We start from the raw sequence: 144,179 nt of genomic DNA on the forward strand, positions 1-144,179 counted from the left end.
GTAAAGAGAGTTGTTTTCAACTGTACAGTGTAGAGGAATGCATATTTTATAAAAATTTATGAATCCCCAATCCAAAACTAACCATCAGTTTAGTACAAATGTAATGTTAGAGGGAAAATTGCAGCATCCTAATCCCGCTTGTCACTGATTATGCAAATGCGAGTACTTCTTGGTTTCAAAGAGAGATTGAAACCCTGGCCTTCCATGCTGCTGACACAACACACTTCCAGTTGTGCCACAGCTGAAGGAAAACACGCTGCAGATAATGCAAAAATGTCTAATAGGAGATGGTGCTTGTCTGTGAGGCAGCATGATGTGGCTGATCCTAGGGTAACAGAACTCTCGGAAACAACATGCCAACTTCCCGTATGATCATGTTGACCTAATTTGGCTATCTTCTACCATTTTTGGGTCACGGCTCACCAGTGCACTATGCAACTTCTGACATGATGTCATGATAGGTGTGGTATGGTGAGGCAAAAATGAAAAAAAAAAAAAAACTTTCCAAAATGGAAACCAAAATGGTCCAATTCACATATCCGAAATCTGACTGAACAGATTAAGTCAGCAAATATGTCTCTTCAGATCTCAGAATAAAATACTGAAAATTGACAACAAAAAAAACACTTTTCACCCCATTAATCTAGCCAGCATGGTGTGGAGAACGTACAACTTCATATAAAGCATAAATCTGATGATTTAGGCCTTCGGTCAAGACCACTGCAACTGTAGATACAGACTGCAACATGTCCCTCACTACAGAGCTGCTCTGAGCGGGAAACAGAACACACAGCTCCTTGTGAGTTTGCATCAATGGAGGCTTTTTCCCAGGCATCTATTATAATGAATGTGTATTTCTCAATGTGCAAGAGACCATGGTGAAGGCCCAGAAGTCTATAAATGTGTCCTTCATATCTAACACCATTACACTCAGTACCCTTCCTCATCTCTTCTGACTCTTTCTAATGTTTTTTTCTCACTGAGAGGTTTATCTCATTAGTCATCATTCCCACCATTTTAGGGACTTTTTTTGCCTACAGCAGGCCCTCGAGCATTATACTGCTAACAGGCAGAATCTAATCCCAGGGACCTCCTCCTTTTCCTAACCTGAATCATATCACTAGAGAGGAAACTTCAGTAAAGGAGACAGCAGCTGATGTTATGTAAGCAACCACACCATGGTAAAAAGTATAATTACAATGAACCGGATCCAGAGGCCTTTTACTGTTTTTTTTTTTACTCAATGTACAACATATGCATCACAAAAAAAGAAACACTCAAATATGCATTTGAGTATAGGCACAAAACAAGGCAGATCAACTATTAAAATTAACAAACTTGACAAAAACTACCATGCAGAAGGATCCCCAAACTTTTTTTATTTGTTTACCCTCACAAAAAATCTAGAGTTCTGGCAAACTAGCTGCAAACTTGCCACAAATTTTCCACTCATTATTTTCACTTGCAAATCAGCTTGTGATTCACCGCACACGTTTGCCAGAAGTTTGCAGCTCTTCACCGGTAGTGGTAGGGTTGCCAACCATCGCGTAATATATGGGATTGTTCCGTGTTTAAAGATACAATTATGCGTCCCATATCGAATCAATACGGGACACGATTTGTCCCATATTTAAGCTTGGCAGATGCCGTCAAAGTGAAATCATTCCAGACCACTAATTTAACATTGATACAAGTTGGAAAATGTGCCTATGGTGGTAAAGGACCGAAATGTCCACAAATGTCATGATCACTCCCCACCCACCCTCATTTAAGTGTCCCTTATTTTAAAACTTCAAAAGTGGCAACCCTAGGTAAAACCTGCAGCAAACATTTAGCAACAATGGACAATTTGCCACAAGTTTGAAAATTATCAGTGGCTAATTTGCGGCAAGGTTGCCATGAACTCTCGATTTTTGTAAGGGTACTTATTAAACAATTTAAGGAGAAGAAGCAACTGTCCACATCTGTCAGTTTCTTGCTCATAATCACACACAAAGATCTCTTAGTGTGGGCTTTCAATGGCCAACAATTTCATATAAGAATTAGTCAAGCAAGGTCACATCCTCTATAATAATAGAAACCATGTGGTAATATTCAATTATCCATTTGTTACCTCATCTTAACTCTTATTTTTTTAAGATGACGTGTCATTTCTGTGCCACTAGCATCACCAAATGATTGTTTGGTTATTACAGCTTTTTTAAATCTTCTTCTTCTTCGAGTCCGTTGCAATCTCAGATGTCGTTCTGCCAATATCTGGCACAGATCACAGCTGATGTAGTCGGTTCAGCCAGGTCCTGGGCGCTGCACTGAGGGGCGTTTTCACACTCCAGTAGATGGGGCATTGTCTGTACTGCTCCGCAGCTACATGTGTCGTCTGTCTGGTTCCATGTTTTCATAAGTGCTTTGCACCTGCCCTGTTCCACTCGTAATCTGTTGAGGGTCTTCCAGGTTAGCCATGGGAGGTCGTGCCCGCTGGCGAGACATTCAGTCGGGTGATTCCTCTCTCCATCCAGTCCAGGACTCGTGTGCTTTTTTTAAATAATACGCTTGAAATATTTGAAACTTGCGAATAAGATTAGAAAGCAAATGATTTGAAGAGATTATTATTAATGAATGATCTGAGCTATTTGGGAACAGCTACAGTAGAGCAAAAGGTCTGCAAGAAATGTCCTACAAGCCAATTACCAATTACTACAGAAAGTATATGGTGAAAATTCACTTAAATATTTTAATAATCTGACTGTTAGATTGCCTAAGATCTGCACAGTTCAGAATTTGTTTGCAACAGAAATAGTTGTTTGTAACATATATTTGCAGCATTTTATTTATTTTTGATCAATTCATTTAAAATTTGTTGAAAAAAGTATCAATTTCTTTCTAAAACAATCTCACAGAGATTCATCTTTACTGGACAGTAGTGTAAGTCAGTAGTTCTTAACCACTGGGCCAGGGCACACAAGGGGGCACCAGTAAACTTCCAAGAAGGCCACAAGATGACTTACAATTATTTAAAATAAGATACACTGGAGGCCAAAAGTTTGGAATAATGTACAGATTTTGCTGTTTCGGAAGGAAATTGGTACTTTAATTCACAAAGTGGAATCCAACTGATCACAAAGTACACTCAGGACATTAATGTTGTAAAAAACAGCACCATCACTATGTGAAAAATCACTCAAACACCTTACCCTTGAGGAATCATGCTAAATTGCTAATTAGGTACTAGAAAATTAATTACCATTATATCAAACACAGTTGAAAGCTATTTGGTTCGTTAAATGAAGCTTAACATCATCTTTGTGTTTGTTTTTGAGTTGCCGGAGTACACAATAGACTGAAATGTCAATATTAGGTCCAAAATGGCAAAAAAGAAACAGCTTTCTCTTGAAACTCGTTGTTTTGAGGTTTTAAGTCTATACAATGCTTGAAATTGCCAGATTTCATACAAAGGTGTACACTACAGTCTTCAAAGACTGGTCAGATGGTCAGATGTTCAACTAAACGAGAGGATAAGTACATCAGAATCTCTAGTTTGAGAAATAGATGCCTCACATGTCCTCAGCTGACAGCTCCATTGAATTCTACCAGCTCAACACCAGTTTCATGTACAACAGTAAATAGAAGACTCAGGGGTGCAGGACTTATGGGAAGAATTGCAAAGAAAAAGTCACTTTTGAAACAGAAAACAAAAAGAAAAGGTTAGAGTGGGCAAAGAAACACAGACATTGGACAACAGATCATTGGAAAAGAGTGTTATGGATCTTAACCCCATTGAGCTTTTGTGGGATCAGTTAGACTGTAAGGTGTGTGAGAAGTGCCCGACAAGACAGTCACATCTATGGCAAGTGCTACAGGAAGTGTGGGGTGAAATGTCACCTGAGTATCTGGACAAACATACAGCTTGAATGTCAAGGATCTGCAAAGATGTCATTGCTGCATGTGGAGGATTTTTGATGAGAACTCTTTGAAGTAGTTTAAGTTCTAAAAATTTTTTCAAATTGTAACAGTAATTTTTCACATTATTAATGTTCTGACTACACACTGTGATCAGTTGAATGACACTTTGGTGAATAAAAGTACCAATTCTTTTGCATAAGTGCAAAATCTGTACATTATTCCAAACTTTTGGCCACCAGAGTATATTAAACAAAATCAAACTTTTTAAATACTCAAAGCTCAAATCAATTATATTAACACACAATTAAACCAAAATACACCACTGAGTTCTCGTTATGACTATTTTTTTTAAACTACTGCGTAGAAGTATGCACAGCATTCAAATATTTTCTCGAACAATATGGGGCCTTGGTGTCAAAAAGGTTGAGAATGAATGGTGCATGTGGTCCTATACATTATTCTCTATTTAGAAAAGGGTGTGTAATGCCAAAATATGAACCCTAGCCTGCAGTTTTGACAACACATCTTTCCACTTTGTTGAAGTCAGAGTGAAATCAAAACATATCTCTGCACTCTTTGCACTTAAATATCATTCTGACTCTTAATTGATCTGCTCTTCTGCCTTTTTTTATTTTATTTTTTTTTGCTTTCTTGCTACTTGTAAAGTGACCTTGAATTTGTAGAAACTTTTAAACTTTTATTATTAAAACAAATGTTGTATATTTCTTTGCAAACACTGCCATCGTGTGGAACATTTGTGGTGGAGGTCCAATTCTCAGCAGGTTTCCTTTGAGTGGGCAGTCAGGTCAGCAGGAAGGTCAAAGCGGGTGAAGGTTTCTCATGCTTGCAAGGCTCATCTAAATAAGCCTAAAAACCCGTGTCAGCAGGTTTACAGCTAGGGTGAGGCGGCTCTCTTCAGGGATTTTAGCAATACCTACCTCATTCTAGCCCCAGACTACTGGCAGCTCTCTTCCTGCCCCTCTTCACCACAGGAGTCATTAACACAAGAACATTGTGTGCACAACAAAAACTGCTCACCGAGCTATAATACTGTACTTTGTTGTTATTGGCAGGCAAACAATCATGATTTGATTGCTTAAAAACGCGGTCCCGTTTCCCTTTGCACGGTGAATTACAACGAGTAAAATCCAGTCCTCTTAATGGGAATTTACACAATCAGGAATTTCGCGTGAGGGATTTCCGGTGGTGAATAATTTCCCCTCGCGGATTTCGCGTGGAATTCAAGTCTGATGAACTTTGACATGCGAATTTGCCACGTTGACAAACAGGAAGTTGCTTATACTCTGAATATTCACAATGTACGAGAAAATAATTTTGTTGATAGTTTTTATTATTATTATTATTATTATTATTGTCCCAGAGAATAAAATACATCATAAAAAGGGTGCAGCTTGACAAATAGTTTTTTCAGGTTTCACACTCACTTCTTATCCATCCATGTTTTCTTCACACACGGAATTGTGAAAAGGCAATAGTAGCCACCTCAACAAGAAAATTTGAGGTATAGTCCTACTTAGGTCCGTAACACAAACTTTGACAGTTGCGATTTTTATTTAAAAAAAAAAAAATCCAGTCCTGAAAGCTGATTGGTCAATCGCCATGTTTTAATCACAGGACAGCACTAATGACACCTTCGATCCGAGTTTTGTATCACTGCACCCATCGCTGATTGTTATTTTCATTGTAAAGCCTTGTTACCTTTTAGCATCAGGCGCTATCCACCTGCTTCCTGAACATGCAATTGTTCCATAATTCATAACGGAATCCTATTTTCTTTTTCTGGTCTCCAGTGTTTTCACACACGTTTGTATGTTTTAGCAGATAATGTGATGTTCAGCAAAAAAAAATTAAATGGCCAAATAAAATGATGTGGCTCCATAGTGCTGATACGGACTGTGATTAGATAAGTTGATGGCCAAAGCCATACCTCACAAGTTGAGCCTGAATTAATTTTTACTCCAACTATTACTTAAAAGGGTGGTTGTTCTCCATCTCGATCACTATATTTGGTAGTTCTAATGGAGACTGGAACCAGAACTTAGTCCAGCAACAATCAGAATCATCTTCAATGCGCCATCTAGTGGTTGATCAGGAACACGTTGTATATATCTTAATGGGGTCATACCACAAGGAATACAATTTTCCTTGATCTTTTTACATAAAAGAGGTCATTGTACTATGTACATAATACATTAAACTTCCTCACTGCAAAAAGAGCATTTGTTGATACTAAGCTGCCAAATGACTCATTCTCCACTTCCTCCACGTTGTGATTTTACATTATGGAATACATTTGCATCTGACCGCCTCCACAACAACACATCAACACCCACTTTACCTCATCACTTCCGTAGCCCCGCCCAGTAGTGGTGAGCTGTGTGATGACAAGGAGAGAGCAGGTCAGAAAAGAGCAAAGAGCCAATCAGAAAAGTGGGCGTTTACTATCAAGTCTTAAAGGAGAAGCAGCTCTAAAACCAAACGTTTCTGACAGAGGGCCAGAATGAGGGTGGAAAATTATCCTGTTTTACAAATATATGACTGTTTTTGTACAAAACAACAAACAAAAAATCTTTACTAATATTATAGGTGAACCTCAAAGGACATTTTCAAATTTTTTAAAAAAGACATATGACCCCTTTAAAGCTAGCAGATGTCATTTTTCAATTTTACTTTAAAAAAACACAACATTTTTATGAACATTTGTGTTCTTAACATTTTTAACGTGTTACCCATTTTATAAAAAAATAAGGCTGTGCCATATTGTCAATAGAGCACAGCATCTTATACCTTATTGCTTAAATAATACATCCACTAAATAAAATATTTGAATAGTTGAGAACCATGAATTTAAAAACATATTTTATGTATCTATATTTAAATAAAACATTTATAATATATAATCATGCCAATGGGGTATTACACATTCTTTTACAACCTCTTTCTGCACCAAAACATTCCCACCCATAGATGGCAGTGCTACTTGTGGTCAAGTGTTGGTCAGTACATGTCCAGACACATAGATTATTCATGTCAGCAGTATCTTTTGACAAAAACATTACAGCAAAGCTTGCTTATTTAAGGTTAAGGTCAGGCGAACTGGTCCTAGACACAAAAATGTATCCTGTACTAGAGGAAACTGTGAACATGTTGCAATAATTAACAGTTTACTGAACATGTTTACTTTCCCAGTCATTCATTTTAATTGACAATAAAAACATCTGAAAAACAAATTACCTTATAAATGTACATAACCTTTGTAAAATATGTTGTAAGCACAATAAAGTATAAGAATTCAACACACTGTTTCAAAATGTCTTAATATACATATATTCATCCATGAAGGAATTCACACGGATTCCTTTTCTCAAAGGTTTATGAAAGTTAATTTAGCTCAAAGTCTCAGAGTGGGACACATAAATGCCCACAGCAGGCTTAAGTAAAGTGTAATGGATTTTTACAATCTGGGATTTTAAAGTAAAATCTTCAAAGTCATTCTCCAGAAATTAAAAGATCCACAGCTAATGGCTTGCTAGCAACTTCCTCAGTCTTTCGGTTTACATTTCCAAACCTTCATGCCATCAGACATGGTAAGACAAAAAAAAAAGAAAGATACAGAGACCCAAAATCAAATTATATGTCATATATGGCTAACATTCATACAAAGATAAAATACAATACATAACAAAAACAAGAAAAATCTGCAACACTTTACAATAAGGTTGTATATGTTATCAGTTACAATAGTTAACATGAACTATCAATGAATTGTATTTTCACAGCATTTATTAATCTGGCTAAATGTTAATTCCTATATATTAGCAATTCATCATCATTAGTAAAATGTATTATAAACTAACAATGAACAACAGCATTTGTATAAATTAACATTAACCATGATTAACAAATAGTGTTGTTATGCCATGAAACCTTCTGCATTAACAAATGTTAACATATAGGTTCTTACTGTAAATCGTTACAAAAACATATATATAAATATTGACTATTTGTGTACATTGTCTAACTGTTGGATCTTGAACAATCAACATTAATTTAAATACTGTAGAAAATGATAGCATAAAACAAACACTTTTAATTATCTCCAGACAAGAAAGAAGAATGAATAGTCTTCACAAAGTGTCATTCAAACTCTGAACTATATAAACAACATACCACTAAAACAGTTATCTGTTTTCTATGACAGTGGGCTTGTTGCACAAAACGGTAATGAGAGAATAACAAACTTATAGTTCGCCATCTCAGAGCTGTGAGAAGCAGTTACTCATGGGGTATTACATTTTGCAAACTAAGGAGTCCTTCCGACAGGTTTATCAGATGGCTGCCTCTCTGTTAGCTACCTGGGAAGAGGTACAAACTAATGCTGGATTTGAGGACACATTACTGTGTTCTTATCAGAGCATGTAAATCATGACACATATATTATGACAGCAAGATGCTTGGTTAATGACTCTTTTTCTTGGCTGATGATTGGTGGTTCTTGCCCATACTTGATCAGGTGTTGCCTTCACAGGGTATGTGCTTTACACTGCATGGAGCTTTGTTGAATATTCTATATAATATAAGTCATATACAAGTTAAAGGAATATTCCAGGTTCAATACAAGTTACTGTAAGCTCAATCAAAAGCATTTGTACAATGTAAAAAAATGAAATAGCATTTTTTCCAGCATGTTTTTGTTTTTTTGTCACAGATACTACAAAATGTGAATTACTTTGCATCTACATGAAAACACATTAGACCAACAATATTCCCTCAAATGTTGTCCCAACAAGCCAAACAGAGTTGACTAAAGGAACAATATTGCTGATTTGCAATTCCCAGCATGCTTCCCAGCAATGTAAATTATGCAGTTAAAGGCCTATATTTTGCTGCTTGCTGACTTCATGTTATTGTTGTTAGCAATTGTTGTGTGGTGATATTAGAAGCTCATCTTTTAACTTTTTGGTTTGTTGATTTTCACCGTTATTGAGGTTTGTGTGTTAAGGGTTGAGGTCAACTGCGTGTCTGTCAAACAATTGTACCTACTGCCTTTTTTTTTTACACTAGTAAAGTTCTATCATCAGCATGTACTGTGCTGTGTACTGTAATAACGTAATAATTTTGACCAAAAACTATAGTAACGACATAAAACAAACCAAAAACAAAATCACTTACACTGGGATCCATGTGTTTTTTTTAGTGCATGAATGGCAACACATGAGCCAAAATTATGTTCTGTTATAACTGACACTACAGATGCTGTTGATAAAGCAATGTAATTTTTTAAACCATGAGTATTCCTTTAATGTAATATACACTGCCTGGCCAAAAGAAAAGTCACCATTTGGATTTAAATAAGCAGATACTTAAGAGCCTATGATTGGATCATTATTGCAGTGATTAATATATACCAGCATTTTATCAAATTTATCAGAGAAACAGTGCATGTGGTGGCTTCACACTATTCTCCATAGCTATTATCCAGCGATCGATCGCCTGCCTGGTGTTTGGATTTAAATAAGCAGATACTTAAGAGCCTATGATTGGATCATTATTGCAGTGATTAATATGTATCAGCTGTATGGCAACAATTCTATTAACACTAACTGATGCGGTGTGTAGCTTCTCATTTCTTAAACAACCATGTCGGAAGACAATCCTGTGGTCGTGGAAAAGATGTTACTGTGTTTCAGAAGAAGCAAATTATTGGCCTGCAACAGGCAAAGATAACAACTAAGGATATTGCTGAAATCACTGGAATTGGGTTAAGAACTGTCCAAGGCATTATTAAAACCTGGAAGTATAGAGGTGAACCATCAACTTCACAGATGAAATGTGGTTGGAAAAAACTCTTGATTGATCGTGATCAAAGTCACATTGTAAAAAAAAATAAAAAAAAATCTACTGTAGAGTTCACGGATATGTTAAATAATGAAAGTAGCATTTCCACACGCACAATGCAACGAGAACTTACAGGATTGGGACTAAACAACAGTATGGCCACAAGAAAGCCACTTGACTAATAGGAAAAAAACTACAATTTGCTAGGGAGCATAAAAATTGGACTGTGGATCAATGGAAAAAGGTAATGTGGTCGGATGAGTCCAGATTTACCCTATTCCAAAGCGATGGTCGTCAGGGTAAGAAGGGAAGCAAATGAAGCGATGCACCCTTCATGCATAGAGCCCACTGGACAAGCCTCTGGAGGCAGTGTTATGATCTAGGTTTGCTTCAGTTGGTCAGGTCTAGGCTCAGCAACATTATGCAGCAATAAAATGAAGTCAGCTGACTACCTGAATGAACCGAATGACCAGGTTATCCCATCAATGGATTTTTTCTTCATAGGCATATTCCAGGACGACAATGACAATATTCATCAGGCTCAAATTGTGAAAGAGTGGTTGAGGGAGCTTGAGGAACAATTTTCACACATGAATTGGCCACTACAGTGTCCTGACCTTAACCCCATTGAAAGTCTTTGGGATGTGCTGGAGAACACTTTAGGGATTGGTTCGAATCTCCCATTGTCAATACAAGAGCTCGGCCAAAAATGAATGCAACTCTTGATGGAAATAAATGTTGTAAACGCTGCATAAGGTTGTCGAAACAATTCCACGACATATGTACGCCGTAATCAAAGCTAAAGTCAGTCTAACGAAATATTTGAGTATGCTACTTTTTTTTTGGCCAGGCAGTATATGGTGCAAGTTTTTTAACCCATCCATCAAAAGGTAAATCCAAATGAATGTTTATCATTTTATACATACAGCAATGAATGTCATGTTGCAGAGAGTTAGACGAGAGAAAAAGAGACAGGTTTGATGAACAAACTGGTGCTCTGGTTATTTAATAAGGAACAGTTGCTGTTGAGGTAATGAGTGATTTCTAACTGATGTAGGTTGTGTGGAGAACGACAACACAATCTAATCAGGAACAGAAAACCTTCACAAACTTGTAAAGAAAAAAACATGTTTTCCTCTGGATTAACAAGAATGCACATTAAGGATAGAAATGTTTAGAGGTGTGTGAACATGTTGCCAATATGATTCAGGGCTTACTTCTTTAAACAGATGCTTATGAAATGTTATGAACGCATACTTAAATTGATAAATTATATACTACACAGCTTTTTTTGCAGCATGTAATGCCACTGATGATGATGGCTTAAGAAAGGGAAAAAAAAAAAAAAAAAGTGTTATTCTAGTTTGTTAACAATAAGCTGAATAAAGAAATTACCAAATATAAAACAGAAAGAAATATTCACAATATGAAATATTCACAATAAAGTTTTGATTGCAGCCTGAGCACTTACAGCATAACACTACTACAAAAGAGGAACAGATACTTAACATGGAGGAAGTCAGACAGACTTAAAAACTGATAGAGCATTTCCAATCATTCTTTAAGAGGCAGCAATCCGTTTCATCTACGATGATCAGTCATCTAAAGGGATGGGGACTGAGATTCAGTTGATTTAGGAGATGGAGATGCTCTTAAATTACAATATATGTAGCATCACTTTTAATTGAATGTGTTTGTATAAAACATGCAGGAGAATTTAGATTGACTACATATATCTGTTGAGAAATGAATGAAATCTCTGTGTTTTTTCCCCTAACAGTTTTAAGATTGCATAGCAAGTTCAGGGTTGTGCTCAAGGACATCAGCTATAAAACACAAAAGCACAATCAAAAAAATTATGATTCAAACCATCTCCAGGCTAAATATGCATTAAAAGCTAAATAAAAACCGCATTTAAGAATCACCTACTCTCACTCTTTCAAGGCACTACTATACGAATATACTTTTTGAAGTGTGCAAAATGAAGCTCAGGTTACATTATCTTACTATTAAGAACTAAATCAAAATAACTGAACAAAAAGTTATTTTGATTTTATGGTTCCCTTTCCGAGAACCATAAACAGGTAGGTCCACTAACCCGAACCCTTTAGAGAATTAGGCTGTGCAGAATATGCATAGTCAAGGAACAGAAATCAGTGTGCTTTTAAGTTTATATTCCAGCTCTTCACTTTGGCACTTTTGCTCAAGTTAGCACAGATGCAATCCTTTAGGTTTGTTTATTTGTTTTCACATGATGCTTGTCTTGAAGGACTCAATGCACTCAGTTTTCCCTCCGAAACGCCACCAGGAACTCATTTTTTAATTCAATAATTCATTTAGCGCTTTCGTTGTAGAGAAAGACACTGAGAATCAGTGTATTGAGTCTCTCCTCTTGAGGTTCTCTAATAATATTTGTGCAAAATGCTTTGTGTTTGATATACGTTTTTTCTTCTAACGTCACTGCATTAGTTTGGTCATTCATCTCTTCGTAATTCGACAGCTATGCCTTTGGTGTTGACGATTGGTTCACGATGACCTGGATAACAAAGTCTTTTTGGATCTTTGTGTCCTGTAGGCGGGTTTTGTCTGTGAGGAGCTTCCCAGAGAAGAACCAACGCTGGTGGGCCACATCAATTTCCTCGTGAGCCTGCAGTTGCTTTTTCAGCAGGCCAATGGTGTCAGTCATGCTGGCGTTCAGGCGTAGGTCTTTGCCGGTTGAGAGCCGCACCTTTAACTGGAACTCTTTCTTCTGTGCTGTCTGAGGCTCGGGGATGTCTGACAGGTCTTCCTCACTTCTCTCTGTAATCAGATTGACAGGTGGGGCAAGGCAATACACCGGCAGCTGGTAACGGTTGCCAAGTTCATCATAACACTCAGTCAGGGAGCCTAGGTTGGTTGAAAGTACAAAAACCATCAAACATTTCAAATTATAAAAAAATAATTTCCCTCATTTTATGAACAATTGTGTGGTTATCCATTGTGGTGCAATCCAACTTCCACTCTAGGCTAGTTAAGTAATTTATTTAAATTCTAAACAAGCCATTATGTGTTGAACAATGAAAAGGTTAAAAGCCAAAACCAAACCTAAAAAGTTATATAATGAAACAGTTCCCCAAATTGATAATTTCCTTAATCTCTTCATTAAAACACAAATGTGCAACCAGCTATTTTTCCATATACAATTGAAGTCAGAAGTTTCCATACACTGAGTTTGAAGTCATTAAATCTAATTTTTTATCCATTCCACAGAATTCAGATTAGCAAACTATAGTTTTGGCAAGTTGTTTAGGAAATCTACTTTGTGCATGACACAAATCATTTTTCCAACAATTGTTTACAGAATGATTGTTTCACTTTTAATTGACTGTTATAACAATTCCAGTGAGCCAGAAGTTTATATACAATAGGTTAACTGTGCCTTTAAGCAGCTTGGAAAATTCCAGAAAAATGTGTCAAGCCTTTAGTCAATTAGCCAATTCTGATAATTGGAGTCAATTGGAGGTGTACCTGTGAATGGATTTTAAGGCTTTACTTCAAACTCTGTGCCTATTTGCTTGACATCATGGGAAAATCAAAAGAAATCAGCCAAGACCTCAGAAAAAGACCTGTGGATCTCCACAAGTCTAGTTCATCCTTGGGAGCAAACTCCAAATGCCTGAAGGTACCACGCTCATCTGTACAAACCATAGCACACAATTATAAGCACCATGGGAGCAATCATACCACTCAGGAAGGAGACACATTCTGTCTACTAGAGATGAATGTAGTTTGGTGTGAAAAGTGCAAATCAATCCCAGAACAGCAGCAAAGGACCTTGTGAAGATGCTGGAGGAAACAGGTAGACAAGTATCCATATCCACAGTAAAACGAGTCCTATATCGACATAACCTGAAAGGCTGCTCAGAAAGTAAGAAGCCACTGCTCCAAAACCATCATAAAAAGCAAGAATACAGTTTGCAAAAGCACATGGGGACAAAGATCTTACGTTTGGAGAAATATCCTCTGGTCTGATTAAACAAAAATGTAACTGTCTGGCCATAATGACCATTGTAATGTTTTGGAGGAAAAAGGGTGAGGGCTTGCAAGCCGAAGAACACCATCCCAACCGTGAAGCATGGGGGTGGCATTATCATGTTGTGGGTGTGCATTGCTGCAGGAGGGACTGGCTGCACTTCACAAAACAGATATCACGAGTAAGGAAAATGATGTGGATATATTGAAGCAACATTTCAAGACATCAGCCATGACGTTAAAGCTCGGTCGCAAATGGGTCTTTTAAATAGACAATGACCCCAAGCATACCTCCAAAGTTGTGGCAAAATGGCTTAAGAACAACAAAGTCAAGGTATTGGAGTGGCCATCTTAAAGCCCTGACCTCAATCTGATAGAACATTTGTGGGCAGAATTGAAAAAGGTGCGAGCAAGGATGCCTACAAACCTGACTCAGTTACACCAGTTCTGTCTTGAGGAATGGACGAAAATTCCAGCAACGTACTTTAAGAAATGTGTGGAAGGCTACCCCCAAAATGTTTGACCCAAGTTAAACAATTTAAAGGCAAATCTACCAAATACTAACAAAGTGTATGCAAACTTCTGAGCCACTGGGAATGTGATGAAAGAAATAAAAGCTGAAATAAATAATTCTCTCCATTATTATTCTGACATTTCAAATTTTTTATATAAAGTAGTGATCCTAACAGACCTTAGACAGGGAAAGTTTTCTACAATTAAATGTCAGGAATTTAGAAAATCTGAGTTTAAATTTGGCTAAGGTGTATGTAAACTTCTGACTTCAACTATAGGTAGATAGTAATTTGCGCTGTCAAGCTACAAAAAGGACAAAAGTGCACCATAGAAGTATCATAAATGTAAGTGTACATTGTAATCCAAATGTTCTGAAGCCATAAAATAGTTTTCTGTAGGGTTGGAGACATAGAACAGGTTCTTATTCAAAATTGTATTTTCTTAATACCAGAAACAGATGATTTTCATGACTTTCAGTTCCATTAACAGTTCTCGAAAGTACAGTGCTGTGGAAAGTATTTGCCCCATCTTGATTTCTTTGTATTTGTGTATATCTCGTAATAAACTGATTCCAAAATTCAAACAAAATCCGAGTAAACACAAAATTCAGTTTTATATATTTAAAATGTTACTTATTGAAGCAAAAAAGTTATCCAATATCAACTGGGCATGTGTGAAAAGGTATTTGCCCCTTAGTTACTAAATCCCCAAATCTATGAAACTGCATTCATAGTGGGGTTCAGCTGCACTAGACACACCCAGAACTGATTACTGCCAGATCTGTTCAATCAACCGCTAAATATAACTTTTTCAGCAGCATGAATTGGTCTCACCCAGTGGCACACTATGCAGAGTTCGAAAGCAAATATTTCAAAATATTTCTTCCTCAAAAGCACTAAAAGAATTGTTAATGGAACCATTAAGTAACCAGATTCTTAAAAGGAATCGGATCAGAAATCTTTAAATTCCTAACAATTCCCATCTTTGTGAGGAACAGAAGGACATTTATGCTGATATTCACTGAAAACCTTCACCACCACAGCTCTGAAATCTAACTTGCATTTATGTACAATCAAATATGGTACGTATGGTACATCTTCGCTGGGAGATGAAATGTCCTGACCAATTAATATGAGCTTTGGATCACGTGTCAGGAGCTACTGCAGTTACCAAAAGTAGTGCAAAACGTGAAGCAAAAGCATAGACAGCTCGAGGAAGAAATTCTTAACCAGCAGTGAGGATGTGTATTTCATTGCATCTAAACCCTTAAAGGGATAGTTCACCCAAAAATGAAAATCATCTCATTTACTCACCCCCATTCCATCACAGATGTGTATGACTTTCTTCAGCAGGACACAAATGAAGATTTTTAGAAGAATATTTCAACTCTGTTAGTCCTCACAATGCAATTGAATGGTGACCAGAATTCAGATGGTCCAAAAAGGACATAAAGGCAACATAAAACTATTTGATATGACTCCAGTTGTTAAATCCATATCTTATCTTAAGTAATATGATTGGTGAGGGTGAGAAACAGATAAATATTTAAGTCCTTTTTTACTATCAATCTCCACCTTTGAACAGCCCCAACCAATAGGTGGCTGAATATGAAAGTGTAGATTATAAGACTTAAATATTGATCTGTTTCTCACCCACACCTATCACATCACTTCAGAAGATATGGATTTAACCACTGGAGTCTTTTGGAATAATTTCATACTGCCTTTATGTCCTTTTTGGAATTCCTAAATGCTGGTCACCATTCACTTGTGTTGTATGGACCTACAGAATGGAGATATTCTTTTAAAAATCTTTGTTTGTTGCAGAAGAAAGAAAGTCTTACAGATCTGGCATGGCATGAGGGTGAGTAAACGATGAAATAATAAACATTTTTGGGTGATTTATTCCCTTAAAAACGTCTCGTATGGTTTCTCTTAACATGTAAATGACATTGCTGTATCGCTGCTTTGCATCCCCTTTAAAAATTCTGATCTTATATGGATTGTCTATTTAATTTATCCCATATTGTTGCATTTTTGCCTTTGCATTGAATCTTATGCGAGTTCTCTTAAATCTCTAATAAAATACATATTGCAGTATCTTTGCCTTTGTATCACCTTTTTTTAATAAACTACTTTGCAGATCTTAAGTGTTTTTCTTCACCAAATATTAATACTATTGCGGTGACATTTGCACTCTGTATACAGTATGTCTTTGTATTTAAAATGCCTTTGTATACCAAAAACATGTTGGTATCCACAAAATCGTTATTGCTGTGCTACTGTTAAAAGTAGTAAACTGCCGTGCGGTCATTGGCAGTATTAAAGTATCTAATAATGAGCCAGACTGAACATGGGTTTTGTTGGGTGAGATGATCAGTGTTTTATTGCTTGCAGTATATAGACTTTTGGAGTGTTTAATTAGTAATATGCAGGGTTTTGAGCAAATGTACAACACCAGGGATGTCCCGATGTAAATTTGAGAATGAGTAAAATTACTGTTAACATTATTAATTAATTACAATTAATTAATCACCCCTCAGAGAGTGTACACATGATAATACTGCCAGTCAACTTGTCAAGCAGGTTTGTGAAGTGTCTTCAATGGGGTTTTTTTTTCTCATTGAGCAAATCAACAACAAACTCTTCATCACTGCTGCAGCTTGTAAAGAAATCAGTTCTTTTTTCGATCTGCTTGCCAAATTGTTGTTCTCATTTGAGATGGGTGGAGGGCAGACCAGTTGAAAGGTACGTTGCACCTCCTACCGTAACAGGTTAAAATTGCTTGTCGATTGTAAAGATTTGAATGTGCTAACGGCGATCATTCACATCACTTTTAATGTGAAAGGGTTTTTCCATCTGCGATTCTGCTCTCATTATCATGCTGCATTTGGTGTGCAAAGGCCAGAACATCATTATTGTTCCAAGGAAGAAAGTCAAATGGGTTTAGAACAACATGCAGGTGAGTAAATCATGGGTAAACTATTTATTTGCTGCCAAAACCCCCACAAACCATCATGCTATTCTCACAAATTACCAATGTAATAAAATTTCATGATTCACAAACAAACATTCATGAAATTGACAGAGTAGTGTAATGATTCTCACCATGTGGTAATGTGATACTGGCTCCATCCACTATAGCCTGAGCCAGCTCATGATCGCTACACTCCAACGCCACAGCGGCAGCTTTTAGGGCATCCCAAATCTCCTTCCGTCCCTCAAATGCTGGAGCGGTGTCCCAGAATTCATCTCTCTTACTGCGGAGCTGCCCCTCCGTCATGGGGTAGTCGCTCTTCCACTTTGGCTTGTCTTTCTTCAGGGGCTCATTACGACCTTTAGATGGAGATAATTTAAGAATTACCATTGCTGTATAAGACGTGTAGACCATACAGTATTCCTAGAATAATGGCACAGCTGAACGTTGCTAACACACTGAAACTAGCAAGACTGAGTAGCTTTGATGACTCATAACATCAAAAGAAACATCCAATTATTTTTGACTATTTGGCAGGGATTTTACTGTTCCAATAACATTATGATGTTATGGCAGACAAATCAAACTCATTTGCCTCGAACATGCATGACATCATCATATATGCCAACAAAGACTTTCCATTTGCATATTCCATCAATACTTCTTGGGCAACAAACGGGATTAATTTGAATGCAAAAGTAAGAGTGTAATAAACAATGGACTTTTAGTGCTTTTAAATTATTATAGTTTAATGGATGAAAGAGTAGGAAAATTTTACAAAAAAAAACAGATGAACAACAACTTCAATAATCATGACGGAGAGAGCAAAGAGAAAACTTTGAACAGAAGAACTGACATCTCAAGACATGTTCATGCATAGACACTCTAGGGCTGCAATGGTACATGTATTCCTGCTGAACCGAACGGATACAGGGCCTTCGGTACGGTACACACAGTTATGCGAAAGATTACTTCTCTTACTGAAACCATATTAAAAACAACATATAACGAACAACATAAACTGCACTGAACTAAAAAGACAAAAAAAAAAAAAATGTGGAGCAACACAGGACCAAGCCTTAACAGAACAGTGTCGCACAGTACACTAGAAACAGAGGATCAGATAAAAGCATGTGAAGTTTATGCGGACAGTTCTTTCATCAACATGTGCGCTGCCCCGGCAGCTTTCACTTATGTGTGCGGTTTCCGTATTTGTATGAACACACTCAGATGCGATATACATCTATATGTATTGTTCAAAATCCAAGGAACCGTTCACTCCCATTATAAAGCTTGAAAGAGCCAGGATATTTTTTTATAAATCTCTGATTGTGTTTGGCTGAAAGAAGAAAGTCATATACACCTAGGATGGCTTGAGGGTGGGTAATTTATGGGATCATTTTCATTTTTGGGTGAACTAACCCTTTAAGAGTACTTATAATTGAGTGATAAGTACAAGTAGTGAGCTGAAAGACAATTATAATTGTAATTTTTTTACTTTTATTATTTATGTTTTTATACAATGTGCATATGAGGCTCTTAAATTTTTTATTGTAATTTCGTTGAAGAAATAAGCATAGTGTAGTCATGTATATATGATCCTTCACAATAAGCATTGTTGCACATCAGCCACTGTGTTTTCAAAATAATAAATTTAGAGAAAGATTCTTTGTTTTCCCTGCTGTACCGAAACCGTTATGAACCGTGACCCCAAAACCGAGGTACATACCGAACCGTGAAATTTGGTACCATTGCAGCCCTAACAGATACGGTTTACACTTGATATTAAGATGTGTTTCAGGTGATCCAATCACAAATGGTCAGCCTTAAATAGAGGGTCTAAAACATTTTGTGATCGGAACACAAAAACCACATACAAAAGTAGTCAAAAACACATTGTATGAGGTTGAAATGCCAATCCATACTGAATGCATCCCGGATAGCAGTGAAACATGACCCCTCATCTGTCAATCAAATGCTGCGCTAAAATAAGAAAATAAACCTTGTCAGTTGTGAGTAGATTTATAGGAAATAACCGTCTGAACTGAACATTTGAAAAAACAGACAAACACACTGTAGCAGGGCGGAGGGCAGGGCCGGGTCGTGATTCTACACACCCGGTCCCTTATCAGGCTAATCAAGCCTTCTAGAGGGATAAAGGCCGACTGCGGAGGATGGTGCAAGAGAGAGAGAGAGAGATCATTTACGGACATGTCCGTCACGTGTGTGGGTTTGTCTTTTGTTTAAGTTACTCATTACAATATTATTTACATTGCCAAGCCAGTTCTCGCATCCTCCTTTCCATTGAACTGCGTTACACTGGTGCCGAAACCCGAGGAGGAGGAGGGATACGCCGTAGTAGCATCACGACCCGGCCCGCCATACACACATTAAGCACGAGAAATTCAAGGATCTTCTTCAGTGTGACGGATATCAACATGCATCTGAAGCTCAGCTTAATACAGGAAATCCAATAAAATAACAGATAATTCTGCTCGAAATGTTGCATTTGTGCTTGATTTCAACTGCATCCGAGAGAAACAGTGAGCTGTTTTTAAATGCTTTATTTTCTTTTCTGACTTTGTTGCACTTAAATATCATGCAGTAACAATATACAAAACAGCGCAGTATACATCAATCATACACTATAGTGAGTGATATATACACATTGAATCTGCCTTCCAAATCCAAACACAAGTGGTCCCAAGAGACGGATTTAGGTGACCAGGTTTAAACAGTGATGTTTTTCGCCTGACCACATGGATCGGATCACCCGAGATGCATCTTAAAGCTACACTACGTAACTTTTTGGTTTATGAGGGAGTGCAACAAAAATCAATCTTCCAAACCATGTCTTTACCCAAATACACTTTGGTAAACCTATATTAATGATTCATATTTTAGAGCTGTCAAGATGGATTTTTTATACACAAAATTGCATACATACATCATTCGCCCGTGCATGTTGACATCATACTATCCATACACAGAGAAAATAAGCTCTGGCTACTGTAGCGTGTATGTGAGAGTAGCGTAAACCTGAACGTTTGTTGTTACAATGAATAAGAAAAATTTACCATGGATCATTAAAAATGGCAAACCTCCAGGGAATAACTTTGTAAAAACAAAGAAATCCTGAACAAAGCAGAGTCTACAAGCAAAAAAGGTAAAGCGACAGAGATCAAATAAAACCCAAATCAACATCGGCTTGGCTTTTCAGAGGTGGCAATAACTGAAAGGATATAAAAGCGACCCAGAGATGCTTTGTTCTTACTCAACAGGTAACATATTTTATTGATATGGTTTATGTATAGTGAAATACAATAATTATACAGTAATCGGTGCAGAACCTTTCACTTGCTAGCACACGTGTGTTTTTATTTATAACGGCAATGATTAATATAAATAAATCCTTTAGTTCTAGGCTTGCCAAGGGCATGCGCGTCTTGAAATTATGTTGACCACTGGTTGGTAACAATGACAATCTATAAATTAGTAACTCTCGTGCTCTATTTGGCCAGAATATCAGTTATAAAAACTAAAGTTGCCTAACCTTCATTTATTTGAAAATAATCAATGTTTCCAATAAGTCAAAACAACACAGAGGAGCAGAGCCGAAGCACAACTTAAGTCATTACCAAAACACTGTTCTTCCGCAAGACACAGTTTGTCTGAAAATACATCCCCCCCAACCCGGTTGATCACTTATGCCAAAAAATAACACCTACATCTATGCAGTTAATGTACATCAACAACTCAGAGGACAGTGGGCAAACTCTAAACAACACTTCCCCGCCCCTTGCTATCTTGTCAAATAGAGCCCTTGTTTTGAACCAACAAAGATATGTTGAGGCCAACACATCGGAGATTAACACAAGTAACTTTAATAAACACATATGGCTAAGGCCTGATATAAATGCAAGGGATATTTTAAGTCCAAAACAAGACCCATGATTAAATACAATAAATAGGACGAGACTTGTGTATTTGCACGTTAGTATGGCTGACCCACTAACTACTTTCGTAATGTTGAAGCTGGGTGTGGTGGAGAAACACCAAATTGGCTTTAAGATAACAGTTAAGCATGCCATTATGTTTTTTTCAGATTGTCCCCAATGTCCCCAATTGTTTATGGCCTTTGGTGGTAAATGAGATAATAAATGCACCACAACAGATCCCAGTCCTAACTGGGAGTCTAGGTCACTGCCAGATGGACGCAGCTGGCTGAAAATGAATGCATGAGAAAAACATCATTTAGAAAACTCTAGTTTCTCTTTCTCCTGCACTCTGGAGGGAACTACTACATAATTGCCATTTCAGGGAAGAGAATATCACAAATAAAAACAATGGGTGTCCTCTAAGAGAATGAGACAAACAAACTTGAGCATTTATCTCATATAGACACAGCCTCGAAAACAAACCTAAATGCTTTTAAAAAACTTTTCTTTTTATGTATCTGGTCTGAATTTGTTAAAAATCTTTTCAAAAGCAGGGACTGAAAACGCGGAACATTTCCAGTGTTCTGCAAACTCCTTTCCAGATGGTAACCCGTTAGAACAAAATCAAAAAATGGTTAGTAACATTATTTTTAAAATTACAGTACTCTGTGCCAAAAATAAAGGACTTTCCTCACCCAAAATAAGCAAAAAAATGGTTCAATTTATTCCCATGTGGGGGAATTATCAGCATAGAAAACATAACAAGCAAAGTATACAGTAGCCTATATAAAATAAAAATTTTCAATAACTGTATTCTTAATATTAAATATATGCCCAAATTTTTTACAAATATACTTATACATCTGGTCATTTAAAATAAATAAATAAATCTATCTCTCCTGCATGTATGCACACACTGCGTTGGCACATATGGACTAAACGTCACCTTATGTGGGCCAAATTATTATTTTTAAAACCTTGGCATACGCACAAAGAGTGCATACACAGACCATGTTTTCTGGGGCTATTAAATTCCCAAATCAACTTTATACTGATTTAATAAACAACATTGGGGTAAAACAGAAGGGAGCGCACACTCATTGCTCGTGGCTCATTAGTTTTAGTAAGCAATTTGAATCTGAAAAAGATCACAAAATAAGGCTTAAATAAAAAAATTCAACTGTATGATCATTTAATTTGAATTACACTTCAGAATTAAATCTGTATTAATGCATCTTATCTAACAATAATTCAGTGGAGACTTGGAAACAACTGTACACATAGTAAATACATACAGTATAGATGTTAAAAAGATCTTTAGCATGTTATGCAAGGCTACATCCGCAACGTGCAACTAGGCAAAGAAATGTGTAATGATTGATGGTTTCATGAAAGAAAAAGTTATCCGGTTGTTAACGGTTACCAACATTTAAAAATTAAATTTTCACTCCAGAACAATTGAAAGAAACTTCGTTCCCATCTTTGGATAAGTTCTGCCAAAAAAGTAACTAATTCAGTTCCGTCCTTGAACCGTTTTTAGTTCCTGTTCAAATGTCTCAGCCAAATAAAACTATTTCTTCAAGAAATTAAAACGACCAAAATCCAATAAACTATGCTATAGAGACAGTGGACTCTGGCATGATGTCCATAATGTAATAGGGGACCTTCAACTAGTAGTAAAATCTCTGGAGTGGCCTTTTCTGCCTCGTGTCTAAATGATCAAAATGTAGATTATCACATTACAGCTACGGATCCTGACACGTGATCCAAAGCTCATATTTAATTGGTCAGGGCATTTTATCAAAATAAATGTATTTATTTTGATGAAATTTATTTCAAAATAAATTTTAAAAAGCGTCGCTTTGTCAGTGCACGATTCAATGCCGTTGTGTCAGTACGCGACTCAATGAGAATATTCGCTCCAGGTGAGAGTGGCTCATTAGTAATCCATTGTTTCGATCCAAAATGTTAATCACGGCGAAGATTCGCATTTGGTGTGCAAAGGCCTTAAGTGGGTGGATGAATATTGTCAACATTGAACAAATTTTCACATTGCATAGGACCCTAGGAAATCTTCCTGCATTCCACTTAATCTCTCAAAAGTAGCATAAAGCAGAAAGTCCTTTTGAAGGGATAGGAATAGAAATGCAAACAAATGACTACAATGCAGTATGTAGTTTGGTCAAATAAAAGAGACCACTGACAATGTGAAGAGCTCCATAAGGGACTCTTTAAACATTCCATCTGTGTTATGAGAGCACAAGAGAAACAAAAAGTCAACAGCAGGGAGTTGTTTTTAACAGAGTCAAAGATCTCAGTCAACTTTATGGTTATGATTTATGCCACAACAGGAGATAAAGTAGAAATGTATTGCAGAATGTGGCACAGACAAAGTTCGCCATCTAATATGATCTCTAGGCAAATGATAAGCAAATGTTTGCGGCTCTCAATATGTCTGGAGGCCAAGAACTCTAGGGTGCGGGATAAAATTGCATTCCTCTCCTGTAACTCTCTAGTTACATTTCCACCACCCAACACAAGCAGGGACATATTCTTTTTCCTCACTCAGTGTTTTACCATTCTATGGAGGAACACAAGATATTTTCCTCCCCCTAAAGGTGCGTACACACTGCCAGCGACTTTATCGCTGCAGGTCGCCAGTGGCTGGCGGTGAAGTCGCTAGTGGGTGTTCCCACTACTGGTTGCCTAGTAACGTTTATAAATGACATTCACGGATGCCACTCCATTGCTGTTGACAGCGAATCTCTTTTCTTGCCACTAAAAACAAACATTTTGGAGGGAAAAGACCAAATATAAATGGAATCAGTACATAAAATGCTTTATATCAAGGATGAATGAGAAACAAGGCGTGCTGTTTGCCATAGCGGCTGTTTATCTGTGGCGAAAATGCAAACGCCGGTCTGTCTGGGTCCATAAAATCCCCGCGATCTCAGATACATCTTTCCACGCAGTATTTTTCTTAAAAATGTCCTTGTACGTGGGAAGAGACATATCATAGAGCACTGGAAAATTTCTAACAGCAAGAATTAGCCTTTCATCCATCTTTCCGTTACTGCAGGAGCTGAGAGAGAGAGAAAGGATCACGTGAGCTCTCCCGTCTTCTCTCCTACTGGCTGTCGCTTCCGTTAGTCGCTCCAAAGTTGAACTTTTCTCAACTTTGTCGCGTCGATGGACACGCCCACATCTAGCGCCAACGGTCACGACAGCTCGTGTCGCCGGAAGTCGCTGTGCTCGCATTGAAAATGAATGGTATTGAGTCGCTGTCGCTGGCAGTGTGTACGCACCTTAAGACTGCTAATATATATATATACACACACACACTCACCTAGAACTTTATTAGGAACAGTATGGTCCTAAAAATAGTTCCCAATATGGTCTTCTGCTGTCGTAGCCCATTCGCCTCAAGGTTCGATGTGTTTGCATTCTTAGATGCTATTCTGCACACTACAAATGTACAGAGTGGTTATCTGAGTTACTGTAGCCTTTCTGTCAGCTCAAACCTGTCTGGCCATTCTCCGTTGACCTTTTTCATCAACAATGCGTTTCTGTCCACAGAACTGCCGCTGACTGTATGTTTTTTGTTTTTGGCACCATTCTGAGTAAACTTTAGAGACTATAGTGTCTGTTGTGCATGAAAATCCAAGGAGATCAGCAGTTATGCCAGTCAAACCAGCCTGTCTGGCACCAACAATCATGCCACCAATTTTCCCTATTGTGATGGTTGATGTGAACATTAACTGAAGCTCCTGACCCATATTTGCATGATTTTATGCAGTGCATTGCTGCCACATGATTGGCTGATTAGATAATCAAATGAATAAGTAGGTGTACAGGTGTTCCTAATAAAGTTCTAGGTGAGTGTATATATACACAGACATGGGCTTGTTACAATTAGTTACTCCAGCATAAATGTCTCACAGTAGTTATATTTATTATCTATTAAACATTTTCAACCGATATTGTCCTGGAAAAAAGATCTTCATTGAACACATATTGAGTTTTTTGGAAAACGTATCCTAATAGTGGGACATATTGTCACACTAAATAGGGGAAGATATCACAATGGAATCACGTCCTCCTGTCACCAACCCCACCATCACATCTGCCAAAACAAACAGCGTGATCACACGTGAAGTCGGCATGATGTTTCCGATAGTTTCGGAACCCTAGTATTGGCGACTGTTTGCCGATGCGCTGATATGCAGCAATCTTATCAGACATGTTTGCAGTGGTTTCAAAGTGTTTACCTTTCCTCCTGGCGCAGTTGGCAGTGCTTGCATCAGCTGTGTGGGTGACTAGTGCTCAAAGCCAGGCAATAACCACATTTGAATAATCAATGACGAACATGATTCAGAGGTTTCACTTTTCCCTCTAACATTACTTTTTTACTCCACTTATGGTTAAGGTAAGTTTTGGGGATAGAATCTATAAACGTATGCTTTTCTCTTCATTGTATAACGTCCTGGAAAGCTGAAAACAACTTGCTTACCTTGCGTGAAATTTCGGTCAACATATATCGATTTTGATGAAAGAAAAGTCGGTCTACTCTTTCCGATTTCATGGTGAGAACAGGCTGAAAACAAAACCACCTGCACTGAACAGCGCATTACAAGTTTTTCAGCAAAATGTAAAAAGTAAAACAATTTTGAGGCACAGAATAATTAATGAAACAAAAATACAAAAAGGTAACATACAAAAATATTAAAACAATGTTTTGGCCAAGAAATATTGTTATCGATAAACTATGGATGTATGACATTTAAACACATGTGACAACATGCCCTAACTTTCATGAAAAATGCCTTTGTCATAAGAGCACATTTAAACCTTTCAGTAAAAATCTGCCTTTATTATATAATTTACTCATGCCTGAATGTATGGCAGTGTGATTTGATTATGTTCGCTTGTTTATCCAAGAGCCATTACAAAAAAATGATTGTGAATTTACTTGAGGGTAAAATTCACAAAAATTACTTTTTTAACTAAGCACTATTTGTGTAATTAGACCTTTGACTCCAAATCTTATCCTTGCTAAAGCCCCATTAACACCTTGCATAAACATGCTTTTTATTTGAAGATAGTATCTGGATATTCATTAGCTGGATTGCCTTTACAACTTGTAGTCAACTGGTCTGCTCTGTGATCTGATAGAGATCCTCGATAAATGAGAATTCTCGGTCTTTTAGCGAATTTTAAAAACACAGACGGATAATTCAAATGCGATCCATCATTTTAACAATCAGGGTTTTACATTCACTGAACATTTTTGTTCATCACATAATTAATTACTAACGTAGATGTATTTGGAAAACGAAAACGCATTTTAATCTATACCTTCTCTGAACATGGTCAGAATCTATCCCTGACCACCTCCGAATGTGGCCACAGTGATCCAAGCACAATGCGTCTTGGTTACATTTACATCTGGGATTTATTGTGCTGTCTGTGCTAGATTATTTTCTTAGTAGACTGAAGTAATGAATGCTGAAAATTGGGCTTTGACATCATATGCAAACATGTTATTTTAAATGAAAATTATATAATATATATTTATATATATAAATATAAAACATTGCTAATGTTGTCTGTAGTATTTTTGATAAATTAAACACATACTTGGTAAACAAAGCATACCTTTTTTTAAAGAACAGTGAAAATCTTAGTGATTCCAAACAAATGCTAGAGTGTATATGTATCATATACTGTACATACTGATTTGCATGTGAAGAGAAAATGGTATAGGGACCAGGACTCATTGTAACAAGGACTAAAAGTCCAACTATACAAATATGTGTTTTCTCTAATAGAGGTTTTGTATGTTGGTTTCAAACACCTACTTAACCTTAACTTTTCTGAATCCACTGGAGTAAAAAGTGACAATTAACCCAGGTGTCCCTTATATTATGTTAGAATACAATTTCAAATATATCATCAATCAGCGTTTCATTGACTACATTTACATGGACACCAGAAAGCAGCGTGTTGAGAGAAACTGGAGTTCCCATTTACATGCACTGTTTAGGGAAAGCAGCATTAAGTTTTAAATACTAAACTATTTCTTACACACACACCTAGCATTTTGCTTCAGAAGACATGAATTGATCCACTGGAGTTGTATGGATTACTTTTATGATGGCTGTGTGTGCTTTTTGGAACTTCAATTTTGGAGTACCCACTGACTTAATATTGTGAAATATTCTTCTAAAAAATCTTTGTGTTCTGCTGAAGAAAGTCATGCACATATGGGATGGCATGACGGTGAGTAAATCATGAGAGAATTTTCATGTTTGGGTGTACTGTTCCTTTAGTGCATGTAAAAGTGTTTATTGAACTTTAATGCACAGGCAGTCTGGCGAGTTGTCTTCTTTCATGGACGGCAATGGTCATTTGACAGCCCATTGCTATAAATGAAAATCTCCTGTTCAGCGCTACCGCAATTGCAGATAAAATTGCAGTGTGCTGCAACACTCAGATAATGTGTGTCAGACATCTGTGACTTCAAATCTTTCACTGATAGAAGTCAAAAGTATGTCATTGTTGCTGGTGATGTCACTGACTGGACCATGCAAAGTAAAAGTTTGCTTTAAAGAAAAGAAAAGTTTGGGCCTTCAAGTGGTATGCCAAATGCAAAACAACAGACACTAAAGTTGTCTTTGGAGAAAACATGCAGGGAAAAGTCCAGGGACAGGACACTGCAGACTGCACTACTGCTGGGCTCCAACATGCATATACAAAAATAATAGACATATGCTACTACGGTTGATAAGGAGGTTGGTAATGGTCAAACATTTGAAGTAATTTGTAAGTGCACATTTCAGAGCCAAAAAGATCCTGCCCTTGTGAATCTCTCTACAGAGATTAACAGGGTAGGTTTCCACAAGCTGTTCGTTAGGTCTTAGTAAATTGGGACATAAAGTTCACATTAAGGGCTTAGTAGCTACTAGATAGTTTGTAACTAAGTCAGTACTTCATTTGGTTGGACCACCTGTTCTTAAAGCAAGACTTTCCACAAGCTCAAGGACACTTTACACTCCCTATACATTTAACAGGACAAAGTATATTAATATACATTTCAACAGAAGTCTCATTTACAAAAGGGAGAAAGAAATCATCAATCAGTAATAGACCGATAATGCGCTGAGAAAAGATGCGTTTTAAAATTAGATTTAAAGATAGAAATAGAGATGTCACAGAGGCTCAGAGGTAGAGAGTTACACAAATTGGAAAGGCTCATAGAGATTATTAGCAGCAAGATGTGATTGTAACTGGGAGGCTACAACTTTTTCCAGAAGTTTAGATATAAAAGGCAGGTTAGAAATAGGTCGATAGTTGCAGAGGGAAGATGGATCTATGTTGGGACCTTTAAGGACTGGTGTAACAGCTGCAATGTTAAGATCAGTAGGAACAATGGCAGATGCAATAGATGTGTTTATCACATGCAAAATAGGTGCCGAAATGACGGACTCACAGTATTTAAGAAGTGAGGTTGTGGCAGGGTCCAACTGACAGGATGATGAGTTGGAATGTAAAATTAAATCACTGACTGATGATGGACTAGTGGGAGCGAAGGAGGAGAAAGGGTGGACAGGGTGTTCAGACAGACATTCATGTCAACCATTTCTGAAGGTCCTCTGCACGAATGTTTGGTAAATGGAAACAATTTTATCTTGAAAGAAGAGCAGAAATTAGTCACAAAGTTCAGAGCTGTGTGAGTCCTGAGCCGGTGGGTGAACTAGCTTGTTCACTGTAGCAAAGAGAGCTCAAGGACTACAACTTGCTTTGCATCCATGCAGTCACATAATATGATGTTTACCTGTACTGATCTAACAAACAGCCTTCAAATTAGACACAGAAGTGTTAAAAAGCTGTGAATTTCAATTTGGTATTGTTATGGTTGATGTTCAAACCTTGTTTGCTCACATCACTGTCAGCTGTAATAAATTATATCCCCATTGAAATAAGATACATAATAAATTTTATTATGTATCTTATTTCAGTGGGGATATAATTTATTACAGCTGACAGTGATGCGATCTGACAGATCTGATAAATAGGCCTAGCATATTTGCCCTGTGAAAATAACAATATATATAGGAACTGTATCTAAAATAAATAAGGGGTGATAAATCAATACTAATACAACAGACTGGAAAAATATACTTTTTCTAATTTTAATACCATATATATATATAGAATGTGTTGAAATTTGACACCAAGTGATGCATCCTGAAAACTGCACCATTAGATCGGTTTCATGTTGAAGAGCCGCTTTAAAGTAAAAAAATGTCCCCCTCTCTCGTAAAAGTGAGAGTGTTAATGTAAACATCATGTCGAAAGGATTGATGATGGTCAACCAAAACATGAGCTCATTGATGTTATAAAATATCAGTCTGCTTTTTTATTCCAACCGTTATTCCTGGCCAGAGGCATCTGTAAATATTTAGTTTATACGTAGGGTTACGTTCTACCAAAGTTTAATGGTGCAATGCTCAAATATTTAGTCATTATCTCTACCTGATAATATTGTCTACAATAATACAAGGAGCTTCAGAAACAGGACAGATCAACATGAAGACACAACATGACATTGTGCAACCCAGATTGTTGGAGACACCACAATACTAGATGGAAAAGTGCTTTTGTTGCTCCAAATTAGGTTCAAGTTGACGCACCTCAAACTTACACATATTCAAGTTAAGCCACACAAAGAACAAATACGTTGGCAGTACAATGGAACACTGATGGCATCAGAAAGTGATACTATTAGGGATGTCCCTATAACAATACTGGTATCAAAATGGTGTCTGATACCATGCTCATGTACTTTACTTTTACTCGTAAAAATGCTCAGATACCAAAAAACGATACCATCTGACATACAAATATCATTCCGTAAACATTCAGCGCACAAATTAAAATCACGTTATGCCCTTATGTGATTATTAAAGCACAAAGGCTGCGATTTATTGATAAATATATAGTTTGCATGAGCTGCACACTTCAAATGTGAACACTTGTGAATGCGTGGAGCCGGTGTTTTGCTCATACCTTTTAAAGCTACTTGCTCAGAAAAATAGGGAAGTGCCAGACTAGTCATCTAATCAACTAAATGGTACTGATGCTGCTAGTCGACATGGGAATTACTAGTCTGTCAATATTTTTCCCCTTTAATCTGTTCAACATTTTTTAGATATATACAACTGGCTATATATTTTTACAAAGGATGTGCTTAAAAAAAGTACCATGGTATATTAATGGCATCAGATGGTACATGATGTATATATATATATATATATATATATATATATATATATATATATATATATATATCATGGTACTGCATGATTACCATATTCATGATACTTTTTAGTGTTGGTGGTGGCATTTGTTTGTTGCTCACAAAGGCTCGAGTCAATACACCTATCATTTGCATTTTTAAGAAATTTAAGCCACACGCGGAAGACAAATATGCAAAACAGCATGCCAGATGTCTAACAGATCCTGAGTGTATAGATGTCTCACCTCCACGTTTCCTATGCGACCTCGCGCCGCTGCGGCTCGAGCCGTGTCTGCGTGACTCCGCGCGCTCTCTCCCCACGCATCCTCCCATGATTGTCAATCAGAGACAGGCCACATCTCAAGACAGCTGAAAAAGCATTCTCTCTACACAATAAGGCAGAGTGACAAATATCGACATGTGTCCACCTTGGCGCCTTTAGTACAACAAAACACCCAGCAGTTGAGTGGATATGTTTTGAGCTATGTTAGCTGGTTACCTCGCCTTGAGATGGCATCAGGGAGGCTTACAGGTTCGCTCTCCTCTTCTACTGTATTACCCTCTGATTTATCACATGCAATACTCTTAACAGCTCAAACCCATTATATATATACACATCTATATATTAGGAAGTCTAAAATGGCTAGCAAGTCTTAATAACTTGCAACCGAAAGAACCCCCAAAACAAAACAGATATCCAGATTGAGAGTAGCGCGCTCTGGCACGAGACTTGCGTTTAGTTATTTCTGGCTTTATCCCACGAGCCAACTCTGAGCACTAGTAGGCAGAGCACCATCAAATAACTTAATACGGACGTCTCGAGTACCGTAGAAAAGAAAACAGCATCAACAACGCTAGTATATATGCTGCCTTCACGTGCTATCGGAATTATGGTAAATACGAGCTTCCTCACTCGGAAGCAGCACATGAACGGCACATCAAGTCGTAATTACGATTGGGTATCTCGGTGATCATTTTGATACCTGAGTTTACGATATGGGAGGAGTCCTACACTTTCAACATGGCGGAGGAGAGTACAGTTTCTGTAGTGAATGACAGGTTTTGTAAATTTTTCTAAATGCATCTAATTGTTAGCGCTTACCGTTTTGTTTATACACATTTATGTATATCAAAAATCATTCTATGCATGTTGTACATTTTAACACCGTAAAAATAGCTTGTATTTGACCAGAATTCCATTATCGCCAGCAAGCTAACTGAGTGGTATGTATTATGGTGTCAAAATAAAAGTTCCTCATGATATATATATGAATTACAGTTTTTTCCGACAACAAAGCACTTGAACGCGACGTACTCGTATTTACCACTTCGGAAAGTAGGATAATTCCGTTAGCACATGACTAGAGCACCCCCCCTACTTTTCACGTTACTAGTTGCGCATGCGTTTTCAGACCATTTGCCTCCAAAAGTCAGATTTGCGTGTTTTTAAATTTTTAGATTAATAAAAGTTGTTCATGTGATTTAATTCTATGCATCAAAATGAATCACAAAATAAAAATGAATAATGTTTAAATATTCACTTAAATGCGCCGTACGCGATTCCAGCCTTTTAATTTCATCCGCACGCGTCTCTCTGAAACCCCGCCCTCCTCAGACATGTCAGCCAACCCGATGTTATCAAACGCGCACACTCATAATGATTGACAGGCAGGGAGCGCTTGTGATTGGCTAAATTGCGCAGCCCGCCCTCTCTGATTGTTTACAACACTTAGGGCTGTAATAGAGACGTTTCGAGATATTTAAAGACCCATCTTTCAATAATGCCTAGGTACATTTTATGAGGCGTATTCCAAAACATCTTTTGCAGCAATTAAGTTAGCTGGAAATAGAAATTATTTATCCTTGTTCCTGTCGGGGCTGCTGCTGTTGTGCGCATGCGCAAGTGAGTTTGAAAGCCTTGTGGTTGCGCTTCAGAATGGCTGCGGATAGTTGTGTGCTGCTTGGTTTGGTGGAAGAATTCGTTTCGGGACAGGTTGATAGCAAGGCCACAGAAACCGCTACAGGTAGCTTATGCTTTTGTCATTCTCGTCTTAGCTATTCCTTGAAAGAAGCCTTGACTCTTAAACGATGCGCCCTGAAAGGCAGCGTGAACCCTGCATGTGTGTGTGATGCTGCCTTTCTGGCGTGACCTGAATGCTGTGAGCTAACCACCACATCCTGTATCACACACACGCACTGTGTGTCTGCTGACAGGGTCTGACCAGAGAGATCAAACCTTTGTTAGAATCGCACGGTACTCCGTTTTGTAATACATCCAAATCTGGAGTTGCCATTGAGTCTTTTTGTGTATCCGCGGTTGTATGCTTGCCTTACAATGCTAACAGTGTCCCATCAATATGAACCTGTCAGTGGACTCTGAACAGTGTTTTCCACTGTTACTTAAATGACCTTTACCTTTTGGTGTTTGTCTTGTGGTCACTAAGATTTTCTTTCCATTGATCATGTGTTATTTTCTCTTTAAGGTGTCAAGACTGGACAGTTCACAATACTTCAGTTGGTTGAGGCATTGGGGTAAAGTTTTGTATATCCTTCATTGAGAGTGCTAAGTTTGTTGTGTCACTTCCCTCCAGTCTGTAGTAGTTGAGACTATTTCTCTGTTAATCAAACTTTATTAAGAGTACTTCCAGTACTACACTACAAGTCAAAAATTTGGACACACTTGACTTGACATTTTTTGTCCCAATTTGGAATGCCCAGTTCCCACTACTTAGTAGGTCCTCATGGTGGTGCGGTTACTCACCTCAGTCCGGGTGATGTAGGACAAGTCTCAGTTGCCTCTGCTTCTGAGACCATTAATCTGTGCATCTTATCACGTGGCTCGCTGTGCATGACACTGCAGAGACTCACAGCATGTGGAGGATCATGCTACTCTCCGCGATCCACACACAACTTGCCACGCACCACATTGAAAGCGAGAACCACTAATTGTGACCATGAGGATGTTACCCCATATGACTTTACCCTCCCTAGCAACCGGGCCAGTTTGGTTGCTTAGGAGACCTGGCTGGAGTCACTCATCACTCCTTGGATTCAAACCCGCGACTCCAGGGTTTGAAGACATATATATATATATATATATATTAGACTGAAACGCTTAATTTGGTGAAAATGTACATATAAATCATTGTAATGGAGCCATGTCTCTGTCACCATCACTGTTTATAGAATATTTCACAATTATTAATACTAAATATTATAAAAAAAGACACATGACAATTGTGCCATGATCAGTGATGATCAAATATATAACATATACAAATGTTTATTATTTTACAGTGTTTGTATTGTAATACATTGTAGATGATTAGAGTACATGTTTTGTTTCCCATGTGTGTTTGTGTGAACTGGAAGCACAGACATTTCAAAATAAGAGCCTGCATTACATTTCAGGCTTATGTATAGTTAAAAGTCCCACTTTATGCACCAAATCTTCATTTTTGCTGGTTATTGTGATTTTGTTTTGTGCAATAAACACACAGCATGGATTTAACTAATTTTGTGCCTATCACGGTAAAGAAAGACCAAGATATATATAATTATTATTATATATATTTTTTTACATTTCAATAATTCTATTTTTAAAAGCGATTGACAGATTTATCGGTTAATGGCTTTTTCCACCAACTAATAAATTGGTATTGGCTAAAAAGTCATTGTTAACCTACTTAATCGCCTTTGATTCCTCCATACAGGTTGAGCCTGAACAGTTCCCAGCCTCATACCCGTGGCAGAGGAGTACAGCTCCTGTCTCAGGTCCTGCAGGAATGCTACAGCAGTCTGTCTGAGAGGGAAGGTGAAACTTTTCTGCCACATCATACTGTGTGTTATCATCATGAATATTTATTACATTTAAATCATGATGATTATTTAAGTCATTTAGTTTAGTATTCTTTTAAATACAGGATGCACATTTCCTTCATAACATACTGTAACAAATTTCAACAACAGTGCTTGACAAAACCTTTCGCCGCTTTTCTACCATCAGCCCAACGGTTTTGAGCATGGTGAGTTATGGTTCCAGTTGCAATTCCATTCGAGCACAGTTCAGTATGAGTACAAACCATTCATGTCCCAATTGAAATTGTCTCGAACATTTGGCTAAACATACTCCGGACAGAGAAATGTGCTGGTGGATTGACTTTAGTGGCATGGCGACTCACGATTGGTCACTTGCTCAGTCTATTCTAATCCTGATTTCGTGGTGCCGCACTTAAAAAAAAAAAAAGAAAGTTAAATGGGGTCGACACACCTGGATTGGTACAGAATGTTACGGTTCCACAAGGAAAACCTTTCGGCCAGATGGTGGAAAGCGCTTTGTCATAATAGATGGTCAGTGTGTTTACAAAGACAATTGTGACATAGGCCTACAGTATCTCACATGCATGTGTTGTTTGCAGTGGAGGTCCTAATAGCTTTCTATGAAAACAGACTAAAGGATCACTTTGTGATCACACCACATGTACTTCAGGGGCTCAAGGCTTTGGTAAGTACTTCTTGATTTAGATGAGTGTGTAATTGATGATGTATTAATGTATGTTATGGTCAATCACTGCAGTCATCATAACCTCAGTAAGCCCTGTAACAAGGGGCAATGTAACCATGCACATTTGACATTTAATCATTTAGCTGGCGCTTTTAACCCAAAGCATATTACAAATTAGGAATACAACAGAAGTTATTCATCCTAAAGAGGCAGTAATAAGAGAAGTGCTGTAATACAAAGTTGCAAATTGCTCAGAGAAGCACACAGAGAGAGAAAGGTGATTTGTTTTTGTTTTTTTAAGAATAAAGAAGACCATACTGCCTTAGTAGGATTGGGTCAAGTGTTTGCAAAAGAGGTGCCAACGTAACCATGCCTTTATATGGAATGGTTTAATAGAAGCCACGGTGTAGAACAGCATGGCAAGTGAAATTAATTTCAAATCTTCTCATTTCTTGTTTCAATGTCGTGCACCACTTTTTAGACAAAATGCTCGGTTCTGCCCCCTGGTTCAGCTGTGTCCATTTTGAGGTCCATTTTCCAAGATGTTCACGTTCAGGTGAATACTTCAGTTTTAATCTGTTATGTTCCATCGAGAAGATGTGCTTGCTAAATGACAATTTCGCCTATTTATTCTAATTTTTTTTTTTGCAACAGTCTTTGATGCTGGCTGATCGATCATGTGTGTACAACATTCTTATAAACCTAATGGAGTCTAGAGAGGAGGGTAAGGGAGGAGCAGTTTTCCTTTTCAGACCTTTATATTTCCTGTCCTAGCTGTTTTGTCATCAGATATGATATCTGAGCACTATTCAGATGTCGTGATACATCTTCTATTCCACAGAGCTGAAGGGTCTGGGTGCAGACTTTGTGTTTGGATTTGTGCAGTCAGTCGATGGAGAACGAGATCCACGAAACCTCTTGCTGGCATTCCAAGTGGCCAGGAACATCATTCTCAGAGGTTATGATCTAGGTTAGTGTGCACTTGGAATTGCAAATACAATGAAAGTTATAGAATTGGTTCACATAAAAATGATAATTCTGCCATCATGTACTCACCCTTGTGTCTTTCTAAACCCACCCAATCAGAGAAATTTAGAAAAAATTATTAGTCATTTTTTCCATGCATTTACAATGAGGGAAACAGACTTACATTTGGTCTGTTCCTCACATAAATATATCGTATGGCTTCAGAAGACTTGGAATATAGTGAGTCGTATGGTCTACTTTTATTATAATTTTATGGTGCACTTGCATCCTTTTTGAAGCTTTAAAAGTTCCTGTCACCATTTATTTTTAATGCATGGAAGCAAACAACCAGAACATTCTTTACAGTGCTCCACGGAAGAAAGTCATATGGGTAGGACTGAGTAAAAATACTGCTTTTCTGATGCATCGCAATCTTCATTTGAACAATCTCTATATACCGTAGATTCTTAAATCCAAAGATCAGGCCCTATAATTCAAGTAAATCACTCACATGTGTGACCAAATTTCATGCTATGCAACTTAAAATGTTTGTGATTAGCCGCTGCCTGGTAAATATTCCGATTTTATTCACCAGTAATTGAGTTTTGTACACACGCGTGTACGGTGTATTTTGGCTTCGCTATACACAATGCATAATTTTCATTTATTTAAATCGACTAAATATTGTTCACAAGGCTCTAGACTTCCATTTAAGGGTTAAACTTCTGGCACACAGAGTCATGTGACGCAACCGAATGGCGTAGTTTTCCGTGAAGCGCTTCTGTAGGTGTGCAGAGCAAACAAAAGTGCCTCTGGTAAGAAACCTCTAAGTTTTTAATTGAAACCTGTTTGGGTGTAAAGTGTAGCATCTCTAGTTTAAACAATCCATACATGTTTGAGGTGTCAGCAGGCTGATAAACATGATGTCCACGTCTGTGGATTTTGGGACATTATTCCCTCAAAGTTGAAAAACCCAACGTGTTGGTTATTTTAAATAACTTTCAACATTAACACATCTGTGGGTAATTTTGCTTAATTTTAATATAAGTTTTGTTATGTTTTATTTTGGTATCACTGTACAATATGTTTCTATTCATTAAAAATGGTAAATGCATTCATATATATTTAATATGCATATTCACGTTGCGAATCAATGGGTTCATCCAAAAGATGACACGTTTTGAATTTAGAGGCTTTTTATGGAGTTAGGATGAAAATAATGTGCATTTTGAACTTTTCTGAGACCAGTGCAGACAGACACACTGGAGGTAAGTCATTCACTAAATAGGGAGCAAGGGAGCATCCTATAGCTAACTGAATTCACTCTTAAAATCTAACCAAATGTTCAGTGTCAGGCTGCAGATGATGTTTGGACCGCTCAACATGTTTGGCAGACATGGGAATATGACAGTCAGTACATAGATTCAGAATTTTATAATGCAACATTTTATTTTAACATGGATGGCAGTGATTTGATGATGCTGGCCATTACTTTTAATAAGAATTATTTATTCAGCTTTACAGAAAATTGGCTGTTATGTCTATAACGTCTAAAAAAATGAATAACCAACACTCTTGAAAACATTGACTTTCAGTCGGACTTTCAAAAGTTATTTAAAATATCACAACATAGATCCGCTGTCCACATATGTGGGCATCAGTTTTTAGGAAGAAAAAAAAATTCTTGATTGTTTATTAGGTCATACTAGTTACAAATCAAAAAGGGAAATAGAAAATGTATATAGCAGTCACATTCAGGTCTCGGGAGGTTAAAGTGGCAAAGAAGTCATTAGCACTGAGATCCTTTCACTGCATTTTGAGAGTAAAAGTTTGGTTTGACGAGATACACGCAATCTGTCATTCAATAATGTTTTTAATACCTTTCTGTTCTTTACACTCTGTTGTTGATTTAAAAACAAAAAAAATTTTTACATTTCATTCTAATCGCACACAAATGCGCTAAAGAAAGCATGCACATCCTCTAGTTATATGCACTCACTGACTGATACCGGTAGTCTTAAAGAGACAGTACCACGTGTTCTACATATCAATGTAAATACTTGTAAATAATACAAATTATGCAAGTAAAAATAAACATGTAAAATATATATTCAGCATAATATATTAAACATATTAAGGCATTCATTGATAAAATAAACTGAATTTAATCACTTCTCAAAAGCTAAAACGTGACCAATATGATGAAAAACTAATGATAAAATAAAATTTGTAAAATTATTATTTTTGAATTATACATTGAATGTATCTTTTATAATTTAGAACATTAGCTGAGATAACTTTTTTTTCATAAGCAAGCAAAATAGACATTGTAATAGAAAAAATACCCATATGAATCAATGCCGAATCAAATCGAGAGCTTTTGAATTACAATCAAATCGGGAAATCTCTATCTGCCCTACATACGGGAACGACAAGAGTGTGATTAAATGATTACTGAATTTTTATTTTTTGTGTATGCTGATCCATTTAGTAATTTGTGATAAAATACACGTGAACTGAAATTTCTTCAATTAATTATTTAAGTGTCTCCTTTTTTCTCAGGGAAATTCGTTGAGGAATTCTTTGAAGTGACGTCCTGTTATTTCCCCATAGACTTTAGCCCTGTAAGTGCTTATTTCTAAGATGTTTGCATTTGACCAGATTCTTCCGCCAGTGTTCATATCATTTAGGCTACATGTTATCCGTAGCACAGATTGAAGATGACTTCTGATGAGAATGTATAATATTCTAAAGATAAGCAAACGTAGTATCTTGAAGATATAAATAACTGCACTTCTAACCATATGCCCCGATTTCTGTTTGTGGTCAGCCACCCAATGATCCTCATAGGATCACACAGGAAGAGCTTGTTCTGTCTCTACAGGCTGTTCTTACAGGGACGCCTCTGTTTGCTGAGGTATGACCCTTACTCTGGATAGGTGACCTAAACTTAAATCAGTCTCTAAAGGTTATTGACCTAAGTAGTGCTCTCTTTGGCATTATGCGGAACGGCTGTGAGCGTCAGTAAACTGGCAATTGTTTACATGTGCAATTGCTTACATGTATTCTAATTTTGTGTTTTGTATCCTCTCTTTTGGACAGTTTCTGTTACCGTTGATCATCGAGAAACTGGACTCAGATGTTCAGAGTGCCAAAGTGGACTCCCTGCAGACTCTGGTACAGCTGCTAGATTACTGTTCTATCAGTATTTCCCAACTCTGTTCATTGATCCGCCCAACAGTTCATATTTAGGAGACATCCAAAATGTGTACTGTGAATGTCAGCGCCATGACAGAGTAGGGAAACGCTGCTCTAAATCATGCAAATATTATTTAAACGTGCTGCTATTAAATGAGTACGCTTGGCGGGGAAAATAATTTCTAAAGTTGCTCTGCCTAAATAGTGTTGCAACATTTGTTTACTTTATAAAAAGAAAAGTTTCCACTATTCCTCTTGTGCTCTAGGCTGCCTGTGGACCGATATATAGCCATAAAGAGCTGGCAGAATTCCTTTCAGGCCTTTGGAGCTCAATACGGAGGGAGGTAAGTACAACAATGTTAAACGATGGCCGCAGGAACCAACGGATGCTTTGCTTATATTCGTGTTCGTCACATTTCACAGCTTTTCATGCCTAGAATTGAGATTCAAATACCTTTAAATGTAAGCAAAGAGGATACAAGTAGGCAAGCAATGCACTTAGACAAGATCAGCATGGCAGAGTTGGACCAGATACTCTATGAAATTACTCAAATGTTGATTTATGTGCTTTGCCAAAGCATTGCAATGTTTGTATTATTTAAAGGGATCGTTCTCCCAAAAATGGAAATTCTCATCATTTATTCACCCTCAAGCCATCCCAGATATGTATGGCTTTCTTTCTTCTGTGGAACACAATGATCAGTTCTGTTGATCCATTCAATGCAAATGAATGGTAGCCAGAACTTTGAAGCGCAAAAAAGCATAAAAGTAATCCATTTGACTTCAGTGAATAAATCCATGTCTTCAGAAACAATATGTAGGTTTGGGTGAGAAACAGATCAATATTTGAGTCCTTTTTAATATAAATGTTCACTTCCACAGTTGTCTTTTGTTTTTGGCGAGTTGCTTCTATGTGCATATTGCCACCTACTGGGCAGTGAGGAGAATTTATTGTAAAAAAGGAATTACACTGATCTATTTCTCACCCACACCTATAATATTTCTTCTGAAGACATGGATTTAACCCCTGGAGTCAAAGAAATTTGAAAAACATTAAAAGTATTTAAATGGCATAAGTAAAAGCATTAACTTTGGCAATCAGTAATTACCAAGATAACAACCAAATCAAAACCAGGAAACACTGCAAAAAATAAAATAAAAATAAAACAAATTATCGAGAGAAAATGAATTAAAAATGTAATGAAAATAAAAACTAAATAAACGAATAACTTTGTTGCGCTCTGACACATTTCCGAACTCAACACGTGAAATTGAGCTTTAGTAGCTTGAAGCGTCTGCATTTACATGCTTAGTAGAGTTTATTTCTGGCTTTATGGTGTGCTACACAGTACAGTATGTTTAATCTTAATGTCCATATCTTATGTGTAGGTGTTCCAGACAGCCAGTGAGAGGGTGGAATCAGCTGGCCTCTCCGCTCTCAGCGCGATCACATCCTGTCTTTCCCGTTCTGTGCTCAGTTCAGACTCTGAGGATTCCTTGCAGGTGTTTCTAGACCTCGTTCTCAAAGGTAAAAAGTCTTCTCATGAGTTCTAGATGCTGCTGTATTGTTTGCCAGTGACCTAACTGGCGAATGGTGGAGGGATTTATTTCAAAGAAGTTTAGTTGTTCTCTTAGTAGTTGCATGAATTATATGCAAGAGTGATTCATAATGGACAGCCTCCAGCCAAATAGTTGATCACACAAAATTGATTATGAATGTGCGCATCTTTCCATGAATATTACTGTCAGTCTATATAAGTATTAGTATCAGTATTAGTGCTGCCCAGGCTTGTTTTATCTGTCACACCTGGTGTGTGTTTTATACGCCCAGACTGTCAGCACCATCTTTGCGAGCCAGACCTCAAGCTAGTGTGGCCCAGTGCCAAACTCCTGCAGGCTGCCGCCGGTGCTTCATATAGGGCGAGTCTGATAGTGACTGCTGCTGTCATACCAGCACTACTGGAGCAGTATAACAACAGAACACAGGTAAACACAGCTGCTACAAAACTGCTTGTATATGTGACCCAAAAATGTTATTCTGTCATCATTTCCTCACCCTAATGTCGCTCCAAACCCATATGATTTTTTTTTCTTTAATCTCCGTAAGTTTTATATATTTTTTTATTATGGGGACTGGGGCACCATAAGTGAAAAAAAGCACCATAAAAGAGTCATCCTTATGACTCATGCTCTTTTCCAAGTCTATATCTGTAAACGTGCCATAATTTAATTAAAGGGAGAGTAAATGAGAGCTACAGTGGAAGGAAAGATTTACATATATGGAATGTAGAGCAGAAGCCAACTACTTTTTATGGTGCTTTCTCTGTCATCTTTGGACCTTGACAACCCCTGTACCCATTATGAAAAAGAGCGCTCCATTCACTCTGCGTAATATCTCATTTGTGGCACTTTTCCACTCCACGTTTTGGTATGACTCTGCTCACTTTACTTTTCGGAGTTTGCTTTTCCACTGCAGTTTAGTGCCGACTCAACGTGGGTGGGGTTATAGGCTTATCGTCATAGTTGCGCCGCCTCTACTGCCATGACATCATCTTAAACGTGACAAAAACATTACTGAACATAAACAATAACATGTATTCAGACACTACAGTGCATCTGGAAAGTATTCTAAGTGCTTCACTTTTTCCACATTTTGTAATGTTACAGCCTTATTCCAAAATGGATTAAATTCATTATTTTCCTCAAAATTCTACAAACAATACCCCATAATGACAATGTGAAATAAGTTTGTTTGAAATCTTTGCAGATGTATTAAACATTTTTTATTTTTTTTAAATCTCATGTACACAAGTATTCACAGCCTTTGCTCAATACTTTGTTGAAGCACCTTTGGCAGCAATTACTGTGTACATACAGTCTGTTTGTGTATGATACTGCAAGGTTGGCACACCTATTTTTGGGCAGTTTCTCCCATTCTTCTTTGCGGGACCTCTCAAGCTCCATCAGGTTGGATGGGGAGCGTCAGTGAACAGCCATTTTCAAATCTCTCCAGAGATGTTCAATCAGGTTCAAGTCTGGGCTCTGGCTGGGCCACTCAAGGACATTCACAGAGTTGTCCCGTAGCCACTCCTTTGTTATCTTGGCTGTGTGCTTAGGGTCGTTGTCCTGTTGGAACATCCAGAGCACTCTGGAACAGGTTTTCATCAAGGATGTCTCTGTACATTGCTGCATTCATCTTTCCCTCGATCCTGACTAGTCTGCTAGTTCCTGCCGCTGAAAAACATCCCCACAGCATGATGCTGCCACCACCATGCTTCACTGTAGGGATGGTATTGGCCAGGTGATGAGGTTTCCTCCAGACATGATGCTTACCATTCAGACCAAAGAGTTCAATATTTGTTTCATCAGACCAGAGAATTTTGTTTGTCATGGTCTGAGAGTCCTTCAGGTACCTTTTGGCAAACTCCAGGTGGGCTGTTATGTGCCTTTTACTGAGGAGTGGCTTCCGTCTGGCCCCTCTACCATACAGGCCTGATTGGTGGAGTGCTGCAAAGATGGTTGTTCTTCAGGAAGGTTCTCCTCTCTCCACAGAGAAACGCTGGAGAAACGCTGGAGCTCTGTCAAGAGTGACCATCAGATTCTTGGTCACCTCCCTGACAAAGGCCCTTCTCCCCCGATCGCTCGGTTTGGCTGGGCATTCAGCTCTAGGAAGAGTCCTGGTGGTTCCAAACTTCCATTTACGTATGATGGAGGCCACTGTGCTCATTGGGACCTTCAGTGCTGCAGAAATTTTTCTGTACCCTTCCCCAGATCTGTGCCTCGATACAATCCTGTCTCAGAGGTCTACAGACAATTCCTTGGATTTCATGGCTTGGTTTGTGCTCTGACATGCACTGTTAACTTTAGGACCTTATATAGACAGGTGTGTGCCTTTCCTTTTATTGCATAAGATTATCAGTGGAAACAGGATCCACCTGAGCTCAATTTTGAGTGTCATGACAAAGGCTGTGAATACTTATGCACATGTGATTTTAAAAAAAAATGTTTTTATTAAATTTGCCAAGATTTCAAAAAAACTTTCAAGTTGTCATTATGGGGTATTGTTTGTAGAATTTTGAGGAAAATAATGATTTTAATCCTTTTTGGAATAAGGCTTTAACATAACAAAATGTGGAAAAAGTGAAGAGCTGTGAATACTTTCCGGATGCACTGTATATGATAGGTGTGGGTGACAAACAGATCAATATTTAAAGGGGACATATTATGCAAAATTCACTTTTACGTGGTGTTTGAACATAAATGTGTATCAACACTGTCTCAGAACAAGCCGTTCACAGATTCTGTACAAAGTGACTTTGTACAGGCCCTGCCCATGACTGTTGACTGACACTGCCGATGGACATGTTTGTTTGTGTGTGTTTCGTTATAGCACATAACGAACATTGGTTATTTGATACATTTATTTACATTCTCAAAGTGGTTACTTCTGAGTCTCTCCCTCATCAGTGTCTGACTCCGGTTCAAACATATAGGGCTGAACACCACTATTTTTGCTGTCCACCCAAACGTTGGCATTTTCAACACGGTATAATAAATTATCTGTAGGGTATTTTGAACTGAAACTTCAGACACATTCTGGGGACACCAAAGGTTTAAATTACATCTTGTGAAAAGGGGCATAATAGGTGCCCTTTTAAGTCATTTTTTTTATCATAAATACTCCTCCCTGCCCAGTAGGGGGTTATATGCATTAAGAATGGGAATCACCAAAAACAGATCGTGAAAGTGAAGGGAAAATTACTTAAATATTGATCTGTTTCTCACCCACATGGTCACCTATCATATAAATGGATTTAACAACCAGAGTTCTGGGTGTTATATCCAGAATTTTGGCACCTTTCACTTGTATTATGAGGACCTACAGAGCTGAAATATTCTAAAAATCTTTGTGTTCAGCGGATGAAAAAGTCATATATATCTGGGATGGCATGAGGTAAATGATGAGAAAAATTTAATTTGTATCTTGTGCTTGAATCAATGCATAGATTAGGTTCAAAGCTTTGATTTGATGCTTATTTCTTAGTATTTAAATTAAAGAGTATTTAAGTAACCACAGTGCTGTGTTGTTTTTAAATGTACAATGTTATACAGTGTGCTCAGCGGCGCACCCTGCTGGAAGTTTTGCAGGGTTTCGTTCAGCCCACCCCCTTCAGCCGGCCTGCAGAGGGAGGTATGTGAGAAGAGCACATGCTCAAACATCTTTGAACACTTTTCCTCCAGGCCAGTTATGAATTGGTACAATTAGAGCTGATTGTTCTTTGTTTCACCTCTTGAAAGATTATATTAGTTTCAACAAGTCTAAATATATTGTCTATGTCTAAATCTCTTTAAAAAAACTACAATTCTAATTTAAAAAAGATAGTTTTGCAATGGACATTTAAAATATTTGATATGCAGTGTTGATGATATCTCTCTCTTTCACTTTCACTTGCATATACACACACAAAGAGGAGAGTGTATTGGTTGAGTTTCAGCCGACTTTGTGTATTGTGGTGTTCTCTGCGTTGGTGGAGTCTAGCGCTGGTCTCCAGGTTACAGCCACACGTGTGCTTACTGCACTGGGACAGCAACCTGGTGAGTGGATGCATAACAAAACCACAACACAGCATTATTTTCCATTAGCATATACTTTCCATAGCACACATTCTCCACACTCCAGTTGCTCTTTTGGCCTTATTATGAACACTAAATTAAAACATAGACTATTTTCATTAAGTTCAAATAGTGAAAGATGATATTTGCACCCATAATTAACCCTTGTGCGTCAATTAAAAAAAAGTTACTCTGAGGGTCCTTTGAAGACAAAACTGTTTGTCAAAAAATTGCCATAATAACATTATACACTCACCTAAAGGATTATTAGGAACACCTGTTCAATTTCTCATTAATGCAATAATCTAATCAACCAATCACATGGCAGTTTCTTCAATGCATTTAGGGGTGTGGTCCTGGTCAAGACAATCTCCTGAACTCCAAACTGAATGTCAGAATGGGAAAGAAAGGTGATTTAAGCAATTTTGAGCCTGGCATGGTTGTTGGTGCCAGACGGGCTGGTCTGAGTATTTCACAATCTGCTCAGTTACTGGGATTTTCATGCACAACCATTTCTAGGGTTTACAAAGAATGGTGTGAAAAGGGAAAAACATCCAGTATGCGGCAGTCCTGTGGGCTAAAAATGCCTTGTTGATGCTAGAGGTCAGAGGAGAATGGGCCGACTGATTCAAGCTGATAGAAGAGCAACTTTGCCTGAAATAACCACTCATTACAACCGAGGTATGCAGCAAAGCATTTGTGAAGCCACAACACGCACAACCTTGAGGCGGATGGGCTACAACAGCAGAAGACCCCACCGGGTACCACTCATCTCCACTACAAATAGGAAAAAGAGGCTACAATTTGCAAGAGCTCACCAAAATTGGACAGTTGAAGACTGGAAAAATGTTGCCTGGTCTGATGAGTCTCGATTTCTGTTGAGACATTCAGATGGTAGAGTCAGAATTTGGCGTAAACAGAATGAGAACATGGATCCATCATGCCTTGTTACCACTGTGCAGGCTGGTGGTGGTGGTGTAATGGTGTGGGGCATGTTTTCTTGGCACACTTTAGGCCCCTTAGTGCCAATTGGGCATCGTTTAAATGCCACGGCCTACCTGAGCATTGTTTCTGACCATGTCCATCCCTTTATGGCCACCATGTACCCATCCTCTGATGGCTACTTCCAGCAGGATAATGCACCATGTCACAAAGCTTGAATCATTTCAAATTGGTTTCTTGAACATGACAATGAGTTCACTGTACTAAAATGGCCCCCACAGTCACCAGATCTCAACCCAATAGAGCATCTTTGGGATGTGGTGGAACGGGAGCTTCGTGCCCTGGATGTGCATCCCACAAATCTCCATCAACTGCAAGATGCTATCCTATCAATATGGGCCAACATTTCTAAAGAATGCTTTCAGCACCTTGTTGAATCAATGCCATGTAGAATTAAGGCAGTTCTGAAGGCAAAAGGGGTCAAACACAGTATTAGTATGGTGTTCCTAATAATCCTTTAGGTGAGTGTATATTAAAATTATTTTCCACTTTCAATTAGTTAATCTTTTTAACCAACATCATTCCTGATCATAACTACCAAATATTCATTTATTTTCAGAATTTTAACCCTTTAAATTCCAGTTGTTTACATAATGCCACTTGTTTTTTATGAATTTTTTATTTTTATTTTGGGATTATCACAGACTGGGATAAATCAATTATTAGCAATGCATCAAAAATTTATAATTTTTTTGAGCAGTGTCAGATTGAAAAAACCTCAATTAGAGGACCAAAAACTACCATAAAAATATGATATATTAATATTATTTTCCACTCTAATCCTGATCATAACTACCACATATTCATTCATTTTGAAGATTTTAATCTTTTAAATGTCAGTTTGTTTACATAATGCCACTATTGTTTTTTCACACACACACAAAACACACTTTGACATCCTTACCAACACACCCACACAATTTTAGCTGCATCGTTTATTCAATTAGCCTGCAGTGCTCTATAATACAGAAAACAGGAAAAAAGCATTTATTTCCGCCATTATGAGAAACGAGATAAATTGCGCCATCTGGTGGCCATCATGATTTTATGCTTTAATGGCACTGGGATGAAATATTGCCGGTTTCAGTGGGGACATTTTTGTCCTTAATGTTCTGAGTGTAACTATTTTGTGTACACAGTGTATTATAGATGTATTATAGGAACTGAGGTTGAAATATCAAAATTCCCCTTTGGCACACACACCTTTGGCTAAATTTATGCCATGGGTATTAACGCAGTCAAAATAATTGATAAAACAAAAATGTCCCGAAGCTCACACAAAGGTTAAATTGCATACAGTATGGGGTAGAGGTGTTAAAATTCACTCATCTTACGGTTCGGTTCATGATTAATTAAGATTGATTGGTATTATTACTTTAAAGACATATGCTAAACAGTTCCTTTCCTTTAAAATGTAACAAAGTATTTTTCTAAAAAGTGCTAAATGGTCAAATCAGACATGACTTTGGACATTAGGATTATATTCCCCCATAGCATTATTATAATCTAATATTAAAATGACACTATCATTAAACCTCTGTAAACTTAAATTTTCTGTTGCGCAGTCAGAGCAGATCACTCTCACGCTTCAAACGGACATTCGGCCCCTCGTGCTGATAAGGTGCGTCTCTCTCCTGCTCCTTTTTGTCCCTGTATTACATTCACTTGCATGGTTTCAGTTTTCATAGTTTCCGCCAAACTCGTCATACAAAATCTGTGACTGCAAGTGTCCAGTCAAATTTTAGAGCTCCTTATCTACAATGAAGCGATTTCCATTTGGATGCCTGCATTACACAGGCTTAGGACATTGGGTATATTGGATAAAGAGACACTAAAATAAAAAAAATTATTAAAAAAAAGAGTCTCATATCCACAATGCACAGTCACATTTTTGAACGTATCGTGCCATTATAAACCATTACACCTATAGTATAGAGGCCATCACAACAGTATGTTTATTTAGAGTCCCACAGACACTCTACTCCAACCACTACCCCTAAACCTAACCCTAACCTTCCCTTACAAAATTAACCCATAGTATCACCAAAGTATTTTGTAGTAAAATAATAGAAACCACAAAATTAAACATGGTTACTAATGAACACCATATTACTGAAGAACACCATATTGCTGTAGTAACACCATGGCTAATTGCATTAAAGCTTTGGGCTTCCGCCAAACACATGGTTATTACAATATAACTACTGTATAGTAAAACTATTGTAAATTTTACCCAGATCAAAGATCTCTCTCAACTCCCAAACTATCACTGTGACCAAATCACTGCGAGAAAATCAACCTTTGTATTCAATTTGCATGCTGTCTATTACCACAGAAAATTTCAGTTTGTGAAAACAGAAAAATCACTTGCAATGCAAGTCTATGGTTTAAGGCAATGTACTGGAAAAACTTTATAATCCACACTGTGTCAAAAGTTTATCCACAAGACTAAGGGGCCGTTCACACCAAACATGTATCTGCATCCATCCGTTCTGTTTTTCAAAATAGTTTTTCTATGCAAACATGCGCTAGATGGACCAATTTGATGCGCTGCATCTCTTTTAAAAGCAGGTATTGAGACACCTGCTTTCTGTTATATTCATTGTACCACATCTAGATTTATTTAGTGCATGAACCCTCTTGAATGCCTTACACTAAAGTATCGGGGGTCATAATGTTGCCAGACTTTGTCACATTTTAAGTCCATTTAATATGTTGGTCAAGTTTTATTGCACCAAAAGCAAACTTCACCCTCTCTCTAATCCTAACGCTGTGTCCTAACCAGATGTGATGCAGTAAAATAAACATTTTTCTTTCTACACTAAACACAATAATGTTTTTATGATGTGGTGCAATCACACTCAGTCAGGAATAATGATTGTTATATTATAATTAGGAATAATAATGTTAATCCGTGTTGAATACTAAATGGGCTCTGATATGTAAATGTGAATGGTCATATGATAATGTACTCATGGTTGTGATGACACTTGTTTTGCACTTCACAGGCTTGTTAGCACAGACATATGTTGAGAAAGCTGTTGATCATTTGACCAGACTCATTCTTGAGGAAGAAGATGCTGAAGTGAGGTAGTCACACTTAAACGATCATCTGAAGTGTGCCATTTCTGTGCCACTAGTGTCACCAAACTGAATTGCAAGAATAATCACTGTTTTCAAACCGATTCCAGAAATATTCCCCAAGTTCCATTGGTTGTACAAACCCGCCCCAAACTCACACCATTGCTCGAACCAATGTTGCTATGACGGACTAGACGTGGTGCTTAAACAAACAATCAAAGCAATGTTTTAATAGTGCCACAGTATTCAATTGTTTTTGTAAAACCTGAGATAATTAACATTGAAATATTACACACACATCATCTTTAAACATTTGACCTACACTGAAATATCTGTGCCTCTCTGTTTCAGTTCAGCTGTGGTGGAGTGTTCAGGCTCTCTGGCTCATCTACATCCAAAAGCCTTCATCTCCAGGATGATTCCTCGACTAAAAGAACAGATCTTCTCAGGTTGGACTCTCCTATTGCCTACCAGGATAGATAACACACATACAACATTCATACCAGATTAATAGCTCATCACTTCATCAGTGCACACTTTGATATTGGAGCACTTTTCTTTACAGACCTAGCATCTAACGGCACTGTGCGCCAACGATGTGTGACAGCATTAGCACCCGTGTCATCTCAGCTCAGTGTGGTGCAGGAGAGCGCACCCATGCTGTTGGAGTTGCTGGCTTCATCCCACACAGGTATACTTTCATACATTCACAATAACCGTTTCATGAAAATGTAATGACTTTTTGCAAATTTCTGCTGATAAAATAAGCAATGCACCATGTTGCACTGATATATCTATGCGATAATTAATTAGAGGACATGCTTTATTACTGCAACCTCTTCAGCTGTAACCTTGATTGTCTTATTGCTTTTATAAAATGTTCACTGTTTAATTAAAGGGATAGTTCATCTAAAAATAAACATTCTCTCATTAATTCACCCACATACCATCCCAGATGTGTATGACTTTTTTTCTTCAGCAAAACACAAAGATTTCTTTAAATAATATTTCAGCGCTGATCCTCACAATGCAAGTGAATGTTGACCAGAACTCCAAAGGTCCAAAAAGGGCCTAACGGCAGCATAAAAGTAATCCATATGACTCCAATGGTTTAATCCATGTCTTCTGAAGTGATGTGATAGGTGTGGGTGAGAAACAGATCTATATTCAAGTCCTTTTTTAACTGTAAATCTACACTTTCACTTCCACATTCAGCCACATACTGGTTGGGGCTTGTCAAAGTTGGAGGTTTATAGTAATAAAGGACTTAAATATTGATCTGTTTCTCAACAACACTTATCATATCGCTTCTGAAGATATGGATTTAACCAGTGGAGTCGTATAGATTACTTCGGTTTCCTTTGTCATTTTTGGACCTTCTGAGTTCTGGTCCCATTCACTTGTATTGTATGGACCCACAGCTGAAATATTCTTCTATAAATCTTTGTGTTTTGCAGAAGGAAATTCATACACATCTGGGATGGTATGAGGGTGAGCAAATGATAAGGAATTTTCATTTTTGGGTTAACTATCCCTTTAAAATGTTGAAGACACACATTTTCGTTTATGACATTTTTTTATTAGGCAAATTCAATAAGTGTCATCCTTCTGCTAAGATATAGTCCCTGACATGTAAACTGCATTTAATGTTTGGCCTCTAGGGGTGCTGCACAGTGATATACACAGTAACAAGGTGAAGGCATCGTCCAGTGTTTGGCATCATGGCTGTTAATATATTGTGTATGTTATCATGGCTGGAACGCTGCATTGACCAATCAGCACTATCAGTTTTATAGTATGTGTTATATTAATATTGATCTTTCAGGTAGCTGTGGTTTCACTCTGGAGGAAGTGACATCTGTATGCATCAGTTTGCAGAGGATAGCAGAACATGCACGTGGCACTGAGGAGATAGGCCGATTCTTCCATGACATCATCATTCCACGCCTCTTAGGCCTGGCCTTGCAGGCAGCTCTGCAGAGTAATAACTCTTGTGACTTTGTCTAACTTTTTTTCTGGTGTATACAAGTGTTTTTGTACATTTTGTCTATGCTGTGTATTTAACTATTGCTTTATTCCACAGATCACAGTAGTCCACTAACAGATGAAGCAGTTCTGTCTGCTATAGTTCCTGTTATCAGCACAGCCTGTGCTGCGTTACAAACAGAGTGAGTCAAGAGGAAAGCATGCCACTTATGCCCCTTCCCATTAAACTCATCTAAACATTAAATGTAGATAAGTTGAGACAGACTTGTTGACATAATGAAAACACAAACATCCATCGTATCAAAAATAATCAAGAAAGCCCTGTGATATCAAGATTGAAACTGCACTCTTCTGTTGTAGATTAGCGTCCCACATGGCGGCCCAGGCTGTTAATCTTTTCCTGGATGGAGATATGTCCTTTCTGCCAGAAAATGCCTTCCCCTCACAAATCCAGTTGCTTCAGGTATGAGGAACTTTGTTGAGCTCAACTCCCAAGCCTAGTTTTACCATTGAACTCTAAAAATCTAAAGTGAAAGCATTTATGGACAAAAAATGCAATTAAAGTAAATTGTGATTCTAGGTGATTCTAACATTCTTTGGGAGAACTATCCCTTTCAATTTTGTTCAAATCTGTTATTTTTATGTTGGCTAGGAAAAGCCAAAATACTATTCTACTATTTTAGCTTATTCTTCTTCTGAGACTCCTCCTACAGCTCTTAAGCTACATCTACCAAACTTTGCACAGACAATTCAGACTGTTCTGACTTGGCGTGCCATGTCTTTTCTAAATGGTCGGGCCTACGGTTTCTGCACAGCGGAAGATCAAATATCAGAAAAATCCCATTCACTTACACTGACTGATTATTCAGATGAGCTAAGACTATTCAAACTCCAACTGTCATATTGTAAATGTAAACAAACCCACAGAAGACCTTTATGGGTGTAAGGCATTGATGAGTTTGCAGGTTAGTGTATGAAGCTTGTGTAACGGCGCAAGCCATGAGAAATGGCTATGTTTATTATCCACTTTGAATGAATTGGTTTTATACAAGCTGTAAACCCACAAAAAGACATAGGCTACTTGTAACTGAAAATACGTTATGTAGACTATATGAAAGATATACACAATATATAATCCAGTGATGGCTCGAGTAAATATTATATCCTTAAATGATTTGTTAAATTTAATGGAAGTCTATGCGAGTTGCGCTCCACGGCATGGCAGAAATTTGATCTGCCGGTTGAGTTGTATATGGGTGACGCCGACAGATGGCAAGTGGAGGCGGTGTGCGTACCTTAATAGAAAACAATCGTTTCAAATTTAATGATGCGCCATGCCCCAACCCACCCGTAGTCTCTCTCTCTCGCTCTCTTTTTTATCTGTCACTCTCTTTTGTCATCTCTTTATCTATTATTCTCTGTCCTTCTTTTTATCCTTCCATCCATACATCCATTATTCTTTCTTTCCTTTTTATCCTTCCATTCTTTTTTATCCCTCCATTATTCTCTTTCTTTCCTTTTATTTTCTTTTTATCCCTCCATTATTCCCTTTCTTTCCTTTTTATCCTTTATCCATTATTTTCTTTATCCTTCCATCCATTATTCTTTCTTTTTATCCTTCCATACATTATTCTCTCTCTTTCCTTCTTTCATCTATTATCCTCTTTCTTTCCTTTCTTCTTTCTCTTATCTATCTGTCATATAGCAACAACCCAGAGCACCCTAGCAACTCCCTAGTGATCACCCAGAACCCCCTAGCAACTGTCTCACAACCATATATTATCTGCTCTTGTTTTCCCACAGAGCCAAGCAGAGTCCAGGGGCCCATCTCAGTTGGTTTGTCTGCTGATGGCTTGTGTCTGCTCTCTTCCGCGCAGTGTAAGTTTAAAAAAGAGTCTCATTTAAGTCGTATTAATTTAAGGGATTTAGCTACCCACTTAATTACATAAACATCATAGCTATTGCAAATGATGACAGATTTTCATTTGATGGATTTACGTGGCAGGTGGACATTCCTGAGATTGACAGGCTTCTTGTCCAGTTGGAGGAACTGAGCTGTACGTGTCCACACTTGTTTTCTTACACCTTTGCAGCGAAATGCTTTGCTGGCTTGATCAACAAGAGGCCTGCAGGTACACAAACAATGAGATTATCTTCTTTTCACATCACATTGCCCTAAATGTTGTGCTACATTGCCTAATGGAAGACTCTTCTATCAATCTGCATCACTGGAAATAATGAATGAGTTATTTGAGCCCTGGAGTTTATTTACCTGATCTTCATAGTGATTTGTGAGAGTGAAATTGTGTGTGTGGTGTGTGCGTTCAGGTGAAGGTCTAGATGCGGTGCTGGAGAGAGTGTTGAAGAGGATCAGTGTTGAATTGGAGAATGTTTCATCTTCACAACGAACACAAGCATTCACACTGCTGCTCTGGGTAAAATACACTGTCAATACATTGGAGGACTTATGAGTAACTGTTTATATTTTCTTTTTGTAATTGGCTGTGTTTGTTAAGGTAAGCATTAGTATTACTGTTGCTAATATTTGTGGTTAGGGATTTCAACAAACCTCTGACCACCAGGATTAAACTTCACCATGTAATGCATTAATATTTTTAGAATTCAGACTGTTCATCTGTTGGATGATAAAATGGATGAGGAAAAAAAAAATCCTTTAGACTTGTATTGAAAGAGAGAGCCAAACTATGACTAGACAGCATAGAGACTTCTTTCCTACACATGTGGTTGGCTGCTCTTTTTCAAAGAGCAAATTGCTGATTTAATGCCTCTATATCTCTAATACAATTATGGCAAATGAGATGAACACAAAATTGCATTGAAGATGTAGTTTACACATTATTTACTCACTATTCCATTAAAACAAATTTAAAAACAGAAAATGCATTCTCTTATGCATGTAGATCTTGGAAGTAACACAAGTGGTAGCTGGGCCATTTACAAATAAGCTTGTCAGAGGTGATGAAAATGAGAAATCATAAAAAAAAAAATCTAATATAAAAATAGTCAAGTTTGTAGAAATGTAATCTTTGTGTCCAATTTAGTTTCATACATTTGTGAACAACATTTTATAGCATTTTCCCAAAAAAAAAAAAAAAAAAGGTTTAATTACTTTAAACCATCAAGGAAAAGGTATTCAAATATTTTCCTTGCTCCTTTCACATTTTCTTATTTTTCAAGGTTAAAAATATGTTTACAAATTTCATGAATTTGAGACCCACATATCAAGATGTTTTCTCAGGATTACGCAACATGACTTGAACAAAATTTCAAAATATTATATTTTTCCAATTAGCTTTACACTCTCTAAAGGAAGTCTAAAGGTCTCCTTTTTTCATGGTTTTTGTCAACATAAATAAAAAAGTGAACTTGCATGTTGATTACATGTGACTTTTAAAGGGATTCTCTCATCCTCACCCTCATGCCATCCCAGACTTCTACCTTCTGCTGAACACAAATTAAGATTTTCTGGAAAATATCTCAATCCATGTCTTCAGAAGTGATGTGATAGGTGTGGGCGAGAAACAGATCAATCTTTAAGTACTTTTTTACTATAAATGTCCATTTAAACTTCCACATTCTTCTTCTTTTATTTTTGGCAATTCACATTCTTTGTACATATTGCCATCTACTGGGCATGGAGGAGAATTTATAGAAAAAAATAAAACAGCAAATATTGTTCTGTTTCTCAGCCACACCTATAGTATCACTTCTGAAGATATGGATTTCTACACTGGAGTTATGGGTTACTTTTATGCTGCCTCTATTTTCTTTTTGGAGCTTCAAAGTTCTAGTCACTATTAACTTGCATTGTGAGGACCTACAGAGCTGAGATATGTTTTCTAAAAATCTTTGTGTTCAGCAGAAGAAAGTAAGTCATACACATCTGGGATGGCATGAGTTTGAGTATATTATGAATTTTTATTTTTGGGTGAACATTTCCTGTAAATTGGTGGACAACATTTAAAAACAATTAAACATATTTCAAAGCACAATTGTTAAACTGCTTATTTATTTTTAAGAAATATTAATAAAAGATTGCTCTGCACTACTCATGCCAACATTTCTTAAAAAATTAAGCTTTTAATGAGGCTTTCATTAATTTTCATTTGACTGTCTCTAGACAGTTACACCACATTACATTTTTTACTTTAAGATTAAATATCAAAATGACTTCGAACTCAGGAACTGAAAATATGTTCATCATAGGAGAGGGGTATTCAAGTAAATGTTTTGTTTGAATTGCATTTATTTTTTTATTTTTTTTCTATTTTTGAATAATTTAATAGATATGGACAAAAATCGAGGGTCACATTATTGACTGGTCAGTAATCTCAAAATGGCCAAATATTGTCTGATTTATCAATCTGACTGGTGTATCTCTCTAACCACTATTTTTACCATAAGTTTTGGACCTCATAATTACTGCTTTTCAACCTGAACTATACAAGTAATAGATCTAATTTGCTGTATAAACAATTACAACTCATTAGTACTGGAGTAACATTTGTTTGTGGTTTGGCTCTCTGACAAATGTAATTTTTGTGTAGGTGGCTAAGGCCCTCCTCTTACGGTACCATCCACTATCAACAGTCTTGACTGACAAGGTAAAAGCCTCTCTTTTATTCTCATATTGTTTGTTTGTTTCAGGGTTGTTTGTCATGTATGATCTCTTTTCTTCTCCTGTTTATTTCCAGCTCTTTGCTCTGTTAAGTGACCCAGAATTAGGATGTAAGGTGGCTGAAGGTTTCTGCGTTCTCATGAGTGATTCGCCAGACGTGCTTAATCGTAATTGCCACGCCGATGTGCGTATCATGTACCGACAAAGATTTTTCACTGAAAGTTCAACCAAACTTGTTCAAGGCTTCAACTCGGCAAATCAGGGTACCACCAGATTACCACTTCCTTTCTTAAAGGGATAGTTCACCCAAACATTTTCATTATCTCATTTTCTCGCCCTCATGCCATCTCAGATGTGTTTGACTTCTTTCTTCAGCAGAACTCAAACAAAGAATATAGAAGAATATCTCGGCTCAATAGGTCCATACAGACATAGGTCCAGCAATCTAATAGGTGTGATTGAGGGGAAGAAGAAAAACAAGATTTACAAGTGAAAGTTAAAGTGGAGATTTAGAGTAAAAAGGGACTTAAATTGTGATATAACATATTAGTTTCCTTTATGTGATTTTTGGAGCTACAAAGGTCTGATCACCATTTGTTCTGCTGAAGAAAGTCTGGGATGGCATGAGGGTCAATGATGAGAGAATTGTCATTTTTGGGTGAACTATCCCTTTAGTTATCAGTACAGCTGAGCTGCTTCATTCCTACATCTAAAAAATGTTTTTCCCCCACAGACAAGAAGTCGTGCTATTTGAAAGCCCTGTCCCACATTGTCAATAACCTTCCCAGACAAGTCCAGCTCACAGAGCTTCCTGCAGTGAGTGCTTTCAATTAAACATCCATTAAATGAGAGCACCAGATGCAGTGCTAATGTTTGTTGTGCTGTTCTGTGTTCAGTTGCTGCCGCTCCTGCTAGAAGCATTGTCGTGTCCGGATCAGGGGGTGCAGCTGTCTACTCTGTCCTGCCTGCAGCCAGTGTTGCTGGAGCCCCCACCGGCGCTCAACAACCAACTGGAGGCGCTATTTTCTCGCTTGTTGGCCCTCACTACCAGCCCTGCTATGGTACCTCTTTTAACAATTCATTGGAAAGAAAGTCTTCAGTTTGACTTCAAGCTGCAGTATTTGACAGGTTAATCTCTGTTCCTCTCTTTAGAAAGTGAGAATTGCATCTCTGCGCTGCATTAATGCTCTCTCCCGTCTGCCTGAACATATGGTAAGAGAGTCAAACTCATGATCAGCATCCCGGATGTGTATGACTTTCTTCTACAAAACACATATTATGATTTTTAGAAGAATATCTCAGCTTTGTAGGTCCATACAGTTTAAGTGAATTGTGGCCAGAACTTTTAAGCTCCAAAATATGACAAAGGCAGCTTAAAACTAATCCATTAAGACTCCAGATGTTAAATCCATGTATTCAGAAGTGATATGATAGGTGTGGGTGAGAATGAGATCAATATTTAAGTCCTACTCTAAATCTACTTTGAACATTCATGAGAGCAAATGACAGTAATTGTCAGATTTTGTTTTTATTTTTGTCTTTTTTGTCTCTTTCAGATCCTGCCATTCCGTGCCAGAGTGCTGAAAGCTCTTGATGTTCCTCTAGATGACAAGAAGAGGCTTGTGAGGAGGGAAGCTGTGGCTGCTCGAGGAGAATGGTGAGTTGGCCATCTTTTCACGTACAGTCACTTTTAAGGGAATAGTTCACACAAAAATTTTAATTCTGTCATAATTTACTCAATGTCATTTCCTTCCAAACCTTATGTCTTCCTGTCTTATGTGGAACACAAAAGATGTTCTTTACAATAGGAGAATATATTTTCAATATGATGGAAGTAGTGCCTCTCTTTAAGCTTAAAGGACCTCAAAGTACCATAAAAGATGTCCATGGGACTCGTGCCTCATATTCCAAGTCTTCTGAAGGCTTACAATAAGTTTAGGTAATAAACAACCCGAAGTTTGTCGTTTTTGCAACAGAGGTATTACAAGGGGGACGCAGAAGACTGACCCGTCCTCAAATCTCGTTCACTTTCACACATTCAACAAAAAATAGTTCAAAAACACATAAGAACCGATATGTGCAATTTCTTTTCCTCTGCCTTTTCTCCTGCATTGTTTAAACTTTCACCTGGCACAGCAGCATGTCCTGCAGCTCTTCACAGCCCAATGTGTTGATGTCAGGTGCGCCCATGTAAACAAGGTCATTCTTACGAAAGTTGTTCTTGTTTCAAAGGGAGGCGTGACCCGAAAAAATTGAGATCCACTGCCTTATTTGTTTGAATGAGCAGCTGGAAGCAGCTGGAAGTCCCCGGGGAATTGAAAAGTCTGCGTTCAGGATGCGCATAAGCTGTTTTGTGCCGCTCTGTATTGCAGCCTTTATTTCTTTAATAGTTTTGTACAGTAAGATGTAATCATTATTTAGCCTAATTATTTGTTAAATATGCATTAGTTTCCATGTCATTCATTAGTTAGCCTCCATATATCCCTCTGAAAAGCATCTGATCAGGGCCACATGAACATAATGGAGCCTAATTATACATTATTATCCTTAACACAGACTAGCCGTTCAAACACCTGACCGACTAGTGAATTATGAAAATTGCCAGTTTTGCACATTCCATATCCAAGCTAATGTCAACTTTCTTGTCTTCAGGTTTTTGATAGGTAGCCCTGGTGGAAGATGAGCAGATCAGTGATGGATCACCACTCACAGATTTTACTCCCCTAACCCCTTTTTATGATAAGGCTTCTGCTCTAAAAACACCATGTTTGGAGTTGGCCTGTTTGCACACAGCAATGGCTATGCAACCTGTGGGCTGCCGTGGACTTAAAAATGAACCCAAATGATGCACTGAGAGTGAACTTGCTCTTTTTTTAGACAGGCCCTTAACAAATGATGTTGGATTAGGATCCTTGAGTAAAACTATATGTATTGTGTGCCAGCGGTAACAATGCCATTAACATTTCAGACTGTGTGCCAGCGTGCTCTTACACGGCACATCTGATTCTGCTGACCTGTTTTGTACACCACCTCAGATTTCAATATAACCATGTGTTACTCTTATAGGAATGTTAGTTTGATGAAGAGCATAAAGATCGCAGTTATTTAATGTGCTATTAATATTACTGTCTCAGTCAGTATTTTCATTAGCCACAAGATTAACTAACCTAAAGGACTCTCTGACAAAAGCCAAGAATATAAAACAATATTTAAAATTTCTTTCAATAAAAACTTTTTGTAAACACATACATTGTGGTGAAACTTTGCTGCAAATAAAGTAAATTCATGTTTAAAAATAAAAGATACATATTGTGGTAATTTTCATAATTTCCCTGTAGTAACTGCAGTGTTTTATTGGTACATTATATCAGACTGCTTAACTTAACATGTAAGGTGTTTGTACGCGATACCAATAAGAAACCTTAAACATAAATTACAAACAGATTTTAGGTAGTTACATTTGTATGACTGAAATGCAAAAAGGTTTTGATTTTTCCAAATCAAAACACAAAGAAATATATTTTTGCTAACACATAAATTGGGGTCCAAAAGTGAGACCACACTAAAAATCTGGGATGAATTTGCAAAGTACTTCAGTAGATTTTACATGTAGAATATTGTCAAATGTTCTAACTAGAAAACATTATTTGGAAATATACTTGTAAACTTATACCTAATTGTAAGTGTTTACAGACAAATGAACACAAAAAGAACTTCTATTAATCAGTGTGATCACTATTGGTAAAAACGTTTCAGTAAAAAATATAAATATTCCACAGATTTCACTAAAAATCCACTCACAATAAGTCTTTGGCACCAAGTACCACTTTAAACTCGGCACATATTACCACATCCACACTATTGCAGTACACAACCATTAAAAAACCCTGCAGATGCTTAAACGGCACCAATAGTTCATTTCAACTATTTAAGGACCAGGGTTTGGGTAGAGCAGATTTGACCCCTCCCGTAAGAGTCAGTGATATGAAACGATCCATCAGTTCCAGAGCTGATTAAGGAATATGTGTTATGGATATGTCTGTAACATCATATAACCATGGTGTTGTTTCTGTAAACAGGACTGTCCCACGTCAGGCCGTCCCCATGAGGGGCATGACTGGAAGGCAGCAGTACTCGCGTTAGCCAGTGACTGTTTGACAAGAAATTTATTTTATTATTATTATTATTATTATAATTATTATTATTATTATTATTATATACGGCTCAAAATGACAGTGTTTATAAAACATTTACTTTGAAGTTGTATAGTCAACATTACCTTTCTTAATTTTCAATGAAACGGTAAAAACCTCACCTCCGCTTCTTCACACCAAAAAACATTTTCCAATTGTCGATTTTTCCACTGTGGTAGGGATTGCAGAAAACCTGTGAACAGTTGTAATACAAAAAGTGAAGTGTGTAATTTAAACAGAATAAATAGGTAAAGTTTGTCAAGACAAAGCCTTGTCTGAAAATGTAAACTAGTTTGAAAAGTTTGATGGATATACAGACATTAAGACAAACAGCTTGCTAGATAGACAGACTGTTTAAATAGTCAGGAAAAATGTCAGATTGAGACGGCAACTTAAAAGAGATTAAAAGCATTTCCTGGGTTTGTTTACATTTGAATTTTTGACAGTTGGAATTTAAATTAATGAGCATTCCGTTTGCCCATTTGAACATTCCATCAATATAAGTCTAGGGGATTTTTTTGGACTGTCCTCTGTGTGGTCCCATTACTATTTGAACAGGCAATTGTTTTTCTGAAAGCGCAACTGAACAGGATGTCACATGAGAGGGCTTCTGATTTTATATTGAACATGTTTAAATATACCTTCTATTCACTTTCCTGTAACAATAAAAACATGTCACTTAGAAATATGTATTCTTTGTATTTAGCCAAGAGGTCAGTGTGTGACGTTTGGATCCTCTATTTGTCACGCGTCGTCTTTTCATCCAGATTCACAGGTCAGAGTTCACCAAACTTGAACTTTCATCTGCAGCATTTCTCCACATGAGGTTGCGTTTCCGGTCTGCTGCATTCGGAAGCGTATTAATGGGAGGGAAAGGGGCGAACTCCGATCAGTTAGAAAAAGAAAATAGAAATTTTGGTCTCAGTTTAGGGATTTTGAAAAAAAACCTAAAAGTTTGTAGAATAAGTGTATGTTGATTTCGTCAAGACAATATAATGACTTTTCTAACATTAATGTGGCTAAGTTGGGCTGTTTCAGGTGCTCAAATTAACCTACATATATTCTTTCTATATATTAAGTTGGGACAGTAGAAAATATTTTAACACTAAATGTTTTTTTTGATGCATCGTTTAAGTGAATGCTAGGGTAGGTGTGTAATTTCTGCAACCCTAGTGGCACAAAATGGAATCTAATATAAGAATTGTTTTGAAGTCTATAGAAGCCTACAAAGGCCATGCATTATGATTTAAATTTTTTATTTTCACAGCTTAAGTTATCTTGAAAAATTTAAACGTGGCGAGAAAATAAAAGGCGTAGGCTAATCTTACAAGCATATGATTTGGAATGTCTCACTTTGCCCTTCAGTTTGAGTCGTTTTCTCTCTTTGCGGTTTATATGTCTCTCCACGCTGGTCTCTCCTCTGGTAATCAGCACTGTATGCCACAATGTAAGTGCACCTAGAGCTACAGCCACTGAGCTGTTAGGATGGAAAAACAATCTGTTAAAGCAGTGGGGGGAACATCCATCCTCAGGGCCATATAAGGCCCACAAAGACATTCAAGAAATAATTTGAAAAAAAACAAAAATTCTTTATTCCATTAACAGTATAAAAAAAGATTAAATAATTATAATTTCTTTTTAAAATATTAGTAATGCAAAATATTGTATTAAGAAAAAAAAGACCTTTTATTTTAATAGTTTTTGCCTGAGCAAGTAACGGAATGCATATGTTAATTTCAACCCACAATCAGAAATTAAAAGTAATTTGTATTGCCAGCAAATAATTTTGTAAATACTTGAATGGCCCTTATTAGGAGAATTATTAGGGCCATTGCTGCCAGGGCACTAGTGCAACAAATACCTTCATTGACAAAGCACCAATATACTTTTATGTTGACAGGATGGATGGATGTTTTAAAAGTTTGAATGACCCATCTGTTTTAGATTTACATGTGAAAATATATATAAAATATCTTACCTTGTCAGCACCCACAAATAAATGAGGCTCTTATGCACCATTCTCTCCTGATGAGTAGTGAAGGGGGGTGTCTGATAATCACTCTTTTAAATAAACAAAAACATATAGTAAGTACAAAATAAATAATGTTAAATGATTCACTTATATAAGATAATATACTATACTAATGACAAATCAGAACTTCTGAGAACTTCTGTTTTTTTTTTTTTTTTAAACATTGTTAGATTGACTACCCACACCAAGAACTGAATGAGCCAATGATGGCTCTGTAACATCCAGACTGTAAAATCAGTAAAAATTGTGGGGCAATGCCCAATTTGCAGCCACACAGATGTCCTGGACTGAAATGCCCTAAAACAACGCCCAAGAGGTAGCCATGCCTCTGGTAGAATGAGCTCTCAAGCCCTCCAGAGGTTGCAACTCCAGACTATTATAACTTAAAATACATAATACCCAATGAGACAGGTGCTGTCATGATATGGGTCTGCCCTTACGAAAATCCAGCCCAAGAAACAAAAAGCTGATTACTCTTCCTCGATGCCTTAGTACAAACATACAAACGAAGAGTATGAACTGGACACATAATGGACAAAATATAATGTGGTGATGGTGTAGAGGGCTAAAGCACTGAACTAGTAAGCAGAAGTTTGCCAGTTCGATCCCCACAGCCATGACCACTGTGTCCTTGAGCTAGTCAATTAACTCTAGGTTGCTCCTGGGGATTGTTACTGTAACTGTACTATAAGTCGCTTTGGATAAAAGTGTATGCCAAATGCATAAATGTAAAAATATAAATTAAGCCGCACGTCCTCTGATGAGGAAAACGGTGGCAGGAGAAAAGCCAGCAAGTCCACCGGCTTACAGCTGAGCATGGAGTCACTCACCTTAGGCACAAATGCTGGATTCGTATTAAGAGTCACCCTAAAGTGCATACAAGAGTGATGAACCGACAAAGCATGGAGTTCACTAACTCGCTTCGCATCATCAGAACCAATAACAAAGCTGCCTTTAGCAAAAGGATTTTCAATTCCATACTTTCAACTGGCTCAAAGGGAGGCTGAAAAAGCGTGTTCAGAACCACAGACAGATCCCATGATGGAACTAGCGGGTTTGACCCACTGTATTCGAGTCAGTTCCCATATGACAAGTCGATATGCCAGCGAGATAAACCTTTTTTTTAAACAGTATTACTCAACCCCCCCCCATTTGGAATGCCCAATTCTCAATGTGCTCTAAATCTTCGTGGTGGCATAGTAACGCCTCAATCCGGGTAGCGGAGGATGAATTTCAGTTGCCTCCGCATCTGACACTGTCAATCTGCATTTATCACATGGCTTGTTGAGCTTGTTACCGCGGAAACATAGTGCATGTGAAGGCTGCACACTATTCTCCGTGGCATCCACGCACCACTCGCCACATGCCCCACTGGGAGTGAGAACCACATTATAGCGACCACAATAAGGTTAACCCAATGTGACTCTGCTCACCCAAGCAACTGGGCCAATTGGTTGCTTAGGAATCCTGACTGGAGTCACTCAGCATGCCCTGGATTCGAACTCGCAACTCCAGGTGTGGTAGTCAGTGTCTTTAATCGCTGAGCTACCCAGGCCCCCAAACAGTATTACTCTTAAGAGTTTTGCACAATGAGTACCTCTAGGTAGCTTCTACCTGCTGGGGTATATCCAGGGGGAAGCAGGCTGTAGATGAGCCCTGCCCCTGTGACCGCCTCTCCCTGTGTGCACGCCCATATATCTGCCTGACTACAAAAACAATACAAAACAACAACCCACAGTGCCATACCCCACAATATAACACAATCACAGTATAAAGAGTTTTCACTTGTATATTCGTACAGTTTATAATTTGAAGGCATTCGGATCTTGTAAGTTAGCAGTATAAAGCCATCCCATAAGTAACACATTGTTCAATCAATGCTGTTTATGTTCTAGAAGAACATCTGCTCACCTCAATGACATTATAAGCATCCAGGAACATGTCTCTGGCACTGATGCTGCAGTAGATGCAGCCCATAGTCATGTACAGGCAGAAACTGAAGAAGTACCGGTGGTTGAAATGACCCACACAATTATTCAACCAAGCTGGACGAGAGGTCAATTAAGATGGAAATCACAAAAGGACTTATTCACATACATTACTGTGATGTCTAAAATCCTCCTATTTTGCATTATTTTCTCATTTATTACAAGAAAAACCTTACAAATGATATTGTTTTTTGGTTTGACTCCCTGTAAGCATGCACTTGATCTGGCATCAAATCCTGATGATTCATGTTATCCAGCATGATTTCAGAATGTTCTAATGAGCATCTTGTGTGCTTCAATGGAAGCAAGGAAATCTGACCATTTGTACAAAGGAGTTAACATGATCACAGATTAGTTATATTTGATTAATAAACTAGAAATAGTGCAGAATGCTAAATGTACTTTTTTTTTTTTACTAAAACTTGTTTTTAATCAGGCACACAGTGTAAAACTTTATTGTTGTTGTTTTTAAATCCTAAAACGGTTCACGTCCAAGGTCTAAATACAAAGCCCACATTTTCACTGTGGCCTCAAACTTTTGGAGCCCACTCTAAATAATGATCTCCCAAAAGAAAACAACTTCTAAATTTAAAGAGAATAACTAAACAACTAAACTAAACCAATAAATAGCTAAACATTGATATTTCTTCACATATCTTACACATAAAATATAATAATTTATTCACTGTTTCAGAAGGATACGACAGTGGTGGTCCATTTTCAAAACACACCTGTAAAAAAAATTAATAAAACAGCATTTAAATAAAAGAATACATTCTTACAGCACTTTATTTTACAGTACTGTTCTCCATTTACATACTATAAAATGAAAACCATTATAGTAATTACTAGGTAATAACCCTAAACCTAACCTTAACCCATATTAAGTACATGTAGTTATCTAATATTAGTCAGTACATTCTTTAGTAAGAAAGGTTTACACGCACTGTAAAAGAAAGCAAGAAACATTGGTCACACTTCATTTTATTTTGTCTGCTACAGTGTTTTTACATAACTACAAAGTAATATTAATGAACTGCATGTTCACTGGAGGCCAAAAGTTTGGAATAATGGACAGATTTTGCAGTTTCGGAAGGAAATTGGTACTTTAATTCTCCAATGTGGCATTCAACTGATCACAAAGTATAATCAGGACATTACTGATGTAAGAAACGGCACCAAAAGTAATTTTTGATCAAATCTAGACAGGCCCCATTTTCCAACACCTTATCCTTGAGGTGTCATGTTAAATTGCTAATTTGATACTAAAAATCACTTGCCATTATATCAAACATAGTTTAAAGCTATTTGGTTCATTAAATGAAGCTTAACATTGTCTTTGTGTTTGTTTTTGAGTTGCCACAGTATGCAATAGATTGGCATGTCTTAAAGTCAATATTAGGTCAAAAATGGCAAAAAAGAAACAGCTTTCTCTAGAAACTCATCAGTCAATAATTATTTTGAGGAATGAAGGCTATGCAATGCTTGAAATTGCCAAGATGAAAAAGATTTCATACAAAGTTGTACACTACAGTCTTCAAAGACAAAGAAGAACTGTCTCTAACAAGGACAGAAAGAGATGTGGAAGGTCAGATGTTCAACTAAACAAGAGGATAAGTACATCAGAGTCTCTAGTTTGAGAAATAGATGCCTCACATGTCCTCAGCTGACAGCTTCATTGAATTCTACCCACTCAACACCAGTTTCATGTACAACAGTAAAGAGAAGACTCAGGGGTGCAGGACTTATGGGAAGAATTGCAAAGAAAAAGTCACTTTTGAAACAGAAAAACAAAAAGAAAAGGTTAGAGTGGGCAAAGAAACACAGACATTGGACAACAGATAATTGGAAAAGAGTGTTATGGATCTTAACCCCATTGAGCTTTTGTGGGATCAGCTAGACTGTAAGGTGCGTGAGAAGTGCCCGACAAGACAGCCACATCTATGGCAAGTGCTACAGGAAGTGTGGGGTGAAATGTCACCTGAGTATCTGGACAAACTGACTCATTGCTGCACGTGGAGGATTTTTTTGATGAGAACTCTTTGAAGTAGGTTTTTTTTTTTTTTAATTGTAAAGTAATTTTACACGTTATTAATGTCCTGACTATACATTGTGATCACTTAAATGCCACTTTGGTGAATAAAAGTACTAATTTCTTTCCAAAAGAGCTAAATCTGTCCATTATTCCAAACCTTTGGCCGCCAGTGTACAGCTGTTTGCAAATACGCATTGTTATGTAATATGTGTAACAGACACTGTAAAATAAAGTGTTACCAACATCTTTTTACATATAGATATAAAGTCTTACCTGTTGCAGATACTGCAATGGTGTGTTCTAGCTGGTTTGGGAACTATACATTTTTTACAGATAGTAACAGTAGGTATATCACACTTTTCCTAAAACAGAAGATGTACAATTCAATTGTTTAGCTTGCTACAGAGTTTTCCCATTATAATGCAATAATTTAGTGTTACACCATAGGAGTGCTAATATATCATCCTAACAGGGTGATTCTCACAAAATCTGTAAAGAAAATCCCCTTGCATAAATAAAAAGTCAATTCAATCTAAAGAGAGAGAAGGCTTGCACACAATGTCCATAGAAAAAATCTTACAGGAATTTATTAAGAGACCAAAAAGTGTTCAGTGCAAAAACAAAACATTTTTGATTTACATAGTCATCAGTGTCCAAATAACAGCAGCACCTGAATCCATTTAAGGTCAGGCTAGACCGTTTACCAAAATTCTTCTAATCGAACAGACTTAAAAAATACAAATGTGGAGATATAATCAAGAAAGTAATTGGGAAACCTGTTTTCAGCATCTAATTGGTGTCCTTTTTTGATTATAACTATTGATATGTATGTGTAGATCTTGTGCAATATATGTGGATGCTAATATACCATATAAAGACACAATGCATGTCTATGACATCATTTTAAGTCTGTTCGATTAGAAGAATTCTAGCCTGCCATTGGGAGCAACTTGGGGTTCAGTCTCTTACCCAAGGACACTTCAGCATGTGGAGTCATGTGGGCCGAGAATCGCCAACCCTGCGATTAGTGGACAACCCACTCTACCGAGTCACAGCCGCCTTCTCTCTCTTTGGATTGAATTGACTTTTTGGAGCTTACTTCCCAATAAGCTACTTGGATATTTAAGCTTTTTCAGTATTTGGTGCAGATGTTTTTCAGATTTTTCTGCTGTTTGTTTACTACTATAAATAAAAAGTAATCATCCAGATCAGCCTTTTGATTTAAATAAATGAACAGCTGAATCAAAATACTGAGTTTGAAAATCAGATATAGTTTGAAGCACCTGCGGTGGGAATCCCGGAATTGTGGTGGTGGCTTTGTAGTAATGGAAGACCACCATGAGGAGATTCCAGTGGCCGTAGCACAGGTGCCATAGAATCCAGTGAAAGGGGTATGTGCTGAAGATAATGGGGAGCACGCACAGATAGACGATGATCACAATGGAGCTGGTCAAGGCGATCACCATAGATACAAACACCTTCATAGAAAATGAAGAAGCATTAGGAATTGGAGTACTTGGGGTGGTAAAAGTTTAAACATGCTTTAACATTTACAGAGGTCTGAAATGTGCCCAAGCGTATATGATGGAAGCAATGTAAGTAGATGAAAATATCATAGTCATAATGTCACTAGGATGGATATCAAATAGTGATCATTACAACAATTACAAAGAAATTCAGAGAACAGGGCTCAGCAATGGGTTTATTTTCTCATAGCTCAGTCTGATAAGTAGTTTAAATTTTTCATGCCCTGCCACAAAACAAATATGCATTTTCTTTTGTGACGTATTTGTCAGAAAATAATATATTCAGAATTTAAATTAAAGGAATAGTGCATCCAAAAATTTAAATTCTGTCATATGACAACAGATGTCAAGATTTTTGCACAAAATTACTTATATTTTAGGTTATCACGAAACCAAATGTTTGCTTCAGAGGTCTGGCAATGTGATGTATCTCTATCATCTGCCATTGTATTTAAAAAATATGTATTAAAACATCTCAGTTTGTATTCCGTATAAAAAGAACATCATACAGGTTTGGAACTACATGAGATAAATATTCAATTTTTGGATATTTAACTCAACTGTTTCTTTAACCGTTGTTTTATTAACATACAACATTTCTTTAAAACAAATAATTAGTTACTGTAGGTTTCTACTTTGAATTCATATCTTGAAATTATACAGGTATAAATTAATTAATCTTTGCAGAAAAACAATGGAAAATGGTCCAAAACATTATAGATCGACCGATAGTGGATTTCGTCAATACCGATAACTGAGGTGGTGGAAAAGGCTGATAATCGGCCAATGTTCTTTTTAAAATTGATTTATAGAATGTAAAAAAATGTCTAACTCTTTCCTTGCTATGATGGGCACAGACATTGAGGCTACAAAAGTCCAAAATGATTAAAATCCCAGCTGTTTATTGTGCTACCAAAATCCCAATAATAACCAGGAAAAAAAAAAAAGATTTAGTGCATAACATGGGACTTTCATCAATAATCAATATACACTTACTTATTTTAAAATGGAGACTTGGCTCTGTTACAGTCCTCTATATTTCAGTATTTACCAAATGAATCTTTTTATTGCCTACATTCACAAGTTTAAAACTACTGGCAACTATTGACTTACATTTTTCCCGATAACTGATCGCAACCAAAAAGCAACTATCGGCACCGATTAATTGGGATTAATTGGGATTAATTGGGAAAACTGATCGGTATACCTCCATAACGTTACTAATTTGTTGATTAGAGGTAGACAGATATATCGGTTTAACCGATTATTCAATGCCTATAGTTGCTTGTTGGAACAATCGGTTACATCTATGCTGATATTTACTGATATTTTTTTTAATTCCTCTGTCAACGTGTTCCCCTGCTGGAGGATTTTACCATTAGAGTGGCTTGGTATAGCAGTCGCCTCTAGAGGTGAAATAAAAACAATCACGGACACATTGTTGGGATTTGCTGTATCTAAATATTTTATCATTGACAATATTTATCCATATTTTTATCCTCACTTTAATGCACTTATTTTCTATTAGATAATTGTTTTAAATTAAAGCGAGGACACGCAAATAAAATGCAATTCAATAGAAAAGTGCCTGTATAAATACCTTCATCTGGGGAATATGCAGGCTATAAAAAGCTTAATTTGGTAAATACATAAGTATAGAGCATTGTAACGGAGCGAAGTCTCCGTCATTTTAATATAGTTCAAAGTCCAGCATTATGCACCAAATCTTCATTTTCATGGATTATATTGAGATTTTGGTTGCACAATAAACTGCATCTGAGATTTTATTCATTTTAAACTCTTGTATCCTCTATGTCTGTGTCCGTTGAGGTAAGGAAAGACTTAGAAGGTTTTCTTTTACATTTTAGGAATTGATTAAAACAAATGATTAATCTGATTGATCTGTTATCTGCCGAATAATGTCATCTGCCTTTTCCTTTCCACCACCATAGTTACCCACTTTCTATCAATCTCTATTGTTGATCATTTTCATTCCAATCTAACTGATGCTTTCAAGACTATCACAAGTTATTCTTGCCTAAAGCAGTCTCACTGAGCCCTTGATAATCAGATACTTATGAAATGACATCAGATATTGGTCCTCCTACCACTCCAAACCATCGGGTCAGATTGTCCACCAGCCAGTAGATGGGCTCAAAGGTGCAGTCTATTACAGTATCTGAATTGGTCAAGATGTTGAAGTAGAGGGACTTCATTATCACTTTCCAATAGTTCCACAAGTCTCGCACTTTGCATTGCTGCTTTCTGCATCCTCGTTGGGGGCAGAGCCTGAACCAGTGCAGGAAAAGACGCATGAACCTGGAGAGATACCACCTCCAGCTACGCATCCTCACCAACTTCAACACACACAAAACAAAGAACCTTAGTTTTTTCTTCTATGTATTCAAAAACACAAGCAAGCACAACACACAGTCTATAAATAGTAAGCACCCTAACCAGTACAACTGGATCTGGCAGAAATCAGCGATACAAACTCCATGTCATATTATGGTCTTCGTTTACCCCATAAAGTCAGTCAAATAGTTAATAATTCAGCCTAAAGAAAAGTAGAAGCGTAGTAACATGAGCTTTTTATACCAACATTAAAGACTTTAAGCAGTGGTTGAACGACATGGGTTTTTCAATGGGCAGTGCTGATACCGATATCTAGAGAGCAGGATGGCTGATACAAAAACATTAACAGAAAATGTTGACTATCGATTGGTAAACCTATTGGTAGATTTTAGAACAGACACAAGGTAAAGTTAACGCCTCTGTTAATTGGCCAAACGAACACAGATATCGACCAATTCAGATAATCGCAAAATGGCCAAATATCGGCTGATTTAATGGCTTGGTCGATATAAAGGTCTATCATTAATTATAAAAGGTATAATTTATATAAATGTCATGTATAATTGAAAATGTATATTTTAGGTGCTGTGTGACTTTAAAAGATTTTTATATAAAAGTATATAATATGAAAATTAGGGATGTATCGGTCGCCGATATTTATCGGCCAATTATTGACCAAATCCAAAACCATCTGCATATCGGTTATAAGCATGAAAAAAAAAAAAAACAGTGGTTTATTTATAATTAATTAAAAACACACACAAAAAAATCAAACGCACATTACAGAAATAATGACAGCCAAAAACGCCGAAGGGTTGGCACTCCTAAGAACACACCGGTGTTACAGACGTGACAGTTGTGAAAGCTGCACTTAGCAATACATGATGATGGGAAACCATCCAAAATGCTTTGACACACTTCTCAGACATTGGAAATTGGTACCATTAAAGCTGCACGACTGATTTACTTAAGATTAAAATCGCAATATGGTCTTGCCAGATTCCTTAAAGTTATTTTTCATGATGTGATTGACATTTCCGTGGAATTGCCCAACATATGCATAATATGAATGTTTAATGTCATATCGTAGACAGTACTAGAGTTCTGTTGTTTTGAACTGCAAAAACAAAAGTCATAAAATTTCAAGAAGAACAAAATAAACTTTTTTTTCACATCAGTCATCATGCTATAATATTTTGATGTTTTTTTTTTATTGTTTTTTTGTCTTTTTATCTTCAACGTATCTTTCAGTTTGGCTCTCGTTAAAAATGTGGCCTGTGTTCAACAGATCCAATCCATTTTTTATGAAAATCACTTACTGTTAAATAAATAAATAAAAATATGTACCTCTTTGTACATTTTAAAGCATAATTCCTGAGCAAAATAGTGATCTGATGACAAAATAAGGCAAGTGGCAAAATATTGATATTGGCATATGGTTTAAAAAAAGAAATGGTGCATTCCTAATAAAATTATTATTAAAATAAATAACTAATATGAAATCATGAAACTGCATTCATAATAACTATAAAATAATTAGCAAAATACTGTTTAAAATAGCTTTAGATGGAGTACAGCATGTCACATTGCAGGACAAGTCAACTTCCCAAAAGTATTTCACATCAACCTAAACACAACCTAGAAAACAAAACAAAACCAAGGAATTTTTACTGCAAATGACACAATGGCAATATGATCAATAATGCTAATAAATTACAAGTAACAAATAATGAGAATTCTATAAAGTTTTTCCCAGTTCTGAAGTCCTTACCTAACCTTTATGGTCTCAGATTTTCTTCTGGATTCAGAAAGCACCAAAAAATAAATACTAAAGTAAATAAATCACAAAAGAATTGTTCTTTGTTTGTTTGTATCCAGAGACAATCTGTTTCTTAAAGCCCATAATAAACTTCTACAACACCAATGAAACCGTAGAGGTCATGCACACCTTCACTAACAGCAAAAAGCATTAGTTTGATTAGAAAAATTGTGGAGGGCTCAAAATACTTTACAAAGGAGTGGACAGCTATTGCGCAGTATTACCAACTAATGTCTAAGCCATGCCAAAACACTTTAAATATTTTATCAAGTCCTTGGCAGTTCACCCCATTTAACAACAACCAACTTACAGCAGGAAAACCTTCAGGGCACAAGACCAGTGTAACCCAGCACTGGATGCATTTCCTCAAGAGGACAATAAGTGTGCATCTGATATGGCCAGCACCTGATGAAAGTGAGTATTGGTTACAAAGATTGGGTCGTGTTTTTAATCAGCATCTCATGGGGTTCCACTCATGAGACGGGCAATCTGGCCACCTGGACCCAGATCTTTCTTCCTAACGTTGCATGTGAAAAGAGAGCTTGTGATAGAGAGAAGTTAGTCTAATTGCCTGATGTGACTAGATGATGTCATACACCCAAGGGCGTAGCGGCCGATGTGGGGGACACTCTTTAAAAAGGTGATATTTGTACCCCCACACTTTTCCAAGCTAAACCCATACCGAGTCCTAATGGTGGATATGTATACAGTATTCTTTGCATTTTGTTACTTTGGGCTGATTGAGCGAATATCCAGCCAATCACAGGTGAGTTTCATGAGCCGAAACAACCCTTACGTAAAAAGTCATCAGTCAGACAGTCTAATTAACCGTTTATTTCTACAAAGTTGCTATCTAGATCTGAGGAACACACAAATGAGAGTTATTTATCAGCATATCGTTCTTGATTGACAGAATTACGTGAAATGCACTGCAGAAAAAACCAAAGGACAATCCTTTAAAGCACACATTGTAAATTGAGTTTATATCAGTGCCCGAGTCTTCATTAAGTTATGATTTTTACATTATGTTTGTGAGGTAATAGTTTGATTGGTTGTTTTTGACAATTTAGCATATTACTAGAATTAACGGTGTTAAATATGTAAAGCTATTTTTAATATCAGCTCCTGTTTTTTAACTATGTTGTGTGCAGTCGACAAACTGTGGGAAAAAGATAAATCTGCTGTGTTCATTTTACTGAAGTCAATAGATATGTAGACATGCTTTTTTAAGCATGGATGATATTGACATAATTATTATTAGACTATTATTGTCTTTTGATAAAAGTCCTGTTTCACAGCTCACAAACTATAGGGAAATTATATCTGGAGTGGTGGTGGCGTAGTGGATAAAGCACAGGGCTGTTAATCAGAAGGTCACAGGTTCTAACCCCACAGCCACCACCATTGTGTCCTTGAGCAAGACACTTAACTCCAGGTTGTTCCGGGGGGATTGTCTCTGTAATAATTGCACTGTATGTCGCTTTGGATAAAAGCGTCTGCCAAATGCATAAATGTAAATGTAAGTCTGTTTGTAGGTCTGCAGACATACACATTTTAAAGGATTAAAATGTTCTATTGATCTTAATTCAGTGACTAACTCATTTCACACAGGACACACATTTGTCACCACCTTCTAGCATCACCAGAAATGGTCACTGAATCATTAAATGGATCTGAACTAATTTTGGTGAACGTAGTCAAACACTCAATTTAAATCCCACAATGCACAAGCACAGAGTAAGATATAAAATTGTGCACATGCACAATTGTCATTATTGTAATTGATTAAATAATTTAATGTCAGTCTTTTATTGTCGTGTGAAACAGAAGCAAGTGCTCCACAAGATGCACTTTATTTTTGCAGCTAATTTTGCAAATATTTAGCAATACTTGATTCTTTAAAATACTTCAAATATTAGAGGTAAATAATACAAATATATTAATTTAATACTTATATCATACTTTTATATAGTAATATATACTGTAATATATGAATACTGCACTGTAAGTGTTGGGTCTGTGCAAGCCACATACTGACAGCTGTCCCATACACACTTTTAACATGAAACCAACTGGTGTCAGTGTGATTCCAAGTAGATGTATGAAGTCAACTTCCATCAAGTTTATACAGGTGTAGTATATCACAGTAACTATTAGCAGTAGGACACCCAGAAAGTGACACTGCTTTATGAAACCTAATAAACTTCTTTTAGTGAAATATTTAGTTTTAAACATGTGCTATATTTCTTTAAAATATATTTCATTTTCTAATGCAATAACATCTGTACATTTATAAGTATGACTTTTAATTTCAAAATACTTTTAAAGGTCACTGTATATAGGCCAATGATGCAATGCTAATCTGAAGTCGGATCTATTAAGTTATTCAAAAGTACATTATAAAATAAAATTCACACTAAACAATTACTTGAATACAGCTTATGGTGAACACGTTTTCAATTTCTGTGCTTAAATTCATTTTGATATTTTTTTTCTAGGGCTTAAATGAAAAATGTCTAAGTGGTGTAACTGTACGGCGATGGTTAACAAGCTGAAATTCGTAAGCAAAAAATGCTGGCATAAATAGGAATAATCTTTTATTGTTGTTTCTCAATTTTTTTAAACATATTATTAATGTGTAAAAAAAAAAAAAACATTGTACGCCAAATCAAAGTCAGGTGGTGTAACTTACATGAAGGTGGCCAATGTCACGTGACAAAAAAATAAATAAATCAAAATAACGAACACCCCTTTAGACCCTCGTGACTGAAGTCTTTCGAAATGTCATATATTTTGACATTTTTATGAAAAGGCACATTTTGTTCAGAAGAAAACATATTTTTAACATTGAAAACGTTTTTTTATTTTTATTAATGATTTTGTTGTGTACACTCACGTATATTCAAGGTGCAATGAAATGTATTTTAATACCTTTCACTTGACATTTTTCAAATCATTAAATCTGTTAGTTTGTTTTTTATTGTAGAAAAAACAAAGGTTTACAGATTACAGAAACTTGAAACAAGTTTTAAACCAGATTTTTAAAAGATATCTTATTTTGATCACCTCAGACAATCTTATTTGTCAATTACATATTACAATTTAATGACAGCAAATGAGATGTACAGCAAAACTGCACTTTGTTTACCCTTACAAAATATTGTTCAGGATATTCAATTATTATGCAATTTCAGGCCTAAAGTGTCTAACTTGAATGCTTTAGTATCCATTGAATAAAGAATTAAGTGCCACCATTGACCGTTGAGATGAAACCAGTGCCAACCTGATCATCATGTTATTACTGGAGAAAGAAAATGCAGATGAGAAGGAAAGAAAAACCAAAAAGCCAACTGTGAACATGACAGTACATTGTGTCTGCCTGTACTTGAGGTGCAGGAAACCCACATTTGACGAGGTTACACTCTCATGTTTATGACTGACAAACTGTAACACTGAGACAGAGTATGATCAACACTTTCACTCCTGATCAAAGAACATTTCCACTGCAACAGCAGGTTATGATCCAGAACAAAGACAGTCATCGTCAAATAATGGGTGAACAAAAAATAGTACCCTGCTGAAAACTCAAGCTAAAACTAGACCAAGCTGGTCCGGCTGTTTTGCTGGCTGGCTGGTTTTAGTGGTTTTTGGGGCAATTCTCAGCTAATCAGCTTAAATGTGACCAGAACTTTGAAGCTTCAAAAAGCACATAAAGTCAGCATTAAGGTCATCCATATGGCTCCAGTGGTTCAATCCATATTTTCAGAAGCTTCTTTGGATGAGAACAGAACAAATTAACTTGCACTGTATGGACCAACGGAGCTGAGATATTCTTCTAAAAATCGTAATTTGTGTTCTTCAGAAGAAAGAAAGTAATACACATCTGGGATGGCATGCGAGTGAGTAAATAATTAGATACTTTACATTTTTGGGTGAACTGTTCCTTTAAATCACCCAAAAAGACCAGCTAAAACATGTAAGATTTGGCTTTGCTGAATTTAACTGTTTTTGTCCCAGCAGGGTAAAGTAACAAATAATGTAATGCCATTATTCAAACTAACGAGGGATGACCAGTATACACTGTTATTTCAGTGGACAGGTAGACAGTTGTATATTCAGATGTGAAAGTCAGATGAATGATGCTGATAATAATCCCGGCAAATTCAGTAAAAGGTAAAACAAAATATAAAACGTACCAAAACTGGTCCCATGAAGTTATTCGAAACGAATCGCCCATAAAATGTTTCAGGCCATGATCGCTACTGAATGAAACATCTATATTATGAACAAGAATTTACTCAATAATACACCCTGTTAATGCACAGACCGAGTCTAATGACACTTCCGGTGTTTACACCTGTTTTCATAATAAAAGTCGCTACTTTGTACCCCAAATACTATCCTTATAGGACAGTTATTGAAAATGATTTGATTTAATCACCTTAAACAAAACTGAAAATGTAGTAAGTATTTGATCTCAAAAGAAATGTGTTAATTTCAGGGAGTTCATAAATTTGCTAAATCTTTAAAAAAAAATTTTTTTTGGTTGATAAAGTTGCCTCTAAATCAAACTTTATACATTACACGCAAAGGTCTCATGAATCAGGAAAATTTTGCAGTGTATAGTGTCAAACAGGTGTTTAGGAAAGTGGTAGTTTTTGTTGCTATTTAGTTTTTTGGGAGAAAATAAAATCAATGGAGCCTTTTAACCCGTGGAGCCTTCAGCCCCATTGTACCTTACAGTGAAAAAGTTTTATGAAGTTGTGAAGCATGTTGTATAATGAGGATGTTTTAAAAAAAAAAATAATGCCATGAATATTTTTTATTTATCAATTATCTAAATTTGCTCAGTTTATAAAGGTTGTTTGCTTTGGTTGCTCCAAGCTTCTTGGAGAACTTGTCACAGTTCTCTGTATTTTAGGCTGTCTCATTTGCTTAATGGCATACATTTTTGTTATTTTCAACCTCAGTTCCTATAATACATCTATAATACACTGTGTACACAAAATAGTAACACTCAGGATCTTCAGGACATAGATGTCCCAATTGAAACTGCAATATGTTATCCCAGTGCCATTAAAGCATAAAATCATGAATTTTATGATATTATGCTTTCTTTCCAGAACCCTGGCTTCAAAATTTACATGTATAATATTTTCCACCAGATGGCGTCATTTTTTCATGTTTAGCTTACGGAGCAAATACATTCTTTTTTCCTATTTTCTGTATTGTAGAGCACTGCAGGCCACTTGAATACATCATGCAGCTAAAATTGCGTGGGTGTGTTGGTATGGATGTCAGAGTGTGTTTTGTATGTGTGTATTGAGATATATGTGTGTGTGTGTATGTAAAAAAACAACAGTGGCATAATGTGAACAAGCTGACATTTAAAGTGTTAATATCCTGAAAATGAATGAATATTTGGTAATCATGATCATGAATGATGTTGGATAAAAAAAAAAGTCAGAGAAAGTGGAAAACAATATTAATATATATTATGGCAGTTTTTTTACACTGACATTTACGTCCTTGAAGGACAAAAATATGCATACAGTATATATACACTCAGCAAAAAAAAAAAACATCCTCTCACTTTCAACTGCTTTTATTTTCAGCAAACTTAACAGTTGTAAATATTTGTATAAACATAAAAAGATTCAACAACTAAGACTTAAACTGAACAAGTTTCACAGACATGTGACTAACAGAAATGGAATAATGTGTCCCTGAACAAAGGGGGAGGGGGGGGGGGGCTCTTCACTGGCCATGGCAGAACACTGACATTCCTATCTTGCAGGAAATCACGCACAGAACGAGCAGTATGGCTGTTACTAGAGGGTCATGTCAGGATGAGCCTGCAGGAAGGGTACAACATGAGGGAGGAGGATGTCTTCCCTGTAACGCACAGGGTTGAGATTGTCTGCAATGGCAACAAGCTCAGTCCGACGATGCTAAGACACATCGTCCCAGACCATGATGGACCCTTCACCTCCAAATCGATCCCGCTACAGAGTACAGACCTCGGTGTAACGCTCATTACTTCGATGTTAAACCATCACCCTTGGTGAGAAAAATTGCGACTTGTCAGTGAAGAGCACTTTTTGCTCACTGGTCCAGCTAAGGTGGGTTTGTGCCCATAGGTAACATTGTTGCCGGTGATGTCGGATACGGACCTGCCTTACAACAGGCCTACAAGCCCTCGGTCCAGCCTCTCTCATCTTATTGTGGACAGTCTGAGCACTGATGGAGGGATTGTGCGTTCCTGGTGTTGCTGTTGTTGTTGCCGCCATCCTGTACCTGTCCCCCAGGTGTGATATTTGGATGTACCAGTCCTGTGCAGGTGGTGTTACACGTGGTCTGCCACTGCAAGGATGACGAGCTGTCCTTCCTGTCTCCCAGTAGTGCTGTCTTAGACGTCTCAGTACGGACATTGCAATTTATTGCCCTGGCCACATCTGCAGTCCTCATGCCTCCATGCAGCATGCCTAAGGCACGTTCACGCAGATGAGCAGGGACCCTGGGCATCTTTCTTTTGGTGTTTTTCAGAGTCAGTAGAAAGATCTCTTTAGTGTCCTAAGATTTTATAACTGTGACCTTAATTGTCTGTAAGCTGTTAGTGTCTTAACGACCATTCCACAAGTGCATGTTCATTAATTGTTTATGGTTCATGCATTGTTTACAAGCATGTAAAACCTTGTTTAAACCCTTTACAATAAAGATTTCTCTCTCTCTCTCTCTCTCTCTCTCTCTCTCTCTCTCTATATATATATCTATATATATATATATATATATATATATATAAACTAAATTAAACTAGGAAATTACAGTATATACAAAATAAAAAGGAAAATTAAATTCACAATGCAATAAAGAGATAAATATACAATCTATAAAGAGGTCACATCTATAGTAGGCTAATGTAAGTGTGAATTCAGTGCTGTGTCAGCGTCCAAATCAATTAAGCCCAAATTTTATAAATGCCATGAAAAAAAAAGATATTTAACATACATAAAGATTTTGTAAACTGTAATGTGAGTTTTCAAGAGAAATTCTCAGTTTGGTACCCAGGTTAAAATGTGCAACGTGATCTTTAAGGTTGCCAGGGGTTACATTGACGTCAATGGCGGACTTTGATTGGTGTTTCCCCGTTTCCGGTGGGCAGACGTCCAAGCCCTTGTGCAGAATAAAGAGTCGCTCTGCCTGAATCTTGAATAACGGAGTAACACACACATCGAGTCGCCTTAAAGGCTCGGTAAGGAATAACTGTAATTAATATGTCATATTTGTTGCGCGGTTTGATGTAACATTAAACGTGTGATTATCGCTTATGCTGTAAATATCATTTGTTTATGGTATAGATGAAGATGGCGACCACTCTGCGGCCTTCTATTAGATATTTATGTCACCTTATATTCAAATATCATATTAAAAACGACGCACTTTGCCTATTTGATTATTTTATAGGTTCTCGATTAGGATTCGATCACATGTTGAGAGCAGCATATCTGTTCTGTATGATATTTAGAAATTTTGACGTAGGCTACATTACAGTTATATTGCATATGCAATGCATTATATGTTTATAGTCTGCTCGTCTCGGTCCAAATGAATTAAAGATTGTGATGGAGTAGTTTAACCATCGTAAATGAATTAGTATTTGAGTGGGAAAATGGTCTTGGCTTGTAGACATTTTTTGTTATTTATAAACAATAATAAGAAAGCAATCTGCAACATGAAGTTGTAAATGAGGAATCATACTAAACTCATGCAGTGGATCAGACTGTCCAGGAGTTTTGAAACAAAGATAATCTGCAGATTATTTTCGACATCAATCCCATGAACTATAATGATGCTGTAATCTGTTCCTGTCTTCTATGGGAATCCAGCATGGCCAGAACATTAAATCTGCACTGGGTTTTTAATTCACTTTCAGGATGTGCAGCCATTAATGATATTGTTGTTAATTATAATTCCAGTTTGGATTATGGAGCATTTCCAGACATTTATAACAGAACTAAACATACTGATTACAGTTAAGGAAAGCACAAAAATGGTGTGTATGTTTATTATAACATCTGAAACACTCAACTAAGTAATCCAAAATAACATTATGATGCACATGATGTGACATGGGTGTAATTGTGGTTTCTGTTCAAACTAACATTGCCGTTAACTTTTAAAACACCAAACAAACCCTATATATGTTATAAAGTCTTATATTTCCCCAAAATATTTGGATTTTTAATTCTCATTAGTGGTCGACCAATATATTGCAGAGGTTGGTAAATCAGACTATATTCTGACTTATTAATAATCAAATCGGCCAGTAAATTTTCCCGTTTGGCCCATTATTTTGTTTTCCTTAGGGTGCAGAAAATCGCCTGCATGCATGTGAAGCAACGGAGATATGTAAACGACCAGTCATGGTTTGTGCCATCGTGTTACAACAATAATAGACCAGTGTGCTACACAGTGTCATTTAAACGGTCTGCATATCAGAGCGCGGCAGATGCGTTTGAGATCATAATGTTAAAGTGCTCGTCTGTTTCATTCTCACTCTCTCTCCTCAACAGTTCCCTGCAACTTTTAATTGTTTTGTCTAATGATAAAAAGGAAAATATCAATAAAACTACTTTTATATACCGTCTGCAAATATGCTCATATCTCATTTAAACAGATGTAATAAACAAACCTCACAAAACTTCAGCAGATCCAGCATCCTGTGGAGCACTCATTTATTTATCTCTAAAGCACGTATTCTAACAGCCTCTCCTTCCTAAAGTCGCCTTTAACTTTATTTTTCTAATTATAAACGGCAAATATCAATAAAACTTCTATTATATACCATTTGCAAATATGCATACACCTCATTTAAACAGATGTAATTCATGAACATCATGGAAATCCAGTGTGTTCTTCACGTCAAGCGCTCATCTAATATCGTCCCCTGAAGTGCATATTATATCAGGCAGAATCAAAACTTCAGGATCAAAAGTTCCTCTCATTCACAAATCATGACGGTCTCTGACCTATGACAATCCAAACTGGCGATCCAGGCCTTTTAAACTGTCAAGAGATTGAGGCTCAAGCTGGATGCGCACAAATGCGAGAGTGCAACTTAAAGAATGCGTCCAAAACCAGGAAAAATGCTGCCTCCAGAGGCTGTATACGGAGGAAGGATGAAAATAAAGTTGTGTTCAAACTGTTCGGAGATCAGTTTCCTTAAAGAGTTCCAATCATTCAAAACAGCTGTCAGTTAAGCCATAAACAGATTAGGCAGCAAGGTAGCAAGTCAGCTGCCAATGTTTACGGATGCAGCCCAAGGCAAAAGTGCTTGACGTGTGCTGTAGGTAAATGTTTTATTCACTGTGCACTGTATGTACAATTCATTTGATTCAGTATTTTTTGAGTAAATGTGATTGCTAATGTGGACATCCATTGTCGCTGGACTACTGTGTGTACTGTTATGTCCTTCTTTCTTATATATTATAAATTTCTTCATGTGCAAATAAATTACAAAAATGTAATGACTAAACAGAAATCTGAAGAAACTGCCATCTACCATTTAAAGTACAATATTATTTTTCAATTTTGTGTGAAATTGAGTAAATATAGTGCTAAATAAGAGTTTTTTTTTTTAGCAATTTTATGTTTGTTATTTACTATATTATATTGTGTGATATAACAGCATCGGCCATTAAAAAACCCATATAGGTCAACCACTAATCCTCATTAAGATGGACTCTACATGCTTTATGTTTGGGTTCCCAAATATATAGATACTATAGATAATAATAGTCATTTTGATATTAACCTTTATACTTCCTTGAAATTCTCTAAATATATTCCTCTGACTCAAAGGGATAGTTCACCCAAAAATGAAAATTCTCTCTTCATTTACTCACCCTCATTTCATCCCAGATGTATGTGACTTTCTTGTGTTCTGCATAACAAGATTTAAGCTCTTTAGATCCTCAAAAAAAGCATATTAATGCAGCAGAAAAGTAATCCATATGACTCCAGTTAAATCTATTTCTTCAGAAGCAAAATGATTGGTGTGGGTGAGAAACCGATCAATATTTAAGTAATTTTTTGAAATTACTTTTTCCACTTTCACATTCTTCTTTTGTTTTTTTGGTGATTCACATTCTTCGGGCATATCGCCACCTACTGGTCGGGCCTGGTAAAAGGTGGAGATTTATAGTAAAAAATAACTTAAGTATTGATCTGTTTCTCACCAACACCTATCATATCCCTTCTGAAGACATGGATTAAACCACTGGAGTCTTATGGATTACTTTTATGCTGACTTTATGTGATTTCTGGAGCTTTGAAGTTCTGCCCACCATTCACTTGTATTGGACCTACAGAACTGAGATATTTTCTAAAATCTTAGTTTGTGTTCAGCAGAAGAAAGTCCTAGACATCTAGGATGGCAGGAGGGTGAGTAATAGATGACAGAATTAAACTTTTTGGGTGAACTATCCCTTTAACCCTCAGTTGCATCAGGCATGCATCTTTCAACATAGTTGTAAAAAAGTTTGTTGAGGATGTTTGGAGCATGTTGTCAAGTTGAAATTTTGATTATGATCAGTTATCGTGCGATTAGGACAAGTACAATGTTAATGTTTGTTTAGCTACTAAAACAGCTTTGGGGTCTCTCAGACAACAAACACCAGGGCTAAAATGCTGGTTATATTTAATCTTCTCACAACTGTCCTTTTGTCCTGTAACACATTTTTTTCTATTTCTGCACCTCTGCAGATCAAAGGTCAGATCTTGCGTTCACCATGGCATCAGGCAGTGCGAACAGTGAGGAGGAGAAGAGTCTTAGAGAATGTGAGATATATGTGCAGAAACACAACATCCAGCAGTTGCTGAAGGACTGCATTGTCCAGCTGTGCACCTCAAGGCCAGACAGACCCATGGCCTTCCTCAGAGAATTCTTTGAGAGGCTTGAAAAGGTTTGCACTCTTTTGTACATTTACATTACAATAATACTGACATAAAATAAACTTTTTTTTTCTATAGAGAACTGGGACGTCTTGTTTTAAAGACTTGTTCATTAAAGGAATGAGTGTTACAGTGATTTATCACAGTGTTTTTAAGGTTGTTAACCCCCACGGGTGTCTAAACCCCAACTAACTGTGGTAAAACCACTGTTCATGAGTTCACTGGTTCATATAGTCCTGGAGCTCATTAAGGTAAACAGATTTCACAATCTCAATGCTGATAGGCTTTCGCGACAATGCGGCATGCAGATTTTTCGCTCGAGTTGAAAAATGTTTGCGACTATTTGCGTCTTTGCATTGACTTTGTATGTAATCGCGCCAACGCAAAACGCTCGCTTCGCGTTTTATGTGAATGCACCATTATTGTTATCAGTTTACTGTTGCTAGTAGCATTGCAACTTGTCAATTTAATATTATCAGCATTTTACAATGGCTTTGAACACAGATCATCCAATCCCAGTTTAGGGTCAGAACTAATAAAGAGTCAGTTTCAAACAAAATCTTTCATAGAGTGCAACAGTGTTGTTCCTGAATTAAAAATTATATAATTTGTTTCCTTGTTAAATATTTTTGTCAATATTTTATAAACCTTTAAAGACAGACATACTGTGAGCTCCGAGATTCTTAATTGCTGGACTACACTTCTGTTGAAGCCATCAGTCAGCATCATTTCAAATGAATTAATCCAATTTAGCAGCAACATTTTTATAAATAAAGAACTACACTACCCCTGATACAACAGAGAAAGTTCCACCAATCAAAGAAACGCGGCAGACAAAGCGCACCAAAAGAGCTCTGCAGAGACTGCCCACTCCCATGACATCCTGTAATTGATGCAACCAAGTCAATCTCCCTACACTCAAAATATATAAATATATATTTTGCATTAAATTGAAAAACATATGGTTTCTATACTTGTAATCAACACCTTTAAATCAACAGTTTTATATTTTTCCATTGTTTTTAATTGAATTGCGTCATTCACAATGCTTCATGGGATTGTAGTTTATTCCCTCATCAAAGACATTAAGTACACAGTCTTGTACCTTTGTCTTTTTATACGATGCTTCAAATCAAAATTTGAAGTGTTGTTTGTTTTGTTGATTCACCTAAGAACTGGCTGGTTTGATTTATGGCTCAGAACTCTTTTATGAATGATTTTATGAAATATCTATGGAAAAAATGTGAATGGGAAGTATATTTCTGGAACCAAGACAGCTAAAAAAATTGTATTGCACTCTATCGAGGGTACTACATCTGAATATTTATTTATTTTATCAAAGTGAAGCTTTGCCACATATACTGGTGATAATTATTATAATTTTTTTAAATTGTGAACCATTTGGATTTAATAAATATGCATGTGTCATCTCATTGAATATTCACATATGTGCACATTTTATATACACACACTGATGGCCACTGGCAGAATAATGTACAGATTTTGCTGTTTTGGAAGGAAATTGGTACTTTAATTCACCAAAGTGGCATTCAACTGATCATACAAAATACAAACAATAAAATAACCTAATAAATGTACCTAATAAATAACATGGAATAGTACATTTAGTACAGGAGCAAAATCTCACTTGAAAATAGCTATTGAAAGATGCTAGACATTGCTAATTTAATAGGGGAACGTGATATAAAATGTATATGTTTTTAAATTCTATTGGTTGTTTTGGATGTTTTATGAATGTTTGATCATATATTGATGAAAGTCACAGTTATCTAAATCCAATAAAAATCCAATATACCACATTAAATTATTGATTGTGAATGTATTCTGTTTGTGTCTGCCCTGTGCACAGGAGGAAGTCAAGCTCCTGAACCAGCAGAAAGGCAGCTCTCGCTCAGACTCTCGTGAAGATGAGGTGTCCCCTCCAATGAATCCTGTGGTGAAAGGTCGCAGACGGAGAGGGGCCATCAGTGCTGAGGTCTACACTGAGGAGGATGCCACCTCCTATGTCAGGAAGGTCAGAAGCTCACTGTCAGTCTCAACCCTGTCCTTGACTCACTGGATTAATCAGTCATGACTTCTGAAGCCTCTGTACATTGATCCTACATGATTAGGAGTTTTACTGTGAATGAACAAATGTGTGCTAAAGTCAGGTTTTTTCTGTGTGCAGGTTATCCCGAAAGACTATAAAACCATGGCTGCTCTTGCCAAAGCTATTGAAAAAAATGTGCTCTTCTCACATTTGGATGACAATGAGAGAAGGTGCTATACTGACATTTAATTGTTTCAGTTTTATATTTTTACTCATAAATGTTAATTAATTCAATTATATTGCTGATATTTTAACCCACAGCGACATATTTGATGCAATGTTCCCAGTCACCTACATTGCAGGAGAGATTGTCATCCAGCAAGGTAGAGCTTTTGAAGAATCAAATTTATTGCAGATTACAAATCCAAAAATATACAAGATAAGAACTTTTTGTTGTTATTGTTTGTTTCTCAATTGTTTCTTAGGTGATGAAGGGGATAACTTCTATGTCATCGACCAGGGTGAAATGGATGTAAGTTATACCACCAAGTTGTGGATGTCTTCATATACAGTTGAAGTCAGAAGTTTACATACACCTTAGACAAATACATTTAAACTCAGTTTTTTACAATTCCTTACATTTAATCATAGAAAACATTCCCTGTTTTAGGTCAGTTAAGATCACTACATCATTATAAGAATTTGAAATGTCAGAATAATAGTCGAGAGAATGATTTATTTAAGCTTTTATTTCTTTTATCACATTCCCAGTGGGTCAGAAGTGTACATACACTTTGTTAGTATTTGGTAGCATTACTTTAAAATTGTTTAACTTGGGTCAAATATTTTGGGGGTAGCCTTCCACAAGCTTCTCACAATAAGTTGCTGGAATTTTGGCCCATTCCTCCAGATAGAACTGGTGTAACTTAGTCAGGTTTGTAGGCCTCCCAGTTCTTTCTGCAGCAAAGCACACCCACAACATGATGCTGCCACCCCCATGCTTCATGGTTGGGATGGTGTTCATCGGCTTGCAAGCCCTCACCCTTTTTCCTCCAAACAAAACTTTGGTCATTATGTCCAAATGGTTTAATTATTGTTTCATCAGACCAGAGGTCATTTTTCCAAAAAGTAAGATCTTTGTCCTCATGTGCACGTACTAACAGTAGTCTGACTTCGTGGTGATTTTGGAGCAGTGTCTTCTTCCTTACTGATCAGCCTTTCAGGTTATATTGAGATAGGACTCGTTTTACTGTGGATATAGATACTTGTCTACCTGTTTCCTCCAGCATCTTCACAAGGTCTTTTGCTGTTGTTCTGGGATTGATTTGCACTTTTCGCTCCAAACTATGTTCATCTCTTGGAGACTGAATGCGTCTCCTTCCTGAGCTGTATGATGACTGCGTGGTCCTATGGTGTTTATATTTGCATACTATTGTTTGTACAGATGAACGTAGTACCTTCAGGCATTTGCAAATTGCTCCCAAGGATGAAACAGACTTGTGTAGGTCCACTTTTTTTTTCTGAGGTCTTTGCTGATTTCTTTAGATTTTGTGAGTTTGAAGGTAGGCCTTAAAATACATCCACATGTGCACATCCAATTCAGTACACCTCCTGTCAGAAGCTAATCGGCTAAAGGCTTGGCATAATTTTCCGTTAACTTTCTTGTATGTAAACTTCTGACCCACTGGAATTCTGATATAGTCAATTAAATGTGAAATAATCCATCTGTAAACAATTCTTGGCAAAATTTCTTGTGTCATGCACGGAGTAAATGTTCTAAACGACTTGCCAAAACTATAGTTTGCTAATATTAAATCTGTGGAATAATTAAAAAATTAGTTTTAATGACTTCAACCTACGTGAATGTAATCTTCTGACTTCAACTGTATAAAGCTCAAGAACATTTTTTGCTTTTGTCAATGCATTTTAAACTTTGAATGAATTACATATGAAGAGTAAAGTTCTTTTTAGTTTACTGTTCTAGTGGTGTAAAATCTCTTCACAGGTGTATGTGAACAATGAGTTGGTGACCAATATTGGTGAGGGGGGCAGCTTTGGAGAGCTGGCTCTAATCTATGGTACCCCCAGAGCCGCCACTGTCAGAGCCAAGACCAACGTTAAGCTCTGGGGCATAGACAGGGACAGCTACAGAAGAATACTAATGGTACATCTGTCCTTTCTTATGTACATAGACCACAGAAAGCTCTATTTAGGAGGTATTTAATATTCAGTAACAATTGTGTTTGATATTAGGGAAGCACTTTAAGGAAAAGGAAGATGTATGAGGAGTTCCTGAGCAAAGTATCCATTCTAGGTAAGTGTTTAATATCTTTGAGCTATGAATGTAGTAGTGTAGTAAAGGGCTGGGAAAATATTTTAAATATTAACAATATAATCGCAATGATTTTACTAATGATATACAATTATTTATATGATTTGAATGTGCTTTGTTTGGCCATTAAGTTTCATAAAGAGCCTATCAGTAGACTAATTTCACAAAACTTCAGGACTGCACAATTAATGAAAATAACAAAATGGTGATATGTTCATATGTGATTATTAAACTGTAAAAGTCTGCGATTAAAGACAGATAAACATGGTTTGTGTACGTTTCAGCATAAACAGGGTGATGCACTAATATGTGTGCACATGCAGGACTCAAGTTTTTTGTGATCTTAGAGCAGTTTACATGCATTGTGAAAGAAAAGTGCTGCATGTTTCAGCATTTGCGGAAATGCAAACATTAGTAACCACAACAAATGATTATACAAATCTACAAATATAACAGAAAAGAAGATGAAAGCATTTCACCAGATGTGGAACATTGTCAACTGTCAAATACACAAAAATTTCAGTGTCAAAATAAAATCTCCAGGTGAAGGTAAAGTGAATAGGACAGAAATATATTACTTTTGTATAAAAAAATCGAATCCTCAAAATAATCAGAATTGGAATGAGCTTTATTGCTGAGTGTTCTCATGTGCACAAGGAATTTTATTTGGTGATAGGAGAAACAAGTGCACACAGAACATTACAGTGATACATAGAATATAAAACAAGGTAAGAGTATAAATAGACATGCAAATAATAGGACATATAACAGAATGGCGTATGTACATGTGCAAGTGGTAATATATGTGCAAGGTAGGGGTATGTACAGTTATTGAATGTGAATTTTCATATGTACATGAGTTATGTATTTACATTGCACTATGGGGGAGTCCTGAGGCAGTTTAATTGTTCATGAGGAAAATGGCCTGAGGGTAAAAACTGTTCTTTTGCCTGGATGTCCTGGCGCTCTGTAGTGCCGTCCAGAGGGAAACAGTTCAAAGAGGGAGTGGGCAGGGTGTGTGGGGTCCAGAGTGATTCTACCTGCATGGTTCCTCACTCGAGACGTAAAGGTCTTTGAGGATGGGCAGGGGGGCACCAATAATCCTCTCAGCAGTCCTGACTGTCCATTGTAGTTTCCTTCTGTCTGATTTGGTGGCTGAATCAAACCAGACAGTTACAGATGTACAAAGGACAGACTCAATGATGGCCGAGTAGAACTGTGTCAGCAGCTCCTGTGGCAGGTTGAACTTCCTCGCCTGGCGAAGGAAGTACAACCTCTGCTGAGCCTTCTTCAAAATGGAGTCTATGTTGGTGTCCCACTTCAGGTCCTGAGAGATGGTAGAGCCCAGGAACCTGAATGACTCCACTGCTGCCACAGTGCTGTTCAGGATGGTGAGGGGAGTGCAGGGGGATTTCTCCTGAGGTCCACTATCATCGCCACTGTTTTGAGCATGTTCAGCACAAGGTTGTTGTGACCTCACCAGACAGCCAGCTGATCAACCTCCCATCTGTATGCAGACTTGTCACCGTCGTGGATGAAGCCGATGACAATAGTGTTGTCTGCAAACTTCAGGAGCTTGACAGTGGGGTCTTTTGCAGTACAGTCATTTGTGTACAGGGAGAAGAGCAGTGGAGAGAACACATGAATGAGGAGCACCAGTGCTAATAGTGGGGGTCCCGGATGTGAGTTTCCCCAGTCTAACTAGCTGCTGCCTATCTGTCAGAAAGCTGGTGATCTATTGACAGATTGAAGTGTACATGGAAAGCTGTGTCATTTTAGTTAAGAGAAGATCAGGCATGACGGTATTGAAGGCTGAACTGAAGTCCACAAATAGGATCCTTGCATAAGTACCAGGTTTGTCGAGGTGTTGCAGGATATAATGCAGTACCATATTGACAGCATCATCCACAGACCTGTTTGCTCGGTAAGCAAACTGACAGGGGTCCAGCAGAGATCCAGTATAGACCTTCAGGTAGGCCAAAACCAGTCTCTCAAATGACTACAGACTTGAGAGCGACAGGTCTGAAGCCATTAAGTCCTGTGATTTTGGGGGACTGGTATGATGGTGTAGCATTTGAAGCAGCAGGGAAATTCACACTGCTCCAGTGATCTATTGAAGATCTGTGTAAAGATGGGGGCCAGTTGGTCAGCGCAGACTTTCAGACAGGCAGGTGAAACACTGTCTGGGCCTGAAGCTTTCCTAGTCTTTTATTTCCGAAAGACCTGGCACACATCCTCACAGATCATAAGTGCAGATTGAGTTGGAGGAGGGGGTTTCCAGGAGTTGTTGGTGTATGTGTGAAGTGAAGATCAGAGCGGGGGAGGGGTGTGAGACTGGGCTTTTCAAACCTGCTGTAAAACACACTCAGTTCATCTTAACTGAATCTGCATGAGTATCATCAAAATCTTGCCAGGTTTGATGACAATGACACCAATGAAAGGAATGCCACACCATGTTTGAATGTTCTTTTTATAATTTAAAACCAGAAAAATGACTTTTTGTTAAATATTGTACTTGATAAGTGTGCTCATGCTAATTAAAATACACTGATCACCCACAACATTAAAACCACCTGCCTAATATTGTGTAGGTCCCCCTCGTGCCACCAAAACAGCGCCAACCCGCATCTAAGAATAGCATTCTGAGATGCTATTCTTCACACCACAATTGTACAGAGCGGTTATCTGAGTTACCGTAGACCTTGTCAGTTTGAACCAGCACGAGGGGGACCTACACAATATTTGGTAGGTGATTTTAATGTGGCTGATCTTTGTAAATGCCATTGGTTTTATATTTTTATTATCTATTGCAATGTCATTCATCCATTTGTAAGTGTGATTTAAATGTCCAAATACTTTTTGAGGCTGCTGTATTTGCTCTTTCAGTAAAATTACAATAGTTCTACTATGATGAGGCAGTGAGGACAGTATAGTTTGTTTTTTCTGTGAGCCAATTGTATGTGATCATTGCAGAGTCTCTGGATAAGTGGGAGCGTTTGACTGTGGCTGATGCTCTGGAGCCAGTGCAATTTGAGGACAGTCAGAAAATCGTGGTGCAGGAAGAACCAGGGGATGAGTTCTTCATCATCCTAGAGGTGAGCTTTGCCCTTCTGCCGGAAGTATGTCAGTGTTTGTGCAAGTGTTTGTTTCTGTTTTCCAAAGTCACAATGTCTCTTTGCTTCCCTAGGGATGTGCAGCTGTTCTGCAGCGTAGGTCAGAGAATGAGGAGTTTGTAGAGGTCGGCCGTTTAGGACCATCAGACTACTTTGGTTAGTGTTGCAAAACAACACTGAAGTTTCAAGAAAATATTAACTTTGCACTCATTAATGTTTTACCCCAAAATAAATGCATATTTATTGCAATTAAATGCAATTATTTTGGAAAAATATGTTCAAAATCATTTACACTCTTGAAATGAGGGCTGAAGTCACATCAGTAGCCTGTTTTATTTTAAATGGAGCTGGGCTGCCTCATTTTGGCCATTTAGGTTGAAATCACATGACCAGGCAAATAGTGCTTATTTTAACTCAGAAACCCTGAATCATGGCTGACTGACAATTCTACAATTATTGCTTTTGCGTGATGCCACATCCACACAGCTACAGTAGGTGTCAGTATAAGTCGAAGATTACTGCTGTGTAGGACGAAGCAACATAAACAAATAAAATTACTGAGTGCACTTTTGTTATACATCTAATGCAAAAAGTATGTAATATAATATGTTCCAGACAAGACCAGGAACCTCATTCTAAACTATTATAACGGTTTCAGTCTGAGAGTCACCTCTGGATCAACAACATCTGCATTTCATAGGCTGGAAAAAGGAATAATCATTTGGTGTACTATCTCAGTGATCTTGTTTGCCTTAGCCATGAATTTGCTAGTTAAGTCAGCAGAGGTGGAATGCAGAGGCCCACTTACTCGGTCAGGTGTGCGACAGCCCTCCATCAGAGCGTTCATGGACGATCTGACAGTGACCACAACATCTGTACCGGGCTGCAGATAGATCCTCCAAGGCCTTGAACACCTCATCAGCTGGGCCCGAATGGACTTTAAACAAGCCAAGTCCTGGTCCCTTGTGGTGAGAAAGGGAAACGTAACCAACAAGTTCCGTTTCTCCCTGGGAGGATTCCAAATTCCATCAATCACAGAGAAGCCAGTTAAGAGCCTGTGGAAAGTCAGCCACACCCTGCGGAGGTGGTTGGGCCTCCCTCGCATCCTCAGCAGCATAGCCTTGTATGGGAGTAAGAACAAGCTACAACTCCCCTTCAGCAGTCTGATGGAGGAGTTCATGGTTTCCCGGGCAGGAGAGGTGCTGCTGTACAGAGAGTCCACTGACACCAAAGTTTCCTCGGCTGGTATAGAGGTGAGGACAGATAGGAAGTGGAGGGCCCAGGAGGCAGTCGACCAGGCTGAAGCGTGGCTGTGGCACAGTGTGCTGGTGGGGACAGTGGTGTCAGGACGTGCAGGGCTTGGTTGTATCCAAAGACCACGATACAACAAGGCCCAGGGAAAGGACAGGCATTGACTGGTCCGAGAAGAAATCCGATCAGGGGTGGAGGAAAGACGGATCAGTAGGATGGTGGGGATGCGACAACAGGGGGCGTGGACTCGATGGGAAGAGATAATGGACCGAAAGATCTCGTGGTCAGAGTTGTGGAAAGCAGAGCCACACCGGATCCAGTTCCTTATCCGATCAGTCTACGATGTCCTCCCCAGCCCAACCAACCTTTTCTCCTGGGGCCTGATAAACATCCCCGCATGCCCTTTGTGCCAAAAAAGAGGGTCCCTGGAGCACATATTAAGCTGCTGCCCTAAAGCCCTGGGAGAGGGACGTTATCGGTGGCACCACGATCAGGTGCTAAGGGTCATTGCAGAAGCCATCAGCACAGGGATCTCCCTCAACAGGCACCAGCAGCCAGCACAGTGCTCAATTGCATTTGTCAAGGCTGGAGAGAAACCACAACAGAGCAGGAACCCAGCAGGGTGACTTCTGGCAACAGCCCGGGTCTGGCAGCTAAAGGTTGACCTGGGAAGGCAGCTCAAATTCCCAGAAACCATCGCCATGACTACACTTAGGCCTGACATGGTCCTCCCTCAGAATCATCAAGGCAGGTCGTCCTACTGGAATTGACTGTGCCCTGGGAAGACCGAATGGAAGAGGCCTTTGAAGAGGGCCAAGTATGAGGAATTGGCTGGTGAATGCCGTAGCAGGGGATGGACGACCCGCTGCCTCCCCATCGAGTTTGGCTGCCGAGGGTTTACCGGCAAGTCGCTCTACAGGGCCCTCAAGCTCCTGGGAATAAGGGGACTGCACAACAAGAAAGCCATCAGGAACATTACGGATGTCGCTGAGAAGGCATCTAGATGGCTGTGGATCAAAAGGGGTGATCTGTGGATCACACATGCTACCTAGTCACAAGTCGGGGACTGATCACCCCTGGCTGGGTCGCCTGGGCGAGGGTGAATGATGTTGAAAGACCCGAAACACCCGATGACTCCAGGTTACATCACTGATGATGTGTCTAGGTCGCACCTGCAAGGTGTATGTTAAATCATTAATGTAGTTAAGATAAAGTAATGTAATTATTGAAAAATAATAACACAAGGAATAATTAAATGAGTAGAAATAAAATGTATAATAATTATACAAATAATCATGATTTAATGTAGTTCAAATTAAAAATAATTTAATTTACAATAACACAAGAAATAAACAATTGTATTAAATTAATAAAAATAATAGATAAAATATAAGAATGATCAAAAATAATCATTATGCTAATGTAGTTAATTAAGTTAAAATATATAACAAGTAATAAATGAAAGAATTTAATAAGAATAATAAAATATAAAATTATAATAAAAATAATCATGCTATATAGTGTTAATTTAATTTAAAAAATAATAAGTAATAATTAAAATGAATAATAATATGAATTAAAATGTATTATTGTGATAAAAGGTTTGCAATGCTATTTAATGTAGTTAATTAAAAGTGATGACATTTTTCATAAAGATAATAAAATATATTACACTGTAATTGTATATGATTAATATATATATATATAATATATATGGCCTGTTTGTAAGTTACTCACATTATTTTCCCCCTCACTAGGTGAAATTGCTCTGCTGATGAACCGACCCCGTGCAGCCACCGTGGTGGCCCGTGGCCCTCTGAAGTGTGTCAAGCTGGACAGGCCGCGTTTCGAGCGGGTGCTGGGGCCGTGCTCGGACATCCTCAAACGCAACATCCAGCAGTACAACAGCTTTGTCTCGCTCTCCGTCTGAAACTATCCATCCCCCAAAACCTCCACCGCAGGGTCCACCGACACCATTTAGCTCTTCATCTCCTTATTGTTTTAAGTGTTTAAAGGCCCATTACCTTCACATGCTTCATAAATTGCTTCCCATGTGACTGTGACATCAGTCTAAAGCTTTAACAGCCTGTTTAGTCGGACATTTAGAGCCAAATGAAAGAACAGACAATCCAAACATATGTTCCTCCAATCAAATCCCAGCCTTTACTCTACAATGTTTTTAACTTTAACTCCAAGCAGTGAACAAAAACAAAATAGACGAGTAAAAAATATATATATTTATAATAAGTTATTCTAAAACAAGAAACCTGTTTAAAATTCCTTTACCCTCACAGTGCTGAAGTTAGTTTTTTAAAGACTAGTTTTATAAAAAGATGAACTGTCTACATATGTATGAAAAGAGTAAACTAGAAGAGTGATGTTTGGCTGCACCAGACATTGTGATTCAACTCATTCAAGCCTTACTGCCTAATTTTTCCCTTTGCAACCTCCTGTATCAAAGTTAGATGGTCTAATGGAGAAAAAAACAATGGTCGGAAATATGTCACGACCAGAGAAGTATAGAAATAATATGTGATTTTATTGTCATATTTGTTATCATTCCTGCACACGCTCTTTGTGTTCAGATGCGTAAATCGGTTGTCAGGACATTTCCACGCAGTATCTATATATGTTAGGTTCTACTGTAGGAGAATCTGGCTCATCGATTTTTAACGCCAGTGCCAAACGTTGGACAGAGCCTCGCGTCTTGAATTTAGCTTCTATCGGTGAACAGTGCAGCATAGCTGACACTGATAATATCTGATTTGTTTGTTACAATTGCATGTGCGCTATGTCTGATGAATCGTTTTCAATCCGAATGTTTCAGTATTTACCTTTTTGTCAGTATATGCCGAGAAATACCGGTTTTATTTTGAATAAGCTTATTTTTCCACAAATTATATGTTGAAGTGCACAGTGGCATATATAGACGCATGTCCTATTTTCAGATTAACATGTTGCTTTCTCTTGTTTTTGAAGAGGCTTGTAGCGGTTTTAATGTTTAAATAAAATAAGCCTGAAACAATTCAAAATATTTTGTTTTAGTGTAAATACAGAGGTCTTGGGTTTTTAATGAGGTACTGTTTGAGAATAATGGGCCTCATTCATGTTTTATCCGGTCCATGTTTTATGAATTAGGTCAAGATTATTCACAATAACTTTCTATAGAAACTCTGTACGAAAACAACATTTCCAGTTTTGTCTGTAGACAACCCTGTGATTTTAAAGTAATCACAGATTGTCTTTATTTACAGCACGTTCCGCATTTTAGCTAACCATACATTCAAAGATTAAAGATTTTTAACTCTCTTGCTGCTCGTCACCTCTTCATTACCATTTCTCAATTTGATCATGTTGATTTCCTCTTAAACAATAGGCCCAGACATTCACAAACACCCGTCTTCGTGCAGTGATGCTTGTTGTATTTTATATCTGTGTGAATGGGCAGACTGATGAATGACTGTGTATTAAACAGATGAATAGAGCTTGCTTTAGCTTCTGTTATCAAGGGTTGGATGTTCCTTCTAACCCAAATGTATCTGCTAGTTCTGCGACCTGCAGTCTTGTGAGCGGCTTACGTATTGCGGACCACTGAGGTGTTGTTGTTTTTATTATTATTTATTTTTTAATTTTTCAATGTTACCCATATGTGTAGTTCGATTTCCAGTGAGTTCTGCGCAAAAATAATCCTTTTGCTATAGATCATCCAAATGGCAGTTTAAGCAATAAAAAGGTTGTATTGTTGAACCATCAACTGAAGTGGGATACTTTATTACCAGAAAAATTGTCTTTATTTGTCTTTATATATTAAAACTTGTTTACATGCCTATATGTTTGTAGTTCGATGTACCATAGATCTGAATTTTTCACTGAGTCACCATCCACTATAAATGAGACACAAGGGGGCAGTATTCAACCAAGAGAGAAAAATCTGGGGCTATGTGCAGAATAGAATACTAGCTTGCTAATTACTGCATACTGCACAATATACATTATGTACTGTCTACTATTATTTACAAATAGTAAGTGAAACCAGATTTCAAATGGAAGTCTGCTGCTGCTACACATGAGGTCACATGAACTCATCCTGTTGCTTGCGGCATCCATATAACGTTTTGGAAATAAAAAGTTATTTTAGCATTTTCGAATTAAATTGCATTTAGAAATGTCTTAACTTCTGCCAATCTAATAAAAAAAAAAAAGAATTGCTCAAAATTGAGATCATGATTATTTTAGGTTTATTCATCATACTGGAAATGGAATGTCAAACTCAAGTGAACTGCAAGATGGCATGCAGTTGTGCACTGTCAATTTTGGCAAATGCAGTAGGGCATCCAGGTAGTGGCGTAGTTAAACCTGGCTGATAGGGCTGAAGCCCCGGATCTTTTGTCAATAGCCCTGAATGTTTTTTGTGATGAGAAAAAAAAGAGAAAAAGTAAGGCTTAATTTTCATTACATCAAGGTACAAAAGCAACAAAGCAGCAGGGCTGGACTGGTAATCTGGCATATCGGGCATTTTCCTGGTGTGCCGACGCACTTTGGGGCATGTCAGGGGCGGACTGGCCATCGGGAGGATCGAGCGGGCCGGTGGGTCAGCCTCGAAACGTGCCGAATGGGCTGCGAAAAGCAAAAATGAGCCGCCGCATTATGCAAAACGGACCACAAAACGGCGCCGTGATATGCAGAAAAGGACAGCGAACACCGCATTAGCATTAGTCGATCAGAATGAAGGTATGTCAGTAACAATACCTTCAAAACAACAAGGATAAGATTTGTATTATGTACGATTCTTATGCCAGTTGTCAGGTAGCCATGCTAACAAGCTAACAGTTGCTAACTGGTTAAGTTGCATGCTGAACAAATATCTGGCTTTATCATTATCCATTGATCATTTTTAGTAGGGATGTGCACGGTTACCATTTTTGCCATTCGGTTAACCACAAAGTTTCACAAACGGTTATACAACAATCCCAAATGCATTGTGATGTCTAAACAAAGCCAGGCTTCTGTTGCACTTGACATAACAGAATGGAATTTTTTAATGTATTTTCTTTCTTTTTTTTTCACAGACCTTAAGCTATTTTTGCTTGCTGAGACTGATAGTAATGTTCTGTACATGTGTTGAAGCTTGTTCCATCCTACAACACAATATTGCAAAAGTGTGGTTTCACTACAGGTTGCAACAAAGCTTAACATTGCATTTAGATGCTTCAAATGATTTGGTTTTGTGCATTGTCTAAGATTCCACTTGACAGCCTGTGAAGTATGCCCAGATGAGACAGCCAAGAATTAAACGCTTGCAATCTGTCTGCAAAATGAGCCATAGCAAGTATTTTGTTCCTGTAATGAAATCAGACTTAACCTGCCAAATTGTTTCTCTTTCTTTCTCAAGCCCTCTGTGTCCACGTGTCCTATTTGTGTGGTACATCATCATAAAGGCTCAGCCACCACTAATAGTTGTTTGTACAAAGATGTACAAAAAAGGAACAGATAATCAGAGGAAACAGTTTTCACTGTGCAGTTAAAATACCACATAAATGGTGTGCTTGCTGACGTGAGGTGATCTTAAGATTTAATTAGTTTCTTGCCAATGCTGCATCATCTGTCTGGCTGAGGTTTTTAAAGTAACTAGCAGCTTTTCCAACTGACTGCAGTCTGTTTGACTATGATCGGCTACTTAATTCACAGACTAACCCCCTAAACTCATCATTTGGGCAGCCTGGGTACACTATTGTCTATGGATACTAGTACAGCTCCTATCTACTGAATGGGGAAAGATAGAAATCATAAAAATTGTTGGTTAAGATTACAATAAATTAAAATATTTCCAATCTGCCAAAAAAACTGACATCAATCGTATCATAAATGATGTTTCTTTAGCTCAACTTACAGAAATAAAATATATTTTTCAGGCTGGTCCATTTAATGTGCATGCACATTCTCAATGAAAACTGACAAAGTCTCTATTAAAAAGGTGATTGGCTCTTTTAACTTCCGTTCCTAGAGGCACTATATTAAAGGGTGATGATTTCTCCCATTCATAACTGTACAAGTGACCTGTCTCAATCCAAACAGTCTCTGCTGCACCTTAAGTATGATGGAAGTTGGTAAAACTAACTAGATTTGCATACAGCACCTTTAAAAACAATCATGGACACAGTCAGTTCCAGTTATCTCCTCGAATCCTCGCTCTGAAACGTCCATCTCGCTCTGTCACCTGTTATTTCCTCCTGGGTGGCTAGTAGTTCCTCTTGTGGATTCCACAAAGTCTGTGGCCACCACCTGAGCTTCTCCTAGATTCTTCACACACTTTCCTACTGTCCCAAGCACCTGTTCCAACCGGCGGTCAAGGGCCTGCAGGTGGGCCTCAGTCAAAATCTGCGTGAGAGTGTCTCGGGAGAGGGACTCCCTCATGATATCACTCAGGCGGTACTCAGATCTTGCCAAAAGCTCCAGTCTCAACAACGTAGAGCGCTTGATCCTACAGGAGGTAAAGACCACCATAACAAAGTATGAGGTTACATTTTGAAACTTTTTTTTTTTTTTTTTTTTTTGCACAATTATTTTGATATACAAAAATTATGATAAAGATGTTCTGGAATAGTGTATTTTAGAATAAAGGTTAGCTAATGGGTGTTTCTTCAACTTTGGGCATTTCATGTTCCAGGGGTTGATTTTTAGTAAAACAATTGTATATACGGACTCTATACAGTATATGAAGGCCACATTAAAACTGGAAACTTTTTGACAGGCCTTCAACATTTATTTCTGGTACTTTTCAAATGCCTTTTATGTATAGATTTGATTGTTATGGCCTTGTCCCAGACCCAGACTTCAATATAAAAAATCCATTATATAAATTCACATGATAACATGTTTAAAGCTATGACAATCTAAACAAAGAGTGAAATAAACATTAACCATTACAATATTTACTGTGTGAAAATTATTCCTGCAATTTTCCAAAAATTACGATTGTCCCAGTTGTTGTGTCATTTCCACTACACCGAACAATTGTGCCCCTAAATGTAAGTTTGCTTGTTAACCGACTCAACAGAAGTGTCAGTGAGGAGCTTGCTTGAGATTTTATTAAGTTATGTTTGAAGAAAAACAGAGAATTCAAGGTAAAAATCACTTGTTAGCAGAATGTTTTTATAAGGCATCATTTCCAGTTAAGCTGCATGTTTGCTATATTGTGCAAAAAGTGTGAAAGTATTATATTAATATGTGTATTTAGGATACATAAAATATTAGCTATAAAATTAGCTTCAGCTAGACAAAGGAGGCCATGGTTCTCAGCAGGAAACTGATGGAGTGCATACTCCAGGTAGGGAAGGAGGTATTGCCCCAAGTGAAGGAGTTCAAGTACCTCGGGGTCTTGTTCACGAGTGAGGGGACAATGGAGCGGGAGGTTGGCCGGAGAATCGGGGCAGCGGGGGCGGTATTGCACTCGCTCTATCGCACCGTTGTCACGAAAAGAGAGCTGAGCCGGAAGGCAAAGCTCTCGATCTACCGGTCAATTTTTGTTCCTACCCTCACCTGTGGTCATGAAGGCTGGGTCATGACCGAAAGAACTATGTCACGAGTACAAGCGGCCGAAATGGGCTTCCTCAGAAGGGTGGCGGGCTTCTCCCTTAGAGATAGGGTGAGGAGCTCAGTCATCCGTGAGGAGCTCGGAGTAGACCCGCTGCTCCTTTGCGTCGAAAGGTGTCAGTTGAGGTGGTTTGGGCATCTGGTAAGGTTGCCCCCTGGCCGCCTCCCTAGGGAGGTGTTTCAGGCACATCCAGTTGGGAGGAGGCCTCGGGGAAGACCCAGGATTAGGTGGAGAGATTACATCTCCACACTGGCCTAGGAACACCTCGGGGGTCCCCCAGTCAGAGCTGGTTAATGTGGCTTGGGATTGAGAAGTTTGGGGTCCCCTGCTGGAGCAGCTGCCCCCGCGACCCGACTTCGGATAAGTGGTTGAAGATGGATGGATGGATGGACAAAGGAGATGGCCATTTCTTTTTAAATAATGTCATTTCCATCACTGTCATTTCCACCCCTGTATGCTATTAAACACAATACAGAATTTGAGATGTGCTGAAAATGACACTGAAATGACATATAACATGTCTATGAGTTTTATTTTGTTGTTGTCTAACAAAATCAAGATTTTAGGTTTAAATTAATATGAATATATGAGAAAAAGTGCAAATGTTTACACACAAAACAAAATCGTTTTAAAATGTACACATTTCAATTTCATAACAAATCAAATTGAATGTATTACTCTTTAATAAAATGTAAAAAACTAAATATTTTAAGTTTTATTAAGTACATTTTGATAAACATAACACAATTAAATTGTATTGAATTTGGTTATGAAATTGAAATTTGAAATGCGACAGCACCGTGTCGGTGATGTGATTAGTCGCCTTTTTGCCTTCATTAGATCATTGAAATGGTCCTGCAATGTGACAAATTAATTTTTAAAAGTTACAAATCTTTAAACTTTGTTGACTCTCAATTGAAAGGATGTCACAACTGCATGCATATGAATTATGCAATATTTACCAAAATGCTGTTTAAAACAATTTTAGACAGAGCATAGCATATCAACACAGGGCATAACCCATAAACAGACTTTTTAATCTGAAATAATTAAAAACAGAACCTTACATGCAACATTGGGTCAAGGGTGCTAGAATGGACATCTCATCATGGGAATGTCGTCCAAATCTGTAGCAAACAAACAGCTGAAGAATCAGTTTTTTATAATGATAAACAGCAAAAGGGATTCAATACAGTTGAGCACATACCCTCTGGCGTTGTCCAAATGTAGCAGGAAACCGTCATCCCCAAACTTGGTGAAAAGTTCATAGTGGTGCCTGTCCATGTTTCCTACAACACAAAAGGAAAGAATATTTTCCCTCAGTGATCAAGATGCTTGCTTATGTAGCTTTGGCATTTAAGTTTTCCTTATTGTTTGTTTTGGTGCAAAACCCATAACCGATGCATTTCTTTTATTGCAGAGTCTGAACATTTTTACAAAGTTACACAGTAGGCCTAATTCTGTGTGACTTTTATATGGAAAGTGAAAGTGTGTTTACATGCCTGTGAGAAAGTCAAATATTGCCATGTCAATAATGTTGAGCAGTCTGTTTCCAGAGCTGTAGGGGTAACGTTTTTTGATTGTGTCGCAATATAATGGATTGACCTCCCACCTGTAAAAAGCAAGAAAATGTGTTAATTGTTTCAATCTGTAGGACTCATCTGAACTTTTAAACCCTTTCTGAGCATGCCATATTTCTCCATGGTTTGTGTAGCTCCAAACCCAGAAAAACATCATATAATGGAAGTAAAATGGACTGTGAATGTTGTTTCATGTTAGCTTTACAAGCAAGCCTTTTTGCAAGTCAGGTAGAAGTGAGACTATTTTTGTGCATATGAAAGTCACAGCGTACTCTTCTCTCCCGGTGAAACTGTAGGATCGTATCCAGGGGTTAGGGATGGAGATACGGGGTGCAATGCTCAGGCCTGGTAAATAGGCAGACATGGATCCCTCTAGAAGATCAGGGTGACCACACACTGCATACTCCGACTTGCACACATATAAACACTTAGCGAAGAAACACGTGTTGTTGGCTGGTCAGAGAAAAAGAAAACAACTCACACTAAGGTCAAACAAAACCAATAATTATATGTAATGTTTAGATTTATTAAAATCTAAGTAGTAAGTAGTTCCCACCTGGAGAGGTGAAGAAAACATTACGCAGCTCCTCATTGTGAGTTATGTACAAGATTTCACCGGTCACATTGACGAATCTCCCCGACACAGGAGGAACTCTCCTAAAGTCCAGAATTCTACACACAATACACACAGGTCGCACATTCATGACTTATAATCTCAGTCAGCATTAAATATTAAAATAAAGCTGCAGCAACAATCTCAAAATCATGTTTTTAAACATACATATCCTTCGGAATGCAAATGGGTATTATATCATACTTTGGTGGCAATCCTTGAAGGATCAAATAAGTATTTGCCTAGCTTCTATCATCCAAATGGATATCTGAGGGAATTGTGTGGTAATAAACATTATGCCACAAATACTGTCATTTGAGCTTAACTTGTATTAAACCTGGAACTTTACTGAATCTAAACCTTGTGATTTCTGTCTGTTTCAGTCTGCCTTATGGTTCATCAGTCCACAATCTGACACAATATACCACACACCAAATATGCTTTGGTGAGACTAATCTGAACCTCATTGTCTCATCAGGCTGAAGCAAGGATGAAGAGTATCCCAATGAGTTGGCTGGTGCCTGAGGGATTTCATCAGTTTACTCATATCAGATCAGAAGTATAATTCATTCATACCCTTGAGGCTGCAAGTAAATCCATTTGTCTGTCTGTTAGCATTCACTGTGGTGACTCTCATCAATATTTGTCTCACCCCACCTGTCAAGATGGAAAGCCGCAATCTCAGCATTGTGTCTCTGAAAGTCGACAAAATAGAAGAAGTTCTCCGGGGTCTCTTCATGCCGCTCCTGTCTGAAATCAAGACAGACCAATTCTGTTAGTTACTGTACCAAATAAACAATTGGTAAATCTGGATAACATGAGCCTTCCCTTAAAGTAAAAGTTCACCCAAAATGGAAAATATAATCATTTAACCAATATGACTTTTTCTCATCTGTTGAAAATAAATGGTGAATTTTTAAAGAATGATTTGGCAGTTATTTTTCATATAACAAAAGTGAGAGGGGTCTGGGGCTTTCAAGCTCTGAAGTGGGCAAAAAAAAAAAAAAAGCACAATCAAGGTATCATAAATGTTGTCATTATGCTCAATTCCATGTCTTTGAAGCCTTGAAAATAGATTTGTGTGAGGAACACAATAATATTTAAGATGTTCCTCAGTTATAATTTTCCCCTCCGGAGCTCTAAATTGGACTTCAGAAGTCGTGTGAAATGACAAATAGTATGCCAAACAGCATTGATTTCTGCGCGTATCGTGACCAAACACTGACATTAAAAGGATAGTTCACCCAAAAATGAAAATTCTCTCATCATTTACTCACCCTCATGCCATCCCAGATGTGTGTGACTTTCCTTCTACTGCTGAACACAAATTAAGATTTTTGGTCCATACAAAACAAGTGAAAGTGTCCCAGAATTTTTAAGCTTCAAAAATAAAAAGTCAGCATAAAAGTAATCTATAAGATTCCAGTGGTTAAATCAATGTCTTCAGATGTGATATGATAGGTGTGGGTAAGAAACAGATCAATATTTTAGTAATTAAATATTCCCTGCTCATTCAGCGTCCACTTTAACTTTCACATTCTTCTTCTTGTGTTTTTTTGTGATTTCATTCTTCATGCATATGCCCCCAACTGGGCAGGGAGAAGAATTGAGTTAAATATTGCTCTATTTCTCATCTACACCTTTCATATTGCTTCAGAAAATATGGATTCCACTGAAGACATATGGATTAATTTATGTTGCCTTTATATGATTTTTGTTGGCAAACAAATGTTGGCACCCATTCACTTGCATTCTATGGACCTACAGAGCTGAAATATTCTTCTAAAAATCTTAATTTGTGTTCAGCTGAAGAAAGAAAGTCATACACATCTGTGATGGCATGAGGTGAGTAAATCGTGAGAGAATTTTCCCTTTGAACTTGACCCAAGAGCCTCTAATGGGGTTTGTCACACAAGCGTATTGTATGGTTTAAAGGAATCAATGCAAGTTAAGCTCAATCAACAGCATTTGTGGAAAATTTTTGATTACCACAAAAGTTATTTTGACTTTTTCTAAAAAACAAAAAAAGAGCAAGAATCAAGGTTACAGTGAGGCACTTGTAGTGGAAGTAAATGAGGCTGATTTCTGGCGGGTTTAAAGGCAGAAATGTGAAGCTTAATATTTTATAAAAGCACTAACATTAATTCTTCTGTCAAAACGCATATATTATTTGAGCTGAACAGTTGTTTATATCGTCGTTGTTTCTGTCGTTTTAGCGTCATGGCAACAAAGTTGTAATATTGGAAATAACAATACAGAAAGGTTAGCAATCGATTTTATCAAACTAAAATCATGTTTAAATGGATTTTGTTTATGTCTTGTGTCTATACTTTTTTTTTTATCAACATTGAGTATTTTAAAGTCGAAATTATTTTCTTGTGGTAATCAAATGCTGTTGATTGAGCTTGACTTGGATTAAACCCAGAATTGGGACATAGAACACAAGACATATAGACCTCTTTTATGACACATTCATTATGTTTTTGTTTTTGTTTTTTTGGAGCATGACAGACCCATTCCCCTTTCACTTTCATTATATGGAAAATAGCAGACAGGACATTCTTTAAAAATTCAACTTTTGTGTTCCAGAGAATAAAGAAAGTAATTTGGGTTGTTCACAACATGAGAGTTTAAATGTGTCCTTTAAAGTCTTACCTCATTGGCTTGAACATAGCTTTGCCAAAGTCTTGGAGCTTCAGTGCCAACTTCAGATGAAGACCACTTGGCTTAACCACTGATTGCATATTCAGAGAGGAAGCAAATGGTCATATTTATTTTGTAATATAAATGTATCTTATACATGTAAGTGTATAATACCTGATTGTGAGAAGAATTATGATATTTTTTTTTAACTATGAGATCTTATTTTTTGTTTCCCTGGGCAGATCTTTCAACTATGATTGTCAGTTACAGAGGGATTTTTCCATAACAAGTGCCTGCGGTATACTTTACGCCCTGCCACTGGTGTTCCCTTTGCTTTGTTGTGGGAAGCAATGGCAGGCTGCCGCAAACCCTAAACCACATCATTCTGAATGTCTTTTTTAAGCTTAGCACTTCACTCAAATCAATAGTTTAAAAACTCAACCACACTCCAAAATAGCACACAAGTCATGAACGAAAACAGAAAAACAACACATAAAAATTCAAGCCAACATAAACTATGGATGCATTGGAAGTTAATTTGAGTGCTAAGGAGCTAACAATGACAATGCTAAAGAATAATAGCATTAGGTTCAATTGTCTGAGCTCACAGGCAGGTGGTGGATGTGGTTTTGAGATGGTTTTTTGTTTTAGGGGACTATGATAGCATTCACTTACTGGTCGGTAGGTCATAAAGAGACGCTTCTAGACTGATAGCCTTTTGCAAATTTTGTTTGTTTGTTTCTGATAGGGTTGTGAAATGGTTTCATCGTGCAGTGGCCATTCACTTGGCATCACTGCCTTTGATGTTAAGGGTTCGGAGAAAGAAATCAAAGTAAAGCTGCAAACAGCCTTTTGGATGTTGGTGGCAGTTCACTCTACAACACTGCCTTTATATTAAGTATTGGTCTTACTCATTAGCTTCAAATCTACAGCATTCAAACTAGTTGTTTATTGTGATAACTTTAACTGGAAAAAAGCATATGATAGTTTGGATTTAAAATAAAGATGGGCCTCTTTTGATTCAGCCTGTTCATAGACCTAGTAAACAAGGTAATGCAATCATATAATCAAGTGTAAAACAGTAGTTTTAAAAAATGAATGTTTACCTTGAGAGCAATCACATGAACCCTTTAATGCTTTCTCATCCTGAGTGTAATCTGTCAGACACAATGGAATATTTGATGTTACTGTACATAGCATACAGCAACAGCATAAACTTGATCAATTTGAAGAAATTCTCAGAATTAGATTAAGAATACTTGACAGTCTGATATTCATTCTTATGACACGGCTGTCTGAAATACTCAGTTCTGATTGGTCAATGGTGCTATCTAGTGGTCTGATATTTCTGTGTGACAAACACACATCTACATCTATATCATACAAGTCCTGATCACCCTGTCTGGGTTTATTTTGCGATAACTGGTTGACTGTACATTATCCCTTACATATGTCCCAGCTTCTTTATTATTATATTTGATCTCAATAACCATGTCATGAGTACTGTACATGATCTCCAAAAGACAAATTAGGCAAACTTTTTGATAAGTATCACGTATTTAATTGTATTTCCAAATATTGCAAAAGTACAATTGAATACACCATTCCAAATCATAGTGAGCTATCTAACAGGCACCATTATAAGGTATCATTGCCATACTCCCAGTGTAAAGGCTGTTCCAAATGGAAGTTAAGATTAACATGCTACCTTGTAAGGCACCTTGTTTTGGCAAGATTGAAAGGCAGAATCTCACGTATTCATAAAGAAGGCCATTCCATAATGCATTGCGATGAGCTAAATGGAAAAACTCCAGCCAAGATGGAGAACAAATGTGAGAGACATCTTAATTGTATATATACTGTAATTGTATAAATATAGTTAGCTCAGTACCAAAAAGTGTAGAAAAAAGCTAAATCTAATTGGCTATTTTAGCCAATATCTGTGTGAGCTTTGTATTTTCATGTTTATAAGAGGACTGCAATGTTAGCTTAGCAACATGGTAAAGGCAAGCTTCATCAAAAACAAATGTCTCCTATGCATTTTACGTGAGGAGTGCTATTTGCATGATGTGCGGAGTTGAAGTCTATTTAGATGACACGTATGAGGTTCCATTCCAGAAAATCTGCTTTGCAAGGCAGCTGCCTAAGCTGTTGTCAACAAGGCAGCACACCAGATCTGGGAATAATACCTGTGCGATGGTCTCAGGTTTAATATATATATATATAATGTCATATATTAATTAACACTGCAATTGTTCAGTTTAATGAAACACTGCATTAGCATATTATGATTTGCTGCTTTCTTTCCCACTAAAATCAGAGGAAAATTGTCACCTGCACTTATGACAGTGGCTGTCTTCATATCCTGCAGCAGTCTGTCTATGCTGTTGTCCTCTCTTGAGTACAGCGCATAGCGGTTGATCCCTAGATGAAACTGCAGCCAACTGGCCTCAGGGTCAAAGATCACAGGGTGATCAGGTATAGTGATGTTTGAAGCCGCAGCCACCTTGATGTAGTACTTTTTCAGTCTAAGGGAGAGGAAGAGAGCTGAGTTTGATGATTGTTTTATTCTGATGAACCATTTGTCTTGATAGTATTTTCAGATTTTGAAATGAAAATCTCCCTGATCTTCAAACATGAGAGTTGTCTTGCCATACATGAGTGATTCTTCTATTAGGGGCAAAAGATCCAATCAAGGCCTTGATCTATGGAATGAAATATGTGCCAGTGGGACTCTAACTTGAAATTTAGGACTTGAATTTGAACATGTTTTCTTGAAATCTAATTTCCAGTTTTGGTAAATTCAGATTACATTTTTTAATACACTGATTCAGGTTTTATAATTAAATTCAAGATAATTTTATGAAGACTATCAGGGATACTCAGAAAGAGCAATTGAGCCTGTATGTTTTTGCTCTCCTTCTTGACCAATCACAATGTAGCTCACAGTTCACATTTGGAAGAGGAAGAGTCCGCTGCAAAATAGTGCCAATGTGGGTTCATGGCTGAACGAGAGCCACCACCCTTCTCTAACGTAAGTTACTAGTTCTGCCCTAATGCAAACTCCAGTCAAATTAATGTGATTGGGAAAGAAAGTAAGGTCTAGTCGTTAACTAATAGTCTAATTGTCACCTTTCTACTGATGTGATATCCATGCTGAAGTGTTACGATCATCGAGGCAGTACTGAAAGAGAAGGGGCTGCAGTTCGCGAAAGGTGAAGGTGGTTGGCTTGCAAAATACAGCAAAAAATAGCTAACTGCCTTTTGGAACCCGTAGCAAACATTGATCAGATAAACATTTATTTCATGCATCAAACAGCCTGTTTACCAATCACACTAATTAGGACTGGAGTTTGGGGAGAACATGTAACTTGCGATAGAGAGAGGTGGTGGCTCTCGTTCAGCCCTGATCCCACATTGGCACTATTATATAGCGGGGCGGTTGGTGGTTCGAATCCCGGCACACTCAACTCCACATGCCGAAGTGAATCTTGGGCAAGACACTGAATCCCATGTTGCTCCCAATGGCAGGCTAGCACCTTGCATAGCAGCTCTGCCGCCATTGATGTATGAATGGGTGAATGAGTCACAGTGTAAAGCGCTTTGAATACCGTCAAGGTTACAAAGGCGCTATACATATAAGTGCAGACCATTTACCATTATAGCGGACTCTTCCTCTTCCAGATATGTTGTGATTGGTTAAGTAGTTAAATTACATACAAGCTCTAAGTACCCCGGATGTCTTCATCAAATTTACCTGAATCTGAAAATAAAACCTGAATCAGTGCATTAAAAAAATGTAATCTGAATATACCAATCTGAATTTGTGCAACATATATTTTAATTTCAAATTCCAGTCCTAATATTCAAGTTCAAGGCCCAATGGCACATATTTAATTCCATATTAATCCCTCTTCAAGTGGATTTTGGTATATTATGTGAACTTACTGAGACTAGGTTAGCTAACAGTCAATTAACTTTGAACTTATTAAAAAGAAATCAACTGTTTTGAGTTTCAAATTGTTCTCTAAAATGCTTGTGACAGTAATCACAGCAGTCTTATGGAAAACAATCATTTGTCATTCACACTTTGACCACTTTATACAGGTCAGGAGCTTCAGTTAATGTTCACAGAATGGGGAAAAAAATGTGATTTCCGTGATTTCGACTATGGCATGGTTTTTGGTGCCAGTCGGGCTAGTTTGAATATTTCTGTAACTGCTGATCTCCTTGGATTTTCACACACAACAGTCTCTAGAATTTAGAAACATAAAGTGAGTGGCAGTTCTGCGGATGGAAATGCTTTGTTGATGAGAGGTCAACAGAGAATGGCCAGACTGGATCGAGCTGACAGAAAGGCTACGGTAACTCAGATAACCACTGTGCACATTTGTGGTGAGCAGAATAGCATCTCAGAATGCACAACATGTCGAACCTTGATGTGGATGGGCTACAACAGAAGAAGACCTTGTTCCACTTCTGTCGGCCAAGAACAGATAGCTGAGGCTGCAGTCTGTGTACCTCTGCAGAAATCCAGATTCATCACACCAGGCTATGTTTTTCCAGTCTTTAACTGTCCAGTTTTGGTTAGCCTGTGCCCACTGCAGCCTCAGCTTTCTGGTCTTTCTGTTACAGATCTGCATGATTTTATTAATTTTACTGCTGCCATACAATTGGCTGATTAGAAAATTGCATGAATATGTTTGCATACAGGTGTCCCTAATAAAGTGGTGACTGAGTAGCCTACCAAATTAGCAACAGTATGAATAAGCTATAATATCCTTTAAAACTACAATCATTGTTTTTCTTTTTTCTTTGAAGTCATCCTAGGGGACAGAAAAGTTCCACTTCTTATAGAATCACCCACTTATAGGTTGAAGGTTAAGCTTCTCAACACTTTGCCTTGAACACATTATTTCCACATATTTAAAAGTTTTACTTGGAATGAACTGAGGATAAATTACACCTTTGGATTCCACTCTCTACGTTAACAACTGAGAGAGGTATTGTTAGCTCCTGAAATAATACAAGTAGGAGCCTTTGAGATGAAAAAACAGCACAATCATCTTTCAAAGCCTCAGCGATACGCCAGAAGCTTTTTTTTATGCTTCCACATGTGAGACAAAATTGATTTTATGAAATGTAAAGGGGTCTCTTTCTACATTCTAACTACTTTCTTACGCAGCGGATCTGAATCTGCCATTGCTGGTTCAAACCAAATGATGCATCCAAGCCTCCGTTAGTAATTCAACAATGTCACTTCAGAAATAGTATCACGGCTTGTGCTGTTTCTACCAAGTTATTGGATAAACATGGATGGATGTGTTTGTGTGTGTGTGTGTGTGTGTGTGTGTGTGAGTGAGAGAGAGAGAGAGAGAGAGAGAGAGAGAGAGAGAGAAAGAGAGACAGAGCGTGTGTGATCACCTGTTGCCACACCCAAGTAGAGATGCTGTCAGCTTTCTGGAGATCAGCTTTCTACGTGGAAAAATAGCGGTCCAAGTGGGGGTATTTATCCCTATTTCACGGTAGCCGGTGCGCAAGAGTCTTTCACTATAGAAACTGCAATGTCCTCTGCCATTTTGAACAGTACTTTTTCTCCACGTCCAATCAGATTCAAGGACCGGAACTAACTGTTGTATATATATATATATATATATTAGGGCTGTCAATCAATTAAAATGTTTAATAAAATTAATTACATGGTGTCCCGATTAATTAATTGTGATTAATCGCATTTAATTGCATATACAAATATTTGCTTATAAAGCCCCTCATATAACAGTAATTTTAAATATAATGATGAAATAATTATTCATAGTTTAAATATCACTTTAAATATTTTAAAAAATGATATATATATATAAAATAAAAAAATATTCAGATAATTAAAATGCATTACATTCTTGTGGCAGAAGAGTTAATCATTGATAAGACAATACAAAAAGCGGCTTTAGAATACAATACCATATTATTGAACATAATCCAGTCATTGGCATACAGTTCACAGCAATCCATTTCACAAGTGAATTTGTCAATCAGTCTCCAGATTTATTATGAGGGCTTGTTTAAGGACCCATCAATGTTCACCTGCGTCAGACATGCTTGTGTAGCGTCTTGGGTGCGCTGCATCATAAACATAATTTTTTAGGTCACTGTGTCAAGTTAAATATAGTTTAATACTTAAAACACATCTTGAGATCTCTTAATCCCTTTGCACTCCATCAAGTGTTTGAACGCAAGAACGTAACGCATGTTTGTGTTCGTCTGTCTGCTGGATTGTTGTTTTCTTCACTGTATAAACTGTGTGTTGCTCACACACCTGAAATTTCAATTACTGCCCTCTGGAGTAAACAGGTGGTACTACAAGCTTGCATTTCGCAGGAATCTTCCTTATTATGGTCCGGGGGCATTGCGATTAATTGCATAAATTTTTTTACCACATTATTTTGAATAAAATTAATCGCACTGAAATAATGCCTTAAATCGACAGCCCTAATATATATATATATATATATGACAACTCCCCTACTGAAACACTACCACTCTTTTGAGGAGGAAGACGTTGAGGCCGAAGGTCAAGTTCACCCTCGAGACCGTCATTTCTTATTTTAGCTGTAACCATCATTACATAAATGCTAATCAAATTTAAAATACGTAGCACTGTGCAATATATCATATTTACAAAGTCAGTGGGCATGGCCATGAGGTTTTGATAATTTCGTGCAAGCACTAAGTGTAAGCACTAATGGGTCCATTTTCAGGCCCGGATTAAGAACACATATATGAAACCCAAGGGCTCTCATGGCTTATCTTTGTAGCCTATTTAATAATGTTTTCTATATAGTTTTGTTTTTTACAAAACTGCATTTCACACAAGCAGTGCTTGTCAAACACACAACAGCATTTAGTATGCATACTAACTATATCCAGTACAACATAATTACAATAACCCCAGAAATTAAATAATAGCAAACAGGGTTCTTAAAACAACTCTTGCACATATGCTGCTTTAAGTGCAGATGGGATCTTAGCATTAGAATGTATTTTTTATGGCTTTAAAAGAGGATAAATTGATGATATCATTAAAATCCATGGTTCTAACAATGTCACATTCCAGGAACATCCGTGTCAGGTGGTTCAGTCTCTCCTTTACCATTGTTGACCAAAAACGGTTCAATTCTGGTGACTTTGAGAGAAGCATTTCTTTTTTCTCATTCATGGAACTATTGGCGAAAGCATTTCTTAAAGACAGTAACTGGTCAGAAGAGCTCTCATGCTTAAAAACACAAGATGCAGCGCAACAAATATAGCAGAAGGCAGGTGCCTTGAGATGCATTTTAAGTTTTTCACTTGACACTCTTCTAAAAATGCTGCGCTCCTATAAGAGATGCTAAAACAAAGTAAAAGGTGACGCAGTTGTCAAAAGACATTCATCTAGCAAATGTTTACATGACAAACAATTGAAAAACAGAGCGAGCATACGTAAAAACACATTGAGGATGAACAGCTCCTTGTTCACATGGCACAGCGATTGCTAAAGTTTCTCAAAGTTTCCTATACAAAATGCAGCCTTTTGTTTCAGTTGATTGTACTATAGGTAAATATCCACTTTATGCAGTGCTGTTTGTTCCCTGTGTTCAAAAATATCCCGATACTGTTATTTGAGTGAGAAACCACTCCAAAAGATTCCATGAGAGAGCGGTCCGAACGAACTAAACTGAGTGATGAAACGTTTCAGGCTGTTTTGCAAGCTCATTGGCCAAGTCACTGGAAAGTACAGAATCAAATGGATGATTCATTCATGAATCGGGCCTCGCTAGTTCTTTTAAACAGCCAACAGAAAGACAGAATACAAGTTGGAGTCCACATGGTACACGCGGACATTCGGACTGCTCTCTAAATATTTGGAAATCTTTTTTGAACTCCGCTATTTCTACACATTCTAGCCACATTTCTGGTTTACCAACAGGTAAAAGAAAGTGGTGATCCCCAGGATAATTAAGCAAACTGAAAAGTAATCTTCATTGGACAATTAATTAAAAAAGCCTGACAAGTGTTCCAATAATCAAGTTTCTTTTTAACTTTAAACACAGACAAACCACTCATGACTTGTCAATCAAGAATGCCAACAACAGCAATGAAGGACTCCTGCCCTCCGCAGCCAATCACAGGGCCCCCTTTGCGATTGGGCCCTCGGGCTTCAGCCCCGAATAGCACTTATGTTAATCCGGCCCTGTCCATTTTGATTTCATGTTACAGAATATTGATCCTATTTACAGCAAATATTTGCCAATGGTTCTCAGAAATTGTACCAAGACATCAGCTTGACATCATGGAGGAGGAGAAATTAGCCAAAAGACAAATATAATGAAGAGAAATGTTAACTGTGGCAGCATCCCAGCATGAGCCCACTCATGAATTCTGAACTATCAGTGCTTGACTCTCTGCTTCCATAGTTACCACTCATCAGTGCTGCCATACTGTGCTGGCTGAGCACTCACACCTGGACAAATGCTCACATTATGTCTCATCTGTGTGTTTGTACTCATAATTCACAAGGTATAGTTAGTAGCATATCCAGACTTTTTACCTCATGTGGGGCACAGATTTATTCAAGAGTGGCATGAAGCATAACTCAACATTCCTTATATTAATAGTTATATTATATATAATAATGAAAATAATTTAAATAACATAACATTAAACGTACTGTAGTTCTGTGCGGTTTTGGAGAGATGTCTGCATGTTGTGTTGTGGTATTATGGATGTGACATGCAGCGTGATCTACAGCGTGCATTCAATCCATATTTCATCCCGGATGACTGAACGCAGTGTTTCCCCCCCGAGTCCACTAGGTTAACTGTAGTGCTTCTTGACACTACTTCCCACTTCGATTTCAACTAACAAGGTTATTCCTGGTTTTATTGAAATGACTTGGGAAATGGTGGCACCTGGGTTGGCCAATCAAACTTTAGGGGGGCCAGGGCCACCCTATGCCACCTATCTGGACATGCCTCTGGGTATAGACCATTGCAATAAGAGGAGTGTTTACTATATTGGCTCATCAAGGTCCATAGATATTAAAATAAATTTGTTACAATGTTTGACAAGAAAACCTTTGAGGTGATTTTTGCCCTCAAAAGATGCCCGCCAATCAAAGATGTTGACCACTGTTGGACCCAAAAACTTCCGAAAGGATATCTGCATATCGCGGCACCGTTTTGTGCTCCATTCTGCATAACGCGGCGGATCATTTTTGCTTATCGCGGCCCATTCAGCACTTCTCGCGGCTGACCCACCGGCCCACTCGGTTCTCCCACAGGCCAGTCCGCCCCTGATCGTCACCAAATTGCGTTGGCCCACCGGGAAAATGCCCGGTATGGCAGATTGCCAGTCCAGCCCTGAGTGTGAGTGTGCTCTGAACAAATTGTACCGAATCACGAATCAATTCAGGTTGTTTTACAAGCCCGTTTGGCCAATTCACTGGAAAGTACCGACTCAGAGGAATTATTCATTCGTAAATTGGGCATTGCTAGTTCTTTTAAACAGCCAACAGAAATATGGGACACATTTCATGATTGGTGAAATATTCTGAGAGTAAATATATTCTCAGGTTAGTCAGGGTCTCATTTTACGCACAGTGCATACAGCCGTACAGCTGCAGGCTCCACTGCCGCGATTATTTGATTATTTTAAGAATGAGCCCAATTTTGCATGAAATCCTGGCAATACTGCAGTCATGCGCTGCTGCTGATCTGGGTAAGAGAGTGCGACAAGACATGCTTGCAGCACACACCTGCGCTGTTCAGAAAAACTCTTCAGAAAAAAAAATATCAAGTTTCTCGCTTGATTAACCAAATTTTGTTCTGGCAGTAATGGAGTATAACTCACCCTGTGACCCCAAATTGATACCTCACACCAAGCAAGATGAACCAATTTCATCTGTCCCAATCCAGAGCAGTCCAATTCATAGATCTGTACACTTCTGGCAATTCACACAAAGTTCAGAGCAAACAAAACATTGAGTCACTTTATCTTCTTTAAAAGGAAGCTTGTCTTATCTGTTGGCTCTCTCAATATCCAAACTGATGTTTACTTGTATAATATTCCCCATTCTCAGAACTGAAATGAACTTAAAGTAATGAGGCTGTAAAAATCACATTGCTTTTGGCTCCATCCAGTATCATCAGTCTGTTTATAGTAATATAATAGTGATAAACTATAGTCTACATAGACTGGGGCTAGTTGTCACTTGATACAAGAGCTCTGTGTCTCTGTAACTATTGTAAAAGACCAATTGCACAAATGCTTGTTTTCTCTAGCAGTAGTTATGTTGCTACAAAATTTATTCACAAAAGGTCAACATTTGTTTAATGAGCTGTAAGTGTGGAAATGTTGTAGCAACAGCTGTTTTGTAGACAAGACTTTCAAGGACAAGTTCACACTTACTGTACATTAATATACTGGATCCAATACAAGTCATTCAATAGCATTTGTGGCATAATATTGATTACCACAAAAAAATATTTTAACTTGTCCCCCTTTTTTAATTATTTAATTATATTTTATTTAATTTTATTATATAATTGCAAAAATCTTGGTTGCAGTGAGGCACTCACAATGGAAGTGAATGGGGCAAATTCATAAACATACTAATTGTTTCAAAATTAAAGCCACAAGATGTAAACAATATGCATGTTAACATTATTTTAGTGTGATTAAATCTCTTACTAACCTATCCTATGTAATGTTAGAGCAAATTTTTACAATGATTTGTTGCTTTGATTAGGTAGCATCTGTGACAAACAACTAGAAGTTAATAGTCTGCTACAAAACATGATGATTTATACAATTTTACAGGTCAAATACCCTTTTATGTTTTAAAAGAACAATTAATGTTAGTGCTTTTAGAAAATTGTAATCTTCACATTTCTGCACTTAAACCCTCTAAAAATTCACTTATATTACAAGTGCTTCACTTAAACCAACATGACCACACAGGATGCTTACATCTCCCAGCGGCTCACTTTCCTCTTGTAGTAACTCATAAGCTCCTCGTGCTGTAGGAGCAGCTCATCGGGCCCCAGCTCTGGAGGATGGACGTTGTACAGCGGGTGTCTGAACAATCGATCCAGCTTGGAGCCATACTCTGTGGAAACCAGAGTGGAATTCTGGATCAAAATCCACAGTTCAGTTGAGGTACCTCCATTCCCCATGGTGCCATTGGCATCCCTGCATGCACAGCTTTCTCTGGGAAGGTGATACCAGGATTTCAGTCTGGGAAGAAGAACAAAATGGATGTCAGCCGCTAAGAGAGTGACCAAAGTGACGGCTACCAGTAACCTATCTCTTCTCATATCTCCAGAGAATGGCCGAAATGAACTGCAGTGTTGAAATATCAGGTTCTCCTTCCAGCTCCCAGAGATGTTCTCCACGAAGTTAGAGCAGATGGACTTCCACTCGACAGTGCTTATTTCTGAGAGAACTATGGTGTTGGATGATATGATTTAACTTCCAGCTTCCAGAGATGTTCTCCTCTAACTTGGAGCAGATGGACTTTCACTCCGCAGTGCCTCTCCTTCAAGATGGTTTGAGGTGTTCTCCTCTAATTTCAAGAAGATGGACAATTACTCCAGGGTGCTTGTTTCTGCTCATCAACAGGTCCTGCACCTTCTAGTCTGACCAGACCAGTATGTTCCCCACTTATGCCATTCAAAAGAACTGTTTGTTTTTGTCATATTAGCTTATACAGCTGACTCAGAGAGCGCAGTGCTCCTTTGAGTCAAGTTGACCGAGAGGTTGCTTTGAAGACACAGCTTTCTTTGCCCTCAGCCACGCTGTCATACTGTCTCACAGATTGGAGCGTGAAAGCAGCGTGCTTCCCTTGCCTTTAGGCAACATTCCAACTGCACATCCCACTTCTCATGTAGACACAGCCTCCAATCAAAAAACACATGCAGAAAAACAAACTGCAGAGAGAGAGAAAAAGTGAGAGAGAGGGGGTGAGGCAGGGAGAAAGGGAATGAGACAGAAAGCAGGTTTGAGTGCCAGTCTATGTTTTCAGTTGAGAAATAAAAAGGCTGGATTTTTCTTTTCCTCAAGCATTAGTTGGGGAGGGAGCAGCAATTTCTTTTTACGTTTCATTGAGACAGCACAACAAACTGCTGTGTGAGGTTGATGGGAAGCACAGAAGGTATTTCCCGTACTGCAGATGTGCCACTGTGGTATTCTGGAACATCTGCTGTTTATTTGGATATGTGTCTGCATAATGTGCATTTGTGGGGATTTTGTTTTCAGGAGGGGAAGACAAGACCCAAAAACCACAGCCTGATCTCATGAAAATTATGAGACTGCAATGACACTTTTGAAAAATGTTATTTCGAGGTTCCTTACATGTATCGCTGCAGTTTCAAGCTGAAATATCCACTGTGTGGTGCTAAAAGAGAGTTACATTTTCTCCCAAACAAATGAGGTTATTAAGCTCAATGCTTCTTTGAGTTTTAAATCAACAAAACCTAGCTCCCTATCCTAAACCTTAAACCTAAATTTTATTGATAGTGTCATAAAAAGCAAGTGTGAGATGAAAAACACAATTGCTAAAGCAACTACATCATTTTGTGGTGCTTCAACAACACTTCCGACTCAAGCGTTGATTTGGGTGCTCTTAAAAACTTGTACCCCTGTCCTTTGCATTGCAAGTTCATCGTTCTATCAGTTGAGCCACTGCACAATTAGATTTTTGATTTGAATTAAGGCTGTCGATTTAACATGTTAATTCTGTGCGATTAATTAAATAAAAAATAATGCCTTAAACAAATTAAAAGCAATTAATCATGTCCCCTGTCTATAATCAAAGAATATTCCTACTATTTAAGCAATTCAAGCTTAAAGTACCACCTGTTTTCAGCAGGGGGCAGTAAGTGAAACTCCAGCTGTTTAGGCAACACCCAGCTGTACAGAGAACAAACCACACTCAGGTTTGCTTGACACTACATACAGCACAAGATAAGAACACAACTAAAGCACCCTAAAAGCTTTGGTCTGATGCATGTTTACATTAACGCGTCAGTTAATTAATCAACATATCATGTAATTGATTTGATAAAAAATGTGTATTGATTGACAACCCTACTTGAAATGTATTGCCTTACAAGTCACGTAGTTAAAGTGTTTTTATGTCAAAAGAGAGCATTGTTATGAGGAACAACAACAAAAATATGTTCATGAACTGATGATCTACTGTTTTACTTGTAATTTGTGTGAAAGGGAATAAAAGTTCTTGTTGTAGCACCTTAAATGTTCATTTCGCCAGTAAACTGCCACAATACATGTACAAATTATTTTGCTAAAATTTTTGTAAAGTAAAGTGATTCTGTAAGACCGGGTTGAAAACAACAAAATGGCCAACCACATAATAAACAGGCTCAACCAGTCCAAATTTATATTTTTAGACATACTAAATAACAAAAACAAAGGTCTTTCCCAACAGTCAAGTGGCGAAGGCGTCCAAAATTCATTGCTATTTTAAAATCTCAATTCACTGGTCGAAAACAGATATACTGTATATTTTTGAATGAAATCACATGGCCTTTGCAGCTGTTGTTGATGTCTCAAGACGCTGAAGAGGGATAAATGTATTTGGGTAACACCCAGTCCATTGCCAGCAAATAGAGTGTGGTGGTATGGAAATTCCACAGAAAGTTCTTTCTGGTCATGACTGGGTTGCTTGTGGAATTCTGACAGCCAACTCTGTATTTTGCTGTGTATTTCATGGTGTAGGATTTAGCAATGTAGCTTAAGCTTGGAAACACTCTCATTGCACAAAATGTTTATGCCTGGTCTGAAGCTGTACTGATAGCAAAAGATTTATTAAGATGTTATTTGTCATCTGCGTAAGATTTGAGCTTTGTGTTTACTTGTACTCTTTGTTATCTGTCTTTGATTATTAATACAGAGCAGCTCCAAAGCTTCCAGGAATTCGTTCAACAGAATTATATAACAGCACGTCAAGAGTTGACTTTTGGGAAATCTTAGTGTTAAGTTGCAAAGAAAATGTTCTACTTATAAAAATAAAGAAGCACGTAATGAAAATGTGCACAAATGTACTGAATTTATGTTTCTCATGATCTGAAGGCTAATGCTTAAATGCATTATTATTTTTATTATTTAAAAAAAATGGATGATCAGAAATGGAAGGAAAAGCTGCCACAATGTGTCCAACATGCACAGGAACTTCTTCAGTACTGTAAAAAAAAAAAAAAGTATTTTAGATGGCACCTCGTGAAGTACATTGATAGAATGTGTGAAGAACTGTAATCTAGACCAAGGGTGACTAATTTGGAAAAGCTAAAATATAAGAAAGTTTGGATTTGTTTATAATTTTTGGTGACTGCATAATTCACATACCTTCATTTGTGCTATTTCATCGCTTTCATGGCTTTTACTCTTATTTTACGATATGAAAAATAAAGAATGAGTAGGTGTGTTCATACTTTTGACTGGTAGTGTGCATTTTCATCACCAGAGGAATTTGCATGATTTCAAAAGGAATGTATACAGATTAACAGAAATTTTGCATCCTACATACTCAAAGTTTAATATTCTTTATTTCAGATGAATACATTCCACACTGAGAGGGAGTTTTTGCATTCCCAGATGAGACCCTTAGTTAGCAGTCATGTTTTAACATCATGCTTTATATTGAGAACAATTTGTGTGTACAGTTTTCCAGGTCTTTGTCACTGAATAGATGGAACAAATAATAAATCACACCACAGAGTTCTACTTTTGTTTGGACGATGGATGTTCCACTCGCTGAGCGCCAAAGGACAAGAGGTGCAGGTGTGTGGAGAATCGTGAAGAAGAGTTAATAGAGGTAGATATTTCACGACTCATTATGTATGACTTTATGTGGCACTAGGGGAAACATTGTGTCCAAACGAGTCTTATGGACCTTAAAAGCTGTTTAATTTTTCAACTTGTGTGATTTGAACACCAAAACAGCATATATTATGAAAGTCTAGTCCACCTAGAGAAGAATTATGGGCTTTGTAATGTGGAATGAGTAATAAAATGCGCCAAAAAATTATTCCAATTTTTCAAATCATTTGAGGTAACTGGCTACATTTACTTGGGTTCAAAGTCTAAAGTTTGTGTCCAGAGAAGTATATATTTTTGTTGAGTTGAGGTTGGAGTAGTCACAAGTCTGAAGTACAGTCACTGGCTGGTGATTGGTATGTGTGGACACCCTGAAGCCACAGCCCTGGAGCTGCATGGAGCTGCTCACAGTTCTCACATGGAGTCCCTGACCTTTGTGTGAGTGTGTAATCAAAAGGATTCTACACAGTATCATTCAGTTCAATTCAAGGTAACATAGTTCACACCTAAGTCAACGAGGCAACGATTACCCTGAAAACTATTCAAAATAAGCTTTTTCAAAAAACAAAATCGTATAATGCAATAAAACCAATTTACATCAAATCATGGGGTTTTATAACTGGTTTTGATGTGAAAATGTAAGCAGGCATGAGCACAATACACACACATTGAATAAGCCACCAGAACGTTGGTACATGCAGAGTGATATCAGGGTAATGGACAAAGATCTAAGTGCTGATCAATTTTAGCTTAAATAGTTCATGACCTCCCTATGATGCATTCTTTAATGTTGAATTTTATATTAAATTTTTAATGTTGATTGAATATTATAAGGATATTGATGTATAAATGTATAATGAATGTTTGCATATATTTTATGAAAGTATGATTTCTCATGCAAAACCCGCCGCCACAATGCTAGTGTGTTGTGGGTGGTTTTTGTACTGTTGCTTAGGTGTTTTAATGAATAATGATCATAATTATGTAGATTTATGAAGTATAATATATATAAATAACTTGAATTTTTACTTTTTTCAAGAAAGTATGATTTCTTCTAGAACGACTAGGAATTAATAACAATTAATGTGAATATAGTGATAGAATAGTTTCATTTGGTGTGAGCTCCATCCTATGGTTCAGTGCTCAGATTATCACTCAAACCACCAGATCCTGCCAGAAGATGATGATGGCAGAGGAGAGGAATTTACCCCCTATAGCAGGACAGGAAATAAACTTGTGTTGATGTGTTGAAGAAAGACACCAGCTTAATGAGCAATGAAGAACACCTGGCGTAACTTATAAAGCAGAGGCTGAATTATGATTAGATGAAACGCCTGATGTGAATGGATTACGGGTCTTTCTGAGAGAAATACCACATATGCTTCCACTGAATAAGAATTATTATGAATAAAGTGATAGAACAGTTTCCTTTGGCATAAGCCTTGCTCAAACTGTCAGATCCTACCTGAAGATGATGATGGCAGGGGAGAGAAACTTCCCACCAGAACAACCAGGTCTTAGAAAGAGAGGAACAAATCTCAAGAAAAATAAATGATTGATACAACCATAGAGCTGTATATGACTAAACCCTGCAGAAGGAATACTTTTGAGAGATGTTGAGCCCTTGCAAATGGGTGAGAATTGTTTGTGCAAAATATCTTTGCGTAGGGGTAAACTGTGACGTGCCTCTAGGCCCGTCCTACTGAGGGATTAATGTGAAACACCTGCAGAGGATTATAAAAGATAATGGTTCTCTGACTTCAGGGTGGTTCGGTTACCCTCTGGTTTTCTGTTAGTTTGGGGTTGCTGTTTTCGTTGTTATTTGTTTGCTTTGCTTTGTGTATTAGTTTAGTTTGGAAAGTTACGTTTGCAGGCCTGTGGTTTTGGAGTATGTTTCTTGGGTTGATTATGTAGTTTATTATTTATTGTTAATAAAGATTCTTTGACTGACTTTGTTCTCGTTGCCTCCCTGATTTGTCGCAGCTCAGAGCCGGCCGTGACAAATATGGGGGCTCGTCCAGCCGTTCATTGTAATTAAAAACACCGGTTGGTTATAATCTCCGACTCCGTGAGCGAGTGTTCAGCGTGCGCCTGTTTAGTTTGTTTGGGAGGCTTCGAGTAACAATTGTTTGGGACCTAAGTATATGTTTTGTTTGTAATTTGAATTTGGGAAACACTGTGGAAATAACTAATATAATTGCCGCTGCGTGCTGACTGGAATGAGCTATCAGGAGACGAATGCGGTAAGTTATAAATTATTTGAATGGTCTGACTGAACGTGTATAAATAGTAGCCTATACATTTATTAGTGCTCGTTCGTAATCTTAGATATTTTTTCTTCGTTCGTTTGTTAATTTGTTAGGGGTAGCAGGAAAATATGACTTCCAATATTGATGAGTTTGTTCGTAATCCGTCGGAAGACCTTTTAAATGAGTTTTCGAAGGATCAGTTGTTAGCGCTTGCGAATCATTATAATGTTGTGCTTTCTGTTGCTGATAAATGGTTAAAGGAAAGTTTGAAATCGATCTTGATATCTGCTTTGATGGAACAGAATATACTTGAAGTTGAACAGACAGTGTCTACTATTCAGGGTAACAGAATGTCTTTGACTTATGAGCAACAGAAGGATTTACTTTTGATAGAAATGAAGTCTAAGGAAAAGATTGAGCAGCAAAAAAGTGAAGCAAGACATGATATTGAAAGTAAGAGATTGGAGCTTGAGCGTTATAAATTGGATTTGATAAATGCTGGAAAATGCTCTAGAGAAGCCAGAAGATTGTCTGTTGAGGGTAGTGAGCATGATTTTCTTGATTTTGATGTGGTCACAAATTTGAAACTTGTGCCTAAATTTGATGAAAGGGAAATTGACACCTTTTTTTCACTGTTTGAGCGAGTAGCTGGTACTAGAGGTTGGTCCGATTCAGAGCGTGTTTTGTTATTGCAATGCGCTTTCACGGGAAGAGCTCAGGAGATTTTTTTCTTCATTAAGTACTCAGGACTCGGAAAAATATGAATGTGTCAAGTCAGCTGTTTTGAAAGCTTATGAATTGGTACCAGAGGCATACAGACAGCGGTTTAGAGGTTGGCAGAAATCTGAAAGACAAACGCATGTGGAATTTGTGAGAGAAATTCAAACTTATTTTAATAGCTGGTGTTCTGCTTCTGATGTCAAAACTTTAGGTGATTTAAAGGAGTTGGTATTGTTAGAGCAGTTTAAAAATTCAGTCCCACCCCGTATTGCTACTTATACTTATGTAACTGAGACTAAAGCTCGTACCGCGTATGATGCTGCGATCCTTGCTGATGAATATGCTCTAATTCACAAAAAACAGTTTGGACAAAGGGCATTCAAAGAAATTAGACGAGAACCTGATTGGATTGTACATGATAAGAGTAGGGAAAATCTTGATAGCTTTAGAGGTAGATCATTGCGTTCACTTGGGGAAAATGAATTAGTTGATGCATGTAATTACTGCCAGGCCAAAGGGCTTTGGAAAAATAAATGTCCGATGCTAAAAGCCAAAGCTCAATATGTATTAGGGAATAGAAGGCCTCAAAAAGATTGTTTTGGGAGCAAAATCAGTAGGTTTGGTAACATCTATTCAATCATCTTTCAAACTAGCCATTGAAAATGACTGTGAAACCTTGAATTCTAGTTTTTCACCTTTTATTACAGAAGGTTATGTCGCACTAGTAGGCTCTAAAGAGAATAAACAAGTCAAAATCCTCAGAGACACAGGTGCAACGGAATCGTTTATTTCTGAAAATGTCCTATCTTTTTCCAGTGAATCATATACTGGAAACAATGTCCGTTCCTCTACATAAAGTGATGATGGTTTCAGATTTGGTTCAGGGAGAGGTAACACTTGGGGTACGTCCCTGTTTACCAGTTGTAGGTGTAGACATTATTCTTGGAAACAATTTAGCTGGAGGTAGAGTGTGGTCTGTTGGTCCACCAGCTTTGATAGTGTCTCCCTCTTTATTGGTTTCAGAGGTGTCAGATGAAAATGCCCAGAGTTTTCCAGAAGTATTTGTTTCTTCTGTTGTAACCCGTGCTGGGAGTAAATCTTTATCTGTGACTCAGTCAGATGTTAAGAGATATGGTAAGACACTGATAAAAATACCATCAGTTTTGACCATCTCATGTAGTGAATTGATGAAAGAACAGCAGGCAGATGCCTCACTTGTTGTCTTGTTTGACAGACTTCTGTCTCCAGAGGTACTGCAGGATACACCGTCAGGGTATTATCTGGATGGAGAAGTATTAGTCAGAAAGTGGGTGCCCCATGGTAAAGATTTTGTAGGAGACCCAATTGATCAGATCGTTGTTCCAAAAAATCTCTGTGATCTTGTGTTGAAAACAGCTCATGATACCTCAGGACATTTGGGTGTTAAAAAAAACGTATCAATTTTGAAAAGTTTTTTTTTGGCCCAAGCTTAAACGAGACGTGTCTGCATATATTAAAACATGCCATACTTGTCAGTTGACTGGAAAACCCAATCAGACCTTGAGACCAGCGCCACTCTTTCCTGTTCCAGTGGTAAACCAACCATTTGAATATTTACTTGTAGATTGTGTGGGCCCATTACCTAAGTCTAAGGCAGGTAGTAAATATTTGCTTACAATAATGTGTCAAACAACTAGGTTTCCAGCAGCCTATTCGTTACGCTCCATTACTAAAAAGACCGTGTTAAAAGCCTTAACGCAATTTATTGCTCTGTTTGGAATTCCTAAAGTCATACAAACAGACCAAGGATCGAATTTTACTTCGAAAATATTCGCTCAAATATTAAAGCAGTTGCATGTTAAACATCAGAAGGCTAGGCTTACCATGCTCAAAGTCAGGGGCGCTAGAACGCTTCCATCAGACACTGAAGTCTCTTTTAAGATCTTATTGCACGCATATGAAGGGTGATTGGGAGGACGGTTTGCCCTGGCTTCTTATGTCCGCAAGGGAAGCTTCACAGGAAAGCACAGGGTTTAGTCCAAATGAGCTTGTATTTGGACATTCGGTGCGTATTCCAATGTCACTTTTGTCTGAGGATTTGAAAAGTGTTGATCCACCGAGAAATTTGTTGAACTATGTAAGTGATTTTCGTAGGAGATTGTATGAATCTTGTGCACAGGCAAAAGCGAATCTGGGGCATTCACAAGATAGAATGAAGCGGTTGTTTGACCGTCGTGCAGAGGTTAGAGTCTTTCAGTCTGGTGATCAGGTTCTTGCTTTGGTGCCAGTTGTGGGTTCTCCTTTTCAAGCCAAATTTGTAGGCCCTTATACTGTGTTACGTCAGGTTTCAGAGTTGAACTATTTGATTGAAACTCCTGATAGGAGGAAGAAGGCACGTGTTTGTCATGTGAATTTGTTGAAACCTTATTATGTACGTGATACTGTTGGAGATGCTACCCAGGAGGCTGCTAATTCTCTTTTGACTGTTGAAAATACAGAAGGACCCCAAGTGAAGCCTGTGCTTTTGGTTGGCGCAGGGGTGGGAACATCTTTAAGAGGTGTTCCTGCGGTGCCTGTTTCCGATGATGAGGGTCTGGATCTGGGTGAATCAGTCACACAAGGCTGTTTTGAAAACACAGAAGCCCTTGAAAATTTGGGGGTGATGTTGAAGCATCTTCCTGATGTTCAATATTCTGATGTGTTTGCTTTAATAAATGAGTTCTTATCTCTTTTTCCAGATACTCCCACACAGACGAATTTAATTGAACATGATATTGATGTGGGGGATGTAAAACCCGTTCACCAGCACTATTACCGTGTTCCATTGGAGAAAAGCTGACACCTAGAGGCTGAGGTTGAATATTTGTTGGAAAATGGGTTAGCGGAGCCTTCTTATTCCAGCTGGGCGTCTCCGTGTATTCTGGTTAGAAAAGCCAACGGCTCATATAGATTTTGTACAGACTACAGGAAGGTAAATGCACTAACCAAACCTGATTCCTTCCCTTTGCCATGAATTGAAGATTGCATTGATCAAGTTGGGTCGGCTACTTATGTGAGCAAATTTGATTTGCTAAAGGGTTATTAGCAGGTGCCTCTAACAGCTAGAGCCCAAGAAATCTCTGCATTTGTCACTCCGTCAGGCCTATTTTCCTATAAGGTTATGAGTTTTGGCCTGAGAAACGCTCCAGCTACGTTTCAACGATTAATGAATCGAGTTATCTCTGGCTTGGAAGGTTGTGCAGTTTACTTAGACGATGTAGTCATCTATAGTGACACTTGGTCAGAACATCTAAGTCGGATTAGAGCTTTGTGGGATCGTCTGGTTGCAGCTAACCTTTCTGTTAATTTGAGCAAATGTGAATTTGCTAAGGCCACTGTAATCTATCTTGGAAAAGTTGTAGGTCAGGGTCATGTATGTCCGGTTCGAGCAAAAGTGGTAGCAATTGATCAATTTCCTACCCCTACAACTAAGGAGTTAATGAGGTTTCTTGGGATGGTGGGGTTTTATAGGGGATTCTGTCAGAAGTTTTCTACTGTGGCAGCTCCTCTTACCAACCTGCTTCGAGATAAAATCAAATTTGAGTGGACCTCTGTCTGTCAGAGAGCATTTGAGGATGTTAAGTCTCTTCTCACTGTGTCTCCAATTTTGGTTGCACCTAGACTGGATAAATCTTTTAAATTGCAAGTTGACGCTAGTAATGTGGGAGCTGGAGCTGTTTTATTGCAGACCTCAGAAGATGGTGTAGACTGTGTGGTGGGGTACTTCTCTAGAAAGTTTAATGCTTATCAACTTAACTATTCAGTTATTGAGAAAGAAGCATTAGCTCTAATTTGGTCACTTATCCATTTTGAGGTTTACGTGGGTTCAGGAGGAGGACCATTGGTGGTTTTTACAGATCACAATCCTCTAACTTTTCTTCATTCTTTGCAGAACCCAAACCAGCGACTCATGAGATGGTGTATCTTTCTACAAGGGTATCATCTTGATATAAGGCACATCAAAGGAACAGAAAATGTGATTGCGGATGCTCTATCATGAGTATGATGTGTTACCACAATGTTGTGTTCTGTTTTTTTTCTGTTTCTCTCTTAAGCTTGTCTCTTAGGTGCCGAGATCGATGAGTATTATGGTGGGAGGAGATGAGTGTGTTCTGGAAGATGCTGTCACGTTGTTGTGGGAGTTCTGTAGTCGAGTAGAGATTTGTCTAGTTATTTTTGTTTGTTTGTTTTTGTGTGTGTACATCCCAGTTTAGTTAGGGGGTGGGGGGGTGTTTTTGTTTTGGGTGGTAATCCTGAGTGGGGGTACACTTCAGTGTTCTTCGGCAGCCCTGGTTATGGGATTGTTGAGGATGCTGAGTTCAGTGTTTAAAGTCGCCCCGAGCTTGGCAACCACTGAAGACTAGATAGGCTTTAGGAAGTTTGGGATGTTAGTTAGGAGGTTGGGATGTACCCTGTTGGAATTATATAATTTTTTTTTTGTTTTTTTTGTGTGTGTGTTGTATGTGGGTTTATCTTTTAAGGGGGTGTGACGTGCCTCTAGGCCCGTCCTACTGAGGGATTAATGTGAAACACAGAGGATTATAAAAGATAATGGTTCTCTGACTTCAGGGTGGTTCGGTTACCCTCTGGTTTTCTGTTAGTTTGGGGTTGCTGTTTTCGTTGTTATTTGTTTGCTTTGCTTTGTGTATTAGTTTAGTTTGGAAAGTTACGTTTGCAGGCCTGTGGTTTTGGAGTATGTTTCTTGGGTTGATTATGTAGTTTATTTATTGTTAATAAAGATTCTTTGACTGACTTTGTTCTCGTTGCCTCCCTGATTTGTCGCGGCTCAGAGCCGGCTGTGACAAAACAATGATTTGCGATGCATCTGACCCTTGCAAAAGGGTGAGCATTATTTTTGCAATATCCTTGCAGAAGGATAAACAATGCTGTGTGATGCATCCAACCCTTACAAAAGGGTGAGCATTGTTAAGGCTATGTGTAAGTTTATACGTGCAATACACCCGCAAATACAACAATGCTTTGCCCCTTCGCACAGCCCGAGAGACACCACAGTTGCTGCACCTGGACAGCACATTTGCACTGCTTAAGAGAAGTACTGAGCCAATTGCAGGAGCACAGCGGTTGCAGTGTACAGGCATAGATGCGCTATGAGGGTTTATATATATTTGCATGATACATTATTTAAAATTAAGTGAACAAAACGAGTTCTTTTAATTAGGAAGAAAGCATGACATATTTGCAGTGTCATGAGAGGTTTAGTCACACAACCCATAAGATGCCACAGTTGCAGTACCTGTACAGCACATTTGCGCTGCCTTGATTAACTGAGTCAATAGCAGGAGCACTGCAGTTGCACTTTCCCTTGATTTCATAAGAATATTTGATGTATTAGAGTAGCCAAATGCATTGAGCTGTTATTAGTAATTCAGAAATGTTGAGGCTTTCCCTTGATTTCATAAGAATATTTGATGTATTAGAGTAGCCAAATGCATTGAGCTGTTATTAGTAATTCAGAAATGTTGAGGCTTTCCCTTGATTTCATAAGAATATTTGATGTATTAGAGTAGCCAAATGCATTGAGCTGTTATTAGTAATTCAGAAATGTTGAGGCTATCACAGGTGTCCATAGGCACATGCACAATTTGGTACATCCCTATTAAGAGAAAAAAGAGAATGCAGACATGAGGGGATCAAAGCAAATTTTGTGATTTAATTTGTTATAGGAGCGACTAGGTAACAACGTAGCATGCAATCAACACTCAACAGACACAATCCAGCACCGCTGTCTGCTGAGCTGCAAAAGATGCTTGATGTTTCCCTTTCAATCTGCAATGTTATTGAATGCACTGACAAAACTATAGCTGGCTAACATAACAAAAAGATGTGAAAAATATGAGTGACATGGTGGATAATGAATATTAATAACATGCATTGCACATTCTTGTGCAACACTCGCCACAATGATGCTATGTTATGGAAGATTTCTATACTGTTGCTAAGGTGTTCCGAGTGTTAAAAACCATACATAAACGTTATTTTCTCAAAAATACAAACATGTACATACATGTTGCTCACATATTATTGTAGCCCAGTTTGTGCTGAATAGAGAGTTATCAGACTTAAGCCATGTGTTTTTAAGCAACTGAAAAAAGCACAAATGTCAAGGCATGTCAAAACTTCTCCAGGGCCCAAAACACCCTCAGACCCCAGAGGGTTAAAGGCCGAGGACATATAATTATGGACAAAACAATGAAAATTACTGGAACTGTGACAATTTTTTTCAATTAAATAAAGTCACCCCCATTATACCAACTGTCTAATCCAGTGTTTCAAAATGCACAGAACCTTCAGATGTTTCTGTTCCTCTGGGGGAGAGCTACTATTTTTTCAGGATCCAGGGCTTCAAAGGTAAATCCACAGGCTCACTGGTCTCCTAGAAAGAATTAAAAATAAAAGCATTTAATTTTTCTATTACAGTAAATGTTGTTACACGCTTGTGGCCAGCCTTTATATGTTTCATATAAAATATTGCCAAATGCTTCTCTTCCACAGCATTAAAACTAGGTGAAGATTTGGAATATTTTGCGTCTTGTCCTTTTTAAAGCTCTTTATCCACTCTGGTTGAGACAAGCAAAATGTGTCTGACTTTTGTGATGTGGTTGTCATAACAATGTCTCTCTCCTCTAAATGTGCCATGACAGTCAGTAGCCGATCCTGGCACATGCCAATGCATCTGCACTCTCTCACCCGCTACCAACATCAATCTCACAGTGATTCACTCTTCATATTTAATTTCTGGATTGGTCGTTTGTTTGAGACTTTTACAGAGAAAAAAATTTGAGCCTGCTTATTCCACCTCACCAAGAGCTTCAGTGTCCAAGCAAAACGCTAGTGTGTTAGTGCGTGCATGGCAACAAACATACAACAAACGCTGGATGGAAATCCCTGGTGGTGTTTATTATTTTTTTGATTGCACAAGAAATAGATAGTCAAAGACTGACTTATTGGCAACTCAAGGGCCCAAAATGATGTGACCTCCCCAAAGCAAAAAAGCTTCTTGCAGTCAATATATAATTTTAAATAAATTAAATCTAATTAAATAACAGCGGCTTGATGTCCTAGTACAAACTTAGAAATGTATTGAAAGAATACGGTAAGACATCACAGCATAGAATATTCCATGTGGTTTCAATTAAAATGAACTGAAATGCAAAGACCAGTTAATGTTCTCAATAAGGTTTCTTGACCAACCTTATTGTATTTTGGCAGTGGGAACTTTTCAAAGTAGCTGTGGTATCCAGATGTGCTCTTCTGGTGTGTGGTTTGTAGAGTTAAATGACTGTAAGTCTAGAGATAATTCTGAAACAACAAACAGACAGTCATGAGATCTCAACACTTACCATCTCAACACTTACCATTTATTTGAAGTACAGTATATCTAGATTTTATAATTTAAAGTCAACATGAAATGGCATTCACAACACATTTTAGCATCTGTAATGTGGTGCCTTTTTAAATTAAGCAGAATATTAAGAACAAAATAATGTAGTACAAGAGCCGTCAGGATTTGATTACCAGTAGTCTCAACTGCAGATGGCACACGTCCTATCTTAAGAAACTAAATTGTGTTTAAAAGTTATGATATTATGGGCTCTATTTTAAGAGCACCAGCGCTAGGTGCAGCACAATGCTTTACCCCGATCAGCCACATCATTAAAACCACCTACCTAACATTGTGTAGGTCCCCCTAGTGCCGCCAAAATATCACCTACCCACATCTAAGAATAGCATTCTGAAATGCTATTCTTCTCAACACAATTGTACAGAGCGGTTATCTGAGTTACCGTAAACTTTGTGGATCCAAGGTTGAAACCGGCTGAACAGTCAAAATAAAGGTTTAATACTCTTCTCTCGGCGGCCGACAGTGACCCTCCATCCCCAGGCAGATGGCCACGGCTGCTTCCCTGGCGAATGGCAGTGCCGAGGAATCCGCTACAGCGCATCCCTCCCAGTTTTCGGCATAAAAATTTACTTTAAACAACATCAAACATAAACGAACACAGACACACATGCAGCGTGGCCATGTGCATCTCTCTCTCTCGAACTGGTGCCTCTGGCTCCCCTTTATCTCGCTCTCCCACTGATCAGCTAATACAATGCCAGCCGTGCACCCTCACAGCCTGGCCACACCCTCCCCCTCGTCACACGGTGTTTGTGAGTGAAGTGGATTTCCATTCCCCACTCAAAGTATTCTGTAATCGCACCAATTTAACTCTGCTCTGGGTTTTTCATATCCCGCACCTAGCAAGCTAGCTATATATTAGCAATTGGCTTGCAATCCAGAAAAAACATGCATGCTATTGTTGTAGCCTAGGAGCTAGCTTGATAAAATTAGTCTAGCCTTACTTTAGCATCAGCCAAGTAACAAGATAACTTGTAGGTTTGTACTGATATTTTGTGGCCTCGTGGCATAATGACTATTTAAATATTAAATAAGACATCAACTAAATGTTATATTTGGCTATGTATCTATGGTGTTGATGGTAGTTTTTTAATGTCCAGGGATCTTTTCAAAGTATTTCATTATCTGTTAATTTAAAGGCCAGTTTTGTATTGAAAAAGTATTAAACTTGTTATTAATAGAACAACAAAAATTTAGTTTATCTTTCAACACGTTTATGTAATGTAATTCAATACCATGATAATACCATATACTGTGATAAAAACGTCAGTAAATATTGTGACATGAAAATTTGATACCATCACAAGTTTAACTCCATCCTAAAATAACGTATGGCATTATTCATTAGTTTCATTAGTTTTTGGTTTTCATACCCTGAACTGTTTCTAATCCCTGATACAAAATGATAACCTTAATAGTTGGCGTTTATGTTGTTATTATGTAATGTAGCCTACAGTTTTTGTGCATGTTTATGCAATATGGAAGGAAGATCTGTTAGTATGATGATATCATTTTTTCTAATATTTTAAAGGGGTATTTGGAAGAGGAGAGAGAGTGGGAGAGAGAGAGAGAGAGAGTTAGTTCACCTAGGTTATGCTTGTGTTGGAGCGAAATCAGAGCGTTCTTCGAGTGAGAGAAAACAGTCTGACTCTCAGACTTTCGGAAAAAAATGCTCCTTTGGCAAATCCATTCTACCCTGAACTTCTCACACTGTTTGGGGACCCCCTACAATCCGGGGCCCTGGGCTGCAGATCAGGTAAGCCTATGCAAACGTCTGGCCCTGGACTTAGTGTACATAGTTGTTCATAGTTCTGTGCATAGCACAGCCATGAAAATAGAGCCCTATGACTGCTTCTGAGGAAGAACAAGTCACTGGAATTGTCAGGTTAGTGGCATAAATTCTTTATCAAAAGTTTTGTCAGTAGCCAGTATGTATGCATCAATTTGTTTTCTTTCAGAATCAGAATAGTAATTGCAATAATGTTTTTATCTGAAAAAATCAATAATTCCAAGTAAACACATTTTCCACAATTTTTTTTAGTCTTTACTGATCATCTTGATCATGTGACATAATTTGAACTTTTCATGGTTTGTTCATTGGTTTTCAGATTTACCCACCTAAACAGCATGTAAAACCAAAACAAACTCTTGTTGGTCGCTTTATATGTCAGTCAAATGGGCAGGGCCGTTATTGACCAGAATAAAATGCAAAAAGTATCAGACTTTAGGATTTGTGGATTGGGAGGCAGTGAAACATTTTAGACTATAATATGTTTAATTAGTATAATTTATACTGCAAATGCAGCCTTACATAAGTGGAAAAGTAATTTCAGAGCAGTTTATACATTTTGATGAAAGATTATGATAATGTTTTTTCCTTTAGAATAATGTGCACTGATACATCATGCACTATTAGACAAGAGACAGTTTTGATTTCATGTTGATTTTTAAGGATTTCTGATCATTTTGAGACAAAAGCAAATGCCCTAAGCAGTTGCTCTTAAAGTTCAACACCACAAGGAGAAACTGTAAGAAGTCTGAGCATCAGCAGACATTTAACTCTCCCTCTAACGAGTGTCTAGACAGCTGCAGAAACCACATAACACACCCAGCTCAGTCGGGAGGCTCAGTTAATCGCTTGTTTTGGTATGACAGGGACTTAGGGCTGCCTGGGAGCTGCAACTGAGGGAATTGAGCTCAGCAAACAGCCAGATCCCATCTGTCTGTACTTAACACTTAACTTTACAGTCAGTTTGGAGCAGTCGGATGGTCAATAGAATCGTGGCTTTTCAAGTCATGGCACTATGATGGCTAAATAGCAGGACAACCGCAAAGATTGCTGGAGGGTTTCGTTTTGGTGGGAGGTGATAAAGAACAAAGCAATTGTGTTTTAACTAGAGTGCAAATGTTTGTTGGTTGTGGTAAGACTAGTTACAACATTAATAGTGCAGTGTGAACATATTGCAGGTCATTAAAGGAATAGTTCACCCAAAATGAAAATTCTGATATTAATCACTCACCCTCATGTAATTCCAAACCTATATTCTTTCTTCATCCTTTCTTCAATGGAACACAAAAGGAAACATTTTAAGGAATTGTATTGGTCGCTCATTTCTACACAATTGACCATTCGCAAAGCTCCGCCCCTCTAGGGTACAGTTGCTTGCTCTGACAAGCTTTGCAGAACTCCCCGTAGGAATTAATGGGAAATTGCCGTAAACAGTGCGGTTTTTGGCTAAATAATCTCATAAAAAAATTAACAATACATTTTTACTTGTTCTCAAAATGAGTGACATTGTTAAGCATCTTTATCCAATGTTTTTTGTAAAAGATATTGTTAAAATAGACAGTAATTTGTTCGAAAACTGTAGAGATTGTGAATCAGAATATTGACAAATGATTATCATTTATGCATTTGGCAGATGCTTTTATACAAAGCGACATACAGTGCACTTATTACAGGGACATTTCCCCTGGAGCAACCTGGAGTTAAGTGCCTTGCTCAAGGACACAATGGTGGTGGCTGTGGGGATCGGACCAGCGACCTTCTGATTACCAGTTATGTGCTTTAGCCCACTACGCCACCACCACTCCTGACTTCATTAGTGTAAGTGAAAAGAACTGCTTACAACATCTGGTAACACACTCACTATGATTCTCTGAACTCTTTATTTACCATCACATTTTTTGAGACCTGAATCAACACATAAATGAATATTAAGTTATGAGGTGCACCTTGGAGCAAATGTACGTGTCATTGCAGATATTATATAATCCATAGCAGGCTCTTCACTTTGTTTATTCTAAGGATTTTTTTTTTTTTTGAAAGAAAAACACTTTCTGTATCCTTTCTAGGTACCTCATGTCACAATTACAGATGACCCAGCAACAACCTTTTTACATTTTGTGGATAATTTCTTTAAAATTCTGCTTAAAACTGCTCAATAACACAACGGATGGAACCTGGTTGTCGGTTTCTTGTGCGGGGAACAGAGGGGGCTGGTAACAGAAGCTGTACTGGAAGCAGGCCCGCCGTCAGGGGGAGTCAAAGGGTACAGATGACCCCGGGCCCAAGGCCCAGGGGGGCCCATGCAAAGGTCTATAGTTGACCCTTAATGGGATCAAGTACAACAATTTACTTACTGACTTATACCACCGACAATGCATATATATTTACATGATAAATACATGAATTTTTTATAAAAAAATTTAAAACACATTTCAACTTGTCATCTGATTCTGATACCCCATCCCCTCGCTGTTATTGTGAAAATGGTTCGGTCAAAACATCTGGCCAATCAGATGTGCGGAACACACACTGTGTGCATTGTGCAAAGCGGGGACTGACTAGAGATGGCTCATGGTTTTTTTAAATTGAAGTTAAAATCCTTTTTAATACGGAACCAATTATGTAACCATTGAGATTGTTGTAGTTAAATTGTTTGATTTATTAATGTTTTTCTATGGCCTTGACAGTATGTGTGTATGTATGTATTGTATGTGAATATAGGTATTGTTTGTGTAATGTTTTGTTAGCTTTGTCTCGTTTGGGGGACTACGGATGAAAAATAGCCTCTGGCTAAATCCGGTACAATACATGAAATGGACATTTTATGTTAAAAATTGTGCATGGTCTCTACTTAAATAAATAAATGAAATGAAATGAGAGTCAAATTACCTCACTAAAGGCTAAAATCAGGGGCACAAAAAAGAAATACTTGCCAAATATGAAGCACTATGTATGACAAAAGCGAGGAGCTAGTGTAGACTAGCAAATAATTTGCAACTAGCTAGCTTGACCTGTAAATAACGTTAGCACGTTCACTTAACTAGATAAGATATCAATATAATAGATAGATATAAATGCTCTTATAAGTAGGGTTGGGCCGTAGTATTGATAAGCTCCAACATTACTGTTCTTTTTAATGTTTTGGTGTAATTTATAATCACGCTGCTCTGTTTCGGAGCTGCGCTCCACACACACACATACACTAGGGTATCCCAACAAACCAAATGTGGGACAAAGAGTAGCTATGTTAATGTGGGTCACGTTACCAATGCTGAGAAGTCTACTTTTTCTATATGACATCTATCTAAATTAAAAAACAAACATCGCAATTTTCCCCGAGACTATGTGGGCAGCAAAGATGGTGACAAGTCCACCTGCACTTGACCCAAATGTGCACAGTTTGATTGACATCAAACACAGCCCCTTGATGACAGCCTTCCCTGCTTTCTTGACAGTAATTGGATACAATTATTTTATTGACATTTTAGATTTGTTTCCAGTGAGATATTGAGTTTATATAGTGACTTTGCTGTTGTAAACATTACTGTTGCTACTCTAGAAACAAAATTTGTTTAAAAAATAATATATTTGTATCAATTATTTAATAATTGATAAAAAACAAACCGATAAGGAGTATCGTTCAGAGTAATAGTATTGATAAAATCCTAACGATACCCACCCCTACTTATAAGGCAATTATATTGCAACCTGCTGGAATTACTAAAGCTTGCAATTAGCAAATTTTTACGCCTGAAGTCAGCAAGAAAATAATCAGACTCTTCCTATGATATCACCCTCTATCAGAAACTGAGGGAGAGACAAGCGTCCCCACCATGCAGAGCAGGTCCACTGAGGGAGAGACTAGCATCCCTAAACAGTGAGTGAGTGATTAACACAAGGATGGGTGGGTGGTGGTGGACGGTGCTGGAGTGGGTGTGGATGAGGGCTGTTTTTTTTTATAAATAAAACAAAAATCATTATGAGTAAGAAAACTCTCTTTATTAAAATATTAATTTTTCATATTCAGATTGGCAATGAGCATGTACAAGCAGTGTACAAGCACTCCGCACAGTCAAAGTCTGTCGCATTTGCAAAATGTTGTCCCCTGTCCATAAATCCTGATGACGGCCCTGACTGCAAGGAGTTATAGGAGTACTCAACCCAGACTAAATTATCACTCCAAGAAGTCGGATTACGGGAGGCCACATAACGCAGAGCTTTCGCCAGCTCCTGATTCACCGCTCAGCTTGCCCATTTGTTTGGGTATGGAACCCAGAGGAAAAACTCACTGTAGCACCCAGCTGTCTGCAGATCTCTGCCCAAAAATGTGACACAAATTGGGGGCCTCTGTCAGAAAGCACATCGACCGGGAGGCCATGAATGTGGAAGACGTGATTAATGACTGCTACCTCTGTCTCCCTCGCTGAAGGTAATTTGGGGAGGGGATTAAAATGAGCCGCCTTCGAGAACCGGTCCCCTACAGTCAAAACGACTGTGTCGCCATGGAAGGAGGGGAGACCAGTTACAAAATTCATGGCTATGTGCGACCAGGATCTTGAAGGGACTGGCAGTGGTTTGAGGAGCCAGGCTGGGGGTTCACGGGACGTTTTGTTAGTCAAGCAAATGAGGCAAACTGCAACAAAGCAACGTATTTGTTGTCTTATGAGCATCTGGGTATGAGTCACCCAAAGATGACAAGTGACATTAGACGAGTGATCCCACTGTAGGACATGCGTCCAAACAGATCGCAGAACAAATAACCTACCCGTTGGAGATGCAGTGTTGCGTAGCACCATGCAGACTTTGGCCCCCACCTCCCAGGATACCATGCCCACCACGCGAATGGAGGGTAGAATGGTATTCGGTGGGACAGTGGAGGTCTCAACTTGGGCCTGATGTTTTTAGAGCCCGATTGATATGACACGAAATGATAGGGCCTACCAAGAGTTGAGATGTTTGCCGCTACAAATATACTTTAGGTTCTTATGATCTGTCCAGACCACAAGATACCCCGAACCCACTAACCAGTGATGTCACTCGCCCTAAAGCCAACTGTACAGCCAATAATTCTCGGTTGCTGATGTCATAATTACATTCAGCTGGGGTTACATGATGTGGAAAAAATGCACACCAAGGGGGAGCCTTGGGACAGGACTGCTCCGACTCCAACCTTGGATGCATCCACTTCCACCACAAACTGATTTGCGGGATCGGGAGTAATAAGAATAGGTGCGGTAGAAAACGGCTTCTTGGCCAATCGAAAAAGCCTTCACCTTAATCTGGGCAAGGCGCACTCCCTCGGGCGAAATGATGAACCCCAGTAACGGAACTGACTGTACCTGAAAAGCACACTTCTCCACCTTGATGAAAAGCCAATTCTCTAACAGTCATTGAAACACTGCCTGACGTGCTGCACATGGTCCTGGATATTCTGGGAGAACATCAGAATATCGTCTAGATAAACTAACAAAAACTGATTGATCATATCTTGAAGCACTTCATTCACAAGCCCCTGGACGGTGGGGGCATTGACCAATCCGAAAGGCATAAACAAATATTTGAAGTCCCCCCTATGGGTGTTAAATACCATCTTCCACTCACCCCCTTCCTAATTTGGACAAGGTGATAAGCATTGCGTAGGTCCAACTTCAGAAAGATGGATGCCCCTTGCAAGAGTTGGAAGGATGAGGACATCAATGGCAAAGGATAATGATTCTTTACTGTGATGTCATTCAGCCCCTGATAATCTATACAGGGTCTAAACGAGCTGTCCTTCTTGTCCACAAAGAAGAACCCAAACCCTGCTGGCAAGGAGGAAGGGCGAATGAGACTGGCTGCCAAAGAATCATTGATGTACCTGTTCATGACCTCCCTCTCAGGAAGCTAGAGTGAATACAACCATCCCAGAGGCGGAGTAGTGCCAGGGAGCAATTTGATAGCACAGTCGTACGGGCGATGAGGAGAAAGGGTCGAGGCATGGGACTTGCAGAACACCGCAATCAGATCAAGGTATGTCAACAGCATTCCGGATAAATCCGCTGGTTCATCCTTCAACGAAACACAAGACTGGACAGGGGAAACAGCAGTTACAGAGTTAAGGCGTGTAATAAGGACAATAAGGACAGACAATAAGGACTCCATGCAAGAAAATTGTTGGTTGACCAATCGATGTGTGGGTTGTGCTTTACCAACCAAGGATGCCCCAACACTACTGGAGCTGATGGAGACAGGATAAAGAGGAATGACAAGTGTTTCGTATGATTCCTGGAGATAAACGAGACCGGCTCAGTGGAATGAGTGATGATGGACAGTGGTGTTCTGCTCAGGGTATGGGCATTGATAGGTTCATCCAGCCAAAACACGAGAAGTCGCCATTTGGATGCTAATTAAGAGCCATAAAATTACCCTCAGCGGTGGAGTCAATCAAATCAGAAACAGCATGAAAGACCGATCCAAACTGCAGTTCAGCTGGAAGATATGTCCAGGGGATTTAGCCAAAGGTGTTTTGCTTGCCAGTAACCCCTCTCCTAGGTGATCCGGGGCAGCACAATACAGACACAGTCCATTAATAAGTTGCCATTGTTGCCATTAATAAGTTGCCATTGCCATTGTGGAAAATGTGGAGGGTTGCAACATAAAAAACAGGGAACACTGTGAGATGATTGCGCCGCAGGATTCACCCTCACCTGAATACGGGGTAGGATTCTGAATGTGGGCTTCAAAATGTCTAGAATACACAGGTGTCTCGGGGGCTGGTGAGGAAACCTCCTGCTGAGATTGAGGAGTCAGAGATGGGTGGAGCTATCACCTCCAAAGCTTGGTTAGCAGCAGTGATCTGGTCTTGCTGACTTCCCAGCAGAACTACTGGCTGAGAAAGGTCAGAGTGAAGAGTGGAATCCTCTGCTGGTCCATATTGTGGCCAGATCATTCTGTAACATGTAGGTGCTGGACAGAATGACACAGGAGCAGAGGTCACAGTTCCAAAAATATTTATTAATAAAGTGCACAACCACGCAGAGTAGGGAGTAGTGTATTCATCAGTGGAGTGTGTGCATCGTGGAAGTCAGGAGCTCTGTAGAAGCTTGCCGATGAGAGAGATATTCAGCGGACAACACAAGCAACAGCAGAAGTGCAGATCCCCAGCATGAGGGCATGGAGCGGAATTCCTTTGTGGATTGCCAGGCTGAACTCAGCAAAAACTGGAAGGCAAACAACCCCAACAATGTGGGCAAACCAAGAGAGACCAGACAGTACCAGCTAGACAAGGAGAGCAAGATTAGTGCTCAACTTAGCATAATAAACTGGCAAAGAAACAGAGAATCATGAGGGCATATGTAGGGTGTGTAATCAGGCTGGAACAGGTGTTGCTCGACAAGTAATCAGTGGCATGATTGGCGCTGCCCTGAGAACAATTAACATTCCCATAGTAACGCTGATCATGCTAGTTGAGCACGCCTGCGAAACACAAGGGAGAGAAAATTACAAAACAAACAAAACAAACCTGCGGGCTTACCAGAACCATGACAGTCATACATATCTGGGATGGCATGAGTGATGAGTCTGAGTAAACGATGAGAATATTTACAATTTTGGGTGAACTATTCCTTTAACGTGGGGCTTAGTCAAGGGTCAATTATTAATGAGGCTGAATCTTCAAAAAGGATGCAAAACAGCATAAAAGTATCATAATGGGTATACACAATGATAAGTCTTTGATTTGTCAAAAAATCAGGTTTTGAAGCCTGGATCCAGAGGTGGGTAGTAACCACAACATTTATTCCATTACACTTACTTGAGTAACTTTTTTGGGAAAAAATTAATTTTATGAGTATGTTTTATGGTGGATATTTTTCACTCTTAGTCAAGTACATTTCTGATTAAAAGAATTTACTTTTACTTTGTTACAATGGATAGCTTTCCTGTCGTTACATTACTGGTTTTAATAAAGTTAATAAATGCATAATTAATTGAGATTTTTCAATGGACTCTTAGGACAGCAGAACTTCACTCGAGTCAAAAATGTCTTCAATCCATTCAATGCCTTAATTTTTCACCAAGACAAGGATATTTTAAGATTTTTAAGATTTTTATGATTTTTTAAGATTAAAGATTAAAGTTGCAGCTCCAACTTAAGAACATATGGTGAGGTACGTTTTAGAGATTGTGACAATGTTTGCTTGTCTGTGTCATACTGTGATACTCAGTGTGAATCTGTACTTTTTGCTTTTCTGACCTCAACTTAAAATGTTTATATCAGCGCTGCAACATATACAATTCTGCATGTGCCAAGTGTCCGCGTGAACAGCGTTTGACAGATGTAGGCATCTTTGTCTTATGGACAACAAGCTTCCAAACACAGAGATAAGGAGCAATTTACCCTTAGTGTACAGAACAGCTTGAGGATTACCAGTGTAACCATGGTTGCAGGTTATTCAACTCTCAGAGGGAATGTCACTAATGACAACAAAACTGTCCCCCTCCCCGTAATAAATAAATAACGAAAGGAAGAAAAAGATGAGTATTTGAAAAATGTGTCTTATGAGCAGGCAATGACAGTTAGGCAAATCTGACATTAGACAATGATGGGGATGGGGTTCCATTCCGTTGTTGATTTCTGGTTACAGACCACACTCACAAAGCAATTGACCATACAGGCCAAAACTACTCAATTCGCTGTAATGACTCATTTTGGGAGTGTAGTAATTCCACGAAATGCGTATTGCATTTCCATAGTAATAATAACATTAGAAGTAAGGAAGAAGAAAGGGCCACAACCTGAATATTGTAATGGCTAATTGTTATGATATTATTGTAATTGCAATTAATCAAATGTTCATTAGTAGTTACTCAATAGTTATTTCTCCTGAAGCTGAATTAGTAGATAATTAAAAGTAGTTCTTCAGGAGGCATGACTGAATTCAATAGTTATTGATTAGCTAATTGTTACTTAACACAACTATAAAATGCTATTACATACTGATTAGTTAACACATCTTCCTTAGTAGTTAATAGTAGTGACTTAAGTGTTAATGAAGAATTACCTATTAGTTATGCATTAATTCCTTATTAGTTATGCATTAAGTAAGATACGGTATTCTAAAGTGTTACCCAATTTCCTGCCAAATCTGTCCCGATAGCTCTAAAATAAATATCAGAATTATAGTCTTACCATAGTGAATCAGGGTAAGGCAAAAACATGATTTGTTGATGACAGATTGTTGGTGTAATTGCTAATTAATTACATTTTGTTAATTTCTAAAAAATAATTAAAAAATCTTACATAGAGTAACTTTAAGAGTCCTTAATTTTAAAGGGTCCATATTAAGGTGTTTGGGGTGTGTTGTTCGTCATCAGTTGCTCACTGTTATATGTTGACCATGGTTGTGTTGGGGTCCACAGATGCTCCACCAGCAGACATATCCAGCCTGTGAGCTGAGCAACACTGCACTGCTTCTCAGGCTCATCTTTGTAGGAACAACAGCTTCTAAACAAGTGGACACACACACACACACACACACACACACACACACACACACACACACACACACAGTAATAATACCTTATAATTTCCCTTTGCTAGCAAATAAACAAAATAGAACATATAAACTGATATTAGTCATAAACATTTTACAACAGATGCTGTGAGGTAGATAATGAAAGAATTAAAATAGGTATTCATTTTGATATATTTTAAACTGTTTCTAAAACAATTGGTGTTCAAGTCAATAGCATATAGCCAAACTTTTGACTATCTCCATAATGTCTGTGTAACACAGTTCAATGGAAAGGAGGAGGCGAGAACCAGCTTGACGACATAAATAATATTTCAATGATTAACTTAAACAAACAACAAACACACACACATGACGGACATGTCCGTAAATGATCTCTCGCACCACCGTCCGCAATCGGCCTTAGTAGTTAATAGTAGTGACTTAAGTGTTAATGAAGAATTACCTATTAGTTATGCATTAATTCCTTATTAGTTATGCATTAAGTAAGATACGGTATTCTAAAGTGTTACCCAATTTCCTGCCAAATCTGTCCCGATAGCTCTAAAATAAATATCAGAATTATAGTCTTACCATAGTGAATCAGGGTAAGGCAAAAACATGATTTGTTGATGACAGATTGTTGGTGTACTTGCTAATTAATTACATTTTGTTAATTTCTAAAAAATAATTAAAAAATCTTACATAGAGTAACTTTAAGAGTCCTTAATTTTAAAGGGTCCATATTAAGGTGTTTGGGGTGTGTTGTTCGTCATCAGTTGCTCACTGTTATATGTTGACCATGGTTGTGTTGGGGTCCACAGATGCTCCACCAGCAGACATATCCAGCCTGTGAGCTGAGCAACACTGCACTGCTTCTCAGGCTCGTCTTTGTAGGAACAACAGCTTCTAAACAAGCGGACACACACACACACACACACACACACACACACACACACACACACACACAGTAATAATACCTTATAATTTCCCTTTGCTAGCAAATAAACAAAATAGAACATATAAACTAATATTAGTCATAAACATTTTACAAAGGTTTTCTGTCATGTACCATAATGCATCAACCCTGAGCACATGAGAATCTAAATGATAATGCAACTATTTAAATTCAACAATATACAGCATAAAGAAACACTGTGAAAAATTGCAGGGATATTTTAAAGAGGCCATTTTTTTGTATAAGTGCAATTGTTAATCAATATTTATTGAATGCTACTTATTTTCCATAAATGGACAGGGTGAACTTTTGGTGGAACTTTGAATGTTAGAGTTCGTTTACAAAGTGGGGAGAGTTCCGTTATATTGGGCCACCTTTTTCCATTCATCTGGCAAGAAAATGGCACAATTTACCTGCATCCACCCTTCATTAAACTCTTTTATTTCAAAAGATCAAGGAAATTATTCCACGTTTTGTCACTTTTGCGGAGGTCTCATTTTGTACTAACTTCCCCTGCTGGGATCTCTGCAGTCATGCGATGGGTTCCAGACACCATATAGGCCTAATGATCTCTCAATCATAATTGCCAGTAGCCAAAAGCCCCAGACCAGGAAACTGATCCATTGCCAGGATATCATCACTGTGCTGACGACCAGACTTCCAGGACAGGTCTGCTTTTCCTGTACTCACAGATACACCTCAGTAAATGTCTTTTAGATCTCCAGTTCGGCTGAGTCAGCTTCTGTGCAGTGCCTGACCCCCATTAAAACCCACTTTGTAGTCATTTGTGTTTCAAGGTATGACCACATAAGCACATTCCCAATTTAAGATAATTAAAGCTACAACTTGAAAATTGACATTAAATGTGTGTACTGGCTGAAAGCCCTTTTTACCTTTAAGTGGCCAATAAAGTGTGTGTGTGCCTGTGTCTGGCCCTTACATTTGAAAATGCAATACTGTACTGAGCGATTAGTTGACTCTAGGCTGTGGTTATAAGCTGGTTGTCATGGTGACAGATGATCCCGGTGACCTCTGTGTCAGAAATGGTCTCTAGCTTATGAAGATTGTGACTTTTCAGTAAGTTCCCCACCTAACAGGGAAATTTACCAATTAATAACAGAAGGTTGTAATCACAATAGCCAATCACTACACTACTATATACTGTATATATATATATATATATATATATATATATATATATATATATATATATATATATATATATATATATATAGAATTAAATTATATAATTATATAGAATTATATATATATAAAGAATTAAAGTTGAAGTAATTTTAGTGGCAATAAATGGAATTGCAAAAAGAATTATAAAAAAAATAAAAACAGCTTTCTGAAAACATTATTTACAATGAAATCGAGTGTATAAATCTACTGACAAAAGACTACATTAATTTGACATTTCAAATACAGGTTCACTTCAAATTCACAACACAATGTGGAATTACTGTCACAAAACAAAAAGCATTATTAAACTATTTTCAAAACAGATGCTGTGAGGTAGATAATGAAAGAATTAAAATAGGTATTCATTTTGATATATTTTAAACTGTTTCTAAAACAATTGGTGTTCAAGTCAATAGCATATAGCCAAACTTTTGACTATCTCCATAATGTCTGTGTAACACAGTTCAATGGAAAGGAGGAGGCGAGAACCAGCTTGACGACATAAATAATATTTCAATGATTAACTTAAACAAACAACAAACACACACACATGACGGACATGTCCGTAAATGATCTCTCGCACCACCGTCCGCAATCGGCCTTTATCCCTCCCAGAGGCTTAATTAGTCTGATAAGAGACCGGGTGTGTATTATCACTACACGGCCCCGCCCCCCGCCCTGCCACATTCTTCCCTCGTTCTCTCAGGCAGGGGAGCCCCCGGCATGACGTACACCCCCTTTCCCTGGGGGAGGGCGTGCCCTAAGCCTCATCTGCCGGCAGGTCATCCCCGTCTACCTGGATAAGGGAGGGGACAAGGGGAGGGAAACAGAAATATAAAAAATGGGGGGTACTTCCTTTAACAGTGTAGTACCCCCCAAAAAACACTGTAAAATTTAAACGAGAGGGAAAAGGCCAATGTGGACACGTGCATGCGCAGGATGGGATGTTTAACGCGGTCAATTTACACTTTTCGTATGGTGGTGTTTAATCGTCATTGAAGCTCATCAAGTGAAACATAACCCACAAGTGGAACAATAGTGAAATTGTGAACATGAAATGCCACCACCATCGGAGTTGTTGGCCCACTGCGATCCACAACATCTACAGCAGTGTTTCTCAACTGGTGGGTAACAACCCAAACGTGGGACGTAGATCTATTCATCTTGGGTTGTGGACAGCATGGAAAGAAAAATGCCATGGTTCTCCCTTGAAGTTTTATTGGCGGCTGCCCAAGTGATAGCCTATTTAGGACTGCCGAGGCAAATTTAATGATAATCTTGCAGCTAAAGGCTTTTCATCTGCACTGCAATATTTTTGAGGTGCAATTTATAGCTTTCGTGCGAGTGTAACGGAACTAGCTTGCGCTAATGATCTGCTCTGCTCTCTGGCATTCGCACAACAACGGCATTTCTCTTGATATTGCGGTGCACAGACCTCAAAACTGATGAGATCAGTTTCAATTCTAGTGAGACTTTTCTAGTTTAAAGCGTTACAGAGAAACTCAAGTCAAACCTCTCAAACAGTAGGCAGCCCGGACATGCCAAACAGCACTGAGGAGGAAAAGAGCAACACTGTGCTATGTGCTACATTTTTGTTTTCATTACACATCAACTTTACACATTTTTTTATGATTTTACATGAGTAAAAGTAACTGATATATTTTTACAAAATCTTATAGTTTCATATGAAATAAATTAATAGGTAGAATCTATTACACATAATTTTTATATCAATGGTGGCAGTTGTAATTAAAGTTTCAATGTGTATAGGCTAGTATTTTTCATATATACTATAGTTTATTATTATTATGTATTATTATAGACTAGCAAAATTGACCTAACCATGGTAATGAAGAGCCTTTCCTCCTGTGTAATATGTATGTTCTGTTTGAAGGATTTTTGAAATTA

At 37.8% G+C, this 144,179-nt stretch overlaps 5 protein-coding genes across 7 annotated transcripts; 2 read left to right on the top strand and 3 right to left on the bottom strand.

Annotated features, from left to right (window-relative positions):
* Window positions 1-10,599: 10,599 nt before the first annotated feature.
* Window positions 10,600-31,477, bottom strand: LOC127633539 (ubiquitin domain-containing protein 1-like). 2 transcript variants are annotated; one of them, XM_052112711.1, is made up of 4 exons: window positions 30,995-31,477; window positions 30,741-30,881; window positions 17,391-17,618; window positions 10,600-12,645 (listed from the first exon to the last, which is right to left on the bottom strand). In XM_052112711.1, exons 2-4 carry the CDS (start codon window positions 30,826-30,828, stop codon window positions 12,260-12,262), a joined length of 702 nt encoding a protein of 233 aa, XP_051968671.1. In that variant the 5' UTR covers window positions 30,829-30,881; window positions 30,995-31,477; the 3' UTR covers window positions 10,600-12,259. The 2 variants fall into 2 exon arrangements, with proteins under 2 accessions (XP_051968671.1, XP_051968670.1); XM_052112710.1 differs by having other exon boundaries at window positions 30,741-31,477.
* Window positions 31,478-32,405: 928 nt separating this feature from the next.
* LOC127633553 (MMS19 nucleotide excision repair protein homolog) lies at window positions 32,406-58,751 on the top strand. Its single transcript, XM_052112735.1, has 31 exons — window positions 32,406-32,519; window positions 32,979-33,027; window positions 34,209-34,309; window positions 34,914-34,999; window positions 35,481-35,555; window positions 35,654-35,723; window positions 35,841-35,969; window positions 38,528-38,589; window positions 38,796-38,882; window positions 39,068-39,142; window positions 39,430-39,507; window positions 40,553-40,691; window positions 40,995-41,149; window positions 44,276-44,354; window positions 44,633-44,758; window positions 48,787-48,868; window positions 49,211-49,308; window positions 49,425-49,550; window positions 50,685-50,840; window positions 50,943-51,027; window positions 51,206-51,308; window positions 52,649-52,723; window positions 52,851-52,977; window positions 53,174-53,280; window positions 55,414-55,470; window positions 55,561-55,747; window positions 56,218-56,300; window positions 56,381-56,545; window positions 56,637-56,696; window positions 57,041-57,141; window positions 58,137-58,751. Exons 1-31 carry the CDS (start codon window positions 32,432-32,434, stop codon window positions 58,165-58,167), a joined length of 3,042 nt encoding a protein of 1,013 aa, XP_051968695.1. The 5' UTR covers window positions 32,406-32,431; the 3' UTR covers window positions 58,168-58,751.
* A 159-nt stretch (window positions 58,752-58,910) lies between these two features.
* Window positions 58,911-75,774, bottom strand: LOC127633554 (palmitoyltransferase ZDHHC16B-like). 2 transcript variants are annotated; one of them, XM_052112736.1, is made up of 10 exons: window positions 75,629-75,774; window positions 69,367-69,615; window positions 67,016-67,210; window positions 66,006-66,094; window positions 64,400-64,428; window positions 63,621-63,754; window positions 61,656-61,738; window positions 61,031-61,154; window positions 59,800-59,870; window positions 58,911-59,634 (listed from the first exon to the last, which is right to left on the bottom strand). In XM_052112736.1, the coding sequence occupies exons 1-10, from the start codon at window positions 75,641-75,643 to the stop codon at window positions 59,532-59,534; spliced, it is 1,092 nt and encodes a 363-aa protein (XP_051968696.1). In that variant the 5' UTR covers window positions 75,644-75,774; the 3' UTR covers window positions 58,911-59,531. The 2 variants fall into 2 exon arrangements, with proteins under 2 accessions (XP_051968696.1, XP_051968697.1); XM_052112737.1 differs by lacking the exons at window positions 58,911-59,634; window positions 59,800-59,870 and adding an exon at window positions 63,324-63,415 and having other exon boundaries at window positions 61,029-61,154.
* Window positions 75,775-78,589: 2,815 nt separating this feature from the next.
* Window positions 78,590-93,482, top strand: LOC127633302 (cAMP-dependent protein kinase type I-alpha regulatory subunit-like). Its single transcript, XM_052112315.1, has 11 exons — window positions 78,590-78,684; window positions 82,197-82,396; window positions 84,256-84,420; window positions 84,574-84,665; window positions 84,757-84,818; window positions 84,921-84,967; window positions 86,441-86,599; window positions 86,689-86,749; window positions 89,741-89,862; window positions 89,955-90,036; window positions 92,889-93,482. The coding sequence occupies exons 2-11, from the start codon at window positions 82,223-82,225 to the stop codon at window positions 93,059-93,061; spliced, it is 1,137 nt and encodes a 378-aa protein (XP_051968275.1). The 5' UTR covers window positions 78,590-78,684; window positions 82,197-82,222; the 3' UTR covers window positions 93,062-93,482.
* A 141-nt stretch (window positions 93,483-93,623) lies between these two features.
* On the bottom strand, window positions 93,624-115,583 carry LOC127633301 (pseudokinase FAM20A-like). The gene is made up of 11 exons (XM_052112314.1): window positions 114,572-115,583; window positions 105,896-106,089; window positions 104,668-104,718; window positions 103,574-103,652; window positions 101,576-101,668; window positions 100,862-100,977; window positions 100,578-100,758; window positions 100,228-100,337; window positions 99,933-100,014; window positions 99,793-99,852; window positions 93,624-97,612 (listed from the first exon to the last, which is right to left on the bottom strand). Exons 1-11 carry the CDS (start codon window positions 114,916-114,918, stop codon window positions 97,345-97,347), a joined length of 1,581 nt encoding a protein of 526 aa, XP_051968274.1. The 5' UTR covers window positions 114,919-115,583; the 3' UTR covers window positions 93,624-97,344.
* Between the last annotated feature and the right edge of the window lie 28,596 nt (window positions 115,584-144,179).

Source organism: Xyrauchen texanus, chromosome 40, assembly GCF_025860055.1.
Source record: "Xyrauchen texanus isolate HMW12.3.18 chromosome 40, RBS_HiC_50CHRs, whole genome shotgun sequence".
Classification (NCBI taxonomy): domain Eukaryota; kingdom Metazoa; phylum Chordata; class Actinopteri; order Cypriniformes; family Catostomidae; genus Xyrauchen; species Xyrauchen texanus.

Bases quoted from the DNA above. Each gene is read 5' to 3' on its own strand.
- LOC127633539 (XM_052112711.1), bottom strand. From the start codon at position 30,828: ATGGGAGGATGCGTGGGGAGAGAGCGCGCGGAGTCACGCAGACACGGC. The intron at 17,619-30,740 runs GTGAGACATCTA...CTCCATCTAAAG, and splicing joins GTCGCATAGGAAACGTGGAG to GTCGTAATGAGCCCCTGAAG. The intron at 12,646-17,390 runs GTGAGAATCATT...CAACCAACCTAG, and splicing joins CAGTATCACATTACCACATG to GCTCCCTGACTGAGTGTTAT.
- LOC127633553 (XM_052112735.1), top strand. From the start codon at position 32,432: ATGGCTGCGGATAGTTGTGTGCTGCTTGGTTTGGTGGAAGAATTCGTT. The intron at 34,310-34,913 runs GTGAAACTTTTC...TGTTGTTTGCAG, and splicing joins CAGTCTGTCTGAGAGGGAAG to TGGAGGTCCTAATAGCTTTC. The intron at 44,355-44,632 runs GTATGTGAGAAG...ACACACACAAAG, and splicing joins CAGCCGGCCTGCAGAGGGAG to AGGAGAGTGTATTGGTTGAG.
- LOC127633554 (XM_052112736.1), bottom strand. The intron at 66,095-67,015 runs GTGCTTCAAACT...CTTCTGTTTTAG, and splicing joins TTCCGGGATTCCCACCGCAG to GAAAAGTGTGATATACCTAC. The intron at 63,755-64,399 runs GTATCCTTCTGA...CCTCTCGTCCAG, and splicing joins GAAAATGGACCACCACTGTC to CTTGGTTGAATAATTGTGTG.
- LOC127633302 (XM_052112315.1), top strand. From the start codon at position 82,223: ATGGCATCAGGCAGTGCGAACAGTGAGGAGGAGAAGAGTCTTAGAGAA. The intron at 82,397-84,255 runs GTTTGCACTCTT...CCCTGTGCACAG, and splicing joins TCTTTGAGAGGCTTGAAAAG to GAGGAAGTCAAGCTCCTGAA. The intron at 84,968-86,440 runs GTAAGTTATACC...ATCTCTTCACAG, and splicing joins TCGACCAGGGTGAAATGGAT to GTGTATGTGAACAATGAGTT.
- LOC127633301 (XM_052112314.1), bottom strand. From the start codon at position 114,918: ATGAGAAGAGATAGGTTACTGGTAGCCGTCACTTTGGTCACTCTCTTA. The intron at 103,653-104,667 runs GTAAACATTCAT...ATATGCAATCAG, and splicing joins TTCATGTGATTGCTCTCAAG to TGGTTAAGCCAAGTGGTCTT. The intron at 100,338-100,577 runs GTACGCTGTGAC...TGCTTTTTACAG, and splicing joins AGTTTCACCGGGAGAGAAGA to GTGGGAGGTCAATCCATTAT.